Source organism: Bos taurus, chromosome 9 (genome assembly GCF_002263795.3).
Source record: "Bos taurus isolate L1 Dominette 01449 registration number 42190680 breed Hereford chromosome 9, ARS-UCD2.0, whole genome shotgun sequence".
Classification (NCBI taxonomy): Eukaryota; Metazoa; Chordata; class Mammalia; order Artiodactyla; family Bovidae; genus Bos; species Bos taurus.
Window position 1 is genome coordinate 88,515,201 of NC_037336.1, and position 140,437 is coordinate 88,655,637.

The window sequence follows — 140,437 nt, forward strand, 5'->3', positions numbered from 1 at the left end:
TTCTCCTTCATAGATCAAAGTAGCTAGTACATATCTAACCCTTTAAAAGGACATTTTACTTCTATCAGTTGAAATAACTCTCATAATAAATGTACAAAACACCCATCTTCAAAAAATTTTAAAGTGTGATAAAAATACAAAGATCTTTCCAAATAGCATAAATGTCTCTGCTTCGAAGAGTACCCCTTAAAATGTGTTGCCCTTGAGCAGTGTACAGCCTGATCAACCATATACAGCAGCCTTAACTGTAGGTAGGTTGCACAGGAGAAACACAGTGGACAGAGTGGATGAGTTCAACTTTTGAGAAATGCTGGCTGTTAGATAATATCTATTACAAAGAGTAGCGAACTTGGAGACAGAGAGACCTCACTTGAAACACCTGTACTGCCAATTATTTTTTAAGCCGATTTTATTCATTTATTTTAAAATTTTTATTTATTTATTTGGCTGTGCTGGGTCTTGGTTGCTGCCTGTGGGTTTTTCTCTAATTACGGCAAGCAGGAGCTGCTCTCTAGTTGCGGGGCTTTGGCTTCTGATTGCAGTGGCTTCTCTTGTTGCAGAGCACAGGCTCTAGGGCAAGTGGGCTCGAGTTGCAGCTCCTGGATTCTAGAGCACAGGCTCAACAGCTGTGGGGCACACGCTTTGCTGCCCACCACATGTAGTAGGTTCAGGAATTGAACCAATGTCTCCTGCATTGGCAGGTGGATTCTTTCCCACTGAGCCCCAGGAAGGCTCTGTACTGACATTTATGTTGTGAGCAAGCTCTGTCTCTGAGCTTTAGTTTCTACACCTGTAACAAGAGGACAATAATACCCAGAGAAGTTGATTTGAGGAGGAAAAATAATAAACCTATGAAAAGTATAAAAAAAAAGTCTGACGTTAAGAACTCTTCCTCGAGTCCTGTAAACAGTGGGATTTCCTTGAAGTTTTACAACAAGGGAATCATCAGATTGCAGTTAAAAAAAAAAAAAGTAATTCTTGTGTTGGCTTGAAAATGGATTAGAAGCAGACTGGTTGGTATAAAAGCCCAGATTAAAAAAATCACCGCCCCCCCCCCCCCCCCAGAATAAAAGCTCCTTAAAACCCAGTCTAAGACAATCGATAACAAGAAAGGAGAAAGGAGAAAGACTGAAGAGTTATATCTAAAACTGCATTGTGCAGTTGAAGATGTGATCCTTTCTGGAACCCCTTTTCTTAGCTGAGATCTCCCTTTCCCCCCAACAGTTGCTTTGTCAGCTGTGAAATCCTGTCCATTTTGCTGGAGACTTGACCTCCTGCTAATGGATAGCTGACTTGAGACTGGATCTGGGGATAGGGCAGGGGGAGGAGGTAACAGGTACAAAGAGCCAGTCCCCTGGCATCAAAGTGGGAAGTTAGTTTCCAGGCTCAGCTACGTGCTTGAGTAGCTTGTTCTCTTCTATCCTGTTTTCTTTGCCTCCTTGTCCTAGGAGCACTCCTAAGTAAACCACTTTCTTAAGAATCCTGACTCCTAACTCTTTCTGAAACACTAACGCCAAAGGTGAAAGACCTTACGAAAAGACCCATAGCTGCAAAGGGAATGTGGAGGAGAGAGCAAAAGAGGGCCTTAGGCTCTTGCTTCATCTCAGACTTCATAAATCCTTCTGACTGGTTGACACTTTTCCTATAAAGAGACGCATGATGAGATGGTTCTTCTGACGATCTGCCAGTAAGTTCATTCTCCCCTTGGGGTAGAAAAATATTAACATTGATCGCCTGATTAATCCCTCCAAATTTTTCCTGAAATATTAAACTCTTTTAAACTTGCAACTTTACAACTGAAAAATTGCTTCAGTAAGGCCTTGGAGGATGGCATTATGTACAGTGAATCTTTTTGATTAGTTGAAAAACTACAGATTAAAATTGAATTATCAATAAAATATGTTGAATTTAACGTCAAATGAAAATCACGTGAGTCTGGAAAATATATATTTATCATTGGTGTTTTCCAGAACCTTCTTTTTACCTGGCTAAAATATTTTTTAAATCACTTTAAGTTTTGAATAAGGATTTTACTTTTTTATTAAAAAGAGCAGTCTGTCATTGGTTTTAATGCTGAAACCAAAGGTCCTTGAATTGGTTGTTTTTTATAAAGTGAGCTCTCAGTAGTTTCTAAGCTTAGCCTATCATAAAGTTATAAAATGGATCACATTTATTTTAGGTAAAAAATATGTTGGAAACAGTTTTAAGTATTAGGAAAAGAAAACAAACTTTAAAAATAAATGGTATGAAACTTTATAAAGATCTTTGGAAGTGACAGTGAGAGAGTGTTTTCAGACTAGAACAAATAAGGGACAGGGATTTGCTTCAGGATGAATTAGTAAAATGATAAACATTCCTAAAGAAGGACTAATTATATGTATACATATAGCTGATTCACTTTGCTGTATAGTAGAAATTAACACATTGTAAAGCAATTATACTCCAATAAAAATTAATTTTTAAAAGGACTAATTATTAGAGAGATAAAATAGAAATCAGCAAAACAACTGAAACAAGTCTAAGAAAGGACCGAGAATGGTTGAAAAAACCTTTAAATGTGGTCACTTGAAGGATAAACGTATTAGATTTTGGTGGTCTGTCTTTCACCAAGGCATCTATCTTGTATTGGATATCTAAAGCAGTTTGCAGCATTTGGCAACATTTCATTCAGCCGTTGAGGAAAATATTTAAATCAAACATATCCTTTGAAAAAAATCTTTAGACAAATAAAATGTTATAGGAGTGCTTTCTGGACAGGTTTCTAAACACAATGAAAGTCCCCAAAGTCATCTTATTATAGATTTTTCCTATGAGAAGCTTGTATATTTGCAAGACAAACAAGCAAACAAACATAAAAAGAAACCAGAGAAATAAACTTCCAAAACCCCAAGAGAGTTCCAAAATAAAAGCCCAAGTGCCAGAGATACAGATCTTAATGTCTTCCCAGAGCTACTGATGAGGCATTTCAATCTTGTCTCAGATATCATGTTTATTGAACGTCTGTCTCAGCATGCCAGGTTTCTAAACATATTTCAGGATAGTAACATGATAGAAGAATGAGGTGGAAATTCTGCTTTAAGCTGGACATGCCCAGGGCTTCCCGTTCCCAAACTGCAAAATATTTGTTTGCCTACCCCTATCAGCACCTCAGGCTAAATATGTCCTAAACTGAACTCTCTTTCCTCCTCCTTCTGCTTTATCTCCTCACTGCCTTTCAGGCCTCACTGGGCTTTCAGCCTGGCTGGTAACCTCAGATTCCAGTGGCTTCCACCTCCAAATCTCCCCACCCCTCATCACCACTCCCAGCCCATCAGTCTCAGCTCTCACCTGGCCTGTGACAGCCCCTCCTGTAGGCCTCCCCGACTCCCCTCTAGATCCTCCTACATATCCCACCTACTGTTGCCCTTTGGTTGCAGCCTTAACATTGTCCTTGACCTAAACGACTGAATACAAAATAGATTAGTAACTAAGGACCTACTAAATAGCACAGGGAACTAAACGTAATCAACTTCATGGAAAAGAAACTGAAAAAGTATATACATATAAAACTGAAGCACTTTGTTGTCCACCAGAAACTAATACATTGTAAATCAACTGTTGCTAAAAACTTGGTCCCTAGTGGAATGGTTTCTATACACTAGCCTGGCATCTAATTAGGAACTTCCCTTTTCTATAAAAAAGCAGTTATATGAAGTAGACTAGTTCAAACTGGGGGCAGCTGCCTGCACTGTTGTCATGATAAAGAAAAACAGAAGTCTGTACTAAGACATTATACACCGTAATATGTTGCCCACACGTGCAATTTTGTGAGAAATCTGGGCAGGAATATTTTTTACATCCCTCCCTTACTTAAACTATCATCAAACCCAGAGTTCCCCCCACTGCCAGCCTGCGTCTTCTATCACCATAGTAACAGCTTGTCCCAAACTGTAGTCTCTTCCAGGGTCCAGCTCAGACCTACATCCAGTCTTGGGTCCTTCTTTCAATTCTCAAAGGACCATCATCAGGTATTGCCTTGAAGAATCACTTGGTTCATGTCTTGACATCCCATGAAGTTTGAAGGCATCCAGGTGGGGGTCAAGCCAGGCACTTTTCTGCTCCCACTTACAATGAAAGTAAATTTTTTTCCTCATGGAGAAAAATCTGTTTAACACTGATTCAAATTTTTACTTTATTGTCCCCCAGCTTCATCAAGATATAATTGACAAAACTGTAAGATAAAGTGTGCACAGTGATGACCTGATGTAAGTATACGTTGTAAAAGGATTTCTCCCATCCTTCTAATTAACACATTCATCACCAATACTGATTTTTTAAAATAAATTTATTTTGTATTGGGGCATAGCCGATGAACAATGTTGTGGTAGTTTCTGGTGAACAGCCAAGGGACTCAGCCACATATATACATGTATCCATTCTCCCCCTAGCACCCCCTCCCATCCAGGCTGCCACATGACATTGAGCAGAGTTCTATGTGCTGCTATACAGTTGGTTCTTGGTGACCAACACTGATTTTTAAAGACTGTGTAAATTCATATCTTCTGGTGTGATGAAGAAGAGTTACAAGTTTGACCAGAGTGACCAGATAGACTTTATGAAATTGAACTCTGCAACAATTAGATGTAAATAGAGAAGGGACTTTCTCAGCTCCTCTTCCAGTTGCCTTGAGGTTGTGTCAGCTTTTGTGTTTCCTCGGGCAGTGTCATTTCACTGAAAATTTGACACGTGTGTAGTAATTGTACTGCAAGGAACAACTGCAATTGAAAAGAATGTTTATTACAAACTATTCTATTAAGAGGAGATTTCTGACAGCTTTAGTTTCCATTAAAGGATTTTTTTTTTTTTTTTTTAATGCTGCTTCCAGTGAAAGCATTGTGGTCATTCTGGATTGGACAGGTGACGATTATTACTATAAAATCAAAAGACATCATCTGAGGCCAAGAAGTCCTCAGAGATAATAATGAATGCATGTAGGATGGTGGAATGGAATCCAAGAAGAGTTGCCATATCTTTGATTTCATTTAATTTTAGAAGAGCACACAGGGAGTTCTACCAAGGGCCTTCAAGTGGGGTGAATGTGGGTTTCAGTTTGAGGTTCTGCTATAAACAGTGGGACCTAAGGCAGGTGACTCCCCTTCTCTGTGCTTTAAAGTCTGGGGTCTCATCTTCATTCCGCCACTGACCAGCTGTATACACTCTTGGACAATTTATTTCATTTCCCTGTGATTGTTTCCTCAGCTTAAAAATGGATTATTCTAATATCCACTTCATAATCTTGTTTTTACTAATGAGATCATATTTGGAAAGCACTTAGAACAGCTCTTGAGAGAACATGTGTAAATGTTTTATAACTAGAAGCTGTGGCTGTTACCAACACTAGTCTTACTAATATTTATATTTCCCTGCAGGGTTGTTGAGAAGGTTAAATGAAAGAACTGCTCACCAGGACAGACTACATGATTTGCAGGTCCCAGTACAAAAGGCAAATGTAGGGCCCTCTGTTCAAAAATCACTAAGAATTTCAAGAGTGGAGTTAAAACAAGCGTCGGGCCCTTCTGTGCAACTGCACGGGTTGCACACCCAGCTGGCGGCGGCTGGGCGCTGGAAGCAGCAGAAGCGCTGGCACACAGTGGGCGCTAAATAAATGCTCATGCACCTTCATGACAGCCCACGGTTATCACTGACCCCCCTCGCTGTCACTTGTCCCTGACCCGAGGACAAGACCCGGAACTGCGCCCGCGGTGGAGCCCGGAGGTGAGGACCGACCTCCGGCCCCGCCGTCCCCAGTCGCTCAGGCCCGGCCGAGCCTCCGCCTGGCGGGATGGGGCCGCTCGGCCGCCGCGCCGCACCGCCCAACGGGACAACTTCAGGAGGATCAGGGTCTGCCCGGCGCCCCCCGGGCTCGTCTCGGGGGCCCGGACGCCTCGCAGCCCGGCCGAGGACTCCGGGTCCCGCGGGCGCCGCCAGCGTCCAGGGCCCCGCTGGCCCGCCGCAGTGTTTACCGGTTGCCCGAGGAGACGCGCCCGCGCGCACCGCCGGCTCCCGCGACTGCCGGTTTGAGCGCGCCGCGGGACCCCGGCCGCCATGAGCTCCTCCAGCCCGCGGCGCCCGCCGCCCACTGGCCCCGCCGCCTTCGGCGCCTCGTCGCCCGCGCCCGAGGTACCGTCGCAGCCCGCGGGCGCGCGCCGGGGCGGCGCCGGTGGTCGGTCCCCTCCCGGGAGAGCCCCGGGGAGGCTCGGCCCGGGCTGCGCGCGACGCTCCTCGCCGGCGAACTCTCCTCTCCGTAGTCCGGGTGGATCGTGGTGGGAACGTCCCCGCGTCGGAGAGGGACTTGGTATTGCCAGCGGCCGGCGAATTTGAGGACGTGAGGGGGCAGGTCGTGAGTTTGTGAAATGCGGCTGAACTTGAGGTTGTACCAGTTCGCGTCTCTTGGTCATCGACACGGGTGACATTCTCAAAGCGGTGTGTCTGGCTCCTGTAGACCCTCCCCGAACCCCCGCCCCTGGAGCCAAGAATTCTCGCTTTTATCTTAAACTTCTTAGCTACTGAGAGACGTGGTTCAGAGCAGTTTCTTCAAAAACCTGAGGTGGTAAGGTTAATAATAAATAATACATACAGTCTTGAGGGAAGTCGCTGCTCTTTTCGTTGCTAATCATTTCAGAAACGGTCATTCCGTTGTCGGATCCATTTACTCGTCTACTCCCAGGTAGTACTTGGGCATCGCGGACTTGCAGGCTCAGCCTGGGTTAAGTGTCCCCTTCTGGACCCCGCGCAGGGGCCCACCAGGCAGAGCGTTTGTCAGAGGTTCCCCACGAGGGGGGAACTCTGTTCAGTCGAACTGCTTGCTGACCCCAGAGGTGTACTCAGCTCAGCTGACCACAAAAATCCCTGGGGCACGCTCTTAATTCAAAACTTGGGCTGGATTCTCCAACAAGTTGTAGGGAATTCTAACATTCAGCAGCTTTGATGGCTGCCTTTACATCTGACCGGATAGTGCCTTCCTTCTATTTAGATTTTTTTGATTCTTGATGTATTTGTGGAAAACTAGTGCCATCTTGTACAAATAAAATTAGTTTTTCTTCCACTAGAAAATTTACATATTTTGTTCCTATCTTGTATCCTTTGTGCATTAAGAATATTAGCCCATGCATAAATACGTAGAGTTTTTGTACTGCTTATATTTGTTTGAGGGAACAAATTGAAAGTAAATGACAGACCTCATGGCCCTTCATCCCTAAAAAAATACTCTGGTGTGTGTCTCCTATGGAGAAGGCAATGGCACCCCACTCCAGTACTCTTGCCTGGCAAATCCCATGGACGGAGGAGCCTGGTAGGCTGCAGTCCATGGGGTCGCTAGGAGTCGGGCACAACTGAGTGACTTCACTTTCACTTTTCACTTTCCTGCATTGGAGAAGGAAATGGCAACCCACTGCAGTATTCTTGCCTGGAGAATCCCAGGGACAGAGGAACCTAGTGGGCTGCCGTCTATGGGGTCGCACAGAGTCGGACACAACTGAAGCGACTTAGCAGCAGTAGCAGCAGTGTGTCTCCTAAGAACAAGGGAATTTTCTAACCAAAACACAATGATCAAATTCAGTGTGTTTAACATCCTTATAATATTACCTAACGTCCACTATCTGCTATTTTGCCAGTTGTCCCAATAATGCCATTTACTGCATTTTTTTTTTTTTTTTCATTTCAGGATCACACATTGAATTTAGCTGTGCCTTTAGTCTCTGTAAACCTGGAACAGTTCCTCGGTCTTTCTTTGTCTTCGGTGATATTTTTGCAGAATCTTGTTCAGTAAAATAGGTTTATCAGATTGTTCTTCATGATGAGATTTTTGGTAGGAATACTATCTAAGTGATGTGTCTCAGTTCATCAGAGTAGGAGGTACATGATGTCAGTTTGTCCCACTATTGGTGATGTTCCTAATTGGTGGTATCTGCCCATTTTCTACTGTAAAGGTGGAAAAATAATTACGTTTTAGTAATAAATAAATGATCATATTGAATAATCCTACTGATTAATACTGAGATTTTTAGGGTAAATTTTGCCACCTTATCATAAAGGAAAATATCCACCAAGACCAAGACTTTTTAAAAAATTATTTTTGGCTGCTCTGGGGCTTCATTGTTGCTCTCGGGCTTTCTGTAGTTTTGGAGAGCCAGACTACTTTCAAGTCTTGGAGCATGGGCTTCTCATCGAGGTGACCTCTTGTTGCGGTTCCTGGGCTCTAGGAGAGCAAGCTCAGCAATTGTGACTCACAGGCTTAGTTGCCTGTGGCATGTGGGATCTTCCGGAACTAGGGATTGAACTGGTGTCCCCTGAATTGCAAGGCAGATTCTTAACCACAAGACCACTGGGGAAGCCCCCAAGTCCAAGACTTTAATTGACCCAAAAGGCCTAAATTTTATTGAGAAGCAAAATGCTAGCATTTACTGTAATTACTTTTTCAGCTTCCAAAATACTTATCTGAGACAACCTTATAACTCAGATAGGCAGGGCAGGAATTTCCCATTATACACAAGATACAGCTTGTTCAGTTAGCAAATAATGGAACAGGAACTTAAATACCTTTCTTTTGAAAGTTTAGTGCTTTTCCTGCCATACCATTATGCACTGAAAAACAGATTAAAATACTAAGTGGGGATAATAACCAAGTGTCTGAGGAAGTAGAATACTGCAGGGACTGGAAGTATTAGCTATGAGTTCAGGCAGTCCTGATTACACCACTTAACTGTGACACTTTGAGCAAAAAAATGACAGTGTCTCAGAACTTAGTTTCTTCATCTGCAACATGGGATCATAAAGCTTATGACATAGCGTGGTTTGGAGATTCACTGTCAATATATGGAACGCTGCCAATGGAGTGACTGAATACATCACGGTTGGGAATTTGAGCAAGTTTCTTTCCTCTTGGTGAAACAAGAGTTAGTTAGAATAGCTGCCCGATGGAGTTGTTATGAGAAGCAAAGGTAAATAGCAACATGGCCTATCAGCAGCTATAGTTCTTCAAAGCAAAGAGGACTTAAACTGGTCATGTATAATTATGAAAGAAGTAAAGTCAGTTTTTCTTTATTTCCCCACCATTTCAAACATTTAAAAAATTATGGTAAAATACACATAACATAAAATTAACTGTCTTAGCAAAATTTAAGTGTACAGTTCAGTGGCCCTAAGGACAGTTGTTTTATTGTACAACTATCATCACCGTCTGTCTCTGAAACTCTTTTCATCTTTCGAACTGAAATTCTGTGCACACTCAGCAGTAACTCCCCGTGCCCTCCTCTCCCCAGCTCCTGGTAACCACCATTCTTCTTCTGTTTCTGAATTTGACTGCTCTGGGCACCTCGCGTAAGTGGAATCATACCGTATTCATCCTTTTGTGACTGGTTTGTTTCACTTAGCATAATACCCTTGACGTTCATCCATTCATCCACGTTGTATTATTAATAATACGTGCATTAGAACTTCTTCCCGTTTGAAGGCAGAATGATATTCCATTGCATGTATATGTCATGTTTTGCTTATCCATTCATCTGTACAGAGACACTTGGACTATTTTATTGTGAATAATGCTCTGGGTACACAACACATCTTCAGGATCTTGCTTTCAGTTATTTTGGGTGTAAGAATTGTAATTGCTGGATTATGTAGCATTTCAATTTTCAATTTTTTATAACTTTTTTTCTTTTAAATATTTATCTATTTGGCTGCACTGGGTCTCAGTTGTACGTTTCAGGATCTTTAGTTGTGGCATGCAAACTCTTAGTTGTGGCCTTGGAATCTAGTTCCCTGACCAGGGATCGCACCTGGGCCCTCTGCATTGGGAGTGCAAGTCTTAGCCACTAGACCACCAGCAAAATCCCCAATTTTCAGTTTTTTTGAGGAACGGCCTTACTGTTTTCCATAGTAACTGCACCATTTTACATTCTTATCAGCAATGCACAGATGTTCCAATTTCTCTACATCCTTGTCCATGCTTGTATTTTCCCTTCTTTCCTTTTTCACTTCCTATTCTTTCCTTCCTTCCCTCCCATCCTCCTTCCTTCCTTTTGCCCACTCTTCTTTTTTTTTTTCGTATAGTCAGCTTAATGGGTATGAAGTAGGAACCATTTCCACTTTATTCCACTTCCTTTCTCTTTGATTTGTTCTGTTCTTTTTTTATTTTCTCTTCCTTTTAATCAAACTCAAGTTAAGAAAAGATCTGACTCTAATCATATGTCTTCCTGTTTCTTAAGTCAGAAACCTTGGTATTCTAGGTATAAAGGAAAATAACCTGAAGCCTCCCACAAAGGTAAGAAGTGAGAGAGAAAAAAACAGAAAAACCAAAGTAAAAGAAAAAAGGATGACGAAGAGAAATATGAATATATCAGTAATTACAATAAGTATAAATGGATTAAATGCTCAGTTAACCAATAAAATTGTCAGATTGAATTTTTTAAAAAAAATTCAGGTATATGCTATTTATGAAACACATATTTAAACAAAAGTGTTTAATATGAAAAGATTGAAAGCAAGATATTTGAAAAGATTTTCCAGATACATAATAAGCACAGGAAACCTTATTGGATATGATAATATTATACAGTACTTTTAAAGCAAAAAAGCATTACTAGAGGTAAAGAAACTCACAATGATGATACAAATTATATCACTGCCACATAATAATAAAAATTCTTATTTATCAGAAAAAGTTGCAACAATTCTAAATGTATATGCATCTAATAAAATGGCCTCAAAATATATAAATCCAAAATAGAAGCAAAAACCTCTGAGGAGATATAGGCAAATCTTCACCTACAGTAGAACAGTTTTAATATACCTCTGTATGTATCTGAGAGACCCACCAGACAAAAATTTGGTAATGGAACTATTAAAAAACTAAAAATACAAAAATGGTTAAGTCATGAAGAAGAAGAAGAAAAGGATATTAAATATTTGGGCTATATATGGCTGTAGAAGTTAACCAGATGACTTTTTTTCTTTGCTCAAGGGAATAAATACCTTTAGACTATGAAACAATCAACTGGACAAAGTCCTAGAAAGTGTATTGGTAGAGATTAAACTAGATAAGTAATTAAATGTTTTTCCTTGTTTCAAATAAAAAAGAGCTTTATACAATTAAAAATTACTGATGACAATCTGATCATGAGTTCAGTTCAGTTAAGTCGCTCAGTTGTATCCAACTCTTTTCAACCCCATGGACTGTATAGCACACCCCAGAGCTTGCTCAAACTCATGTCCATTGAGTCAGTGATGCCATCCACCCATCTCATCCTCTGTTGTCCCCTTCTCCTCCTGTCTTCAATCTTTCCCAGCATCAGGGTCTTTTCCATTGAGTCAGTTCTTCGCATCAGGTGGCCAAAGTATTGGAATTTCAGCTTCGGCATCAGTCCTTCCAATGAATATTCAGGGCTGATCTCCTTCAGAATGGACTGGTTGGATCTCCTTGCAGTCCAAGGGACTCTCAAGAGTCTTCTCGAACACCACAGTTCAAAAGCATCAATTCTTCAGCACTCAGCCTTCTTTATAATCCAACTCTCACATCCATACATGACTACTGGAAAAACCATAGTCCATACATGACTACTGGAAAAACCATAGCTTTGCTTAGTCTAGCCTAGCCTAGCCTGATCTTTGTCAGCAAAGACATGTCTCTGCTTTTTAATATGCTGTGTAGGTTGGTCATAACTTTTCTTCAAAGCAGCAAGTGCCTTTTAATTTCATGGCTGCAGTCACCATGTTCAGTGATTTTGGACCCCCCCCCCCCAAAATAAAGTCTGTCACTGGTTCCACTGTTTCCCCATCTATTTGCCATGAAGTGATGGGACCAGATGCCACGATCTTAGTTTTCTGAATGTTGAGTTTTAAGCCAGCTTTTTCACGTTAGACAAACCCACCTTGAAGGATTTTCTGTTAAATAATTGGCCAATACTCTTCAAAAGTGTCAAGGTCACGATTGGCAGAGACTAAGGAGACAAGACAACTAGAAGCAATGTGAGAGTCTGGGTTGACCCCTGGACCAGAAAAAGGACATTATTAGAAAACTCGTGAAATTTGAATAAGATCTGATGTTTAGTTAATAGTATTATAGCAATGTTAATTTACTTATTTTAACATGCCTTGGATATGTAGGTAGTTAACATTAGGGGAAGTTGGGTAAATGGTACACAGAATCTTTCTGTTCTAATCTTGCAACCTTTTTCTGGGTCTAAAATAACTTCAGAATAAAAAGTTAAAAAAATGAGTGACAAGCAGTTAATTCTTTGTATATCCAACTTTTTTTTTTTTTTTGCATAATCTTAGGTATTTTATTTACTTTCCTTCAATCTATTACTTAAAGACCCAAAAAAGCAAAAGAAAAAAATTAAATTTTGGAGAATGGTCCTGTTAAAAGATACTCAGCATTAAATATATCACAGAGGAGGGAGTTCTTCAAGACAGTAAACACATACTATTACAAAACTTTTTTCCTCACATCAGAGCAGTATCTGCTTCTTGCATATACATCTCATTAAAAATGCATCCAATAGTGAATCTATAGAAACTTCTCAGATCCTTGGTCCTGAGTTGTATGAACACAGGGCAAGTTAGACTCCAGGAAACTGGAGAACAGAGCTGAGCAGAAATTCAGAGGTTACACAGAAATGGATTTTGGGTAGGCAATTAACATTCTATGCATTTCTACTTCTTCAGTTCAGTTCAGTTCAGTCGCTCAGTCGTGTCCGATTCTTTGCGACCCCATGAATCGCAGCACACCAGGCCTCCCTGTCCATTACCAACTCCCAGAGTTCACTCAGACTCACGTCCATCAAGTCAGTGATGCCATCCAGCCGTCTCATCCTCTGTCGTCCCCTCCTCCTCCTGCCCCCAATCCCTCCCAGCATCAGAGTCTTTTCCAGAGTCAACTCTTCGCATGAGGTGGCCAAAGTACTGGAGTTTCAGCTTTAGCGTCATTCCTTCCAAAGAAATCCCAGGGCTGATCTCCTTCAGAATGGACTGGTTGGATCCCCTTGCAGTCCAAGCAACTCTCAAGAGTCTTCTCCAACACCACAGTTCAAAAGCATCAATTCTTCGGCGCTCAGCTTTCTTCACAGTCCAACTCTCACATCCATACATGACCACAGGAAAAACCATAGCCTTGACTAGACAGACCTTTGTTGGCAAAGTAATGTCTCTGCTTTTGAATATACTATCTAGGTTGGGCATAACTTTCCTTCCAAGGAGTAAGCGTCTTTTAATTTCATGGCTGCAGTCACCATCTGCAGTGATTTTGGAGCCCAGAAAAATAAAGTCTGACACTGTTTCCACTGTTTCCCCATCTATTTGCCATGAAGTGATGGGACCAGAGGCCACGGTCTTCGTTTTCTGAATGTTGAGCTTTAAGCCAACTTTTTCACTCTCCTCTTTCTACTTCTTAGCTTACCAAATATTGAGACCTCACTATGTACCATGTACTAGTCCAGGTGTTAGGGATATAACACCAAACAAATCAACCAGGCCCTTGCCCTTATGGTAAGAAAGTCAGGAAAATGGGGAGGATTGGGAGGGAGCAGGAACAGAGAGGGAGAATTAACAAGCATTTGCTGAGGTCCAAAGGCAAGAGGGTATGACTCCAAGGAACCAATGTGATCCTTTCGGGATTTGTTACAAAAACCTCTTCTTGTTTCATTTCACCTTCTATGTCTCCAGTTGATCCTAACTATTTTAGGTAAGATCTACTTGATCTTATCTCCTCCCTGGAACCTCAAAACAGTTGGTTCAGGCATTCCAGGATCTGCACCCCTCTTAAATCCCAGGTAAATCACGAGAGGAATAAAACCCCAGCGGATGGCAAATTGTCCTCCCTTGAAAAGCTGCTGCAGCCTCTGCTTGGCCTCTTTGCTCAGCTTCACCATTGCGGCAGCGCTGGCGACACCTGTGAGAGAACAGCAGCAAACGCGTCAGGAATGTATATCCAACTTTTAACTGCAACACTTAGTTTCTCTTCGTATCTAATTGTTCTTGGACCACCTGGCTGAGGGGAAATGTTCAAATAACAGGTGAATAAAAGAACTTTTTGAACACCAAGCAGAGAGCATGATTGATTTTCCCTTCCTATTTCAAAAAGGTGGTGTGAATCTTTACTTAAAGTTGCCAAATGTGGGGTACAGGATATTTGAAACAATAGTGAGTGCTTCTTGGTTTGTACTTGAATTAAGTTGACTAATTATAAAGACTTACTTTTTTGTGTTCAAGGACAATTTAAAAATTTAATTGAAAAAGGGAGTAACATTTGCTGTACTTAGAATTATTTATGCTAGGTTCTTTTCCCAAGATTTCTTTTTTCTTTGTTTCGCTTCCAATTTTTTTCCTTTGAAATTGGTGCTTTGGTGGCTTTGATCTAAGGCAGAGAAGTTCAAAGGCATTGCTGAGGTGGACCAGCAGCCCTATACTCTTTCTCTTATTGATACAGCACTGCTATTGATTGTGGCTTCTATCTCTACGTGTTAGATAGTGCTTAAATAAAATATTTTAAATATTGCTAGTAAAAGGAAATATATGAATTCTATTTCTGAGTAACTGAAATAACTTCCTTTTTGTTGACTAAATTTACTCTTATGCTGTCCTTCCTGACTCTTCCGCGTTAGCTTTGTACTGAAATGTATTTTTCAGCATTTCTAGGTCATCATCATCTAATCTCATTGTCAGTGCAAAGGGGAACGATGTCAACTCTCGACTATAGTTGTCACATTTCCCATAAGTCTTTTCTGCTTCAGGGTAAATGAAATGGGTAGAGTGGAGAAGCAAAAGGAAGTCTTAATGTTGAAATTTTGTAACTATTTGGAGTAAGCAAAAGTGAGAACGTGGGAGGAAACCTGAACCAGAAAAACTCTGCTTGGTGAATCATACATTGATTGAGTCACCCTGTGGTGAGTTTCAGGACACCAAAGATAGGCAAATTCTTTGCTTCAGCAGTTAAAAAATCAGGGTCAGTTCTAAAACAGATGCTGTTTTAGATAAGGTTCCACTCTCATAAAAGTTACATTTTAGTGGGGGAGATAGATAACAAAAGTAAACAGATGGGTAAACAAGGTAATTTCAAAGTGTGGTTAACACTAAAGTGGGATAACAGGATCAAGACTGACTGGCGTAGAGGGTTTGCTTTGGATAGGGTGGGCCCAGATGACTCCCCAAGGAGATGACAGGTATGCTGAGTTGTGGGTGATGCTGGGAGGGAGTGTTTTTAGAAACAGCTTCCCTAGGGGAAGTGTGTTTAGAAAGAGTACACTACCATGTGTAAAATAGATAGCTAGCGGGAACCTGCTGTATACACAGGAAGCTCAGCTCAGTTCTCTGTGTGAACTGAAAGGGAGGGAGGTCCAAGGTTCGGGGGGATACGTGTATATGTATGGCTGATTCACTTTGTCATACACAGAAACTAACACGATATTGTAAAGCAAGTATACCTCAATTAAAAAAAGAATATAGTTGGTAGCACGTTCGTCAGTTTGGGTGTGTCTCATGATTTCTTATCCTTAGATTCAAGTTAATCACTTTTGGCGTTTATCGGTGATCCTATATGAGAGATGGTGTGTTCTCAGTGCATCATGTCAGGAGCCTTATGTCAGTTTATCTCATTGTTGATGTTATAAAAGAAAAAGAAAGGCTGAGAACTGGATTCAACAGACTAACGATACCTGATAATACATGTAATGTATTTTTAATTGCTCTAAGGAATGTTATTGAGATAACTGGTGAGTACTATGGTGTCATTATTAAATTTCTTGAATTTCACAGCCGTATGCAAAGGAAAGTCCTTGTCCTTAGAAATACACGCTGAAGTATTTAGGGGTTGAAGGCTGTGATGTCTGCGAATTACTCACAAATGACTCAGCTGTCATGATTGTAATGGACAGAGAGAAAAGACTAGATCAAATGTGATGAAATGTTCTCACAGTTGGTGAATCTAAGTGTGGCATATACTTTATTATTCTTGCAACTTTTCTGTAAGATTGAAATAAAGCTTTAAAGAAATTATGTACCTGTAACAAATTAGGATATTGAGTAGAAAATGCTCTTTCTAACTATCAAGCTCACAGTATAGTTAAGTAAATAATAAATGAGATAATAAAGGCTTGGAAAAGGAAGAAGGCAGGTGTGGCTGGAGTAAAGATATGGTGTCAGGCAAGGATCTAGAAGGAAAGGCAAACAAGCAGTTACGGGAGGTGCTCTACTAGATGGAGGTGGGGAGAGCAAGGGGAGGGGATGCTTTGCTGAAGTTACTGGGGCCAATGATGGTGGTGGTATGGAGATGACATTGTCTTTGGAGTACCAACAGGACCTGTAGGTGATGTTCAGTAGCAGTTGGAATCATGAATCTCTAGCTAGAGATGCAGATTGGGGAGCCATCAATTATTGCAGATGGTTGAAATCTCAGGAGAGCATGAAGTAGACCAGTAAAGGTGTCTTATGTGGTGAAGAAGAAGGATTGATGATGAAGTCCAGAGAGTCGCAGGTTAACGAGTGGGTGAAGGAGGATGAGCTGCAGGAGGGACTGGGAGAGGAGGGCCAGATGAGCAGAGAAAGGAAAGCTGCTTGGCAGAGTGGTGGTCATGGCTCCCTCCAGTTCTCCTTTTTCCATATATTGGAACACCCTTCCCCTAGGTTTATTTAGAATTGACAGAATTTGGGGAGTAGCTGCCCAAAACAATGATTATGGTTTTGTCCATATTGATTATTAAATGTTTCTTTCTGATAGTAATTAGCTAAGTATTTTAAGGCCATTTCTGGTCCATGGTTTAAAAACCATGCCATTTGGGCCAAGTATGTGTATATATATTTATATATGGCTTCCCTGGTAACTCAGTGGTAAATAGTCCACCTGCCCATGCAGGAAATGCGGGTTCAATCCCTGGGTCAGGAAGATCCCCTGGAGAAGGAAATGGCAACCCACTCCAGTATCCTTGCCTGGGAAATCCCATGGGCAGAGGAACCTGGTGGGCTACAGTCCATGGGGTCACAAAGAGTCAGACACAACTTAGGGACTTAACAACTCTCTCTATATCTATATCTATCTATCTATATATATATATATTTTTTTTTTTCTAGTTCTGTTTCTCTGGAGGACCCTAATACACAGGATAACTTCACTAGTCCTACCATGCTTGAGGAGGTTGTTAGAACCAGTGGGTTTGTAGTCCATCAGAAAGGACAGTGCAGCAAGGCCACAGGTGCTCAACACAGACACACAGGCTGGCGATCAGCAGCAGGAAAGTGGGGAGAGTTTGTCATGTCTCCTGCCTGATTTTCCTAGAAGGACAGGATCAACCTATCTATCAGAGGCCCTGGGACCACCTTTAAGGGACCCATGAGCATGTTTTAAATTCTTTTAAAATCAGGAGAGGGAGAAAAAAATAACTTTTAAATTGAGAAAATATTTTAATGTGTAGTATTTTGTTATGTTCATCTTCATGCCAGTAGGTTGTAGAATATAGCTTTAATATCTGTATGGAGGAAAGAGACCACGAAGGTATTAATAAAAGTGCACGGTTGTCGTTTAGTCGCTAAGTCGTGTCCCACTCTGCGACCCCATGGACTGTAGTCTGCCAGGCTCCTCTGTCCGTGGGATTTCCCAGGCAATAATACGGGAATGAGTTACTATTTCTTTCTCCAGGGGATCTTTTCAACCCAAGTATCAAACCCATGATTCCTGCGTGTCCTGCTTTGGCAGGCAGTTTCTTTACCAGTGGGCCACCTGGGAAACCCATAGGACCCACAAAAGTTAATGGGGTCACGTGGGGAGAGGAAACTGTGCAGAAGCATTGTTTAGAGAGCATTGTTAAGCAACAGAACAGGTGATAGTAAGACAGATAATAGAACATATTTTTCCCAATTTTACTGATATGATTGACATACAGCACTGTGGCATACAGCATAATGCCTTAAATATATTGTGATGTAATTACCACAATAAATTTAGTTAAATTAACACTCATCATCTTATACAGATACAAAAGAAAAAAAAAGAATGTTTCTTTCCTTGTGATGAGAACTTTTAGGACTTTTCAAAATATCGTATACCAGTGTTAACTATAGTCATTATGTTGCATATTATAGCCCCAGTATTTATTTGTCTTATAACTGGAAGTTTGTACTTTTTGACTATCTTCATCCAGTTCCTGCACCCCACACAACCCCTGCCCCCTGCCTCTGGTAACTGTAAGTCTGATCTCTCTCTTTAATGAGATTTTTGCTTGTTTTAGATTCCACATATGAGATCATACAATGTTTGTTCTTCTCTGACTTATTTCACTTAGTATAATGCCCTCAAGGTCCGTTTATGTTGTTGCAAAGTTTCTTCTTTTCTGTGGTTGGGTAGTATCCATTTTTAGATATAGATATATTTAGATATAAAAAGTTTGTTTGGTTTTCTGTACTATCTAAGGAAAAGCCTGAAGGAACTTTTTGGCCAACCCAGTGTAGTGAAAATTGCTCAGTCGTGTCGACTCTTTGTGACCCCATGGATTGTAGGCTGCCAGGTTCCTCTGTTCATGGAGTTCTCCAAGCGAGAGCGCTGGAGTGGGTAACTGTTCCCTTCTCCAAGGGATCTTCCCAACCCAGGGATCGAACCCAGGTGTCCCGCATTGCAAGAGGATTCTTTACCATCTGACCTACCAGAGAAGCTCCAAAATATTGGAGTAGGTAGCCTATCCCTTCTCCAGAGGACCTTCCTGACCCAGGAGTCAAACTGGGGTCTCCTGCATTGCAGGCGGATTCTTTACCAGCTGAGCTTCCAGGGAAGCCCCCTAGTTATAACTATATCTAGAGATAGAGATGGGTATAAATATGTCACATTTTCTTCCTTATCCATTCATCCATTGATGGATACTTAGGTGCTTTCATGACTTGGCAATTGTAAATCATGCTTAGAAAATTTTATCTTAAAATTACTTGTTCCTTCACTTAAAGGTTGACATAAAATGATGAATATTGAACTGAAGTCCAGCAAAATTTAAATCTCCCTACGACAGTTTTATTGCACTAGAGAAGTGCTCTTTTGGAAAATTGGTTAAACTGTATTTTAAATTCCTTCTAAGGGAAATATTCCTGAGGAGCCAATTTGAATAGACAACTTGTTAAAAGTTTTAAGCATACCACTCAGCATAGGAACTGAAATATTACATTTTGGAAAAATTTTCACTTTAAGATAATTTATCAAGTGTTTGATAATAGATGGAGTGAAAAAACCCCACTTGAGAAGAAGTCTAGAATCATTAATATGTGAAAAGATATGTAGGATTCAGATGAATAAAATGTCCCATCTCTTTGTCAACAGAGGTTTTCATTTCCCCCATTCCACTCAAAGAAGCTATTTGTGACATGTGACAATGTGACATGTGACAGTGTTCCCAAATCTGCATTCATTATGAGCCTTGAAAGTTACACCCAATACCTCCCATGGAGTTCTATCCAATACAAATGCTGAGAAATTGTTGTCACTTAAAATAGGACCTGAAATTAATTAATTTGCCTGTGGCTTACTTAACTAAGATGTTATCTTGGTAAAGTGAACAGATTAAAAAAAAATTCAAAGGACTTTCAGTTCAGTTCAGTCACTCAGTCATGTCCAACTCTTTGTGACCCCATGGGGTGCAGCACACCAGGCTTCCCTGTCCATCACCGACTCCCGGAGTTTACTCAAACTCATGTCCATTGAGTCAGTGATGCCATCCAACCATCTCATCCTCTGTCGTCCCCTTCTCCTCCTGCCTTCAGTCTTTCCCAGCATCAGGGTCCTTTCCAGTGAGTCAATTCTTCGAATCAGGTGGCCAACATATTGGAGTTTCAGCTTCAGTATCAATCCTTCCAATGAATATTCAGGACTTATCTCCTTTAGGATGGACTGGTTTGATCTCCTTGCAGTCCAAGGGACTCTCAAGAGTCTTCTCTAGCACCACAGTTCAAAAGCATCAATTCTTCAGTGCTCAGCTTTCTTTATAGTCCAACTCTCACATCCATACATGACTACTGGAAAAACCATAGCTTTGACTATGTGGACCTTTGTTGGCAAAGTAATGCTTTTAATATGCTGTCTAGGTTGGTCATAGCTTTTCTTCCAAGAAGCAAGTGTCTTTTAATTTCATGGCTGCAGTCACCCTCTGCAGTGATTTTGGAGCCCAAAAAAGTAAAGTCTGTCATGGTTTCCATTGTTTCCCCATCTATTTGCTGTGAAGTGGTGGGACTGGATGCCATAATCTTAGTTTTCTGAATGTTGAGTTTTAAGCCAACTTTTTCACTCTCCTCTTTGACTTTCATCAAGAGGCTCTTTAGTTCTTCTTCACTTGGTGCCATAAGAAGTGGTGTCATCTGCATCTCTGAGGTTATTGATATTTCTCCTGGCAATCTTGATTCCAGCTCGGGCTTCATCCAGCCCAGCATTTTGCATGATGTGCTCTGCATAGAAGTTAAATAAGCAGGGTGACAATATACAGCCTTGACGTACTCCTTTCTCGATTTGGAACCAGTCTGTTGTTCCATGTCCAGTTCTAACTGTTGTCTCTTGACAGGCATACACTTGCCTCTCAGGAGGCAAGTCACGTGGTCTGGTATTCCCATCTCTTTAAGAATTTTCCACAGAAGACTTTATATTAAATGAAAATATAAGCTTCTAAATTGACTAGACACAACCTGTACAGCATATATGAACTTGTAGAAAGCAGAAGGAATCTTTCTTAAATTTATTTTTTATTGAAATATAGTTGATTGACAAGGTGTTAGTTTCTACTGTTCAGCAAAGTGAATTAGTTATACATATATCCACTCTTTTTTTATACTTTTCCCATATAGGTCATTACAGAGTATTGAGTAGAGTTCCCTGTCCTATGCAGTAGGTCCTTATTAGTCATCTATTTTATATATAGTAGTGTGTATATGTCAATCCCAATCTCCCAGTTTATCCCTCCCTCCTAGGAATCTTCCAAAAAGTGGTTGGAAGGAGATTTATGAATTTATCAAAGTTAAATTTTGTGAACTTATCATTAATTTTGGAAATGCAGCTCTTTACTGCAACAACCTGACTTGCCTTGCAGAACAGCAATATTGAATCAAGTTCAGAAGAGAATTCAATTTAGGGAGAAATGATTGCATATCTATATATGACGATAACATAGTGATGAACAGTATGGGCTTTGGAGTCAGATGGGCTTTGGTTTGAATTCTGGCTGTGCCATTTCATTCCTTCCTTCGTTCATTCTGTGATTTTACTGACACCCGTTTCTGATTGTTTTTAGAGATGCGGAGAAGGCAATGGCACCCCACTCCAGTACTCTTGCCTGGAAAATCCCATGGACAGAGGAGCCTGGTGGGCTGCAGTCCATGGGGTCGCGAAGAGTCGGACACGACTGAGCGACTTCACTTTCACTTTTCACTTTCTTGCATTGGAGAAGGAAATGGCAACCCACTCCAGTGTTCTTGCCTGGAGAATCCCAGGGACGGTGGAGCCTGGTGGGCTGCCGTCTCTGGGGTCACACAGAGTCAGACACAGCTGAAGCGACTTAGCAGCAGCAGCAACAGGACCTTCACCCTAACAATGATTGAAAGTTATAATTTTTGTTCCTGCAAGATAAGCATTTTTTTTCAGATGTTTTAAACATTTATTCTCATCTGACAAAATGTGGATGAATAAATAATTCCTGGCTTTTCTTTCCCAGTATATCTTGGTCAACTCTCTCCTCTCCCTCCTAGTTTTTGCTGAAACTCTTATTTCTATTCTAGGTTGATCTCTTGGCATGACTAATTTTAAAAATATGAGACTTGCTGTTTTCCATTTTTACAAGAGATGAGTGAAATTCCACCTATATTTGTTCCAACAGGACCATTGTTTAGCAATAATGAAAGTCTCGCAGTCATGTCTGACTCTGCGACCCCATGGACTATACAGTCCATGGAATTCTCCAGGCCAGAATACCGGAGTGGGTAGCCATTCCCTTCTCCAGGGGATCTTCCCAACCTTGGGATCAAACCCAGGTCTCCCGCATTGCAGGCAGATTCTTTACCAGCTGAGCCATCAGGGTAGTCCCTAAACTCAGCAGCAGGACATACTTCCACTGATCTCAGCTGGAGGCTGGGTCCAGATGATGAGTCTTAATACAAGAGGTCTCAGGAATGCGTTTCTGATATTAACTAAGTTGATGTTGTCAGATGACATTCAGAGGGTTGACTAAAGAAGCAGCATTCATTCATACTCTGCTCTACTTCAGATTATCCCTGAAAAGTCAAAACTCAAGCGAGATGGCTAATTGGACTTTATTGTTTTGACCCTGCTACTGAAGTGCTTTTACTGAACAAAGGCTTGATGTTATGCCGTTCAGTTGTTCCACGGGTTTGGAAATTTGTGATTTCCTGTAGTGAGCAACTTGTTTGCTTTACCTCGTGGTCCTGGTAGATCGTGTGACTCAGGTTGATCTACTTGGAAGAGCCAAGGTAAACTGGTCCATCCCTAACAAGTGCTCGGTACCAACAGGACAGTAAGTCCCCTACTGCAGACCTTTAAGTTACGAACTGTCAAAGATGTGAACATGCATTTGCGTGTCCAGTCATGTAAGTTAGTTCACTTACATAATCGTCACGTGTGTGCATCCTCTACAAGTGGTTGTACTTTTACTGCACACTACTCTAAAGAGCACAGTACTACAGTGTCTTTGTTTCAAGCCCAGGATGTCTGAAGCAAGTGCACAGGCAGAAGTGATGTACTTGGTACTACTGTACTTTTCAAGGTACTGTACTGTAGGATTAAAGTTGTTTTATTTTTTGTGTTTGTTTTTTTAATGTATTATTTGTGTGAAAAGTATTGTAAACCTATTCACAGTACTATATGGCCAATTGTGTTAGTTAGGTACCTAGGCTAATTTTGTTGGATTTTTGAATAAATTGGATTCAACAAATACGATTTCGAAATGAAACTCGTTCATATGTAAAGGGTTTATTGTACGTCCAGGATACTTGCTTCCTCTTATTTGTTCTCTCTTTTAACCTTTCTTTCCTGCCATTTTCTTAATTCCTTTTTTTGTTTTTCTTGTTTTGGCACTGGTAAAAAATAAACTTGAGACGTTGGGTGGAAGTTAAAGCCTTTCTCTAAGATCTAGACGTCTGGTAAACTGTAAAGATTACAGGAAACACTAGTGGATTTGGGACTAGCCTTTAGTTTATGCTCCTGCCATGGCTTAGGAGAAGCTATTCAGTGATTAGCTCCCTGATTCTGGGAAAGATTGAAGGTAGGAGGAGAAAGGGACGACAGAGGACAAGATGGTTGGATGGCATCTCTGACTCAATGGACATGAATTTGAGCAAACTCTGGGAGACATTGAAGGACAGGGAAGCCTGATGTGCTGCAGTCCATGGGGTTGCAAAGAGTTGGACATGACTTAGTGACTGAACAACAGTAACAAAATTCAGTGATTGCAAAGTACGTTCCAGAACACCCACGGAGTCAAAAGCAAGACGTTTCTCTTGTCAGGGCTCATAGTTACGTGATACATCCATGGTTTGATGGATGTCAGTGCTACTATTGGGCTTCCCTGGTGGCTCAGAGGTAAAAGAATCCTCCTGCAAAGCAGGAGACGTGGGTTCAATCCTTGGGTTGGGAAGATCCCCTGGAGAAGCAAATTGCAACCCACTCTGGTATTTTTGCCTGGGAAATCCCACAGACAGAGGAGCCTGACAGGTTATAGTCCATGGGGGTCACAAAGAATCAGACAGGACTTAGGGACTAAACAAAAACAACAATGCTACTATAGATGGACAGGCTCTGATATTGCAGAGTGGGAGAATCTGCGTGCTTCCTAAACCAGCCCATCATCCCTGGGGCTTGGGGTGCAGTAGAAGTCAGCCAACTCCAGAGGCTGGTGGAACTTGGCATAGCAGATGAGATTGGGGAGTGAATCACACGGGAGGATGGGATATTAATAAGAAGAGCAATATAGCATCCATTCCTTTATTCTGCAGATAATTATCGAGCATTTACATTGTGAGGTTCTGGTTAGGTGCTAGGTATGTCTTAGTGGATATCAAAGACTGTTTAAAAAATAATTTTTAAGTTTGTTTTTGGCTGTGTTGGGTCTTCGTTGCTTCTTGGGCATTTCTGCAGTTACTGTGAGTGGGGTTTACTCTTCTTTGCGGTGTGTGGGTTTCTCACTTCGGTGACTTCTCTTGTTGTGGACACGGGCTTAGGGAGTGTAGGCTCAGTTGCTGCGGCTCCTGGGCTCCGGAGCACAGGCTCAGTAGTTATGGGCAATGGGCTTAGTTGCTCCTTGGTGTGTGGAATCTTCCTGGAGCAGGACTCGAACTTGTGTTTCCTGTATCAGCAAGCAGATTCTTTACCACTGAGCCATCAGGGAAGCCCTATCACAGAGTTTTAAGGGAGAGAGACCTTACATACTTAATTACACATATCATGTATTCCTTACCACTCTGTAAGTGACCTGAAGGAGAAGCATAGGCTGCTATGAGAGAATCAGTTCAGTTTCAGTTCAGTTGCTCAGTCATGTCCGACTCTTTGTGACCCCATGCACTGCAGCACGCCAGGCTTCCCTGTCCATCACCAACTCCCGGAGTTTACTCAAACTCATGTCCATTGAGTCGGTGATGCCATACAACCATCTCATCCTCTGTCGTCCCCTTCTCCTCCTGCCTTCAGTCTTTCCCAGCATCAGGGTCTTTATATAGTGGGAAGATAGTGGTGTGGTCAGGTGGGAATTTTGACTGGTCAAGTCCTTCTGAATACTTGCTGAGGCAATACTGACTTTGAAATGACACCTATAAGAAGAGTGAGAAGACTGCTATGAGGGTGAATACACTGTCCATTAGTTGATTTTCTTGGTGGTCTCCACCCCTCCTTTGATCTCCCCAACCTGCCTTCTGCAGAGCTCTTTATGGTGTGGTGCAGGTCTTGGGGAGGAGAGAGGGTGAGATTAGGGGGTCTAGCTTTAGAAAGGAAGGGCTTCCTAAACAGGGGTCTGTCCACTCTAGTAGACTGTCCTCTAGAGTGGGCTGAGGACATCCATGTCTTCATGATAACTAGTGAGAGTTGCTAAGCACTACAATTTCGGATTTGGAATCTGCCTATAACCTGATTTATTCTGGACACAAAAGAGAGAAAAATTCCTTCTAAAAACTTACTGTAGATCTTGCTTTGTTCCCTTGTGAGAATTCTTATAGGGAGGTTAAAAATTATTTGGTTTCTTCCTAACCTGAAACCTGGAGAGATTACTTGTTGCTAACGTGTCCCACTGTCTTCTCATTTTTTACAAAATTTGTCTCTGGAGGGACTTGGTTGCTTTCAGAAGTGTGTATGCTGGAAATCATGGCTTCCTTTTAACAGAAGAAATGCTGCTAGGGATGATGAAGTAGCATCATTTAGCTGAATTTTCTCTGGGCAGAGTTAAGGGTCACCCCAAAAGAGAGAGCAGGGATGTAGTTGCAACGTACATGTTATTTAGGTTGTTTTCTGTTTCTAATTTGTCCTTTGTTGGAGATCTTTTTACAGTTAATAAAAACATTAAGAATCATTGAATTCTTGTTTTAATCCTTGAAGATACTATTTTGGCTATAACATTGTATTATTCCATTCATTTTTGTGGTGAACTTCCTATCCAAGAAGTAGTCAAAACTTTCTTGTTGAATAAAAAATGCATTCCAAGCATTGCTGGAAATTCAGTAATTCTTTCTACCTCTGCGGTCTTGTGCAAGCCGAGGTTCAAGTTCAGGGTTTCCCACTGCCTTTGCAGCCGGTGAAGAATTTACATGGTATTCAGCTTCTTAAATCTAAAGATTAGGATGTTAAAATTGAGAACATACTGAATTGGACTCTTTAAACATGTTTCCAGCTGTCTCTTAATTAAAAAATTAATTTGAATATTACAATTGCAGCCACTTTTCCTTTAAAAATGAGAACATTACACATTAAGCTGCAGTATCTTTTGTCAACTACCACTAATCTTAATCCCCTTCCCTCATTCTCCAGAGGTAATTATTAAATACATTTGGTGAGTATCCGCCAGATCATTAAAAATACTTTTTGTGTTCATACTTATACCTATAGAGAATATTTTATTTTGTTTAACACTTTTTTAATTTTCCTTTTTTTTTGCTTTTTATTGGTTTTTATTCTTTAAGCTAATTTAAAATAACATGTATTTTTGAAACATAAATGGTATCATACTATTAGTTTTGTTCTCTGATTTACTGTATTTGAAAAACAGTATGTTTTTGAGATCTATCCATGCTGCTTTAAATAGATTTAGTTCAGTTCTATTAATTGTTTTCTAGATTCCCATTTTATGGATGTACTATTCCATGGATGACTATTCTTATATGATAGTACATGGATGTACTATTCTTATGGATGACCAATTCCTATATTGATGGATACTGTGAACCACGAACATTCACGTAGAATTACAAGTAGAATTGTGTGTTCTGGGGTATATGCTGAAGTGCCTCCTGCAGTGTCAGGAACATTTCATATGCACATTCATTAAATGTCCTTTAAGCCTAACTTTTAAATTAGATAGCACAGAAAAGCTATTACTGCTTTCAGATCTACTACCAGTTGTTTGCTGTTTGAAAAAGGAATTGCCTTTTTAGCCCTTAATTGTCTCGTTTTCAGATGAGGGTATAAGAACAGTCTCTACTCATAGGTTTGTTGTGAAGACTGAATTAGAATAGTTCCTGGGTCAGTGAATATTAGATATGTATATGATACATATCTAGTACATATAATTACATATTTAATATTTGTTAGAGTTACATCGGGATTAGTATTTGAAGCAAGCCCTCAGAAAGTTTGGCATCTTAAGTTTTTCTAACTGCGGTCCTTCCCATCCATGAAAAAATAATTCGGTTTCTTTTAGTGGAGCCATAGTATTAAGAACATTTTGGAATACTGTATTCTTTTCAATAAAGATATTGAGATAGAAGGGGTTTCAAATGACACCCAAGAAAAATGTGATTAGAGAACAGTGTCAAAATAATACATCAGCTTTTTCACAAAGCTTGATTTAATGCAGAAATGTCTTCCTCCAAAATTTGCTCCACAACTACTAAGATGATGACACACCGATTTGTTTCCTGAATTCCATACCCATCACACTGTCCCTGGCAAGCACTTAGGAAAACCCAGAAACCAAATGCAGATGTAAGAAAGAAAAGCAGGAAAGTCCTTCAAAGTCTGGAGAAGAACTGATAAGTAGTCAAAATTGGCATTGGTTGGAGAAATACATTTTGTTGAAGTTGTATAGTCACTCAGTCGAGTCTGACTCTTTTGTGACCCCGTGGACTGTAGACTGCCAGGCTCCTCTGCCTATGGGATTTTCCAGGCAAGAAGAGTGGGCAGTGGGTTGCCATTTCTTTCTGCAGGGGATCTTCTGGACGCAGAGATCGAACCCATGTCTCCTGCATTGGCAAGTGTATTCTTTACTGCTGAGCCACCAGGGAAGCCCATAAATACAGTTGCAGTACTTAAGTTATGCACCATAAATTAGGGAAAAAACTATGTGAGGGGAAGAAGTTAGAGAGTAGGGGAGAGAGTCTTAGCGAGGATTGCTCACTGGGGCAGCCCTGGAGGCTTGAAGAGGGAAGGGGAGAGAGAGGGAAGGTGATAGAAAGAAAAAGAGAGACCAAAGGACGCCTTCCCCTGTGAAAGTGCCTCAGTGACACGGTTGTGCAGTGTGGTATGGAATAAAGCTGGAACAAAGAGGAGACTGGGTATGAGATGGAAAGACAGGAATGGATTTAGGTACTTTTGTGTGTCAGAGGTTGGCAGCGATTTTCTTCACTCTCTTCTTTTTTTTTTTTCCTGTCCATAGGAAAATAAGACAGCTAAACACCATAGAAGCAAGACTGGCCCAAGGCATTGTCCTCAGGCTGGGTAATTGGACACATTGTGTACCAAGTTATGAATAAGCTGATCTCTTCTTTTTGCCTTTGAGCTTTGAAACCATCTTTATTCTGAAAAGCCTATGAGCCACCCTGCAAGGCAATTTCAATCATTATCATAATATCAGTAGCCGAAGCAAATCATAGGTAGTTGGCTTTCTAAAATTAATGTGAAATTGCTTCATGGATTGGCTGGGAGACCTAATAACTTAGAGTGTCCTCATATGAGGACAAATGGATGAGTTTTAATCTTGCCACTTTGAAATTAGGGTAAAATTAGTTTTTTGTTAAAGTGAAGATTATTTAATATTTATAGAAAAGCTTTCCAAAATTTTTATTAACTCTAGGGAGGCTTAATTAAAAGAGCAAAACCCTGAGAGGTCTGGCCTCACGTACATTTCAATCTCTATGCTACTGGTGGTGTTTCTTTGCCCCTGTGTCCTCCTTAAAGATGCTGCATGGCAGAATTTGTGATTTTTGTGGATTCTTGTCCTTGTTCCTTTTTTGTTTTTTCATTTAAAGGGGAAATATTTACTCTGATTATGAAATTAATGCACAGTCACTGTAAAAGATTTAGAAAATATAAAAACGTAATAAAGAAGAAAATAAATGTAGTTCTATAACTAAAAGATTACCTTAGTAACATTTCTTCCCAGTAATTTTCTTTTAATTATGCTTAATTATGTAATTAATGCATAAATATACCTTCTTGAGAAGAAACCAAAGCCATTCCCCTCCCCAGCTCCAGTACTCCTGTCAGCCTCAGAGATAAGGATTGTTATACAGCTGATGTGTGTTCCTTCAGACCTTTTTTTCTTCTCTAAATATATTTGCAGAAAATACACAGTACTTTCCCTTCATGTGTGCTTTAAGGGGAAAAAAGTATCAAACTATGGATCTATACTTTGTTACTTTTGTCCAGTGGTGTATCTTGGAGATCTGCTTATGCCCAAACATACAGGGCAGTCTCCTCCTGCTTATTGGCAGTATTCATAGTATAGGAGCGCCTTTTTCAGCAATTGCCTTGTTGATGGGGATTTGTATTGTGTCACCCCTTCTCTCTTTTTTGTTATTACCGATAATGGTGTAATAAGTATCCTAAGACCTACTGTTACTCACATATATGACTGTTTTCCAAGGGGAAATAATTGAGAGGTAGAACTGCTGGGTCATAGTACTTACATTTAAATTTTAATAGAGTGTGATTGAGAAGGTATCCAGAGGGCTTAACCAGCTTTATTTACATCTAAGACGAAGTGATACAGAAAGGTTGAAAATTAAAAGCTGGAACAGAGGTATATGTAGTCAGATACAAACAAAAAGAAATTCGGGATCATGATCTCAGTATCAGAAAGGGCTGAATTGTGAGCAGAAATGGTTAAGTGAGAAAGATAATGGCACATTATGGTGTTACGTGGTATAATTTACAACGACTATATGCGATTTCTGAATCTTTGCACCAAGTCAAACAGTACTAGTTTCCATTAAGCAAGAATGCAAGTGCTACAAGGTGACAGAGAATTACAGTAGCAATCAGAGGCTCTAACTGATCTTTCTCGAGCCCTGATCAAGTTAAAGCATAGAAATAGATAAGACTAGAAATGCCTAATTAAAATGATGAGCAAAGTAGAATGAATTAATCCATATTGAACTTGAAGCTCCAAAGAAAGAGACTATACCTTCTTTTTATTTTTTGTAGTACTTGAAAAATTTTTATTAGAGTGTAATTGATTTACAGTGTTGTGTTAATTTCTGCTGTACAGCAAAGTGAATCAGTTATACGTATACAGGTATCAACTGTTTTTAGAGTCTTTGCTCATATAGATCATTACAGAATATTGAGTAGACCTCCCTGTGAGATACAGTAGGTTGTTGTCTATTTCATGTATATAGTAGTATGTATATGTCAATTCCAATCTCCCAATTTATCCCCCAACACCTTATCCCCTGGTAACCATAAGCTTGTTTTCTCCATCTGTAACTATGAGAATATACCTTCTTTTTATTTTTATTTATCCATTTATTTTGGCCCTGTCCCACAACATGTGGGATCTTACTTCCCCAATGAGAGATTGAACTCGTGCGTCCTGCATTGGAAACGTGGAGTGTTAACCATTGGACCACCAGGGAAATCCTATATCTTCTTTTTAACTACCCATTGGATGTTCATAAAACTGAACATTCACAAAAACCTTGATGAATTCCCTGAAGTAGAAATGATAGAGACCAGGAAGATGGTGAAAATGTGTAATGACTGGTCTAATAAGGACAGCCTTCCGGTTTGAATGGACCCAGTTCTGAATGGAGACTGGTTCACTCCACTGGTGTACACCTGTGAATGTCAGCCCAGAATGAAGATGGGTTGTTTGAGCACAGTGTGATAAAACAGGCATCCTAATAAATTCTGAGAACAGAAAGCCACAAACACAATGAAGCCTTTAAAACAACTCAGGTCAAAGGACAAACTCAGTGCACAGCAAAGGAAACTGTGCTGCTGCTGCTAAGTCTCTTCAGTCGTGTCCAACTCTGTGTGACCCCATAAACGGCAGCCGACCAGGCTCCTCTGTCCCTGGGATCCTCCAGGCAAGAACACTGGAGTGGGTTGCCATTTCCTTCTCCAATGCATGAAAGTGAAAAGTGAAAGGGAAGTTGCTCAGTCGTGTCCGACTCATAGTGACCCCATGGACTGCAGCCTACCAGGCTCCTCTGTCCATAGGATTGTCCAGGCAAGAGTACTGGAGTGGGGTGCCACTGCCTTCTCCTAAAGAAACTATAAGCAAGGTGAAAAGACAACCGTTGGAATGGGAGAAAATAATAGCAAATGAAACAACTGACAAAGGATTAATTTCCAAAATATACCAGCAGCTCATACAACTCAACACAAGGGAAACAAACAGCCCAATCAAAAAGTAGGAAAAAGACCTAAACAGACGTTTCTCCAAAGAAGACATACAGATGGCTAATAAACACTTGTAAAGATGCTCAACATCGCTCATTATTAGAGAAATGCAAATCAAAACCACAATGAGATATCACCTCACACTGGTCAGAATGGCCCTCATCAAAAAGTCTACAAACAATAAATGCTGGAGAGGATGTGGGGAAAAGGGGACGCTTTTGCACTGTTGGTGGGAATGTAAATTGATATAGCCACTATGGAAGATGGTATGAAGATTCCTTAAAAAACTAAGAGTAAAATCACCATATGACCCAGAAATCCCACTCCTAGGCATATACCCTGAGGAAACCAGGTTTGAGAAAGACACATGTGTCCCATTGTTCATTGCAGCAGTATTTACAAGGTAGAACATGGAAGCAACCTAGATGCAAATCAACAGATGAATGGATAAAGAAGTTGTGGTACATATACACAATAGAATATTACTCAGCCATAAAAAAGAACACATTTGAATCCGTTCTGATGAGGTGGATAAATCTAGAACCTATAATACAGAGTGCAGTGAGTCAGAAAGAGATAAATATCATACTCTAATGCACATATTGGAGAAGGAAATGGCAACCCACTCCAGTATTCTTGCCTGGAGAATCCCAGGGACAGAGGAGCCTAGTGGGCTGCCATCTATGGGGTCGCACAGAATCCGACACGACAGAAGCGACTCAGCAGCAGCAATGCACATATATGGAATCTAGGAAAACGGTTCTGAAGAATTTATTTACAGGGCAGTAATGAGGTAAAGTGTCTGCCTGCAATGTGGGAGACCCGGTTTCGATCCCTGGGTCGGGAAGATCCCTTGGAGAAGGAAATGACAACCCACTCCAGTACTCTTGCCTAGAAAATTCTATGGATGGAGGAGCCTGGTGGACTACAGTCCATGGGGTCGCAAAGAGTTGGACACGACTGAGCGACTTCACTCACTCACTCACTCAATTGAGAAACAGACATAGAGAACAGACTTATGGTCATAGGGAGAAGGGAGGAGACGGTGAGATGTATGGAGAGTAACATGTAAACTTACATTCAGTTCAATTCAGTTTAGTCACTCAGTCATGTCCGACTCTTTGCGACCCCATGAATCGCAGCACGCCAGGCCTCCCTGTCCATCACCAAGTTCCAGAGTTTACCCAGATTCATGTCCATCGAGTCGGTGATGCCATCCAACCATCTCATCCTATGTCATCCCCTTCTCCTGCCCCCAATCCCTCCCAGCATCAGGGTCTTTTCCAATGAGTCAACTCTTCACATGAGGTGGCCAAAGTATTGGAGTTTCAGCTTCAGTATCAGTCCTTCCAATGAACACCCAGGACTGATCTCCTTTAGGATGGACTGGTTGAATCTCCTTGCAGTCCAAGGGACTCTCAAGAGTCTTCTCCAACACCACAGTTCAAAAGCATCAATTCTTCGGTGCTCAGCTTTCTTCACAGTCCAACTCTCACATCCATACATGACTACTGGAAAAACCATAGCCTTGACTGGACGGACCTTTGTTGGCAAAGTAATGTCTCTGCTTTTGAATATGCTATCTAGGTTGATCATAACTTTCCTTCCAAGGAGTAAGCGTCTTTTAATTTCATGGCTGCAATCACCATCTGCAGTGATTTTGGAGCCCCCCAAAATAAAAATCTGACACTGTTTCCCCATCTATTTGCCATGAAATGATGGGATCAGATGCCATGATCTTTGTTTTCTGAATGTTGAGCTTTAAGCCAACTTTTTCACTCTACACTTTCACTTTCATCAAGAGGCTTTTTAGTTCCTCTTCAGTTTCTGCCAGAGCTTCCCTGATGGCTCAGAGGTTAAAGCACCTGCCTGCAATGTGGGAGACCTGGGTTTGATCCCTGGGTTGCCATAAGGGTGGTCATTTGCATATCTGAGGTTATTGATATTTCCCCTGGCAATCTTGATTCCAGCTTGTGCTTCTTCCAGCCCAGCGTTTCTCATGATGTACTCTGCATATAAGTTAAATAAGCAGGGTGACAATACACAGCCTTGACGTATGCCTTTTCCTATTTGGAACCAGTCTGTTGTTCCATGTCCAGTTCTAACTGTTGCTTCCTGACCTGCATACAGGTTTCTCAAGAGGCAGGTCAGGTGGTCTGGTATTCCCATCTCTTTCAGAATTTTCCACAGTTTATTGTGATCCACACAGTCAAAGGCTTTGGCATAGTCAATAAAGCAGAAATAGATGTTTTTCTGGAACTTTCTTGCTTTTTCGATGATCCAGCAGAAGCATAAGATATTAAGAAGAGGTGGCAAGAATACATAGAAGAACTGTACAAAAAAGATCTTCATGACCCAGATAATCACGATGTCACTGACCTAGAGCCAGACATCGTGGAATGTGAAGTCAAATGGGCCTTAGAAAGCATCACTACAAACGAAGCTAGTGGAAGTGATGGAATTCCAGTTGAGCTATTTCAAGTCCTGGAAGATGATGCTGTGAAAGTGCTGCACTCAATATGACAGCAAATTTGGAAAACTCAGCAGTGGCCACAGGACTGGAAAAGGTCAGTTTTCATTCCAATCCCAAAGAAAGGCAATGCCAAAGAATGCTCAAACTACCGCACAATTACACTCATCTCACACGCTAATAAAGTAATGCTCAAAATTCTCCAAGCCAGGCTTCAGCAATACGTGAACCGTGAACTTCCAGATGTTCAAGCTGGTTTTAGAGAACCAGAGGAACCAGAGATCAAATTGCCAACATCCGCTGGAAACTTACATTGCTGCTGCTGCCGCTGCTAAGTCGCTTCAGTCGTGTCCGACTCTGTGCGACCCCATAGATGGCAACCCACCAGGCTCCCCTGTCCCTGGGATTCTCCAGGCAAGAACACTGGGGTGGGTTGCCATTTCCTTCTCCAATGCATGAAAGTGAAAAGTGAAAGTGAAGTCGCTCAGTTGTGTCCGACTGCGACCGCATAGACGGCAGCCTACCAGGCTCCTCCGTCCCTGAGATTTTCCAGGCAAGAGTACTGGAGTGGGGTGCCACTGCCTTCTCCCGGGAAACTTACATTACCATATGTAAAATAGATAGCCAATGGGAATTTGCTGTATGACTCAGGAAACTCAAACAAGGACTCTGTATCAGCCTAGAGGGTTGGGATAGGGAGGGAAATGGGAGGGAAGTTCAAAAGGGAGGGGACATATATATATATATACCTATGGCTGATTCATGTTGAGGTTTGACAGAAAACAACAAAATTCTGCAAAACAGTTATCCTTCAGTAAAAAAAAAATTAAAAAAAGGAGAAACTCAGGCTAAACACAAAGAACACTACGTAAGGGTCTGTGAGACAGAGAAGGAAGGGCTAAGAGGAAATGAGTAGGCATAAATAAATTCATGTGTTCTTTCAGTTTTTGTATTGTTTTTCCTTATCCTTGTAATCCTCTCATGCTTCTGTGCATTTCTTCTCATTTCAAGCTACCTCAGAGTGTCTTGAGGGAATGATTTCTGTGGTATACTCCATAGGTAAGCTCAGTGTCTGACCCAGAATACACTTTTCATAAACATTTGCTGATAAACAGTCTCGAGTCTGCTGGACTTTGAAAGGTGATTTAGACCCTAGCAACTGTCTTCTAAGGGCTTCCCAGGTGGCTCAGTGATACAGAACCCGCCTGCCAATACAGGATCTGCAAGTTCGATCTCTGGGTTGGGAAGATCCCCTAGAGGAGGAAATGGCAACCCACTCCAGTATTCTTGTCTGGAAAATCCCATGGACAGAGGAGCTTGGCAGGTTACAATCCATGGGGTCACAAAAGAGTCAGACACAACTTAGCAACTAAAGGGCAACCATCTTCTAAACTTAGTAACCAAAAGAGTCTTCCTCCTGTAGGCCCTGTTCCAGTGTTAGAGGCAGTAGTGTCTTAATGTGCAGTTTCTTTTGCCCATGAGTGTGTGAAGATGCTAATGCTTCTGGTGGTACTCCGTGTTTCATTGTAATCTCCTCAAATAAAGGCCCACTTCTGAACTGTCTCAGAGGCTCTTACTATTATGGCCAACGGACACAATATTTTTCATATGAAAGAGATATAAAATTGAAGAATGACTATGTCATGTCCTAAAAAAATCATGTTTGTCAATGAAAGAAATAATCATAGTCATTGAGAAACTTATTTCCCTAAGGAATTTTAGAAAATGTGTGCCAGGCATGCTATAGTTCAAACATCTTGTGAGTGACCTAGGTCCTCACATGGCCTGTTTTGGAAACATGGCTGGAGTGGTTGGCGTGGAGAAATTCCATCTGAATACTGAGTGAGGTTGACAGGATGTGGTTCTCTTCATAGATGCAGTTAAACGCTTTGTGCCTTTACCCCAGGAGTACATACCTACCGTCTTCTTGAATGTGTTGTCATTGGCAAACACTGCCTGTTACTAAGTGCACTGAAGGTTTTGTTTGGCATCTTGTGCGTTGAAACACACTAGTCATGACAACGCTTGTTATGAAATTCAGGGCTTTAAGATGACTTTTGCGTTCATGAGTATTTCCAAACAGTAGTCTTTAGCAGTTCCGTAGCCAGGCAGAGTCATTAACAGGTTTTACTGATGTGGCCCCTGAGGACACTAGATATTCCAGGGAAACCCTCCTTTATATGACCTCTTTCATATTCTTTCAAAAATGAATGGCTTTCCTGTATGTCTTTCACAAAGACCACAAGCCCTGGAAACTTCATAGAAGTGGGTGTCCGTCCAAACTTGGGAATAATTCTTGCAGGAGGCAGATGTTACGGCACCAGCAGGACAGAAACAGAACCAGAGGTTACAGATGCAGACCTATAGTCCAAACTCATCAAATCTCTTCTGCAGATGTGTTTATTGGGATCGTGTTAAAAAAAAAACATTTAAATTAGTTACCCAGTTGAAAAATCTGGGACTTTTTTTTACTTCAGAAAGTCTGGTTAGGACTTCCCCAGTGGCTCAGTGGTAAAGAATCTGCCTGCCGATGCAGGAGACACGGATTTGATCCCTGGTCCTAGAAGATCCCACCTGCTGCGAAGCAGCTAGGCCTGTGCGCCACACCTATTGAGCCTGTGCTCTAGAGCCTGGGAAGCGCGACAACTGCAGCCCCTGTGCCTTAAAACCCTTGGTCTGCAACAGGAGAAGCCACTGCAATAAGAAACCTGGGCACTGCAACCAGAGAGTAGGCCCTGCTCCCTGCAACTAGAGAACAGTGTGCGAAACAACGAGGACCCAGCACAGCCAACAATAAATAAATACAATTTTTAAAAAGTCTGGATGTAGGACTTGTCTTGAAAAATTAGAATAATCTGGCCAGGTTGGGATCCCTATTTTTGCATTGGCAGCCATGAGTGGGGCTGGAAGCTCTTCCCTTCTGGGTGGAGAAGAACTCCAGGCACCACCACTGTCTCTGGCCTCAGGCATTCATTTGAGTCAGCTTCATAACCCCAAGACAGGCGATGAGATTGAGAGTAGATGGCATTGTGGGTGATTATGAAGGAGACAGACTTCTACTCTTAAATCACATGGTTTTTTTGATAAACACTTTATTCAACAGCCCAGAGATGAGTTGATAATCTTTGTAGTCTGGAAACAGAAGAACTATGAAAACTGCCTCAAGGTTAACATCTGGTGGTTCTTTGTCAGTTCTGTCTGTTCTGGTCAGAGGTCAAATAGCACTGGAGTAGGGTGGAAGGAAAACTGTAAAATGGCAAAGGCCAACTCTTCACACAGCTTGTGGGATCTTAGGTCCCCAACTAGGGATCGAACTTGTGCCCCTGCAGGGAAAGCAGAGTCTTGACCACTGGCCCACCAGGGAAATCCTGGCAAAGGCCAACTCTTAAATGCCAACCCCAGCTACCATCTGGGGAGAGCTGTCATTCATTCCTGGGGGACCCTATCATTGGTTCTCGGGCTGCGTCCTCCTTCACGTAGAATTTTGAGAATGAGAATGAAATAATCTGAACCAAACCCTTCTCTGAGCAGCCTTTCCAACATATTTGGATAACAAAGAATGCGTCTGTACTAACCTTGCGTTGCACAGCTGCACGGAAAATATTGTTTAACTCTCTTCTGTATATTTTGTCTTTTGGGGAACCCTATCAGAAAGCTTATGATCATCTCTTGGAAGTCCCGGTCACTCGGGAGCAGTTAAACCACTATCGGAATGTGGCCGAGGCTGCCCGGAGTGAACTTGCAGCAACGCTGGTCAAATTTGAATCTGCTCAGTCTGAGGTGAGAATCTGTCTTCGTTACTCACAAATGGGCCTTGTTAGCTTCCCGTGGAGCGAAACAGAGTATAGAGGTGATTAGAAACAGGATGAAGGGAGGCGGGTTTAAACTTCTCGGTAAATTTTATTCTCTTTTTCTCTTATTGTGCCTCAAACCTCTGTTGGCTTCCCTGGTGGCTCTGTGGTAAAGAATCCGCCTGCCAGTGCAGGAGATGTAAGAGACTCGGGTTTGATTCCAAAGTCAGGAAGAGTCACTGGAAAAGGAAACGGCAACCCACTCCAGTATTCTTTCCTGGAGAATCCCATGGACAGAGGAGCCTGGTGGGCTACAGTCTGTGGGGTCGCACAGAGTTGGCAGTGACTGAAGCAACTGCTAGTGCCCTCTGGTTGGGAGAATTCCTGAAAGACTGTGCATTTGCTGGGCTGGGAGGTGAGGTGAGCTGGGCTGGATTCTGGCTCTCAGGGGAGCTGTCCTTCCTGAGAGCATCAGGGGCACCTGGGGACTTGGGGGGCAATGTGGGCATTGGAGGGCTCAGCATCCTGGGAGAAGCTTTCTTTAAGGTGGATTGCTTGCAATCTGCAGTTCTAGGGGTAGAAATCTGCCTCCCTTTTTTGTGGTGGTTCTGCTCGCCTGGGGGAGATTCTAGGAAGGTGACCAAGATCCATCTACCCTTGGGGCTGGATCCAGTCTATTGTGGAGTTTCTGGGAGATTCTTGCTAGACTCACTGCCCTTATAGACTAGTGGCCCCCAGGAATCCTAGGCTTGCCTGTGAGGTAAGTGACAGTCTCACTAGACTGTCAGGCTCCCATTGAAAGATGAGTTGATAATGTGTGTGTATGTGTATGTGAATAAATGTAGGCATGCATGGTCATAGTTCCAAAAAGTATAGTAGTAGTAGTAGTGTAGTATAGTGAGAGTCTCTCAGTCGTGTCAGACTCTGCAACTCCATGGACTGTAGTCCGCCAGGCTCCTCTGTCCATGGGATTGTCCAGGCAAGGATACTGGAGTGAGTAGCTATTCGCTTCTCTGGGAGATCTTCTCAGTCCAGGGATTGAACCCAATCTGCACTGCAGGCACATTCTTTACCATCTGAGCCACCAGGAAAGCCCTTCAAAAAGTATATGTATTCATGAAATTTTCTAATGGGACGGATCTGATATCTTATAAGGCACATACTGTGTTCAGCATTTTAGTGTGAGAGAAAAGTTAATGTGTTTCCTTTGTATAAATCCTATAATGATTTTCTTTTTCTCCTATATTTTTTCCAGACATCCGAATATTATTTTTCTTTATCTCCTGCAATAAGGGTCCAGAAGGCTGGGGAAGAAATTCTGTAATATATTGAATAGTCTGTATTGACTTATGAAAGGGTCGTGGCCGTGAAATTACAAATGGCCTACCTGTAGCTTCCTCGTTTCAGCAGCAGCAGCAATAGCAGTAATACAGATTTAGAAAATGAGTTTCCATTGCAGAATATTTTATTCCTTTTTGCAAAACACACCACACCTGTCTCTTGAGTGAGATTCATTCATCACAGGACATTGCTCAATAGTTTTTTGACTGGAAATAGAACTGCCATAAGACCCAGCAGTCTCACTGCTGAATGTACACACTGAGGAAACCAGAATTTAAAGAGACATATGTACCCCAGTGTTCATTGCAGCACTGTTTACAGTGGCTAGGACATGGAAGCAACCTAGGTGTTCATCGCCAGACAAATGGATAAGGAAATTGTGGTGCATATACGCAATGGACGATTACTCAACTATAAAAAGAACACATTTGAGTCAGTTCTAATGAGGTGGATGAACCTGGAGTGTGTTATACAGAGTGAAGTAAGTCAGAAAGAGAAACACCAATACAGTATATTAATAGATATATATCGAGTTTGGAAAGATGGTAACGACAATCCTATGTACAAGGCAGCAAAAGAGACACAGATGTAAAGAACAGACTTTTGAACTCTGTGGGAGAAGGTGAGGATGGGATGATTTGAGAGAATAGCATTGAAACATGTATATTACCATATGTAAAATAGATGACCAGCCCAAGTTTGATGCATAAAGCAAGACACTCAAAGCTGGTGCTCTGGGACAACCCAGAGGGATGGTGTGGGGAGGAAGGTGGGAGCGGGGGTTCAGGATGGGGGGACACATGTGCGCTGGTGGCTCATTCATGTCGATGTATGGCAAAAACCATTACAATATTGTAAAGTAATCATCCTCTAATTAAGAAAGAAAAACCATTGCTCAATAGTTTTTTGAAAAAGAATAAGAGGGCCCACTATTTAGGCATAATTTCCCATCTAGTAATACAGAAACAAATATGAAAAAAGAAAGTAAAGTTGGATTAAGTCATGAATAAAAAATTGAAATTTTAAATTACGATTTTGGGTTTTTTTCAAGGTACTTCAAACTTATATCCTTGAAATCTTTTCCCTCTTTTTACTTCTTTCCCATGTCAGCTTCGAGAACTGCGATCCAAGATGCTTTCTAAAGAAGTTTCCTATCAAGAGTTAAAAGCTGAGATGGAGAGCTATAAAGAAAATAATGCCAGAAAATCATCTCTGCTCATCTCTCTGAGGGACAGAGTTCAGGAACTAGAGGAAGAATCAGCGGCTCTCGCCACTTCTAAAATTAGAACTGAAATCACAGCTCAGTCTGCAATCAAGGAGAACCAAGAGTTAAAGAAGAAAGTGGTAGAACTAGACGAAAAATTACAGTAAGGATATTTCAATATATTTTTCAATGGAGTTGGTGTTAAAACACTAACTCCTGACAGCAGGATATGCCTTTGAAGGTACTGGGGTTTTGCATTATTTGGCCCTGAAACTCCACTTAGGAAAAAAAAATCATATATATATATATATATATATATATATATATATATATAAAATTTAGAAGATTTCCTCTAAGTAGAGTTTTAACTGGAGGTTGTGGAATAGTACACAGAGCGAGGGGTTTATTCAGAAGCTAGTTGTAAAAATACCTCAGAAGCCCAGAACACCCCAGACCACCCTTAACACTCCTCATTAAGTTTTATTGCCGGTTTATGCAGAGAACTCAGGAAATCTAGGTTTTCTACATGTAGTTCTGCCAAAAGGTGATTATTGAGATAAAATTGGGAGCTAACTGTTCTTAAAATATACTTTATAATTCTGTGTATAATAACTTAAATCCCTTTACTAATAAAACACTTGGTATTTATTTTACTTATTTCATCTTAAAAAGATTAAAAACAAAAACCCAGTGCTTCCAGCTCCTGTCCTCTTTCTCTCCTTCCATTCAGAGCAAAATTCCTTAAACATGTTTGTATGTACTCACTGTGCCAATTTCTCTCCTCTCTCAGATCTACTCCTCTGAAGCCACTCATTAAGGTGACCAGTGACTGCACACTGCAAATTAAATGATCAGTCTTATCTGATCTTCCAGTACGTCAGTCAACAGTTGGCTTTTCCCCCTGAACCACTTTCTTCTTTTAGCTTCCAGGGCACTGCGCACGCCTGCTTTTGATCTTGCCTTTCTAGCTGCTCTGTCATGATCTCTGGCTTTATCTGCCTCATCTCCTTGACTTCCAAGTATTGGTGGGCCCCAGGGCTCAGTCCTTGATTCTCTCCTTGAAAGTGAAACTCGCTCAGTCGTGTCCGACTCTTTGTGACCCCAAGACTTCTCCAGGCCAGAATACTGGAGTGGGTAGCCTTTCCCTTTTCCAAGGGATCTTCCCAACCCAGGGATCGAACCCAGGTCTCCCACATTGCGGGTGAATTCTTTACCAGCTGAGCCACAAGGGAAACCCAAGAATACTGGAGTGGGTAGCCTATCCCTTTTCCAGGGGATCTTCCCAATCCAGGGATTGAACCAGGGTCTCCTGCCTTGCAGGCGGATTCTTTACCAACTGAGCCATCAGGGAATTCTCTTCTTGTTTCTATCCAAATCCACTCTGTTAGTGCTCTCATCCAGTCTCATGACTTAAAGTATGACCTAAATGCTCATGACTCCCACGTTTCTTCCTAAGACCTGCATATCTTATGACTTACTGGGCATCTTCACGTGGATGTCCAACAGGCATCTCAAATTAACATGTCCAAATTAGTATTTCCACAAATTTGTCCTGTGGTTTTCCTAATCTCACTGAATGATAATTCCATTCCTCTAGTTGTTCAGGGCAAAAATCTTGGATCATCCTTGCTTTCCTTTCCTAGATGCTTCATTAAATCTCTATCATCAAAATAAATCTAAATTTTTACTACTGTACATTGCCACTAACCTAGTCTGCATCTCCAATTTTACCCCACTCCCCCTAAATGTTTCTTACTCCCTTTTCTGCTTAATCTTTTCCTTCAGCCCTATAATATACTATGCATTTTTCATACATTTATTTTTTGATTATTGTCCATCTTCCCAATTAGGACCTAAGTCCCATGAGGGCAAGGATGTTAATCTGTTTCATTTACTACTGTATCTTTTGCACCTTTTACAGAGCCTGATGCATAGTAAGTGCACAATAAATATTTATTAAACAAATGATATATTCATTTGTGGGATATATATATATTCCCACAAATGTCAAAAAGAAAATTACTCAAAACCTTATGATTCCAGAAAAACTATAGTTCACAGTTTGTTGAACAGATATTCAGACAGTTGTACTTAAATGGCATCATGTAGTGAAATATTTTTCCTGAATAATATGTTATAGATACTGAAAAATTCTTTCATGATATCATTTTTTAATGGCCAGTAATATTCCATTGCATGTTAAAATCATAATTTACTTAACCAGTTCTTTTTGTTGTTTCCTTTAGACACTTAGGTTAGTTCCACTCAAAAAATTATTGTAAACCAAAATGCAATGAGGATCCATATGTGTTCATATTTTCACATTTATATGATTATGTCATTATGGTGGATGCCTGGAACTTTGTTAGGTCAAAGTGAAATGCAAATAAAAGTGGTAATAGTTTAGAAGTTCCTGGAATAGAGAAGTAATATTGAAATCTTGGAGTAAATGTATTGAATCACATATATAAATTAATCAGAGCCATGGCATTTACTATGACTTTCATGAGTCAGAGACACTGAATACATACTACTTTTCATATGTTAAAAATTAGAACTCAGAATATTGATGTTGGTCTTTTATTGTTATACATTTTTCTAAATAGAAATATGGCATGATTTTGAGTATATACAATTACATACTTTGTTAATCTTTGAATTGTGTGAAAGAATTTGCAGTAACATTTGAGTGTTGTTATAAACACTTAAAATGGTAAAAAGAGAAAACAATAATCATGTTTATTATCTATGGTACTAAAAATGATGCCAAATTATTGAAATGATTCTAATTTGCCTTTAAAATATGTCTGTTTTTTAATGTTCTCTTAGTTGTTAACATTTAAAGCATTAGAAATAGACCATGCTATTTCAGCAAACCTATCTGAGATTCGAAATAAAATATTCACAGCAGGGCATAAATTGACTGATTTTCCTTGATTGGCCCATTTCAGTACTCTTTAACAATTCTAGATGTGCAAAAACTAGTTGTGATCTTTGCTGATGACTGAACACCTCTCTTCTCTAGAGGTGGGCACATCCTCTGCTTCTGATGTATTTTTTAATTATATTTAATCGACTTCCCTGGTGGCTCAGATGGTAAAGTGTTTGCCTACAATGCAGGAGACCTGGGATCGATCCCTGGGTTGGGAAGATCCTCTGGAGAAGGAAATGGCAACCCACTCCAGTATTCTTGCTTGGAAAATCCCATGGACAGAGGAGTGTGGTAGGCTACAGTCCATGGGGTCGAAAAGAGTTGGACACAACTGAGCGACTTCACTTCACCCTTGGCCGTGAACCAAGGAATGCTCTAAGTAACCCTTATGGATCATTGTATAGTGACCAAAGATTGGTCTCTAAGCCCACTGTAGCATTACTTTCTTTCTTCCCCCATGAAGCCTCAACTGAGTCATGGATCCGTGTTTGATCTAGAGCAACAGACTCCAACCTTTTTGGCACCAGAGACCTATCTCATGAAAGATAGATTTTCCATGGATTGGGAGTGGTGGGGGTGGTTTCAGGATGATTCAAGCACATTGAATTTATTGTGCACTTCATTTCTCATCTAATGCTGCCACTGATCTGACAGCAGGTACTGGTCTTTGACCCAGAGGTTGGGGACCCCTGATCTAGAGGACCACCTGCCCCTTCTGCAGATCCTAAAAGGTCAAGGACAGGAGGCAGATAACCTGTCTTCCTTGCTAAGATGACATGAAGATCTCCCTACATTTTTGCAAAGTATAGGTGCTCCAGAGTTGCTTCCACTTTTCTCCTTCTTTAACTAGGCTTTTAAAACAATTATGTACTCTGTATCTGGGAAACTATGTTGTGTTGAAAATGATGATTGGTTATTTCCCAACAGAGGGCTCAAGTACTGAACTTTGATGAATGTTATCTTCTTTGGTGTTAAAACTTACTTCTTATTTGACCAATAGAAAATGTTTAAAGGAAAACGAGGAGAATAAGAATCAAGTCTCACAGAATTGCAGGAAACATGAGGAATTTCTGGCTCAACTTCGTGACTGCTTAGATCCAGAGAAGAATGAAAAAGCATCAGATGAAGATTTAATTCTTAAGGTGCTTGTATGAAGACTAAAATGACTATGCATTGAATAGTTGTTCTGATGTGTGCCATGAAGAGGAGCTGAGGTTAAGTCTTGGGGTGCAGGAGAACAGGACAGGAGCCAGTACAGCATTAACCAACTGTGTGATCTGGGAAAAACCATACCACCTCTCTGAGCCTCAATTCCAAGATTCTTTCTAGCATTATTTGGGATTAATTTTTCTCCAGAAGTTCTCTCTGGCTCAGATGGTAAATAATCTGCCTGCAGTGCAGGAGACCCAGGTTCAATCTCTGGGTTGGGAAGATCCCCTGGAGGAGACAATGGCAACCCACTCCAGTGTTCTTGCCTGGAGAATGCCATGGATAGAAGAGCCTGGTGGGCTACAGTCCATGGGGTCACAAAGAGTTGAAAATGACTGAGTGACCAATACTTACTTAATCTCCAGAAGGGATTGATTTTTTGCTTAAAATATATTTAGATTGTCAAATAAAAGCAATTATTCATTTAAATGATATATTTTAGGAAGATTTTTGTTTGTTTTAGGTACAGTCAGAAACACATACACACAACTAAAAACCAGAACCAGCTGCGTGTCATTTTGGGGATACTTGTGTGTCAGGCTAAGATTAGCTCTATAGTACTTTTTAATTTTATGCTTAAGCCAAAAAATAAAAATCCTGCTATGATGGTAGGTTGCCATTGAGATGGAAATTAATGATATCAACTGAATAATTCACTTGGCTTGCAGTGATTCATTAGGGAACCTGAAGGTATTTGAATGGGCACCATATCTCTGTACCTACCCTTGCTTCTGAATGGCTTTCCATGCAGCCATTCTTTTTTAAAACAGTGTTTTATTTGTTTATTCTTTAAAATTGAAGTATACTTGATTTACAATGTTGTATTAGTTTCAGGTATACAGTGAAGTGATTCATATACCTATAATTCAGTTACATATACGGGTGTGTGTGTATATATATATATTCTTTTTCAAATTCTTTTCCCTTACAAGTTACTATAAAATATTGAGTATGATTTTCTGTGCTATAGAGTAGATCCTAGTTTTATATACAGTGGTGTGTTTATGTTAATCCCAGACATTATAAAATATTGAGTATAGTTTTCGGTGCTATACAGTAGATCCTAGTTTTATATACAGTGGTGTGTTTATGTTAATCCCAGACATTATAAAATATTGAGTATGATTTTCTGTGCTATACAGTAGATCCTAGTTTTATATACAGTGGTGTGTTTATGTTAATCCCAGACTCTAGGGGTGAAAATCTCTAGGTCCATCAATGTTGTGGCAAATGGCATTATTTCATCCTTTTTTATGGCTGAATAATATTCCTTATATATATGTACCACATCTTCTTTATCCATTCCCCTGCTGATGGACATTTAGGTTGCTTCCATGTCTTGGATGTTGTGAATAGTCCTGCCCTGAACACTGGGGATATGGCCATTCTCAAAGGCCTCCCCTCAGTGGTTTATTAGTAAACATCCCGTGTGTACCCTGGGAGAGCTGTGAAATGATTTCATTTTACTTCAGGAAGTTCCACCTCACTGATGAATTTTGGTTGCTCCGTCCCAGGTCCATCTAATTCCCTCAAGGCGCTAGATTCAGCTCTTTCTCCTCCTCTCTGTTGCTCACACGTGACGAGGAAGGCTGGCTGTAAAAGTCTACTTTGCACTGTAGTTTGGAAGCTTATCTTTAAAGCAAGTGGTGGGGAAAAGAGAAGACAATTAAAATGCTTCTTCCTTAAGACACCCTTTCCCACCTCACAGGCAATCTCCAAGTACTAACCTGTGTTGAAACCATATTAACCTCGCCTTTTTATTTTCTTCTGATGCCTTGACATCTGGGGCCTTGCTGACCTTGAGTTCCAGGGTGAGCCAGTTCCTAGTAAATGACTCCCCTGGGTGCACAGCTTTCCTATGCAAACCACCGAACTCAGAGCAGCCCACACCCCAACCACTTCTTCTAGCAGATTTTTACTCTCTGGGCCACTATCCAACCAATCACCCCAGAGCCAGGTGCCGGATAACTAGAGATGGCTCCCACACTCCAGAACCCACTGAAATTCTTCAAACTAGGCAACCCTAAGCCTGCCCACCCTGCCTCACCTCTTTCTTCCTGTGGAAAACATGTTTTCACCCTGTTGCTCCCTCTGTCTCCTGCCCAGCCCTGGTGCTCCCTGGGTGGCCCTACATGGCATGATGTGCCCCCTTCTCTCAGGAGCTGAGAACAGCAAACTCTTTCAGTCTCTCCTGATTTGTTGGCCTCACTGTACCTGAATGATAATATAACCTATATTTTTAAACAGATACTGGGACCCTAGAGCTTTAGCATCTCAATCACGTAGCAACTCCTCACCTTATTTCTTTATTTTGGCTGCACTTGGGTCTTCGTTGCAGTGCATGACGGCTTCTCTAGTTGCGGTGCATGAGCTTGGTTGCCCTGAGGCATGCTTCCTGACAAGGGATCTAATCCATGTCCCATGCTTTGGAAGGCCAGTTCTTAACCCCTGGATCATCAGGGAACTCCCGCTCCCCACTTACATAGAAATCATTGGTCAAGAGTAAAAAGCCTGCTGTCTTCAACACTCACCAGGTGTTCCCTGAGGTTACCAAAACCTCTCCAGTTTCAAAACCATTCCCTTATTCTCTTCACCTCATAAATACATGTATACACACCCTCTAAGGAAACCTGCCTCTTGAGAAATCTGTAAGCAGGTCAGGGAGCAACAGTTAGAACTGGACATGGAATAACAGACTGGTTCCAAATAGGAAAAGGAGTACGTCAAGGCTGTATATTGTCACCCTGCTTAGTTAACTTGTATGCAGAGTACATCATGAGAAACGCTGGGCTGGATGAAGCACAAACTGGAATCAGGATTGCCAGGAGAAATATCAATAGCCTCAGAAATGCAAATGACACCATCCTTATGGCAGAAAGTGAAGAAGAACTAAAGAGCCTCTTGATGAAAGTGAAAGAAGAAAGTGAAAAAGTTGGCTTAACATCACTTCATGGTAAATAGGGAAACTGTGGGAAACAGTGGCAGACTTTATTTTCTTTGGGCTCCAAAATCACTTCAGATGGTGACTGCAGCCATGAAATTAAAAGACGCTTACTCCTTGGAAGAAAAGTTATGACCAACCTAGACAGCATGTTAAAAAGCAGAGACATTACTTTGCCAACAACAGTCCATCTAGTCAAGGCTATGGTTTTTCCAGTACTCATGTATGGATGTGAGAGTTGGACTATAAAGAAGGCTGAGGGCTGAAGAATTGATGCTTTTGAACTGTGGTGTTGGAGAAGACTCTTGAGAGTCCCTTGGACTGCAAGGATTTCCAACCAGTCCATCCTAAAGGAAATCAGTCCTGAATATTCATTGGAAGGACTGATGTTGAAACTGAAACTCCAATACTTTGGCCACCTCATGCAAAGAGCTGACTCATTGGAAAAGACCCTGATGCTGGGAAAGATTGAAGGCAGGAGAAGAAGGGGACGACAGAGGATGAGATAGTTGGATGGCATCACTGACTCAATGGACATGAGTTTGAGTAAACTCCGGGAGTTGGTGATGGACAGGGAGGCCTAGTGTGCTGCAGTCCATGGGGTCACAGAGTCAGATACAACTGAGCAACTGAACTGAACTGAAGGAAAGAAAGATGGTAGAAAAGAAGGGTTTCTAAGAACTTATTTGACATCCATCCATCCACTTCCCAAATATTGAGTGAGTGATTACAATGTGATAGACAGTATTCTGGGTGTTGGGATAGAGTAGTGAATGAGACAAGATGAAGTCTGTGCCCACCTAAGAGCTTCCACTGTTGTGGGTCAAGATGCAGAGGCAATAAACAAATAAGTATACAATATTACCCCCCTGAGTAAAAGGTGCAGTGAAGAAGTACAAATCAGGTTCGGGGGAAAGACCATAAAGCATGTTAGAGGCATGGAATGCTAGTTTAGGTAGACTGGCTAAAGTGTGCCCTCTGGAATGGGGACTTTTAAGGGATATTGAAACCACTGTATAGCACGAGGAACTCTGCTCAATGTTATGTGCCTGGATGGGAGGGGAGTTTAGGGAGAGATTGGATACATGGGTATGTATGGCTGAATCCCTCTGCTGTCCACTGGAAACTATCACAACACTGTTAATCAACTATACTCCAATATAAAATTAAAAATTTTCTCTCTTTTCTTTTTTTTTTTTTTAATAAAAGGATGTTGGAAAGGAAAAGTGTTCAAGAGAGAGGGAACAGCCCTGATTCAGGAGCAGGGCACCATGTTGGCAAATTGTTGAGGCTAAAGATGCGTCACTTCCCCAGATTGTCCTAACACATATGCTGGCCATGTCTTGTGGAGTTTCAGGTCTTCCTACAGGCATCCTTGTGCTGTCTGCATGGCTGTTTCCCTGGGGCCCAAGAGCCTGGTTGGTTTTATTTTCCCTCCTTCTAAATCATACAGATCTTATTAATGTTCCCAGCTAGCCCCTCAAATGCACAACATGAAGAGTGAAAAGCCCAGCTAGTCCCAATGATAACCACGGTTTGTGCATGTTATTCAGGACTTTTTCTATGCTTATATTAATTAGAAGGACTTTCTTTTGAAATAAAGAGAGTCCTGCCTTCTTCTCTGTATTCCTCCTCTGTGCCAGGTGACACTTTATAATCAGTTGGTGCCAGCGGACGTGGACTGAATTGAACTTCCTTGCTTGCCTGCTGTAACTCTGTAGAAACATCACCATCCCTGGAGTGTTTAGCAGCCAGGGGCCTGCCAATGCCTGTTCTGTCTGAAAGCTTTTGGCTGAATGCTCATCATTGTTGCCTTGTAGCTACCTTTTGATTAATTTCAATTTGCCTATCCTGTCTGCCCATAACAAGAGAGTTTAGAGGCTGCCTTTGAAAATGTTATGTTTTGAGTGGATGGAGGAACAGTGCCTTTACTGTTTTCATGTGATAATGTGATCACTGGGGTACATAGATCAGAGTTGCTTAGAGAGAGTAGTATGAAATTACTAATTTTTACAGGACAGCTGTAATTGCTTTCTCTTCAGCTTGGAGAGCTGTGCAAGGAAAATGCATTTGTGAAGGGACAAATTGTTGCTCTTGAAGAGACTATAAATGTCCATGAGATGGAGGCAAAAGCTAGCAGAGAGACAATCATGAGGCTGGCTTCAGAAGTAAACAGAGAGCAGAAAAAAGCTGCCTCCTACATTGAAGAGAAAGGCCAGCTGAGCCAGGTACAGTATGTGGAGCACGTGTGTGCATCTGTGATCATGTTTATGAGGCAGAAACTCAAAATCAGGTGTGGATGAGCATACTGGTGTCACCGACCACAATTCCCAAAGGCTTCTCTCGGCAGAAGGGCTGGGGGGCACATGGGACTCTGTGACCTGATCAGGCCTCTGGATACAGCTTTTTTCTAATTAGAAAAAAAGAAATGCAAAACACTTAATAAGTAAAACATGTGTACTAAAGTGTCTTATTTGGTTGAATTATAAGGAGTAAAAATTTTTTTAACTTATTATTATTTTTTAAACAAAGAGGCAATGCATTCACAAGATACAAAATTCTAAGTGGACACAGGAGAATGTGGTGAGAAGTGTCCCCCAATCCCTTCCCCCCCACCACCCAGTTGCTCTCTCTAGAGGCAACCTCTGTTAATAATTTCTTATATACCTTTCTACAAATACTCTATATGCATATATTTATTCTTTTTATTTATTGTTTAACACACATGGCAACAACTTTGCACACTCAATGTTTCTCTGTTTATTTTGAAAAGTTGGTAAGGTACTACACAGTATTATATACAAGGCCGCTAGGAATAATCCATCATTTCTCATATGTGAGACTCTGTCAGCAAGACAAAAATCCCAAAAGTAGACTTGCTGGCTGAAAGGATATAGGGGTTTTAAATTTGAGAGACATTGCCCAAGGGAAGTGAGTCTTACCTCTGAACTTTTATTTATATAATTAGTTGCTTGATCCTTCCAAATGAGTGAGAACCTGTTTGAGCATGGGAATTAATACTGTATGTTTTTTTAAACACTATATAATCCTTTTTAAAATTTTCTGTCAAAGAAACTAATTGTGGGATTAATGATAGGGGTTAATTTCCAAAACCAAAAGTAAGCTAGTGCCGTCAGTTAGTAAAATACGTAGGAGAAAATTGAAGAGTAAAGGAGATGGAGTTTAAAATGAAAGACTGACTAATGCTGAGAAAAAGAGGCTCCATGAGGGGTGAAGTTTCAGTGGCGTCCCGCAGGCTGTGAAGGGGGTTCTGGAATTGGCAGGACTCAGTGAAGGAGCTATCTTCGTGGGAAATCCTGAGGTCTTCCATGTCTATGGTGACATCACTGCCGGGGTGAGGTGACATGGGAAGTTGGAATGTGAAAGTGATCCAGTAATGATAATAATTTCTATTTCTCTCCAATTCCCTGCATCAAAGAGCCCTTCTGACCACTAGATTTCTTCTTCTGTCACATTAACCGTGTGAAAGGAGAAAAGATTTTTACCATCATTACCAAGTCACTCCAATCATTTCAACACCTTGTCTTAGTCTGCTTCAGCTCTCATAACAAAATGCCATACACTGGGTGGCTTGAAAAGCAGACATTTATTTCTCATATTTCCGGAGGTGGGGAAGTCCAAGATCAAGGGGGTAAGAGTTCTCTTCCTGGCTTGCAGACACCCACTGTCTTGCCGTATCTTCACATGGCAGACTGAATTAGCAAGATCCCTGGTGTCTTTTATAAGCCACTAATCCCAACACGAGGACCCCACCCCCATGGCTCCATCTGAAGATAATTATCCCTCAATGGCCCCATCTCCAAACACCATCATACTGGATGTTAGGGCTTCAGCATTTGAATTTTGAGGGGATACCATTCAAATAATTATTTTTTTCCAGCTTTTTCTTAAGAAAAATGTCAAACACATATAGAAAGGGTGAAGGAATACAGTGAGCATCCATTTATTATACATCCAAATGCAACAATTGTTACCATTTTTCTGTATTTGCTTTATTACCTGGTACACATGTACACATATTTGCAGAATCACTTGAAAATAGGTTTAGACGTTATATGTATTGTTTCTGACCACTGAAGCTTAAGAATAAGGACATTATCCTACATGACCACAATATCATTATCACATCTAAAAGTCAACAGTGATGCCACAGTATCGATTACTCATGGAGGTTTCCAAGCCTCCTTTTTTGTACTCTTGAAATGTGAAGTTTAATCTCCCTCCCCTTGTGGGCTGGATGAAGTGGCTCACTTCCTGTGACCGGAATATGTCAGAAGTGGTGGTCAAATCTCACTTTGGAGATTGGCTTATAAAAACACTGTGGCTTTTGTCTTAGATACACTCTCTTGAATTCTCTTGAGTCACTGCTTTTGAGGGAAGCCAGGTGTTACATGGGGGGCACTCAGGTAGAAGTTGCATGGCCCAGGAGCCCAGGAACTGAGGCCTATCACCTACCATATGAGTGAGACTGGAAGTGAATCCTCGTTCAGCTGAATCTTGAGATGATGGTAGCCCTGGTCAACAGTTTGATTATAGCCTTATGAGAGACCTTGAATCAGAAACATCCAGCTAAGTCGGTCCCAGATTTCTGGCTCATAGAGCTGTGAGATAATAGATGTTTGTTGTGTTAAGCCATTAAGTTTGGGCTAATTTTTTACACAGCAATAGATAATAAACATCTAATATTGACTTTCAAATGTAATCATTTTCTACAAGAATGTCTTTTATAGCTGTTTTTTTCCCCAAATTGCAGTACGTTCTAGGTTCATCCATTGCATTTTTTGGTTATTTTTAGGCTTTTATAGTTTTTTTTTTAATAGCATTAAAAAAGATGTTATTGACTTCTCATACAGAGTACAAAGCGGTGGCCTGATTGTTTCTTCAAGATGTATTTAACTTGCTTAACTATACCCTATACAGGTAAAGTTGGATTTAGAGGCAGTATTGGATTCAGGTTAAACCTTTTTGGCAGGAATATTTCAAAGATAAAGTTGTAAACTTCATATTGAATTGCATTAGAAGCAAATAGTGTTAGATTGTTCCATTGTTGCTGAAACTGTTTGATTGCCCATATCTTCGGTGAAAAGGTACATTTTATTTTCTGAAGCCAAGTAAGGAGAAAAGGAAACATATAAACATCTGAATGCAGAGTTCCAAAGAATAGCAAGAAGAGATAAGAAAGCCTTCTTCAGCAATCAATGCAAAGAAATAGAGGAAAACAACAGAATGGGAAAGACTAGAGATCTCTTCAAGAAAATCAGAGATACCAAGGGAACATTTCATGCAAAGATGGGCTTGATAAAGGACAGAAATGGTATGGACCTAACAGAAACAGAAGATATTAAGAAAAGATGGCAAGAGTACACAGAAGAACTGTACAAAAAAGATCTTCACGACCCAGATAATCAGGATGGTGTGATCACTGACCTAGAGCCAGACATCCTGGAATGTGAACTCAAGTGGGCCTTAGAAAGCATCGCTATGAACAAAGCGAGTGGAGTTGATAGAATTCCAGTTGAGCTATTCCAAATCCTGAAAGATGATGCTATGAAAGTGCTGCACTCAATATGACAGCAAATTTGGAAAACTCAGCAGTGGCCACAGGACTGGAAAAGGTCAGTTTTCATTCCAATCCCAAAGAAAGGCAATGCCAAAGAATGCTCAAACTACCGCACAGTTGCACTCATCTCACACACTAGTAAAGTAATGCTCAAAATTCTCCAAGCCAGGCTTCAGCAATATGTGAACCGTGAACTTCCTGATGTTCAAGCTGGTTTTAGAAAAGGCAGAGGAGCCAGAGATCAAATTGCCAACATCTGCTGGATCATGGAAAAAGCAAGAGAGTTCCAGAAAAACATCTATTTCTGCTTTATTGACTATGCCAAAGCCTTTGACTATGTGGATCACAATAAACTGGAAAATTCTGAAAGAGATGGGAATACCAGACCACCTGACCTGCCTCTTGAGAAACCTGTATGCAAGTCAGGAAGCAAGAGTTAGAACTGGACATGGAACAACAGACTGGTTCCAGATAGGAAAAGGAGTCCGTCAAGGCTGTATATTGTCACCCTGCTTATTTACTTATATGTAGAGTACATCATGAGAAATGCTGGACTAGAAGAAACACAAGCTGGAATCAAGATTGCAGGGAGAAATATCAATAACCTCAGATATGCAGATGACACCACCCTTATGGCAGAAAGTGAAGAGGAACTCAAAAGCCTCTTGATGAAAGTGAAAGAGGAGAGTGAAAAAGTTGGCTTAAAGCTCAACATTCAGAAAACGAAGATCATGGCATCTGGTCCCATCACTTCATGGGAAATAGATGGGGAAACAGTGTCAGACTTTATTTTTCTGGGCTCCAAAATCACTGCAGATGGTGACTGCAGCCATGAAATTAAAAGATGCTTACTCCTTGGAAGGAAAGTTATGACCAACCTAGATAGCATATTGAAAAGCAGAGACATTACTTTGCCAATAAAGGTTCGTCTAGTCAAGGCTGTGGTTTTTCCTGTGGTCATGTATGGATGTGAGAGTTGGACTGTGAAGAAGGCTGAGCACCGAAGAATTGATGCTTTTGAACTGTGGTGTTGGAGAAGACTCTTGAGAGTCCCTTGGACTGCAAGGAGATCCAACCAGTCCATTCTGAAGGAGATCAGCCCGGGGATTTCTTTGGAAGGAATGATGCTAAAGCTGAAACTCCAGTACTTTGGCCACCTCATGCGAAGAGTTGACTCATTGGAAAAGACTCTGATGCTGGGAGGGATTGGGGCAAGAGGAGAAGGGGACGACAGAGGATGAGATGGCTGGATGGCATCACTGACTCGATGGACGTGAGTCTCAGTGAACTCCGGGAGTTGGTGATGGACAGGGAGGCCTGGCGTGCTGCAATTCATGGGGTCTCAAAGAGTCGGACACGACTGAGTGACTGATCTGATCTGATCTGATCTGAAGGTATCTGTAGGGTGAGAGTTGGCAGATTATTTATTTCTGTTCCCCTTGAGTTACCTAGTGATGTTTTCATCTATTGGTTCTTGCCTGGATTAATTTATATCAGGGGTGGCAAAGTGGTAATATTCAAATTTCATCATTCCTTCTACTTATTAGTCAACATTCTTCCTAAAGAAAAGCTTTTTATTTTCTTTCTTATTATTTTCAAATCTATGGACACATGGAATTTTATTTACTTACTATTAATAATCAATTATTCTCCTTTTGGCTTTCCAAATCCTCCATGTTTGGCCAGAAGGAGTCCCTGCAAGATTGTCTCTGTGACCTTATAACTTGACTCCTTTAGTCTTTCAATGCTTCTGTGCTTTTAAACAGAAGATATCTTAGGCTCACTTACAATTTTCAGACCACAGAACTAAAATCAGCCTGTTCTCTATGGAATTTTGGCTCCTTTTACTGGGGAAGAGTGCTTAGCAACCAAGATTCAGGCTTTAGGTATGCTCATTGCTATTGGGATGTCATTGCTTTTAGTGGATAAAGCTAGAAATGCTTTTTTAGAAATGAATTAATGCTGATACTTTTGGGAACTTTTTATTTGATATTGGAGTATAGCTGATTAACAATACTGTGATAGTTTCAGATGAACAGTGAAGGGATTCAGCCATACATATACATGTGTCTGTTCTCCTTCAAAGCCCCTCGCATCCAGGCTGCCACATCACATTGAGGATAGTGCTGTGTAATTCTCACATTTTTAATTAAAAGTAATATTTTAGAGTTTTCTTAATATCCTTTTACTTTATATGAGTTATCTTTTGGATCCTAATAATAATATTTACTCATTTGCTTTGTCTTATAAATATATATATATATGTCTTATAAATAAATATAAATAAGATTATTTAAAAATGACACTTTCAGTATTTTACCTATAAGTAAACTTTCTTAGTGAAATTTATGACTCTCAGAGTTTTTACTTTAGTACTGTCAGCAATCATGAGTATAATAGTCACAATTTACCAATCACTTGGAAATTTGGAAAACTCAGCAGTGGCCGGCCACAGGACTGGAAAAGGTCAGTTTTCATTCCAATCCCAAAGAAGGGCAATGCCAAAGAATGTTCAAACTACTGCACAATTGTACTCATTTCACATGCTAGCAAAGTAAGGCTCAAAATTCTCCAAGCTAGGCTTCAACAGTACATGAAGTGAGAACTTCCAGATGTTCAAGCTGGATTTAGAAAAGGCAGAGGAGCCAGAGATCAAATTGCCAGCATCCGTTGGATCATTGAAAAAGCAAGAGAATTCCAGAAAAACATCTACTTCTGCCTCATTGACTACGGTAAAACCCTTGACTGTGTAGATCACAACAAACTGGAAAATTCTGCAAGGGATGGGAATGCCAGACCACCTTACCTGCCTCCTGAGAAATCTGTATTCAGGTCAAGAAGCAACAGTTAGAACTGGACATGGAACAACGGGCTGGTTCAAAATTGGAAAAGGAGTACGTCAAGGCTATATATTGTCACCTTGCTTATTTGACTTCTATGCAGAGTACATCATGAGAAACACTTGGCTGGATGAAGCACAAGCTGGAATCAAGTTTGCTGGGAGAAATATCAGTAACCTCAGATATGCAGATGACACCACCCTTATGGCAGAAAGTGAAGAAGAACTGAAGAGCCTGTTGATGAAGGTGAAAGAGGAGAGTGAAAAAGCTGGCTTAAAACTCAATATTAAAAATACTAAGATCATGGCATCCAGTCCCATCACTTCATGGCAAGTAGATGGGGAAACAATGGAAACACTGAGAAACTTTACTTTTCTGGGCCCCAAAATCACTGCAGATGGTGAAATTAAAAGACATGAAATTAAAAGACTTTTACTCCTTGGAAGAAAAGCTATGACAAATATAGACAGCATATTAAAAAGCAGAGACATTACTTTGCTGACAAAGGTTCATCTAGTCAGAGGTATGGTTTTTCCAGTAGTACATGTATGGATGTGAGTGTTGAACCATAAAGGAGGCTGAGCACTGAAGAACTGATGCTTTTGAACTGTGTTGTTGGAGAAGACTCTTGAGAGTCCCTTGGACTGCCAGGAGATAAAACCAGTCAATCCTAAAGGAAATCAACCCTGAATATTCATTGGAAGGACTGATGCTGAAGTTGAAGCTCCAGCACTTTGACCACCTGATGTGAAGAGCTGACTCATTAGAAAAGACCCAGATACTGGGAACAATTGAAGACAGGAGAAGGGGATGACAGAGGACAGGATGGTTGGATGGTCTTACCAACTCAGTGAACACGATGAATTTGAGCAAACTCTGGGAGATGGTGTTGGACAGGGAAGCCTGGCGTGCTGCAGTCCATGGAGTCGCATAGAGTCGGACACGACTGAGTGACTGAACAACAACAACGCCAGTCACTTGCCATTAGCATAGTCATTTTGCTAGGTGCTCAGAGAGGTTATGTACTGTGCTCAGTATGCACAGCTATTAAGTGGCAAATGATTTGAACCCTGGTCATGATGTTGTCTTACTTTTAACAGTAATCCCCTTTATATATAGATTCACGGCTGCTTCCTACATACAAGTCTGGTGCCAAAAATTATTTGTTAGGGGAACAGTAAAGATGAATAGCTGTGCAAATTTCCTCAGTGAATGAATGACGTTAATTTGATTATAGATAGTGATTACTAACTTTTCAAGCCTAGAAAATTATGAAGAATTGAGTTTGTCTATAAACTGCATTTTTGGAGATGAGCAATAGGAAATGACAATATGTTGTAAGAGCACATTAAGAAGTATAGAATTTATTCCTCTTCTTATGTAAGTGTCTTTACCCTTGTAAATGACCGGTGATGCAATGTTGTTCAGACTTGTGAAACACATTCACTTTGGGATCAAGTTCCTGCCAAAATAATAAAAGTTATAAAAAATATGGGCAATAAAAAGCTTGAGGTCTTTAATAAAGTGCTCATTCATGGGATTATGACTCCAGAGATTTACTACTGAAAAACACTGTCAAGTGGTTTTACTGACACATTAACGGTCTCAGAGAGAACCTTCATAATGCTTTCTAAAGCTCTGTTTTTGGGGTAGGAAACTTACTTTACTAGTAAAGTCCTGAATGACTGCAGAGAAAGAAGTTTCTGAAGGGCTGGGTTGCTGTTTCTACCAAACTCAGCTTTTCTTATTTTATTAATAATTTGTTGTTACTTTATGAAAATTTCCCAAGTAAAAACCCAGGTAGTTTGTTATGTGTATGGAAGATATCTTATTTGAAAATCTTTAACAGTTAAAGATTGCAGTACATTTAAAAAAGTATTGAAGTTTGGCACCTTTTTGTTGTCTTGAAGTAATCTAAAGCTGAGAAAAGGAGTCATTTTATCTACATTAACCATGTACATTTGCTATAGACTAGATGTTTCAATCAATGAATCAGGAATTAAACTTACATAATGGATTTAAAACTGCTTATTTTCCTTCACACTGTTCACATTTTCTTTAACTCTAGTGGCCAGAATTGAAGCTAGGAAAGCATATTGGTTTTGGAGTCAGCAAGCTTGGTTTGGAAGGATGTTCCTTCTGCTCTCTTGGTGTGTTGTCCCGCAGCAGAGTGTTTGTAAGAAGGAAGAGGATAAGACAGACACACCGAGCCGAGTGGCTAAGAGGCCAGGCTCTTGGGTTTTTTTCTAGGCTCCAGAATTGTTTGACTGTGTGATCTAAGGCATATGACTTTACCTCTTTGAACTTCAATTTCTTTGTATGTGAAACTGGAAAATAATTTAAAGGTCTATCTCTTACAATTATTGTTAGGATTGAATGATGTAATATACATAAGGTACTCAAGACAAGCCCAGCATATAATTGATGCTCAGTGTTTTAATTTTCTTTTCCTCATTAAATAATGAGGAATAATAATAATAATAAATAACCGTATGTTTATTTTAATCAATACTTTTATCTAGGGATTAAAATAAACATATGGTTATTTTAAGAGTACAGACATATGGAAAGGGTTCCTGGAAGTGAGAAATTATTAGACAGGTAAATTACTAAAGAAATTAAAGATCTCTTTACAGTCCTAGAATCACAGTGTTGGAGGTGACCTTAAGACCTTTTAGAATCTAGCTTATCTAACTCTCTATGTGACATAAGAATCATCTTTAAAGGTGTCCCTCTATAGTTAGCATCCAGCCTTCCCTTGAGCCCCTTAAGAGTCAGGGAACTCATTTCTATACAAGGGGGTCCACCTTCTCTGTGAAGTTCTAACTGTTTGACACTTCTTCATTGTAGCAAGTCAGGATCAGAATCCCTGTAATTCATGTTGTCATCCTGGCTCTATCTTTTTTCTCTCAGTTTTATTGAGATATAATTGATATATGGCACTGTATACGTTTAAGATGTATAGCATAATGGTATGACTTACATCATGAAACAATTATACAGTAACTTTAGTGAACATTCATCATCCTATTAAAGAAATAGAAGAATTCTATTTCTTTAATAAACAAAATTAAATAGAAAAAGGCTTTTTCCTTGTGATGAGAACTCTCAGGATTTTCTCCTAGCAACTGTTATGTGTTACATACAGCAGTGTCATTTGTGCTTATCATGTTGTCCATTGCATTCCTAATACCTGGTTATGTTTTAAGTGGAAGTTTGTACCTTTTGAATGCCTTCCTCCAATTTCCCCTTCCCCTGTGTCCCACCCCTGGTAACCACAAATCTGATCTCCTTTTCTACGACTTCATTTGTTTGTTTTTGAGATATATTTGTCCTACAACACTATGTTAGTTCCCGTTATGCAACCTAGTGATTTGGTATTCCTATACATTTCAAAATAATCATCAGGATAAGTCTAGTTACTATCACGATGAAAAGATATATTACCTGTGCTTAGTCGCTCAGTCATGCCTGCTTCTTGCAACCCCATAGACTGTAGCCTGCTAGGCTTCTCTGTCCATGGGACTCCCCAGGCAAGAATACTGGAGTGGGTTTCCATTTCCTTCTCTAATATATTACTTAATTATTGACTGTATTCCCCACACTGTATATTTCGTACCTATGATTCATTTATTTTGCAACTGGAAGTCTCTACCTCTTAATCTCCCTTACCTACTTTTTTCCTTCCCTCATCCACTTACCCTTGGCAACCACCTGCTTGTTCTTTGTATCTCTGACTCTGTTTCATTATGGTTGTTCATTTGTTCTGTTTTTCAGATTGCACATATAAGTGAAATCATAAACTATTTGTCTTTCTCTGTCTGACTTATTTCACTCAGAATAATACCCCATAGGTCCAACCATGTTGTTGCAAATGGCAAAATTTCATTTTTTTATACCTGAGTTGTATGTATATGCATGTATATATGTATATCTCTTTGTTTATATATCTTTTTCTTTTATCTATTCATCTATATGTAGGCTCTCAGGTTGCTTCCGTATTATAAAAAATGCTGCAAAGAATATAGGGTGCACATATCTTTTATAATTAGTATTTTAATTTTCTTTGGATAAATATCCAGGAGTAGAATTGCTAGGCCATATGGTTGTTCAATTTAAAAATTTTAAGGCATCTCTATACTGCTTTCCACAGCAGCTGCACCAGTTTACATTCCACCAACCTTGACCAAGGGTTTCCTTTACTTCACGTCCTCACCATTTGTTGCTCTTTGTTGTTCATTGATAACAACTGTGCTGACAGGTGTGAGATAATATCTCTTTGTGATTTTGATTTTCATTTTTCTGATGATTAATGATGTTGAGCATATTTTCGTGTGTCTGTTGGTCATCTGTCTGTCCCTTGGGAAGAATATCTATTCAAATTCTCTGTCCATTTTTCAATCTGAGTTTTTTTTTCCCCTGATGTTGAGTCATATCAGTTCTTTGGGTATTTTGGATATTAACCTGCCATAAGATTTATTGTTTGCAAATATCTTCCGTTCACTAGGCTGCATTTTCATTTTGTTGATAGTTTGCTGTGCAACAGCTTTTTAGTTTCATGTAATCCCATTTATTTATTTATATTAAAAACATGTTTTTACGTTGTTGGTTTCTGCCATACAACAACACAAACCAGCCGTAGTTACATATACATTCTCTCCCTCCCTAGCCTCCCTTCCCTCCTGCCATCCCATCCCTCTAGGTCATACAGAGCATCAGACTGGGCTCCCTGCTCTGCATAGCAACTTCTCACCAGCTGTCTATCTTACACTTGATAGTATACATGTGTCAATGCTACTTTCTCCATTCGTCCACTCTTGCCCTCTCCCACCGTGTCCACAGGTCCATTCTCTCCATCCTTGGAGCTCCATTTCTTCTCTGCAAGTAGGTTCATCAATATCATTTTTCTTAGAAGGTCTGAGCAGATATTTCTCCAAAGAAGACACACAGATGGCCAAAAAACACATGAAAAGATGCTCAGCATCACTAATTATTAGAGAAATGCAAATCAAAACTACAATGAGGTATCACCTCACACCAATTAGAGTGGCTGTCATCAAAAAACAAAAAAATCTACAAACAGTAAATAATAAGGAGGATGTGGAGAAAAGGGAACCCTCCTACACTGTTGGTGGGAATGTAAACTGATACAGCCATTATGGAGAACAGTATGGAGATTCCATTTATTTATTTTTGAGTTTGTTTCCTTTGCCTAAGGAGACAGGTTCAAAAAATATTACTAAGACTAATGTCAAAGAGCATACTGCCTATATTTTCTTCTAGAAGTTTTGTGGTTTCAGATCTTCAGAAACGACATGAAGACATGTGGTTTCATGTCTTCAGATTAAAGACATTTAAGTCTTTAATCCATTTTGAATTTATTCTTGTTCGGGGTTTGAGGAAGTACTCCAGTTTGATTCTTTTGCACGTAGATGTGCACTTTACCCAGCAACATTTATTACAAGAGGCTGTGTTTTCCCCACATTATATTCTTTCCTCCTTTGTTGTAGATTAATTTCCCATATAAACGTGAGTTTATTTCTGGGGTCTCTATTTTATTCTATTGATCCATGTATCTGTTTTGTGCCAGTACCATACGTTTTTGATTACTGTCACTTTGCAGTAATACTTTGAAATCAGGGAGCATGATACCTCCAGCTTTGTTCTTTTTTCTCAGGATTGTTGTGACTGTCTGAGGTCTTCTGTATTCCCCTACAAATTTTAGAATCATTTGTTCTAGTTCTGTGAAAAATACCTTTGGTACTTTGATAGAAATTGCACTGAATTTGTAGATTGCCTTGGGTGGTATGGTGGTTTTAATTATTTCAATCCATGAGCATGGTATATTTTTCTATCTGTTTCTATTACCTTTGGTTTCTTCACCAGTGTGTTATAGTCTTCTGAATACAGGTCTTTTACCTCCTTAGATTTATGTCTAGGTATTTATTCTTTCTGAGCCAATTGTAAACGAGATAGTTTTCTTGATTTCTCTTCCTGATAGTTGTTAGTGTGTAGAAATGTAACAGATTTTTCATATTAATTTTCTATCCTGCAACTTTCCTGAACTCATTAATGAGTCCCAGTAGTTTTTTTGGTGACATCTTTAGAATTTTCTATGTATTAGTATTATGTCATCTGCAAACATGATAGTTTTACCTGTTTATTTCCACTTTAGATTTTTTTTTATATCTTTTTCTTGTCTGATTGCTGTGGCTAAGATCTCCAGTACTACATTGAGAAAAAGTAACTAGAGTGAGCACCTTTATCTGTTCCTAAACTTAGAAGAAATGCTTTCACATTTTCACCATTGAATAGGATGTTAGCTGACATATATGGCCTTCTTTACATTGAGGTATGTTTCATCTATGCCCACTTTCTGGAGAGTTTTTATCTTAAGTGGGTGTTGAATTCTGTCAAAATCTTTTTTGCATGTATTGAGATAATTATATGATATTTATTTTTCAACTTATTAATGTACTGTATCACATTAAATCATTCTTGCATCCATGGGATAAATCCCAATTGATCATAATGTATGATCTTCTTAATGTATTGTTAAAATTGATTTTGCTAGTATTTTGTTGAGGTTTTTTTACATGTATGTTTATCAGTAATACTGGCTTGTGATTTTCTTTTTAGTGATGTTTTTGTCTGGTTTTGGTATCAGGATAATGCTGGCCTTGAAAACAAGTTTGGATGTGTTCCTTCCTTTGCAATATTTTTTTTTTTTGAAAGAATTTGAGAAGGATAGATGTTAACTCTTCTCTAAATGTTTGGTAGAATTCACCTATGAAGCCATCTGATCCTTAATTTTTGTTTATGAGAAGTTTTAAAATTACTGATTCAATTTTATTACTGGTGTTTAGTCTGTTCATATTTTCTATTTCTTCCTTACCCAGTCTGGGAAGATTGTGTGTTTCTAGGAATTTGAGCTGGCCAAGTGATGCAAGGTGTCCCAGAGCTGGTGTTGGCTCCTTCATGTGGGGGGCCGGGTCCTGCTATGGCAGACTCCTGGGTTACAGTGGTCCTGGGTCTGGTGCCTGTCTGCTGGTGAGTGGGGCTGGTTCCTGCAGCCAAGTAAGGTCCCAGGGGTCCCAGGGCTAGTGAGGTGCACTGGGGGTGGGGGGTGGTCCTGGGCACTCTGATGGGTGGGTTAGGGAATCACAGGGTCGTAAGGCAGCTAGCCTACTGGTGGTGCTATATCCCTGTGCAGCTAGCTACTTGGCCTGAGACGTCCCAGTCCTGATGCCAATGGGATGGTGGATGGGTCTGCAACCTGGTGCTAATAAGCTAGAGGGAAGATTCTAAAATGGTGAGGCATTAAAATGTAAATGAACACTAAAATAATATCTGCTCATATTATAAAAAATTTAAAATGTTCATAAGACCCCAAAATAAAATTAAGAATCATCTCTCCTTCCACTTCTAGCCACAGTTGACACTCTCATTTTAACTTCTAATATTACCATTAAGACTTTAAAGCAATACTATACCTGACAACCTGAAATAGTACTTTTTTGGATGTTCTGCTATGAAATAAGATGAATGTAATGCCTCCTACTTTTTTCTCCCCTTATTCATTTCACAGTTTTTATTATATCATTATATTTACCTTGTCAAGTTATATAATACTTACATTCTGTTCTGTAACTATAAGTCTTCAGTGCTTTGTCTTTAGGTTCATTCAACACGTTTACAATAAATTGAAACAGAGTTAAAAATAACATGGTTATGTAAATATTTTTATTATGGATCTAATCCTAGCATGTGAGGCAGAACCCAATCCATTTTGACAATGTCCCCCTTTACATTTCAGCTGGGAACTGTCCATGGTCCTCCAGGCACAGTCTGACCAGTTCAGGGCAGAGTGTTTTGCAGTACCGAAGTGAAGCCCAGGAACACACTGGCCTCATGGACAGTTTAATTCATTGTTAACTTGAGTTTGTCAATAATGAGAATTTCAAATTTAAACTGAATTCTTGTTATTTTCCAAGGTTGATGATGCCACTGGGACAGCTCAGATTTAGGAAAGGCCTTCCTCATTTTGAAGTAAAATGTTACCCTATAGCTTCTTCTCTAACAGATCATGGAACTACAGGACCAAAGGATATTGTGCATATTACATTTTTTAGGTATTTATGCCAAAATTATACCTATTCACACTATCACCAGCAATGCATGAGAGGCATGTTTGGGGGAATTTCTGAGTTTGTTTGTTAGTATTAACTGCAGTAGGTAGAAATAACCAACTAATTTTTAGTTTTATGAAAATTGTCTAGGGTTGGATGAATTAAGCTCAAGCCAGAGGTTCTCTACCCTGATGATAATCAGTCATTTTAGTTCTGAGAGGCAGTTTGATCTCAGACATATCCAAAGCCATAGGATGGTTAGAAATATCATAATAGGAATTAATATATTTTAAAAACACAAACCTTTGAATCATTTCATTATTTCATGCATTTAATTGGGAAGTTAAAATAAATGCCTTGATCATATGATTTATAAATGTTTTTGCTACAAGTAGTCATGAAAGGATCATTATACATTGGTTGCATTACTAGATCTGAAGCTAAAGATTTGTTACATATACACTAACATACGTAAAATAGATAGCCAATGGGAATGTGCTGTATGACTCAGGGGACTCAAACTAGGGGTCTGTGACAACCTAGAGGGGTAGGTTGGGGTAGGAGATGGGCGGGAGACTCTAAAAGGAGGGGACATATGTACACCTATGGCTGATTCATGTTGATGTATGGCAGAAACCAATACAATATTGTAAAGCAATTATCCTTCAACCAAAAGTAAATAAATTAGGAAAAAATTTTTGTTTAAGTGATTCCCATCACTATTTCCATAGCGCTTGTCCTCATTTGCCCATGCAGTTCCCTCTTGGAAGTCTGTCCTGATTTTGCTCCGAGGGGGCTAGTTGTTTCTTGTTCTGTGAGTCAGTGCGGTCTGACAGCATTCCCGGATGCCGGCCGGTGACACCAATGTCACATTACTTCAGTGCATCCTTGAGGTAGCCATGCAACCAGACCCACTCCAGCTGCTGTCTCCTGCTTAAAGCTCTATCAGTAATTGCATTTGCTGTCCGAGGCCATCTGTTTCCAGCCATTCAGCCCTGTGCCCCCTGAATTCTGAAGCACTTAATCAGAGCGCTGGAGGAGTAGGTCCCTGAGGCCTGGTCGCTGGCTCCCACATTCCTGCATTTCATATGAGAAACAGTATATAGTTAACTGGGCTGAAATGTGTCCAGAAAAAAAAAAAATCTGAGCTGCTGCCATGTGCCACTATATTCTATGACCATGAAGGAATTTTCTGATTTTTTTAAAAAATTTTATTTTATTTTTAAACTTTACATAATTGTATTAGTTTTGCCAAATTAGACATAAGCATTAGTGTTCCAGATTTGTTAAAGAGAACTGTTTTGGCCATGGTCTCTAAGGCAGTGAGACAACAGTCTGATATCAGAGTGGAAAAAATTTCTCATAGCTGAAATATTTTAATTGTGTTTATTGGTCTCTTGGTGTAAGCTGCCAATTGATTAGTTTATTCCAAACTGACAGTACGTCTATAGTACTCAAGTGTCGGATATATTTTCTGTGTATTTGTAGGAACTTTTGTAAATTCTTGGTTAAAAGTATCTCTCCATTGGTCATGGAAAGGCTCCTCTTTTGCATTAGACTTTCTTTCGATGTAAAAGTTGATATATAATTTTCTACTGGGTTTTAGGACTCTGAGGGGATTAGGATTAACTTTCATCCACTGTGTCATCAAATTTAGGACCTCAGTTTTCTTTCTTTTTTAAAAAAAAAATTTATTTGGCTGCACCAAGGCTGAGTTGCAGCATGCGGGATCTTTAGTTGTGGTCTGCGGAATCTGGTTCACTCACCAGGGATTGCACCCTGGCCCCCTGCACTGGGAGTTCGGAGTCTTAGCCATTGGGCCACTGGGCAAGGCCCCAGGACTCAGTTTTCTAACCACACATCAGATTGCAATTTCTAAGTTAATACAGGATGATAAATTCCAATTTATTGTCACCAGTGCTGATGCTAGATTAGAATGTTAGTCTAACTGAACAGATATTGTATTACTATCTAAAAATAAATCTGTGAAGTATTAAAGTATTGTAAATTCTTAAAGTATTGTATTTGTGATAAAGTGTCCTTGACTCTTCATACTATTTAATTCACGGTGGTAATGGGGCTTCTCTGCAAAAAGAACTGGGTTGGAAAGGGAGTGGAGAAATGGAACAGTCACCAGGAGCCAGAACAGCAAAGCATTTCATGAACTAATTTCCATAATCTTTTTTGATGTGAATTAATTTAATTTGGAACTTGATGTCAACAAACTTTTTTTTTTTTTAATGAATTTTAAAGATATCCTTTTGATGTCTCTTTGGACCATTCTAGATATAGGAAATAGAAGTAGGTACACTGGTAACTTTCTTGGTGCCCTTTATTTTTACAAACCTAAGCATACATATTCTTTAAAGTTATTCTTCTCAGTATGGTTCTCTCTCTCCATTTTTAATCCTCCCACCCCAAAATTGACTACTCCTTCCTATTTCCTTTCTTCAGGGCCTACCAGTATCAGTATTGTCTTTATCAGACAGGGAGATACACTGCTGCTGCTAAGTCGCTTCAGTCGTGTCTGACTCTGTGCGACCCCATAGACAGCAGCCCACCAGGCTCCCCCGTCCCTGGGATTCTCCAGGCAAGAACACTGGAGTGGGTTGCCATTTCCTTCTCCAATGCATGAAAGTGAAAAGTGAAAGTGAAGTCGCTTAGTCATGTCTGACTCCTAATGACCCCATGGACTGTAGCCCACCAGGCTCCTCCATCCATGGGATTTTCCTGGCAAGAGTACTGGAGTGGGTTGCCATTGCCTTCTCCGAGGGAGATACACAGTCAATGAATATTGGAAAAAAGATCTTACTCTCTTTTATACAATGATGTTTTATGATAATTCTACTCTGTTATTTATCTTCATTCAAATAATTTTTAGTGGCTAATTAGGACTCTGAGAGTTGACTGTTTCCTCAACATCAATTTCCATCTATACCAAGCTTGAGAACACATGGCCCTGTAAACATATTCTACCTATGGATCGAATCTACTAGTGTGTTAGCCAGTGATGTATTTTCATTAAATCTCTCCAGAGGTCCCTATAGAAAAGTCCTATATGTCAGTTTCCTTTTTTTCATCCCTAGGCCTTATTTTTTTCCACTTACTTTTAAACAAATGTATTTATTGTTAATTGAAGGATAATTGCTGTACAATATCATGTTGGTTTCTGCCATATATCAACATGAATCACCACAGGTATACATATGCCCCTTCCCTCTTGAGCCTTCCTCCCACCTTCTACCCTATCCCGCCTTTCTGGGTTGTCACAGAGCCCCGGTTTGAGCTCCCTGAGTCATACAGCACCTTCCCACTGGCTCTCTATTTCACAATAGTGTGTATGTTTCCATGCTACTCTCAGTTTGTCCCACATTTTCCTTCCCCAAACTGTCCACACTTTGGTTCTCTAGCCCTGATTTTATATCCCTTCTCTTTTTCAGACACTTAAATTCACCTAACATAGCTTTAATGTCTTTATGAAGAGAGGATAGGGCACCTAGAATGAAGAATGGAATGAGCATTTAACCCTAACTCCTTGAAGTCATCAGTAAGCACGATAAATGAGAAGCAAATGCAGCCTCCCCTCGTTGGCTACTAATGCTATTGTCTTCACTTTCCATAATTATTTTAGGACTTGCTCGGTGCCATGGAGGCCAAAGAAGCTCTTGAAAGGGAAGTTAAGGTCTTCCAAGAAAGGCTGCTTGCTGGTCAGCGGGTCTGGGATGCCTCAAAGCAGGAGCTGAGCCTCTTGAAGAGGAGCTCTTTGGAGCTGGAGAAGAGTCTGAAGGCCAGTCTGGAGGCAACTGCAGCCTCCCAGACCGAGCTCTCCTCATTTAGGGAGAAGATAGCAGCCCTCCTGAGGGGCAGCTCGGGCACACTTAGGCCCTCGGAGGATGCCATTCTGGAGAGGATTCGAGAAATGGGCAGCCAGGAAGAGAGCGGGAAACAGGTGAGTGGGGGTTGGGGGCTTACAAGCTTCTTAAGGACAGTCAGCTCCTTCAGTTAGCATATTCAGTGAGTGAGTTGTCTGAATTAGTCAAAGTGTTTCTTCCCAAAGCATCAGTCACTCAGTCGTGTCCAACTCTTTACAACACTGTGGACCCTAGCCCGCCAGGCTCCTTGGTCTGTGGAATTCTCCAGGCAAGAATACTGGAGTGGATTGCCATTCCCTTCTCCGGAGGACCTTCCTAGCCCAGGGATCAAACCTGGGTCTCCTGCATTGCAGGCAGATTCTTTATCATCTGAGCCACCAGGGAAGCCCAAGTTAGTTAAAAGTAGCATTTAAATGTGGTTGTACTACTTTCAGGGATTCCCAGGTGGCTCAGTGGTAAAGAATCCTACTTTCAATTATATATTATATTTTTGAAGTCACATCTCGCTGTGAATGATGCGGGTTCTGCACGCAGAGCTACCCATGCTGAATCTTGTCTCTACTGCATGCTCACTTGCTCCAGATGTGAGGTTCTTGCGAGGACAGCCCTCTGAGATTTTTTTTTCCCCTGGCCTACCGTAGAGGGACAGTCCAGGGTCCACACCCCTATCTGAAACCCTTGAGGCCTGCTGTGGGCTTTTTTCTTTTCTTATTTTAATTGGAGTGTAATTGCTTTACAGTGTTGTGTTAGTTTCTGCTATATGACTGCGTGCATCAGCCATATGTATAGATATATCCCCTCCCTCTTGGACCTCCCTCCCACCTCACCCCCATCCCAGCCCTCTGTCATCAGAGAACACTGAGCTGAGTTCCCTGTGCTATACAGCAGCTTTCCACTAGCTATCTATTTTACACATGATAGTGTGTATACTGGGAAAGATTGAGGGTAGGAGGAGAAGGGGACATCAGAGGATGAGATGGCTGGATGGCATTACCGACTCAGCGGCTATGAGTTTGAGCAGGCTCCGGGAGATAGCGAAGGACAGGGAAGCCTGGCGTGCTGCAGTCCATGGGGTCACAGAGTCAGACATGACTTAGGGACTGAACAACAACAAAGTATATATCAGTGTACTCTCTTAGTTCATCCCACCCTCCCCTTCTCACCCTGCGTCCATCTGTCTGTTTTCTACATTTGTGTCACTGTTCCTGTGCTGCAGACAGATTCATCTGTACCATTTTTCTGCTGCAGTTTTTGAATTCAGAATTTTTCAGCATTTAGAAAGGTCACATAGTCCCCAGGAAGGTAGTGGAGAAAGGACCTTGACACGCTGCTCCTCAGTGGGTTCTGGTTAGCGTTCCGTAATCAACCACGTTCATCTTCTGCGGCGAAAGCTACAAGCAGCTCGGCTTCGTGGGATCCACCAGGACTGTGAAGAGCCGCGGCCACTTCAGGTCAGGGTTTGTTGCCAGATCCCGTCAGGTCAAGCTTTGCCAGCCAATGAGTTTTGGGAAAAAAAAACAAAAACCGTCAGCTTTCAGATCCTTTGGGATTTTGGAATTGCAGATAAGAGTTGCTAGGCCTGTAACTGGATCTGCCTCTTAAGGTTATTGTTTGTTGTAAACCTTAAATTAAAAAAAAATTTATTATGAAGTCTTTAACACACTGTCTGGCCAATAGCAATGATAAGTATTAACTATTGGTGCCCTGGTCCTGCCTCCTGTCTCACCTCCTCTCTCCTTCTCTTCTTTTCCTGATATACCTGAAACAGTCTCTTAGGGGACCTGTTTAACAAGTGGATTTAAAAGTGGTTTACATCACACATATGACTGAAGCTTGCTTAATTTTGTTATCTTATTTCTATTATTAACAGTTCTCCTTTCCCATAAAGCTTTGCTTAGCCATGTCAAGTTCAGCCCAGATTCTATTTAAATTGTCATTAAATCCAGATTTTAAAGTCCTACTTAATGAGGGTTTTAACTAAATAACATCCAAATTCTATGATATTCATTAATATAATCCTTTAATTCCATTAGGAACTGTTTCTTCTCCTGAGTTCATTCTTTGCTCAAAAGGAGAAAATGAACTTTTTTATCTTTTAACGTTCCTCAAAAACTCAGAGTGAACACTAACACACAGCTCAGGGTTACCTTTGTAAATTTCCTTTAACGCTAAGACAATTTAAATTCCCTTTGAAAACTCTGCAAAATTCACTTGTGCTCCAGCAGCAGCTCCAGTGACTCCTTTGTCCAAGTGTAGCATTCTCTTTGTGGATAGAAAATGTTCATCCCATAACATGTGTGGGGCTTCCCTGGTAACTCAGACAGTAAAGAATCCGCCTGCAATGCAGGAGACCCGGGTGCAGTCCCTGGGTCGGGAAGATCCCCTTGAGAAGAAAATGGCAACCCACTCCAGTATTCTTGCCTGGAGAATCCCATGGACAGAGGAGCCTGGTGGGCTAGAGCCCATGAGGTCACAAAGAGTCGGTCACGATTGAGTGGCTAATTCGAAGGTAACATACGTGGGTCTCTGATGGTCACTCAGTCTATCTTGTGATTCAGTACACATATAGGTCCTGGGTTGGAGGAGAAACCCAGGACTGAGTTTACAGGACTCAGAAAAGGACTGAGAAAAGCTTCATTAAGTGAGTTACCTTGAATAGTAATAGACGTACTTCAATAGCCAATGGATCTTTGCCATTACATTTTATTGCTTCCCTCTTCTATTTTTCCAAATGTTTTCCTCAAACTATTTTAATTCCAGCATGTGAAACATGGCATAAAGTTGTCAGCATGATGTATATGTTTATTTTCTAAAGCAAAATGATGTAAATTGGTTAAGCTGGCTATGCCCTCCCCCTCTCCTCGTAAAAATGAGAATGAGTCAGAGCCTTTTTAGTGCCTTTGTCTGCCATTCCTAGCCTGTAATTTTTTTTCAATAGCTGCCCTCACTCTTTAAAAGCCCGAAATCAAGCCTGTAGCTAGCATCTTGTGTGACTCATTGTCAAGTAAAATCAGGAGAAAACGGATTTTATATATTGTCTTAGAACTGTTTGTGAAGAATGGGAGCTTTACCGATTGATGAATCTGCTGCAGAGGGTGCATCCCCTGCCAGCTGTCGGGGGTAAACACACAGTCCCCAGCTGAGTAACACCCATGTGCCCTGGGCCTGGCAAATCCTCCCCTTCACCGTGACTCCGACTCACTGAACGTTGCTTTTCTTGTTTACCTCTTTGCTATTCATTTTCACTCTCCTGGATTTGCAATTCTAGGTAGAACTCAGGACACCACCCACACGTTTTTCAGTAAGTGCTTTCTACTTGTTCCATGCTCTTCTGATTATAGCAAAACCTAATTTTCTTTTTAAGTACTTTACTATACTTTAGAGCAGGATTTCTCAGCTGTTGACATGTGGGGCTGGAATATCCTTTGTTGTAAAAGCGGTTCTGTGCCTTGTTGGATGTTTAGCAACCTCTCCAGCTTCTACCCACTAGATACTGATAGTACCGCCTCTTCTCCCTGATTGGTGACAACCAGTGGTGTCTCTGTGCGTGCGTGCTCAGTCGCTTCAGTTGTATCCGACTCTGCAATCCTATGGACTGTAGCTCACCAGGTTCCTCTGTCCATGGGATTCTCCAGACGAGAATATTGGAGTGGGTTGCCATGCCCTCCTCCAGGGGATCTTCCCAGCTCAGGGGTCAAACCTGAGTCTCTCATGTCTCCTTCATTATCAGGTGGCTTCTTTACCACTAGAGCCACCTGGGAAGCCCTAGTGATTTCTGTAGTGTTAATGACTCAACTGTGTCTGACTCTTTTCGACCCTATGGACTGTAGCCCACTAGGCTCTCCGTCCATGGGATTCTCCAGGCAAGAACACTGGAGTGGGTTGCCATTCCCTTCTCCAGGGGATCTTCCTGACCCAGGGATCAAACCTAGATCTCCTGCTTTGCAGGCAGATTCTTTATCGTCTGAGCCACCGGGGAAGCCCCGTGGTGTCTCTAGACATTGCCAAATGACCCTGAGAAGTGAAACTGCCCCTAATTGAAAACCTCTCTCTTAGAGGAATGTTCTACTGTGGAGTTCCCAGGAATTCTAAATGAGTATTTCAGTTATGTAGCCTTGAAATTTCGGCTTACTTGTAACAGGTGTTTTTGAAATAATGATTTCTTGCACAATGACAGGAAACTATGATATTTTCAGATTTCAGAGTATTGAGGCGAGCATTTGTTTATTTGTTTTGAACTTCTAGATATTTCCTAGCTGGATAATTATCTGGCTGAGAATTGACCATGAGTGAGTCCCACGTTGCCTCCTTAATTGCAAACAAATTAGTACAGGCTCACAAACATTTTTCTAGGCATTTCTTCTGTTCTGCTTTAGAGCACACAAGGCTATATTTCCTCCAGTGGAGTTTTTTTAGTCCAGTGTGAGAGCTCTGGGGACTCAATGTGATACCATAAACAACCTGAGATATTTCTACAACTCCCCTACTCCCCCTTTCTGATCTCTTAACTCTGCTCTGTTCTTAATCCTCCAATATTCTAAACCAAACATTTACCCAGAAGCTTCAGATACGCTTGCACTGACATTTCATCATCCAGTATTATGTTACATAGTCACTCCTGGCTCCAAGGGCATCTGGGCAAGTCCAAGGATAGAGGTTTCAGCTCTCCCAGCCTCTGAAGTGTATTAATTTCCTAGAATGGCCGTGACGAAGTACCACTACCTAAGGTGGCTTAGACAACAAAAATTTGTTGTCTTGCAATGGAGGCTTGAAGTCCAAAGTCAAAGTGTTTGTAGGATTGGTGTCTTCTGAGTGCCTAGAGGGAAAATCTGTTTCAAACCTATCACCTAGCTTCTGATAGCCTCAGACATTCTTTGGTTTATGGATCACATTCTGGGTCTTCATATAATTTTCCCTCCACTTGTGTGTGTCTCTTTGTCCAAAATTCCCCTTTTAATAAGGACACCAGTCATATTGGATTAGGACCCATCCTCATTACCTCATTTTAACTTATCTCTGTAAAGATTCTAATAAGGTCATATTCTGAAGCACCAGGGGACTTCATCACAACTCTTTTGAGGGGACCCAATTCAAACCATAACAGAAGTTGACATACACATTGGTGGTGGTGTAGGGTCAGCCCAGTCAATAGTGTTGGCCATACATATGACAAGAAGGAAGGATAATTTGATTGGTTCCTGGTAGCTCATTTTATATATTTCTTAAGTGAAAATCTAGCTTGAATAATCAGAGAAGAGTTGTTTCTGTCCAGAAGGCACTGGTCCTTAAGTGACCCAAGTGGCTTTTTCTTCAGCTTAGAGCTCTTGTGCTTCCATTGGATTTAATCTTAGAGCAGAAGTGCCTCTCGGGTGAAATCAACAACTCCTTGTCCTTGGAAAGTAAATTAGTTCCTTAGGGCATTATTATTTCACTTCCAGAATCCAAGCTGCTTGGTTTTGGAGTATTATAGTTTATTTCAGTGCCTTTTTTTTGTTTTTAAAAATTGCGATGTTGTTTTTCAGTTGCTCAGTTGTGTCTGACTCTTTGCGACCCCATGGACTGCAGCACTCCAGGCTTTCCTGTCCTTCATCATCTCCCAGAGCTTGCTCAAACTCATGTCCATTGATATGTATTCTTTAGTACAAGCCACCCTCCTTCCCTGCCCATTCCAGGCATCTCTAGTGGTTTGTTTTTTACAGAAATAGAAATTAAGGGTTTAATCAGAACAATATCAGTAGGCAACACTTTTTAAAACATTTATATGCTGTGCTGGGTCTTAGTTGCTGCATGAGGCATCTTCAGTTGCAGCATGTGGGATCTAGCTCCCTGACCAGGGATGGAACCTGGGTCCCCTGCATTGGGAGCTCAGAGTCTTAGCTTCTGGATGACCAGGGAAGTCCCACATCTCTAGTGTTGAAATTCCTAGCACATTTTGTCCCACAGAGTATCAGGGATATGTTAACAGATTATACTAAGAAAAAGGAGAGGGAAAAAAAAAAGGAAAAAAGTCTTACTGATTCTTTAGATTTGTCGGTGTGAAAAGCACAACACAATTTTGCAGTTTTGATGGGAAACATTCACCTGGTCACTGGCGTTTGATGTTCCCAAGAACTGAGTCAGATTGGAATATTAACTAATTTGAATTAAAATATGTAAATTTAACTTTAAAAAGACCTGGTGGTGTCATATGCATGGAGATCTAGGTAAGCATACGAAGCAAAGTTCTATGGTGCATAGAATATTGGGAAGTTCACAGTTATTTGCTGCCCTCTGGACACCAGAATCTTTGCAGGATGGCTGGGGAGATTCTGCCCAGGTCAGCCACACTGGTGTTTGTAAAAGTCATACTCTGCTGAATTATAGTTTCCGTGGATCACTCTCAGGATCACACAGGATAAAGATGAAAGAGGGACCCTCTCACCTCCAATTCAACACATTTGTTCCTTATTTTTTCTTTCCCAGAAAGATTTCTAGTTGAAAAACAGCTTCTATGATCTGAAAACAGTTTGAGAAATATGTGCATGCGTGCTCAGTCACTTCAGTCATGTCTGACACTTTGTGACCCTATGAACTGTAGCCCACCAGGCTCCTCTGTCTGTGGGATTTTCCAGGCAAGAATGCTGGAGTGGGTTGCCATGCTCTCCTTCAGGGGATCTTCCCAACTCAGGGATCGAACCTGCGTCTCCTGTACTGCAGGTGGATTCTTTATCCACTGAGCCACCTGGGAAGCCCTTAAGAAACATGATAGAGGACAATTCCTGAAAAACTCCTCAGACTCCTTATGACAAAAGACTAGGATTGGATGAACCCACATACTGGAGGAGTAATACTGATGATAAAAGTGGGTGCAATGTGTTGAACTTCAATTGGGTATGAGATTCTGTGCTAATCAAATGATCATTAATTTAGCTCATCTGCTCATAAGAACAAAGTATGAGTTTCAGTGCGGTTAATTTCTTGCTTCAGTTAACACACTGGTCAGGGGAAGGGTGAGGGCTTGAAATCAGGACTGTGTGACTCTGAAGTCCCTGTGCCACAGTCTGGTCTACATCAGGTGTCTGCCTCTTCCTTCAGGATCATTATCACTCCCTGAGTCAGTTACTGCACTCACTCGTTGTCTTTACTGATTTCTGTGGAAGACTTGGCTCTCCTCTGGTAAGGTGTGCAGCATGCTGACTGTGGCTGAGCGATCACAAGTTTCCCATCTTTCCAACTGAGATTTTCTGCATTTGTTTTCTTTTTGGCTTCATTCTCTTTGCCATGTCAACTATGGGATAGAAGCATCAAAGAACCTTCAGGTAGAAAGACTTACTTTCTACTTAGAGTCCAATATGAAACCACATTTTCAGTGGCACAGAAACATGTGCCATCTCTCGTACAACATACTATCATTAGAGTTTTGTAGGTTACTTTGTGTATTGTACTTGATGCATTTTTTGCATTAAGATCAGATCTGCTATTAGTAAGTACTAAGGGCATATTCATTGGAAGGACTGATGCTGAAGCTACAATATTTTGGCCACCTGATATGAAGAGCCAACTCATTGGAAAATATCCTGATGCTGGGAAAGATTGAAGGCAAAAGGTGAAGGGGGCAGCAGAGAATGAGATGGTTATATGGCATCACCTGTTCAATGGCATGAGTTGAAGCAAACTCTGGGAGATAGCAGAGGACAGAAGAGTCTGGTGTGCTCTAGCCCATGGTGTCGCAAAGAGTCGGACATGACTTAGTGCCTCAACAACAACAAAGGGTAGAAAATATGAAAGAGGGGTTCTGAGAGCCTCATAGTATATAATGAAAGTAGAAATTTCCTTCAGAAATGTCATTCTTTGGATATGGCACTAAGCAGCTTGCCATCAAATATCTGATTTCAAGCACATTCAGGAGTATAGAATTAATTGAATTATAGACATGGGAACTTGAAAGTCTTAGAAGCACAAAATTAGAGATCAAGTAGTTGAACCTTCCTGACTGTAGCACTTCAGTCCCCCCCATAACATTATTAACAAATGGTTGGCCAAATCCTAGCCACCTCCAGGGACTGGCACTTCACTACTGGAGATAAGAAGACGCTTAAAGCATGAGGCAAAACAAACCTCAAAACTGCACATGTGATGTCTCAACTATAGTTTAGCAATACATGCAAATACATTATTTTAAAAGAGTAATCGTTGTTGCCTCTGGTAAGATCATGGGAATTAGGTTTTGCTTAGTTACATGTTTGTTTTTGTCCGTACTGCATTTTTTACAATGAGTATGTATTACTTTGAAATTATGGGGAAGGAGGAAAATTATTTACATAGAAATAGGAATATTTGATATATATCTGTTGGTCCTCAACTTGAACTCTGAAGGCACAACTCAGAACAAATCTCATTGTTCTTCTGTATAGTAGCCTTTTAAAATATTTGAACATAATATTATAATTGGCCTCCAATTAAAATTAATTAATTAATTAAAAATATTTGAACACAGCTTGATTGTCTTCTTGTCTTTAGGTTTTGTTGTTTGCAGATGGGTGGGTGGGAATTTAAAAAAAAAGAAACCATCAAAACCAAATAAACTTATGACCTTAAACTTACTTTTTTAAAAATTTAACTCAACATTTTCTGAAAATGGGATTTGGCGGAATCAGTTTGAATATTCTCTAGGTGTACCCGAGGTGTTTGGTAAGTTTAAGTTCTTGGTTTAAGGGAAGGTCAGGACAAGAAGAGAAACTCCTGGAAAGGATGGAAGCACTGGGTAAGGTAGGGGATTGGGGGGAGTTTGGGGTCCTTTAACAGAGGAACAGTGACTTTATGCTCAAAGAGGAGGTGGTAGCTAGATTCCCCTGCCTTCTTCTGCTCTGCTGTTGACCCTATTCTGACTCACTGAATTGAAGGCATTTTGACCTTTCGAATGCTAACAGATGACTTTGCTCCTTAACTGTGCAGCACAGACACAGTACCTCTGCAGTTTAGTGCATGAGTAACCAATACTCAATACAAAGTCCTAAATAAAGCTTGGAAAAATACATTTCTGCACTTAAATTCCCAATTACAGCCCAAGGTTATCTATCAAGTTTAACTTCCTGTGTAATCTGAATGTGCTATATGTGGCAGTAGAGTTTCTCTAGAAAAAGGTTATAGTTTTTTAAAGTACTTTATGTCTGAAGTCTTTTTTCCGGTTAAGCTTTTTTCTTTTTTATTGGAGTATAATTGCATTACATTGTTGTTTTAGTTTTGCTGTACAATGACGTGAAGCAGCTATATGTATACATATATCCTCTTTCTCTTGAACCACTCCCATCCCACCCATTTGTTAGTAGGTCATCAAAAAGCACAGAGTTGAGCTCCCTGTGCTGGACAGCAGCTTCCCACTAGCTGCTGTGTATTTTAGACATGGTAATGTATGTCAATCCTAATCTCCTGACTTGTCCCACCCTCTCCTTCCCCTGATGTGACCACAAGTCCATTCTCTACGTTTCTGGCTCTATTCCTGCCCTGCAAATAGGTTCACCTGTACTGTTTTTCTAGATTCCACATATATGTGTTAATATACAATATTAGCTTTTCTCTCTTTCCAACTGAGCTTTGAAACTCCTAAGTTAATAATGGGACTTCCACGGCAGTCCAGTGGTTAAGATTTTGAGGTTCCAATGAAAAGGGTGTGGATTTGCTCCCTGGTCAGAGAACTAAGATCCCATATGCCATGTTGCCAAGGTAGTTTTCAGTTCAGTTCAGTCGCTCAGTCGTGTCCGACTCTTTGTGACCCCATGAATCGCAGCACACTGGGCTTCCCTGTCCATCACCAACTCCCAGAGTTCACTCAAACTCATGTCCATCGAGTCAGTGATGCCATCCAGCCATCTCATCCTCTGTCATCCCCTTCTCCTCTTGCCCCCAATCCCTCCCAGCATCAGGGTCTTTTCCAATGAGTCAACTCTTCGTATGAGATGGCCAAAGTACTGGAGTTTCAGCTTTAGCATCAGTCCTTCCAATGAACACCCAGGACTGATCTCCTTTAGAATGGACTGGTTGGATTTCCTTGCAGTCCAAGGGACTCTCGAAAGTCTTCTCCAACACAACAGTTCAAAAGCATCAATTCTTCAGTGCTCAGCTTTCTTCACAGTCCAACTCTCACATCCATACATGACCACAGGAAAAACCATAGCCTTGACTAGAGAGGGGTAAGTAAAGGTTTTCCCTCAAGATTTCCCAAAGAACTTGTTTAAGGAATGATGTAAAAATTAAAAATACCAATCAAAAATATTTTGCTAGATAATGAATGTAGATTTATTTCAAGCAGAGGCAAATAACAGCTATCAATTACCTGTTTTTTAAATTTAATTGTTACAAAGAATCTGAACGTTGGAGTTATAAATAGTTGTATCTTTGGGGTTGAGCACTAGATTTTAACACTTTGTTGCATCTGAAACAAGGCTTATCCTTGTTCTGTGTCTTTGTTTCCAGATGGTCTCCCAGCTTGAAGCCCAAATCTCTAAGCTTGTTGAACAGTTGGGAAACGAGTCCCAGTTTCACCAGAAAGCCCTGCAGAGAGCCCAGAAAGCAGAAAACCAGTTGGAGGCTCTTCAGGGCCGGCTGACACACCTGGAGGAAGAGCTGGTCTCTGGAGGTGTTCTGCAAGATGACTTGCATTTCGAGAAGCAAAAAGTAATAACACGAGGGCCGGCTCATGGGTGGAAACCTCTGTTGCAATATAAGATTTTATGTAAATATTTTGAATTTTACAGTACTTTGGTATCTTGGTGAACTTCTGAGTCATGAGTAAATTTCAGGGAGCAATGGATATTATTTTGGGGTTTCTTCCTATTTTTGGAGCTTCCTTGATCCAAATTAATTCACTTAAATTCAACAGGTATTTATTGAATGTCTATTATATATGAGACTCTGATGGGTTGGGGGTAAGGTATGAATAACACACAGTTCTTTTTTTCTTGACTTTTCCGTGGGGCATTGAGATCTTCCCCAACCTGTGCCTCTTGCATTGGGAGCACAGAGTCTTAACCACGGGATTGCCAGAAAAGTCCTAACACACGGTTCTTGATCATAAAAGCTCATGATTCAATAGAGGAGACAGATGTTCAAATAATGTGCTGTACTGTACTATAAGGCTGTAAGTATTATAATAGGTATATTGACCAATAGAGTGCTTTAGGAGCCCAGTGAAGGGAATGATAAATTCTGGATAAAGTGGAGATTTTACAGGAAAGGAGACAATCAAGTTCATCTTTGAAGGATAAATTGGATTTTAGTGGAGAGAAAGAAGAGAAAGAGGGGAAATAGTGAACAAAAGTCTGGAAGGTTTCAAGTATTTTCACAGGGCTGCTGCTGCTACTGCTGCTGGTGCTAAGTTGCTTCAGTCGTGTCTGACTCTGTACGACCCCATAGACGGCAGCCCACCAGGCTCCCCTGTCCCTGGGATTCTCCAGGCAAGAACACTGGAATGGTTTGCCATTTCCTTCTCCAATGCATGAAAGTGAAAAGTGAAAGTGAAGTCGCTCAGTTGTATCCGACCCTCAGCTACCCCATGGACTGCAGCCTTCCAGCCTCCTCCATCCATGGGATTTTCCAGGCAAGAGTACTGGAGGGTGCCAGAGTGGCTATTCCCATATGGCTGGAACCTGGCATTCTTGGTGGGGCTGTGGTGGGAGAGCAGATTGGAATGCCTTGGGTTGTGAAGACTGAGCTTTCTTTATTCTGAAGACTCTGAAGTGCAATAAGCAATTTTTGAACATCACAGTGTTTTAGAAAGATCGTGTCACCGGGCAGCTGAGATTGCCGACTCAGGAGAGACTCAGAAATGATAGTGTCTGATAACCCAGAGGGAGATAAGGAAAGTAGAGTGAGAAGAGAAGGGGTCTATGCTTAGGATTTGACCCTATGAAGACCATTGGTGATGTCTGAGCAAAAGTTTCAGCAGAATGGTGGAGAACAGAAGTCAGTTTGCATTAGGACGAGGGGAGACTACTATGGGAAAATCTAGAGACTTAGATGACAATGAAGTCTGGTGACCAAAGAGAAAACAGGCATGAAGCTATGAAAAGCAGGATCAAAGAAAGGTTTTGTTGAACAGAATCGCAAGATACATGTTTGTACCTTATCATGGACATCTATAGGGATACATAGGTTCATGCATAGCCTCAGGGCTCAGTGGCTCAGTGGTAAAGAATATGCTTGCAGTGCAGGAGTTGAAAGAGATGCATGTTCGATCCCTGGGTCAGGAAGATCCCCTGGAGGAGGGCATGGCAACCCACTCCAGTATTCTTACCTGGAGCATCCCATGGACAGAGGAGCCTGGTGGGGTACAGTCCATCGGGTCACAAAGAGTCGGACATGACTGAAACAACTTAGCATGCACTGATAGGCATAGAATTTGGCACGAAAAATACTCTTCAGTTGAAAAATCTGTACTCTGGACACTCATGCATTCATTCTCTGCACTTAAAAAAAAACTGAGGAAGCATCCTGCCTATACTGAGGGTTGGATATGTAAAGATACTTAAGAGATGCCTATGGGGAATCCCAGTGTCATAGATGAGATGGGCAAATCAGGACACAGTACAGTTAGTGCTGTGAGAAAAGTACGCAATTCAACAGGAATTCAGATAAAGGAGTAATTACTTCTTTCCTATCTCATTGTGTGAGGAATGAGCCACATTCACCTGGAGATAACACTGGAGAGCGGCCAGGAAAAAATGAGTAGGAGCTTGTTAGGTAGAAGAGGTGGGGAAGGGATTTGGGGTGGGGGACGGCAGGACTGATGAAGGACTGGAGGGTGACAGGGAGCCTGGACAGTGATGCCCAGTACGCCATGGCAGGCTGGTCTTGCGAGGCTTTATCCTGTGGGTGATGGAAAGCCGTAGAGGGGTTTTGACTAAAAGAAAGGTTTCTCCGAAGGCAGGGTGACTCTGAGAGTCTAGAGGCTAAAAGGAGGAGCCCTTTGGGTTCTAGAATAAAACTGTTCTTAGAATAGTTTTGATGAGAAGATAATAAGGGTTTGGATCAAGCAGTGAAAGGAATTTCTCAAACAGATGTCTCAAAAAGGTGTGTTGGTTGACATTTTGAGCTTGATAGGAAATCCAGCACCTGAGTCTGACGTGTTCAATTGGAAGAAATCTGATTGCCGGACATCGACTCCCATGGGTTCCACCAATACCTTGCACTAAATATTCAAAAGAAAAATGACTCCCTTCTCAAATTTGTCTCTGTCCTTCTCAGTGATGATGTAATCTGCCTCCAGTTGCTCAAGCCAGAATCCTGAGGGTCATCCTGAAGGCCTCCCTCTTTTCAGTCGATTCCTAAGCACTGTAAATCCTAAAGCATTATATCCACAATGGATCTCAGATATCCCCTCCCCATCTCTAATTTAGAAGCAGTGCTGTAGTTTGGAGCATTACGATCATTTGCATAGACTGTGGAAACAACCTTCTCACTGATCGCTCCACCATTCCCAGCATGGTCTTAATAAAATGCGTGTCTAATCTTATCTTCCTCCATCTGGTCAAGGGCTCTGTATGGGCCTCCCTCAGGATTAGGTCTTGATTCCTTCTTTATATGGCTGTGACCGGGCCAGTTCATCAGTCCAGGCTCTTCTCTCACCTGCAATCTCTCAGGGCAGTGGTTGCAAAGTCAGAAGTCTCAAGGGACCATTGGGGTACTGGTTGGGTGCAATGAGTGGTCAGAGTCCAAACACATCCACATTCATATTTGTCCTGTGGTCTAAGGTAAGAAGGCCCCCTCGGCAACCCAAATTGCACATTGCTGGTCTCTCTGAAAAGCGTTCTCCTCATCTTCTTCTCCTGGAGATAAACTGCCCTACTGTCCCATTAGCTGTCCCTTCGGATCCAGTTCCATTGTCATTTCTTCTAGAAACCTTTCCTTAGAGGCTTAGTTCTTTGTGCAACGTGTATGTGGCTCTGTCACGGCACTCACCACCCTTTTTGTATCCATGTTTTAACTCGACTTTTCCAATCCACTCTGAATTTCTTGAGGCCCAGGAAAATCTTTTTTTCTGGAGTTTTTCCAGGACTTAGAGCAAGAATCAATAAATATTATTTAAGTAATAGAAGAAGCACATCAAAGGCAAGACTTTTAGGTAGATCATTGTGTCTTCCATCCTTCATTATGATGTCATTAATTTGAATAGAGGTTATATCAAAATATAGGCTTTCCTGGTGGCTCATAGGTAAAGAATCTGCCTGCAATACAGGAGGCCTGGGGTTGGGAAGATCCCCTAGAGAAGGGAATAGCTCAGACAGTAAAGCATCTGCCTACAATGTGGAAGACCTGGGTTCAATCCCTGGGTTTGGAAGATCCTCTGGAGAAGGAAATGGCAACCCACTCCAGTACTCTTCCCTGGAAAATCCCATGGACAGAGGAGCGTAGTAGGCTACAGTCCATGGGGTCGCAAAGAGTCGGACACGACTGAGCAACGTCACTCACTCCAGTATTCTTGCCTGGGAAATCCCATGGACAGAGGAGCCTGGCGGGCTACAGTCCATGGGATCGCAAAGAGTTGAACACAACTGAGCAACTAACACTTTCACACTTTCATATCAAAATAGCTCTCAGTTATGAAAGCAAGTTGTGTGAACTGATTCTGCCCATGGTGAATCTTCCATAGATAACTGCCTATAAACTAGTAGTAGTATCCTTACTGCCCAATAAGGATAGTAGGCATGTTGTTGTTCAGTTGCTAAGTCGTGTCCCACTCTTGGTGACCCCATGGATTGCAGCATGCCAGGCTTCCCTGTCCTTTACTATCTCCCAAAGTTTGTTCAAGCTCTTGTTGTTTGAGCTGGTGATGCCGTCCAACCTTCTTATCCTCTGTCACCCCCTTCTCCTCCTGCCCTCAATCTTTCCCAGCATCAGAGTCTTTTCCAGTGAGTTGGCTCTTCATGTCAGGTGACCAAAGTATTGGAAGTTCAGCTTCAGCAGCAGTCCTTCCAGTGAATATTCAGGGTTGATTTCCTTTAGGATTGACTGATCTCCTTGCTATTCAAGGAACTCTCAAGAGTCTTCTCCAGCACAATTCAAAAGCATCAATTTTTTGGCACTTAGCCTTCTTTATGGACCAACTCTCACATCTATACATGACTACTGGAAAAACCATAGCTTTGAGTATATGGACTTTTGTCAGCAAAGTGATATCTCTGCTTTTTAAAACACTGTCTAGGTTTGTCATAGCTTTACTTCCAAGGAGCAAATATCTTCTAATTTCATGGCTGCAGTCACCATCTGGAGTGATTTTGGAGCCCAAGAAAATAAAATCTGTCACTATCTCCACTTTTCCCCATCTATTTGCCATGAAGTGATGGGACTGGATGCCATAATCTTAAGTTTTTTGAATGTCAAGTTTTAAGCCAGGTTTCCTTCTCTCTTCTTTAACCCTCATCAAGAGGCTCTTTAGTTCCTCTTTGCTTTCTTCCATTAGGGTGGTATGATCTGCATATATGAGGTTGCTGATATTTCTCCCAGAAATCTTGATTCCAGCTTGTGCTTCATCCAACCCAGCATTTTGAATGATGTACTCTGCATAGAAGTTCAATAAACTAGGTGACAATATACAGCCTTGACATACTCCTTTCCCAGTTTGGAACCAGTCCATTGTTCCATGTCCTGTTTTAACTGTTGCTTCTTGTCCTGAATGCAGGTTTCTCAGGAGACAGGTAAAAATCTGGTTTCCCATCTACTTAAGAATTTTCCACAGTTTGTTGTGATTCACACAAAGGCTTTAGCATAGTAAATGAAGCAGAAGTAGATTTTTTTTTTTTAATTCTCTTGCTTTTTCTAGGCATGTAAGATTGAAAAGCAAAGGTGTACAGAAATTAAATTTAAATACAGGTAATTGAAACTTACACAGCATAGAATATATTCATGCTAAGTTGTGATTCATTGTGATTCAAATGAACAAAATGTACAGGAATCCTTTCAGCAACTTTAACTTTCTGAGGCTTGGCCAAGATTCTTGAAAAGGCGCTTCCTCTTTTGGGTCTTGGCTCCCTCTTATCTTAATCCCCTTTGGCCTGAGGTAGATCTTTGTCTGCTGAGTGGATGGGCCAATAGAAATAGAAAATGAAGCTTTTATACCTTCCCAGAAAAGTTACCAACTCTATTTTATTTAAAATACAAGCAATAGCAGTTATTTCACTTTCATTTGCATAGATTAGAAATGAAATAGTCCATGCTGGGAGTGGGGTGGGGGGCTGACAGAGCATTTAGAAGTTACAAACTGATGATGCAGAGACAGAAACAGCCTGTGGTTTTGTCACATGATACAACCACGATGCCTGTGATGACTGTGACTTATATAGGAAAGATGAAGTTTTATGTATGCTTTTCAACAAAATTAGAAGATATACACTTACAAATACTTTCATCCTGATGACTGAAATATAGGTAGTTCAGGGCTTTAAGCTGGCATGCTTCAGTCATCAGAAAATGATACTTGTTTCAACATATAATTGCCTAAAAATGCCTGTTGGATGAAGAGCTATTGCAATGAGAAGAAGTTTCAAAGATAGAACCCAAATCATGGAATTCTGTTACAGAAAGCCCATTGGTTGATTTATTCATCTGTCAAGAACTCAGTAAGCATTTAATGTCTGATGTGACCAGATAAGCCCCAGAGATCAAGTGGAGGAGGATCCTAGGCTAGTTTTGTGACTTTCACCGACTAAACTATGAATTTTGACTTTTCTGATACAGCTCTATTTTAGAATGTTGGGACTTCCCTGGTGGTCCAGTGGTTAAGACTTTGCCTTCAATGCAGGGGGTATGGGTTCGATTCCTGGATGCTAAGATCCCACATGCCTCCCAGCCAAAAAACCAAAACACAAAACAGAAGCAATACTATAACAAATTCAATAAAGACTTAAAAAAAAAAAAGTTGTTCCTTTATCCTTGATGCTTAAAACCTTTTAAAGACATTTTCTAAAGAATTTTAACTTAAAAACATTGTCCACGTTTGTTTGTATGGAGAGCTCTGGTTTTAGCGTGGTTTGTAGAACCACAACCCAGGAAGAGTAAAGTGGTTGGCTAAGTGGTCAGTTTCTACCTTGGAGGCCAGGGCTCACTTGGGTGGACAAAATTGCCATGGAAGGTATGTAGATGATTGGTCTACAGAGGCTGGATTAACCAGTAGATCCCAGGAGCTGGGAGGGTCATGGTAGCAGCAGCATCTAGTCAAAGCAGAGAGATGTAGATGTAGTCGGGGACATGCCTCATTTGTCAGATGGCAGGGCTTCCCAGGCGGCTCAGTGCAAATTTTCTGTCTGCCAATGCAAGAGACCTGGTTCGATCCCTGAGTTGGGAAGATCCTCTGAGTTGGGGAAGGAAATGGCAACCCACTCCAGTATTACTGCCTAGGAAATCCCATGGACAGAGGAGTCTGGGGGGCTACAGTCCGTGGGGTCATAAAAGAGTCGGACACGACTTAGTGACTAAACAACAACACAGGGTTAAGAAGACTGTGTGATGTTAGACTAAACATCAAGGCCACTGACCAGAGGAGTCAAGAAAATTTGGACAAGGAACAGAACATGGAGCTCGCAGGGCAGTTCAAGAATTCATCACCAAGCACTGGAGTCAGGGGCTGGGCTCTGTACTGGGTTTAATAAGAACTACCTGTAAGCTTGGGAGAAAGAGAAAGATTCTGTGAGATGGCTTATTAACTGTACTTTTGTGTCCAATTTTTATTTTTGTTCTTGAGTTTAGTATCTTAAATTTCTGGATCAGCTTTCAGAGAAAATGAAGTTGGACCAGATGGCTGCTGAACTTGGCTTTGATATGCGTCTGGATGTAGTTTTAGCTCGCACAGAGCAGCTGGTCCGCCTTGAGAGCAATGCAGTCATTGAAAACAAGACGATCGCCCACAATTTACAGAGAAAGGTAGGGAATGTTGTGGGTGTTGTGAGAAGGAAATTCTGAGAAACTTAAATCTTGAAAAATAATGTACTTCTACCATATTTGCCAATGTGGATAGGAAACATACAAATATGTGTTCAGAAGCTGAGTCTTGATTTCAAGCCTGAAGGGAAAGTAAATGTATCATCCAAGGTTATGTTTAACTATGAGTAATAGAGGCCCAAAGTTGCAGACTCAAGCAATTAGAAGTAGTTTTGTTGTTGTTTTGCTTTTTTTATTTTGGTATTTTTTTTTCTAACATACATTTCTGGAGGTAGCAGGTTAGGGTGAATGTGACATCTTTGCTCTGTAAAGTTTCCAAGGACCTAGGCTCTTTTCAGTTAGCAGTTTCTCATCCCTGCTGCTGCTACTGCTAAGTCGCTTCAGTCATGTCTGACTCTGTGCGACCCCATAGACGGCAGCCCAGGAGGCTCCCCCGTCCCTCGGATTCTCCAGGCAAGAACACTGGAGTGGGTTGCCATTTCCTTCTCCAATGCATGAAAGTGAAAAGTGAAAGTGAAGTCGCTCAGTCGTGTCCGACTCTTAGCGACCCCATGGACTGCAGCCTACCAGGCTCCTCTGTCCATGGGATTTTCCAGGCAAGAGTGCTGGAGTGGGGTGCCATTGCTTCTCTGTTCCCATCCCTAGGGTGGTCCTTATGACTGTGGTTCACAGAAGTACTTAGGACCAGGCAGAAGTTTAAAAAAAGAAAGGGATGAAGAAGAGAAATGCAAAAAAGCATGCATGAAAAAAATCACTATTTCTATGACTGTGGGAGAAGAGGAGAGTAAAAGCTTATGCCTTTACATAAGCTCTCTTGCAGTAGAAAGTAGAGGGGAGAAGCGCTTACTTTCCACTAACTCAAAGGAAGACTTAGAAACAGTTTAGACTACATAAATGAATGAATGGATGAAATGGATAAAAACATAATTATTAGTTATATAATTATTGGCATTGGGGAAAGAAAGAGGAAAACACAGATGTATCCTTAGAATAGTTCTTAGGAGAAAATTCTGTGGTAGAATTATCATGTATAGGCTGCTTAATGATTCACATCTGGGTTCTCAATTTGGCTCCACCAAGCTGTATGACATTGGGCAAAATTATATACCTTTCTGTCTTCATTTCCTTGTATTTAAGATGGGAATGATACCTATCTTGTGATGTTAATTTTTTAAAAACAGCATTTTTGAACTCTTGGTTCATAGAAGATGCTCTATTCATACATGACTTCCATTTATGGTGTCTTAAGGAATATTTTCTAAAAGAAAGCAGACAACCCCTATTCCCATCAGAGACATGAAACTGAGCTGAGGTTCTTTCTGAAGTTCTCAGATAATTGATTTTCCCTCAATATCCAATATTATTCTTTCTTAAGTGTTGTATAATTATTAAAATGACCAGTGTACAGAATTTACCAGGGTAAATTTGCAAAAGAGTGGAACTTGACATGAAGAAGCTCAGGGAAGGGAGGTTAGTTACAGAAATACTAAAAGAGCCTTGTTAAAAAAGGATATGGGCACGGACATTGCTTGTCACTGTTTGGCAAGATATTTAAGCCCGTGTTTCACAAAGTTCTTCACACTTTACTAGTGCAGATTATATAATTGGAGAAAATGGGATTTTTTTTAGCTCTAAGATTCTATATTTCTACACGATTCCAAGTTTCAGTGTCTGTAATAGATGAATGAGGTTCCTATACTTAATATTCCACTCACTAATTGTGACATGTGAAGACCAAGAGGATTTTTTTCTCCTTTTAGAGTCTGTAATCTTTTTCTAAAAAACATTTCAATTTCTTTCATTAAGTTTGACTGTCAATGCTAAGTGCCAAGTGAAGACCTTGTTCAGCTTGGTTTGAGGATGGTTTAGGTCTGGTGCGTAATAAAGACACTAATGAAATAACACCTTCTTGAAGGTGAATTAACACCTATTTCTAAAATCTTCAATATATAAATAAAGCTTTCCTCAAAATCTCCTTCATGTAGCTTATTTTAAAAACATATCAAATCCCATGTTTGGTGCCACTGAACCTGTTTCTAAATGGTTGAAATTAGTCAGTCTGGGTATTTGGTGCTAATTTGCACTGTATCTTCTTTCAGAAAAGACCAGTGTGAGCATAGTTGCCATGGGGTGTTGGAGAGGATTTTGTCTGTCTTATTATGTTCCGCTCTTGATAAGCTCATTTTAGTAGTTTTAAAAGTAATTTTACATTTTTATTACGATGCACGTCATGTTAGAGGGAATGAGACATTGAAAGCCTACTCCTTGGTTCATTGTCTGTGGCTCTTTTGTCTCATACTTTGCAGCTACCAAATTAATTCTTGGAAAAATAGGGATAAAAAAATGCAATCAGGAAAAGAAATCCTGTAGCCTTTTTTTGATGGTTTACAAATTAGTCTTATTGAAGTATAGATAAAGATCAATATTATCTGAGGAATTCATTTATATTTACTGACTAGTCAATGATTATTTTAAAAAATCCCTTGGGGAGGGAGGTGGAAGGGAGGCTCAAGAGGGAGGGAACATATGTATACCTATGACTGATTCATGTTGATGTTGGCAGAAACCAACACAATATTGTAAAGCAATTATCCTGCAATTAAAATTAAATACATTTAAAAAACCTAAAAAATAAATGAATGGAATTTCACAGCTAAAAAAAAAAAATCCTTTTTTTGTATCAAACCAGCTAAAGACTCAGAAGGAAAGACTGGAGAGCAAAGAGCTACACATGAACTTCCTCCGGCAGAAAATAGCCCACCTGGAGCAGGAGAAGCAGGTGCGCTCGGCTGTGATGGTGGAGCGGGATGAGGCCAATGTCACCATCAGGAAGCTGCAGAAGAAGGTGGAGAGGCTGCAGAAAGAGCTGAGTGTGTGTCAAGAGCTGAACACCGAGCTCAAAGCCAAACTGGCTGACACCAGTGAACTTAAGGCAAGTGCTCAGCTGTGTTTCCTTGTCACTGATTGTGTTTCCATAAAAATGTATGCAAAAGAGTGACAGCCTTATAAGGGCCACACTAGGAAAAAAAAAAAAGCTGAAAACTTTCTCTGATTTTCTAGAGCTGTGAGAAAATGCAACAAATTTCACAAATCAGCAGGGTAGATCAACTTCGTGTCTCTTCAATATCTGAAATGAAGCCATCCATAGTTGCTGAATGAAAAATCAAGTCAAAAAGGGGTGATGTGATGTACAGAAAATAAAAACATTTCTTCAAAGTGTGGGTGACTATGATATTAGGAATCATATAGACATTTTTTTTTTTTTTTGCGTTGGCATTTGCTTAGAGAAGATGAGAAAATGGACACACACAAGTGTCCGCTGAGAAGGATCAGATGGCAGTAGGATGTGTGTTATGCTTTGGGATATTGTCACACCAAGCAGGGAAGAGGGCAGACAGGCTGGGGCCATGTGCTTCCTGGATTCGAGGTCTTTGACTTCTAATGAGTATAGAGAAGAATGAAATAAAAACTTAGGATTTAATAAAAATATTCAAATGTCACGTGTGTATGCCCCTGACAATAATATGTTAACTTCATATACACTGGCATCCCTGGCAGGTACACCTGTCGTGCATACTGGCAACAGTGATGTCCTTCCTCTCTGCAGATGAGGGCTTTGAAATGGAATGTTTCTGAGTCTGGAGACAGATCATTTGGGAAAAGGAATCTGGAATAAAGCCAGCAGTTGAATCTGTGTAGCAGAACCATATCTTAGGGCATAGTTCCCACTTGATTTTCTCTTCTGAGTCATTAGCTCTTCCCCCCTCCCTCTTCCAAGCCCTTCTGGCATCAGAACAAGGTAGCTAAACAGAGGTTGGCTTCCCTAGAGAAGGGAAGGGCAGACATAGCCCAGGGGAAGGGACACATTTGCATGTAAAGGAAGGAGAAGCTAGGGAAAGCATCTGATGGGGTCCCTGGGTGAGGAGAAAGTGTTGGAGGTAAGTATCCTGGACACCCTGCTCACACCTTGAAATTGACCTTTAGGGTGTGTGTCTGGTGGGTATGGGGAAAATCCCTGACGTCAGCATGCAGTTGGTTCCACCCTGACTGGCGGGGGCTGCAAGAGTGCTGGGGCAGGGGGCCTAGACTGCACCCTTCCAGAGCCTGAGGTTCCATTTGCGCCCATGGGGAATATGCTATGCTATGCTAAGTTGCTTCAGTCGTGTCTGACTCTGTGCGACCCCACAGATGGCAGCCCACCAGGTTCCCCCGTCCCTGGGATTCTCCAGGCAAGAACACTGGAGTGGGTTGCCATTTCCTACTCCAATGCATGAAAGTGAAAAGAGAAAGTGAAGTCGCTCAGTCGTGTCCGACTCTTAGCGACCCCATGGACTGCAGCCTACCAGGCTCCTCCATCCATGGGCTTTTCCAGGCAAGAGTACTGGAGTGGGGTGCCATTGCCTTCTCCTCATGGGGAATATGGAAGGTGGCTAAAGATGCGAGAGGGACAGCATGCTGTGGGAGCAGGCGGGGGTGACCTTCTCAAGTGACAGACACAGTGACCCACCACCAGAGACTCTGGGGCAGATGTTCTAAGTCGTGATCCTGGCTAAGGGTAGTGAGAGTGGCCATAGGACTCCTGGCCCAAGACAACCCTGTGAACCAGAAGTGTTGGGTTAAGAGGAGTCACCCTAGTGGTAGCAGAGAGCAGAAGCAGGAAGAGAGAGCGGAAGCAGGAAGACAGAGCGGAAGCAGGAAGAGAGAGCGGAAGCAGGAAGCAGCAAGTGCGAACTGAGGGCTGTGTCTGTAGTTTGTTCCCCTTTGGTCTCAGCGACTTAGATCTTAGGTCTTCATCATTTTTTCACTGCGTTATTTTTAATTATTTACAAGCGTCTTTCCACTTAACCTTTTCACAAGAAAGCCTGATTCTTATAATGAAGTTTTGCTTTCTGGATGATGTGATTATACAAGTTGTGTTTCTGGTCACTGTGGCTGGCTTGAGAATTTCCAATTCCAGTATTAACAGTGTAAGCAACGTTTTCAAATGTGGAGCACACACCACTGGTGTGTGGACAGTGCTTCTAGGTGGTACAGGATGGGGTATTATATAATGTTCCATCCTTAAGTGAAAAATGAGTTCCCTTTAACTTTGCTTTTAATTCTTTGACCATCAAGGAGAAAATCTTAATTAGAGGTAATTATGTCCTATAACCTGTTCTGGTCTACGTTTTAAACAATAAGCGTTATACTCAGTGCTGAGTACCAGCTCCAGTGGATCTGCTGTGCTGTGCTTAATCGTTCAGTTGTGTCTGACTGTTCGTGACCCCATGAACTGTAGCCACCAGCCTCCTCTGGGCATGGGGATTCTCCAGGCAAGAATACTGGAGTGGGTTACCATGCCCTCCTCCAGGAGATCTTCCCACCCCAGGGATCAGACCCAGGTCTCTGCATTGCAGAGGGTTCTTTACAGTCTGAGCCACTGGAGAAGCCCACCAGTGGATCTGGGACCCACCCAAATCCAGGATGATTTCACCTTGAGCTTCTTAATTACACTTGCAAAGGCCCTTATTACAAATAAGATGACAATCTGAGGTTCTGGTAGATGTATTTTTTGCATGGGTGGGGGGACACTCTTATTCAATTAAGAATTAATTTCACCATTTATAGATGGTCAATCCAAAATAATCATTTGGACTACATTTCTATGTGTTTTATTTTAAAAATTGAGATTGAAATTACATGCTATAAAATCCACTCTTTGAAAGTACAAAGTTCAGTGGTTTTTCGTGTAATATATTGACAAGGTTGTACAACTATCCCCATTCCCTAATTCTAGAATTTGTCCATTATCCACCCCTGCAAAAAAAAAAAAAAACAAAAACCCAAGAGACAATACTCCATATTCATCCTTTCCTCAATCTCTGTAAATCAATAATCTACTTTCTATCTCTATGATGATTTAGTTGCTAAGTCGTGTCCGACTCTTGAGACCGCACATACCGTAGCCTGCCAGGCTCCTCTGTCCATGGGCTTTTCCAGGCAAGAGTACTGAAGTGTGTTGCCATTTCCTTCTCCAGGGGATCTTCCTGACCCAGAGATTGAACCCAGGTCCCCTGCACTGCAGGCAGATTCTTTAATGACTGAGCTGCTGTCTCTGTGGATTTGCCCATTCTGGACATTGCATATAAATAGAACCATGCAGTAGGGAGCCTTTTGCCTCTGGCTTCTTTCACTTTCTGTGTTTTCGAGGTTCACCCATATTGTGATCAGTACTTCATTCCTGTATTAATCAGAGTTCTCCAGAGAAACAGAACTAATTGGATGTGTGTACACACACACAGATTTATTTTAAGGAAGTGACCTACATAATTATGGAAGCTGGCAAGTTCAGAATCTGCAGGATGAGCCAGCAGGCTGGAAATCCAGGAAGAGCCAGTCCAAAGCCTGTCTGCTGAAAGAGTTCTTCTCTTGCTTCAGGGGAAGTCTGTCTTTTTTCTATTCAGGCCTTCAACTGATTGGTTGAAGTCCACCCACATTACGGAAGGGAAATGTTAATCTTATGCTGAAACAACCTCACAGAAAATTCATGATAATGCTTGACCAAATATCTGGACCTTGTGGCCCAGTCAAACTGACACATAAACTTAACCATCGCATTTCTTTTTAATGGCTGGATAATATTCCATTGTATGGGCATACTGTGTTTTGTTTATTCAGTGTCTGATGGGCATTTGGATTATTTCCATTTTTTTTGTTTATGATGAATAAGCCTGTTTTGAAAATTTGCATGCCAGTTTTTTTTTTTTTATGTGTTTCTATGTGTATTGCAAAACATTGTCAAAGACTTTGACTCCTAGCTTACTCAAACCTTTCTTTTAAAGACCCATGTAGTAAATTTCCTCCTGAATTCTAGACCAGGGAAAAGCAGACCTTTCCAGATAAATTACTAAATTTTAGTTTAGCAGGCAAACATAAGTATTGCAGAAATTTGCTTTTGAAAGAAAAAGTATTGTCTGTATTTCCCCTTCCTGTGTTGAGCCAGAGTAATTTTATTTTAATATTGCTTGCATATGTACAAACTTAATACTATATAGAAATCTCTTAATCTCATTACATTTTTACCACTATAAAATCCAAATCAATTTAGAAATCAAAACAAAGTGTAAAACTAGAATTTAAAAATTGGCAATATTGGGGACTTCCCTTGTGGTCCAGTGGCTAAGACTCTGCTCTCCCCATTCAGGGGCCTGTCAGATCCTGGTTGATCCTTATTCGATCCCTGGTCGGATAACTAGATCCCACATGGCACAGCTAAAGATCCCGAGTACCACAGCTAAGACCTGGTGCAGCCAAAGAAATAAATACATATTTAAAGATGGGCAATCGGAGAAGGCAATGGCACCCCACTCCAGTGCTCTTGCCTGGAGAATCCCAAGGACGGCGGAGCCTGGTGGGCTACCGTCTATGGGGTCGCACAGAGTCGGACACGACTGAAGTGACTTAGCAGCAAAGATGGGCAATATTAATTCACTATGCTAGATTTTATTTCACTGAAATCACCATTACCAAGAACGCATAGTACCAATTGCTTGTGTGTGGTATGGGCTCTTTTGGTTCTGACATGTGGACAGTTTATGTTGTCTAAGAGTGAAATTCCATGGACGGAGGAGCCTGGTAGGCTGCAGTGCATGAGGTCGCTAAGAGTCGGACATGACTGAGTGACTTCGCTTTCACTTTTCACTTTCCTGCATTGGAGAAGGAAATGCAACCTACTCCAGTGTTCTTGCCTGAAGAATCCCAGAGACAGAGGAGCCTGGTAGGAGGCTGTCTATGGGGTCGCACAGAGTCGAACACGACTGAAGCGACGTAGCAGCAGCAGCAGCAGCAGCAAGAGTGAATTATTAATTCACAGAGTTAATTATTCTACTATGTGCCTTTATGTTGCTGCTGCAGATGCTTTGTTTGTACATATATCATGACACAGCATGGCCTCCACTTGGCATGAACACATTATTTATGTATTAACTCTACCTTTGCTCTTTCTTCATTAACCTAAGATAATTAAAGTTGTGTTACTAATTGGCAGAAGCGTAGTCTTATGCACAAATGCAAACGCAGGGACTGAAACAGGTGGCAGGACTCCAGCTCTTTGCATAACTCATGAAATGCCAGTTGCTTCATAGCTGGTGTGAGTTATGATTAGTTTCAGCTGAAAAGGCTGAAACGCAAAACAGTGGTTTGGTCAGGAGAGATGTTTGCTGCTTTCTCACTGAAAGAAAGCATGGGCGTAGTCATTCCATGTTTAGGAGGATAGCTTCACGGTCATCATTAATCCTGGCTTGTTCTCTCTGCTTTACTGTCCTGGCAATAACTCCTCCTCAAGACCACCTCTTAGGGCAAGCCAGCTACCTGGGCTCTGCCTCATTCCAGGCACGAGGCAGGAAGCAAGGTGGAAGGACACCCAGTACGCTGCTTTCCAGGAACAGTACAACACTTCTTAGTCTTCACTGGCTGGAGCTTAGTCCCTGGAGCTCACTTAGATGGATCTTTATTCTGGGAAGTAATAAAAAAAGGAAGACCAGATATTCAATAGAGCACTTTCAGACTGTACTACAGGACACAATCTTAGTAGGGAGCTGGGGCCAAAAATCGGTAGTCAGATGACCAGAAACTAGTGGAAAACAACCATTATCTTTCTTGTAGTCTCTCAAGGACACACTCAAAAGGAATAAGAATCTTCAGCCACCAGCAAAGCTCTCATCTGCTTACTGACTCTGCTTCCCATGCTCCTCCCACACTTCAGAATGCTCTCCAATCCAGCCCGTGTGACTTTAGTTTATATTTTTTCCCCTAACCTACCAATCATGAACTGAGCTCTGATTATGTTGACTCATTGACCTTGAATTGCCCTGGACTCACCCAGCTTTGAATGTGTGCATCAAGCAAACCTGTGAGAAAGGACCTCTTGGGTGAGGTAGGGGAGTGGAGGTGAACTCAGCCTGCAAAGTAGAACAGCTTCCTATGGTTTCTGCTATAGTTCCCTCCTAGCAAAATCTCTGGGGTTCTTTGTGGAGGAATGCAGCTTTCCTGGGCAACCCTTCTCCTCTTCTGTCCCACCCTCTTTAGAGAGTGCCTGTACAGTTCAGGGCTTCTGCAGAGTCCTGTTTTTTTGTTTGTTTAAACTTTTTATTTTGTGTTGGAGTATAGCCGATTAACAATGTTGTGATAGTTTCAGGTGAACAGCAAAGGGACTAAGTCATACATATGCATATATCCACTCTCCTGCAAACTTTCCTTCCATCCAGGCTAACACATAACACTGAGCAGAGTTCCATGTGCTATACAGTAGGTTCTTGTTGGTTATCCATTTTATATATAACAGTGTGTACATGACCTTCCCAAAGTCCCTAATTATCCCTTCCCTCCTGGCAATCCTGTTTGTTCTCTGCCTGTGAGTCTCTTTGCTGTCTTGTAAGTTCATTTGTATCGTTTCTTTTTTGATTCCACATGTAAGGGATGTCATACAATATTTCTTCCCTGTTTGACTTACTTCACTCAGTATGATAATCTCCAGGTCTATCCATGTTGTGGCAGATAGCATTCCTCCTTTCTTTTTTATAACTGAGTAATATTCCATTGTATACCTGTACCGCATCTTTATCTATTCTTCTGTTGATGGACATTTCTTGGCTATTGTAAACTGTGCTGCGATGAACGTTGGGGTGCATGTATCCTTTTGGGTCATGTTTTTCTCCAGATATATACCCAGGAGTGGGATTGCAGGGTCATATGGTAGATCTATTTTTAGTTTTTTAAGGATCTTTTATATTGTTCTCCATAGTGGCTGTAACCTTAGGGTCCTATTTTCTGTACAAGCTCCAGAAAACCCTCCAGGTGAAGATTGTAGATCCACTTGCAGATTCAACAGATCAGATGTTAAATTTAATCACCTTATCTTTCAGAGCCCTTGGCCCTTATAACACAAGAGAGAATCGTTCGCCAGATTTGAAATGCTTTTCCTCCAGGAGGCAGATGCCAGATACGTTATTCACCAGAAGGGAAACTCTCAGAATATGATCCATCCTGGCTGGGGTCTGCATGGTGCATTGGTCCTGTTTATGACCATCTCAGACCCACTGGGAAAACTGAGGGACACAGACTCTCACTGAACTCTGGGCTGGCTCTGAGAAGCTCCCTTAGTTGGATTAAGAAACCCATTTGCCCTGCTCCCCTCCCAGCAATCCTGTTTGACTTAGGAGGCTGAGAACGCCTTCCCAAAGTTGGCTCCCAGTTCTGTCCTGGTGGTTTGGCTTGGACTCTGTAACTTGCTCCCCGACAACAGGAATTCAGGCAGCCCTCAGGACTGTGATAAAGTCTCATATTTTTGAGAAATTCTTGGCTATAAATTCTTCTCATTAGGACTTGATTTATGTGCTTCTAACTCTCCAAGCTGTGTTCCATCTCTTTTGGTAGACGGCCCACTGTAAATGTTTTTTCCAAGCTGAGCAGAAAGGCTGAATATATCTCCTCTTCTGTTAATACAACATTTTTAATTCCATGCAGCAATCCCAGAAACTTCTGTCTTTACCCCATATTTTCTCTGCAGCCCTGAGATTGTTGGCCCATGAAGGGTATCTCTGTGAAAGGGAGATCACTTTGTTTTAAGGTTGATACTGATTTTGCCCCTCTAACGTCCCCTATTTGTAAAATATTTGAAAAAATACAGAATGTATTTTTAGAATTCTTGTTTATACAATTTATAAATAAATGTACATATATATTCATAACTTTTCACTTATTGGATACTTTACACATGCCTCAATCATGCATGGGAAAGCTCCCTTCTCAAGTTTTGTTTTGAAAAATTTCAAATAGAACAGTTTCAAGAATAGCATAACAGACATTCTACTGTTCATGTAGATTGTTAACATTTTACTGATTGTTATATTTTGCATAATGAGAGAGAGACAAAGACAGAGAGAGGAATCATTTGAGAGTACATCACGACACTTCATGCCTAAATACTTCCCAGGTATCTCTTAAGAACAAGAGAATTCTTCTGTGTGACCATAGTAAAATAGCTGCACCCAGGAATCAACACTGAGATACTATTGTAATATACTGGTACTGATTTACCATCTATATTCAAATACGGTTTCGATAACTTGGAGTTCCTGAATGATCTCCAAGGTCAGCCCCCATTTCCTTGTTGCGAATGCTTGCTCTACTGCTGCTATTTCATTGACTAGAAAGCTGACTCAGAACCCCTTCCCCTCGCTGTTGCTTTTATTTCCTCCATGTTTCCCAAGCTATAGCAGTTGTTCTCACACCTTCTCAATCGCAAGTCCCACAGCAGCTGTCAGTTTCCCAGGGATTTCCTCTCTCCTTCATGGAACCAGTAAAAAAATTGGTGAACTTGTGCGAGCATGTCTGCCATCAACTTCCTCTCTGCCTGGAAAGGAATTTAGTTTCTTAAGAAGTTGTGTGTGTGTGTGTGTGTGTGTGTGATGGTAGGTAAAAACAAGTTTCCAGTTTAGGCATTTGACTCAAGCTTTCTCAGTTTAATGACGTCACCCAGACAATATAAATCTGATGATTTTCCATCTGGACATCAGTATCCCAAGCAGGCACTTTTCTTCCATAGCGTGTCATAATCCAATCTGAGAATAGCTTCTACCATTCCTCTGACTTTCCAGAAGTGTTGGAGGACTCTTCAGGGTTTAGGTCAGGTCAGCTTGTGCTCCTTACGCCATAATTCTGGAACTCAGTCTCTGTGAAGATGCGCTCTAACCCCAAGACTCGGTCAAGATTTTAATCTCTGACGGTAGCGTCCAAATGTAGTCTAGGGAAATCACAACAATCTCAAAATCCCTCAGCAATAAACAATCAGCTGTCTGACAAATTAAACGATAGTGGTTGCTTTATTATTGTTATTCAAAAAAAAAAAGGAAGAAAAAAAGAAAACCAAAGAAGGATTTCATTCAAGAGTGGCAATATTTTAAAGCATCTTTTATCCATTTCTCTCTTTTTAGTTTCCTCCCTACATGGCATCCTACATCTCCTCACAAGTCCCTCTTCCATCCTCCCAAGTTTCTTCCAAGACTATTTTTTGCAGCCTACTTAACGGAGACTCTTTCCATTCCTCTCTCAGTAGATCAATTTAGTCTCTCAGACTTTCTTCTTCCCTGACACTCTCTTCATTATTCAGCTTCACCCTGGGAACCACAGGATGGGAGTAGATGCAACAAGAAATTATCCTTCCTTCTCAGGAAAGAAGGGTTGTAATGAAAGGGGGAGGGAGGAGACAGCACACACTCATTATTTGGTATCTTTAATTTTTATTACTTTCAGATGTTACCTTTAAATGATTTTTCAATAAAATTGAAACACAAATTCTTGCTTTTTCTTGGAGACTATGACCGTAGGCCTTGTTTGAACTGTTAGGAGGCTCAGAACTAAATTCAGAGCTCTGCTAGTCTTTCTGCTTTGTCCATCCCATATGCACTTCTTAATTTATTTCAAAGGAATTCCTTTTGATCCTTTTTAGAGGCTTCTTTGTAAATATGCTTTCTGATCTCAGTTTTATCAAGATGCAATTTACATTCCATAAATCTCACTCTTAAAAGTGTACAATTCAGTGGTTTTTAGTATATTCACAGAATTGTGTAAACATCACTGCTATCTAATTTCAGAATATTTTCATCACCCCAAAAAAGAAACCCTGTATCTGTCAGCAGTTACTCTTCATTCTCTACTCCCACCAGCCCCTGGCCTTTTCTGGATCCTTCCTATAAATGGAATCATACAATAAGTGGTCTTTTGTGACTGACTTTTTTCTCTTAGCATAATGTTTTCAAGGCTTATCCGTATTGTAATATGTATCAGTACATTGTTCCTTTTTGCCACTGTATAATACTCTGTTGTATGGATATACCACATCTTTATCTACTCATCCATTAATGGATATTCAGGCTATTTTCACACTTTGGTGATTATGAATAGTGCTACTAGAAACATTCATGCACAGATTTTGTGTGGACATAAGTCTTTAGTTCTCTTGGATTTATGTACCTTGGAGTGAAACCGCTGGATCATAGGTCAACTCTGTGTTTACAGTTTGAAAATGGCCCAACTGTTATTCACAGCAGTTACATCATTTTTCATTCCATTATTTGTTTATTAAAAAAAGTTGTTAAGTGAATTTCATTGACTTCTGGTTTGTCTTGTTTATACAGCTTTCCTAAATAAATGCAGATGAAATTATTAGCATTCTCTTTGACTTCTTAGATTAAAACTTTGGAACAGACCAGAGCCATTGAAGACCTAAATAAATCCAGAGACAAACTGGAAAAAATGAAGGAGAAAGCTGAGAAAAAGCTGCTGTCTGTCAAATCAGAACTGGAGACTACAGAGCATGAGGCTAAGGAGAATAAAGAGAGGGCCAGGAACATGCTAGAAGTTGTAACCAGTGAAATGAAGACACTAAAAAAATCTCTGGAAGAAGCAGGAAAGAGAGAAAGGCAGGTGGGTAGAAATCTGGTGGTGAAACCTTATTTTGGAAAGATAAGACAATTCAAAAGTGTGATAATTATTCATGTATATCTTTATAACTATTTAATCAGGCTTTCTACATAATCCCAACATATCTATATCTGCCCCCTCCCATCTTTTTGGCATCAAAACAACCATTAGGAATTTACTCCACTAAGAAAAGCAATTCACCTTTTAATGGCTTGCAAAGCCATGGAAAGCCTGTGAAAAGCCAGGTCCTGGCTATGGAGAGTTTTTTTTTTTTTATTATGTTTGCTGATTGCCTCTGAAGTTCGAGTTATCCCAGATCTAACGTTATCCAGGGCTTCAGCCTCAGGAGGGAAATTTTATCTCCAGCAGAGATCAGTTGCAGGAAACGGTCCCACATCACAAACAGTGGCACCCAGACCCAATGGCCGGCCGAGCCCAGATGTAAACCATAAAACAGAACTTGTGCGCCCGCTGGGTGCAAGGCGGGGTGCTATCTGGTGAGTCCATCAGGAGGTCAGGCAGAAAGAAACATGTCGTGGGCAGCCTGACCCCTGCTTTTGGCTTTCATCTCACTCGCTCTCTGCAGCCCAGAAGGGCACAGTGAGGACTCTGATCCCAGGATATTTTTTCTCTTTAGCAGCCTCTGCTTTGGCTCATGTGTCAGGCAGAACTGAGGAAGGCCAAAGTCCAAGAGTGAGTGGTCTCAGTGGGAACTTCTCAGCATTTAATAGCTTTGGCCATATTCGGAAGGGGGGACAAGTTTGAGGAAAGCTTTTTCACTGGGGAGATTAGGCTGGAGAGAGCCTTTGCTTTCCCATGTTGGACTCGGCATAGGAAAGGGCTTGGGAAGTTAATGAGCACACGGAGGTGATGTTTGGACGGCACTTCTCCTGGAGGAACATCTGTCTTCGGATGGGTTCACACCTTTTCTGAAATGGAAGGGGTCGCCTGGCCATCTCTAGTTGATCTACTACTGCTTTTGGCTAGAATCACGGCAACCAGTCTGTGAGAATTGAAGGGGTATAAGTCACATGTTGTCCATCTTCTCTGGCCCCAAACTCCCATTTTTCCTTTTGTGATGGACAAATAATTGTCCCAGAGAGTCCATTGTGCTGTGAAATGGCAATCCGTGTGATGTGATTTGATCAACACTTAGAAGTCCTCCATATTCATCAGCTCATACTTCTCCTGCCGTTGGTTCTTCCTTTAGTTGAAGAGGTTCATTGCCCAGTTAACGCCCCAGGGCATAAGCATTTATCATGTGACAGACTCAACCACACCAACAATTGTAAAGCATTTCTTAGTGTGCAGAACACATACACAGTCAACTATCGTTTCATTTGATCTTAACTTCAGAACAGGCATGGGAGGGAGGGAGGTAGGTTGCTCATTAACCCTGGAAGTGAGAAAATGAAATCTTATCAAGGCCAGAGTCTCCTTTATAGTTGCTGAACTGGGTTTCTTGATTTGGTAGCCAATACCACATTAATTGGTAGTTCAGACGGTAAGGAATCTGCCTGCAATGCAGGTGACCCAGGTTTGATCCCTGGGTTGGGGAGATCCCTGGAGAAGGAAATGGCTATCCACTCCAGCATTCTTGCCTGGAGAATCCCATGGATAGAAGAGCCTGATGGGCTACAGTCCACGGGGTGTCAAAGAGTCAGACAGAAGTGAGTGACTTTACTACTACTACCACATTAATTGTCTCATCATAAAAGTGGTTATCTAGAGGGTAGGATGGAGTGGGAGGTGGGAGGTGGATGGAAGGCTCAGGAGGGAGGGGACATACTTATATCTATGGCTGATTCATGTTGATGTATGGTGGAGGCCAGCACAATATTGTAAAGCAATCATCCTCCAATTAAAAGTAAATAAAAAGCAAAGTGGTTATTAAATTGCTGAAAGTTGGTGTCTGAAAGGACTTTAGAGGTAATTTTGTAGGCTAGCCTCCTCCATACTCCCCTTCCTTCTTCTTCATCTTTTTATAAATGAGAGAATTACCTGAAGAGTAACGAGACTAAGTAATTAGGCTAGCTCATGCAGACCTGGGTTTTCCACAGGTGTTTGGATTGCCTTTGATCTGGCAGTGTTGCTGCAATCTGTTCTCTCGATTCATGTGGTTCTGTTTGCTATTGCAGCTGATGGACTTCAGGGAGGTGGTTTCTCAGATGCTGGGCTTGAACATGATGAGTCTTGCTCTTCCTGACTATGAAATCATCAAGTGTCTGGAAAGACTGATCCATGCACACCAGCATCGCTTTGTCCCCTGTGCCTGCCTCAAAGATGAGACTGCAAAGCAGGACAGGCCCCCACAAGGCCACGTACAACTTCTCCACTGAACACCGTGTCTCTTGAGGGAGGTGGAGATGATGAGAGATAGGATGCAATCCTCAATTTCATAAATTCCCCAATCCTTTGAAATTTGATCAGGGTGTGAATATTGCATTCTCTGATGATACTACAAGAATCCTTCATGGACAAAAAAGGATCTTAAGAGTGCCATCCTTAGGTGTTTGGCACTATAAACAACTATTAGTTTATTTGCTAGCACTTTGGGACTCAAGAAAAATTTTACTAGATTATCTAGAACTGGAAATGATGGTAGGGAATGAACATTTATGTGGTATCTATTATGAGTCAGGGATTCTACTACCCACTTTAATTCTCGTAATAATAATGTGGAGAAACTGTAATGTTTTTATTTTATAACCTCTCTGAGGCTCAGAGAAGTGATCTTGGTTACCTACCTATGATTGCAGTTAATTACTGACAGAACCAGAATGAATACTACACTGGCTATGTATCAAAGGCCACACCTTCTCTGTTATTTCAGTCTTTCTGTTTCTCTTGAATTTCTGTGATTCTGGTGAAAATTACCTGTACCACAAAGGAAGGAAAACATCCTTACAATCAAGGATTGAAGCCCAAAAGTGACTGAGATTTATAAGTGTGACCCATATGATTTCTTTAAAAAGCCATACACCTAATTATTTGACTGAAACACACGTAAGTCTGAGGTCCTGTTAAAAAAAAAAGTACCTCTTTTAAATGTTGCAACCATATCACATATGGTGGTAATCTTTAATGTTTGAACAGAGCTGAGCTCTGTACTTGAAAAATAAAAACTTTAACGTAAAATACCTATAAGATAAAATCTACACTGTTTATTCACCAATATATCAAGTGTAAGGGGCTTTGCTGGTGGTTCAGATGGTAAAGAATCTGCCTACTATGCAGGAGACCCAGTTTCGATCCCTGGGTGGGGAAGATCCCCTGGAGGAGGGCATGGAAACCCACTCCAGTATTCTTGCCTAGAGAATCCCATGGACAGAGGAGCCTGGCGGGCTGCAGTCCGTGGGGTCAGAAAGAGTCGGACACAACTGAATGACTTTCACTTTATATCAAATGTACTGACAACAGGGATAACTTTTTCAAGATGGAGATTATATAGTGCATTTCTATTATTTTATGTCTTCCTTTTAAATTTCTGTTTTACAAATATCTTCCAGGAGACCATATTCTTATCTTCCCAAGAAAAACATGTTCTCTCTGGGCAATATTCTTATTTCTTTCCTCCAAAAAAGTTTTTTTTTTTTTTACAATCCCTTAACAAAGCATGAGTATCTAATTAAAGGAGAAGGAAGAAAATAGACTCTACCCAAACATTAAGAGAAAATGAAGACTCTAGAAGAAAGGAAATGAGTTTCACACCGTTTGGATGACAGCTGACATAGAGGGAGTGTGACCAAGGGGCTCTGCTGGGGGGCGGGTCATCTCTGCCTGGCTTTTCCCACCACATGCATTCTGCTGTTGCACAGCCCTGACTGAGGACATGGACCAGCTCTGCACAGTGGGGGAGGCAGCTGTGTATTCCTCCAGGGGAAGGTCTGAGGTCTCTGGAGAGCCTTCACGTCTCCAAAGGTGCAGTGGCTGCTGCTCTGGACCACATACACCTCCGTGGAGAAGGCGACTTCACTCTTTGGGTTCCTGGGGGATGGAAGTGCTGGGTGGTTCTGCTCCAACCAGGCCACAGAACACAGTCTACTGACGGGTATGAGGGGCAGGTCCAGGGCAGGGGGAGATCAGTGTTTGTACATTCACTCTGTTATTATTTTCCAAATACACTCTTTGATGAACTTCATTTATTTTCTCTGTACATTTCCTTTCTATACTCTTCAAAGGTACTTTTAACAACATCACTTTAAAAACATAAACTGTCATAATATTATTTTTCCATTTTGATTTATTAATTCTATTCATTAATTCTATTTCTATACTCATATAAGGGATTAAAAAGGGTCTGGAGTGGTTAGTACTGTACTTTCTCTTTATCATACAGAATTACATTCCATTTATCCAAATAGACATTTATATAATATTTCCAATATATAACTCAAGCACAGATACAATCATCTTTAATACACATAGAAATATTTAAAATCTTTGAATATAATCTTTAGGAATTTCTGGTGGAAAGACTATGTCTACATGGGATAAGGAAAATAAACTCTGTCTGTGTACCTATGTCCACATGCCCAGTAAGTGTGTGTCATTTGGACACATGGACAACCCTTTAGTAAAGCTATTACCCTCCCTGTTGAAGTGCCAGCTGGGTGTCGTCCTTCCCTCTGTGGCTTCATTCCAGAGTTGGCAGGCCAGCTTCATAAAATTTTGTGTTAGATTTTGTTCTTCTGTAATGTCCATGTATATTTTATGTTGTCCAATAAAATGCATTAGTGTGATGTGATTTTCTAAATAGAGTGTTAAAATATTTAACATTAACTATTCTACTGAATCACTTGAGTGATAATTGCTACTGAGGTTGTTATTCTGATCATTGTCTGAGGCATTTGAATGTATGCATAGAATATCTCAATTAGGAAAAATAAATTTAAACCTGATCCATCTAAATTTCCAGTTTTACTTTGTCTTTCAGATGAACAGTGAGTGATTCAAGGACAAAGAGTGGTAGGTGGAAAAGTTGTTAAAGAATGTCTACGTTATTGATATTGTAGTCATATTTAGGACTTAGACATGGAGCCTAATTTTCACTGGGGAAGCACCTCATGGTTACATAACCTTTGACTGAGAAGGCTCCACCCGCAGCGATCTTATCTCCATTATCACACACCCCATTAACTTCTCTTCAGCAAATGGGGTCTGGATGTTTCCCTTTCCCCTCTGCAACCTCCACCCTATTCTTCTTTCGCTTTTGTATAAAAAGCATCATTCTTTTGAGGCTCCTGCTAACATGTAACTTTCTATCCTTATAGCAGCTACCTACTAACATCTTTTCTATTCTTCCTACCTAAGACTGTCAAAATGGTTCAGAGGTGTCTTTTCCACTCCCATCAAGTACTGTCTTTGTCTTAGGTGACTTTCAAGCCTGTAAAGCAAACCGACGCAACATTCTATCTTTAGTTTCTCAGCCATCTCAGCTGTCATATCTTTACCTCCTTTGTTTCATCCACTTACTTCCTAGACTGAAGATTACAGCAGTGGTAAAGATTCCTCCTGTGATGCAGGAACTGCAGGAGACACTGGTTTGATCCCTGGCTTGGGAAGACCTTCTCTGGAGAAAGAAATGGCAACCAACTGCAGTATTCTTGCCTGGGAAATCCCATGGACAGAGGAGCCTGGGGGGCTACAGTCCATAGGGTCACAAGGAGTTGGACACGACTGAAGCAACTGAGCACAGTGTTATTTTTAATGTAGACTACCTTGGACAGGGGCTTCCCCAGCAGCCCAGTGGTAAAGAATATACAAGGCAGGAGCCACAGGAGACGTGGTTCTATCCCTGGGTTGGGAAGATCCCCTGGAGGAGGGCACGGCAACCCACTTCAGTATTCTTGCCGGGAGAATCCCATGCACAGAGGAGCCTGGAGGGTTATAGTCCATAGGGTCGCAAAGAGTCAGACTCTACTTAAGTGACTTAGCGTGGCATGGCACCTTAAGCAGAGAGATTTTGGGGAGCCCTGTGGAAAGATCCAGGGTTAGACTAGCTTCAGCATGGCTAGATCCAGGGATTGAACATTGTTTTCTGATTCTTTTTGCTTTTATCCATCTTGTGTCTATGCTTGATTTGTTTGTCTTTGTACCTTGGACTCACTTGCTCCTTCTGGAGATGGTTTCTCTAGGCTGCCAAGGAAGATGCTCATAAGCAGTTACAAGATCCTCATAAGTTAGAAACAGCTGAGAAAGAGAGATTTGCCTCTAACATTCATGGAAGAAATCTCAGGGAATGGTCTGATAATCTCTTCTTAGTCATATACCCACCCCTGAGTCAATCACTGTAGCCAGAAGGGTGAGCTCACTGACTTGCACCCGTGCCAGCCCCTGCAGTGAGGGTGGGGTGAAGCTCCAGGATAATCTGTTCAACAAGAACCACGTGTAAAAATAGAAAGCTCCCCAGAGAAAGAGAAGCTGGAAGGACAGACAGCACAATCTATTGCACGTGGCCAAATTGAGAATCTTCTAATCACCTAGAACTTCTCTGCCTCTGAAATCTTAAATTCTCCAGAACCTCTTATATCCCAGAACTCCATCTTTTACTCCCAAATAGCTGTTCTTTGCGATCCCTTGGTCCTCATATTTTTCTCCCTACTAGACTTGGTAGTCTTCATCTGGAGCCAGCCAAGATATTTCCTCAATCATTCTCTTTCCTAATACCTTAAACTTCTTGTTCCCTTGCCCTTCTTCCCTTAACTTGGAATTAATCCCAACTAGCAATGTTTTTTGCTGCTTTTCCTGCCTCACTGAATGAGACTGGAAATCACATGAAGGCACGGCTAAGTGTTATGCCGGATCCATGGCCTTTGATCTCACTTGAGCCCTTTGCACCAATTGGTAATCCTTCACCATATTCCTGGTTAGATCTCACTGCCATTTTCCAAAATGACTGTTGCAAATGTTCTCCATTCCCTCAAGGCTCTTACCTTGTGTCCTCCTCCTTCACTGTCAGCCAATAATCTCGTTTCCTACTTCACCCAGAAAATAGAAGTCATTACAGGAAATACCTTTAATATCTGATCCGAACACAGCCCAGTACATGTGCCCACCCATCTGTGCCTCCTTCTCTCCTCCTGCCTTGGGTTATTCCCTCTACCTGGCCTCTTATATCTTCAGCAACTTAGCCCTATTAGTTGTTTTCCTCTCTCAACTGTTTCCAACCTCACCATTAGTACCTTCTTTCCATCAGCATTTGAATATATTCAAATCTCTTTTGTCTTAAAAAATGTCACTGCTTCTACTCCACAACTTAGAACCTTGGTTTTCTCTCTCTTCACAGTTGAACCAGTTGAAAGTGTGGTTTGTGCTGTTGTCTTTTTCTGGTCTTATGTCCCATTCATGCCATCGTCCTTGGCAACCTGGCCTCTGTCTCCCCGCACCCAGCTCTTCCATTTTTTGCTTAACAAATCTGTTTCTTTTAAAGTGTTGTCTCACTTGATCTTTCTGAAACATTTGATGTAATTGACCATTTCCTTCTTGAAACATTCTCTTCCATTAACTCCCATACTGTGACATTCAACTCCCTTTCTTTCTGCCTCTCTGGGCACTTGAGTTAGATTATTTTAAGGTTATCAGACACGAAATGAGAGATTCGTGTAAGGGTAAGTGTGGATATAACTGTGAATGGGAATCTTGACCTCACAGTCATAACTCAGTGGAGTCATCATGCATCCCATCAGCTGGAACAAGTTGTTAATCCAGGCACTGGAGTGCCAGTTTCTGGGTACCGTGCGGCCACCATGGCTGGATCCTTGTTGCATGAGTGCTGGTGTCCTTTGATGCCACAATGACTCAACCTCTCCTTCTGCTGCTTCCGCCCATACTGCCATCTGCTCTCTGTTCCCCTCAGCCTTTAGCATCCATTTCTGCATCTTCAGGGCTTCCCCTTGTCTCTGTTTTCTAGTACTTCCTGGCTTTTCTGCGTATCTTCCCACCTCGGCTCCCACCATCAACTCCCCTCATTCCGTCTCTCTCTGATTCGCTTCCTAGGCAGAGCTTGGTTGGTGTAGTCAGTCACTTTTCAGTATGAGCAGCACGTTTACGCAGGGACAAGCCTGTAAACCGGTTTCCCCCTCAGATCAGGCCCCCATTTCTGGTCTGTGTACTGTGGTCACGAAAGTGGGGTCTCCTTGTCTGTCTCTTGGATGTAAGTGTTCCCTCAGTCCTGGTCTCCCTGTGCTTCAACTTCCTCATCTGTAAAATGGATGTAAAATGCCTCTCTGTTATGGGTCGGCTTGTGCTCCCCCTGCCAAAGATGTTAAAGTCGTAACTCTCAGGACCTGTGAATGACATCTCATTTGGAAATGGAGTCTTTGCAGATGAACAAGTTAAGATGAGGTGATCAGGGTGGACCTTAATCCAATATGACTGGTGTCTATAAAAAGGGGAAATTTGGACACAGAAAGACACGCACACAGGGAGAACACCTGGTGAGGATGAAGGCAGAGATTGGGGTGATGTAGCCACCAACTGAAGAATGCCTGACGTGGCCAGCACAACACCAGAAGCTGGGAGAGAAACATGCCGCAGGTGGTTCTCACAACCCTCAGAAGGAACCACCCTGCCAACACCTTGGTTCCACACTTCTGGCCTCCAGAACTGTGAGTCAGTGAATCCTGTTGTTTAAGCCACCCAGTTTGTGGAATTTTGTTAATGAAGCCCAAGGAAACTAATACACTCTAAGATTGCTGTAAGGAGTAAATAATAGAAAGTCTTTACAAAATATTCTGGAACATGGGGAATACTCAATGCATGTGAATATCACTAAGCAGTTCCTCCAATTCTCATGGCTTTAATGATCATTTATGTGATGATGATGCCGGCTTTTGTCTCTCTAGATAAGGACTTTGTCCTGATTTTCACACTGACCTAGGCAGCTGAGTGGTGTGAAGGGGATACATACAGGATTTGAGCAAAATAGACTTGGATTCAAATACAGGCTCTCCTGAGTGACTTGAGCTACTTGATTAAACTCTGAGCACTATAGTGCTTCAGGACTATAATAGGATTAGCAAGAGTAGTTTCCTCATAGAGTCCTTATAACCAGTACAATGAATTGACATATGTAAGGTACATGGCTTGGAACATGGGTGTTACAAGAGCTCAGTGAATGTGATTAAATCCTGTCTGTTCCACCACTTACCTTCTCCCTCATCTACCTGTTATATACCATTAACACCACGGTTGTTTACACATCATTATCTCTTATTCAGTCTCTGCTTTAATGTTCCTGGCATGAGGCATTGTCCCCTCCCTTCTCCATTGTAGTCTGAGGGATCTCTTAAAAAGTACAGATAGCATCCTATGACTTCTTGCTTTATGCCCATCAATTGTTCTCACTGCGCTTTGGAAGGAGGCCAGCCTTCCTAACTCAGCACACAGGGCTCTCTTCCTCCCCTTCTCCTCTATGAATGTCATACTTTCTATAAAATCATGTTTGCAGTCCCCACAGTGCTCTTTCCCCTCTAGGGCTTTGCAACTGCTGACCTTTGGAATTGTCTTGTCTTCCCTCACTTGACAGATTCCTGCTTATTCTTAGGGTCTCTGATACCCCCACCAGAGAATTAGCTCATCTGCCTATGGGTTTCCATGGTATCTTGTGGATAACTCTACCAGCACTTAATTACAATAATCCTTATGGTTACATCTCCTTTCATGGACAAAAGAACATGAAGACTCAGAGAAGTGAAGGTTGTAGCCACCTCAGCTGGAATTGAAAGCTACACTAATCTTATTTCTAAATCCACAGTGTTCACTTTCAGCCATGCTGCCTCCTGAAGGGAAAAGAAGGGCTGGCATGCTGCAGTCCATGGGGTCGCAAAGAATCGGACATGAGGACTGAACAACAACAGTCAGTCTCAATAGGGTATGGAACAGACATTTTTCCAAGTAGCTTAAGCAAGAAGGGATTTATTACAAGGTGTTGAGTCGCTTGTAGAATCATGTGGAGGCTGAAGGAATAGACTTGAGGTTGAATCTCCACAGCAATTCCCAAAGGCCCACCACAGAACTAAACCACCAAGAGAGCTGCCGCTACTGCTACGACCAGAAAGTCAGTGGAGGCAGAATCCCGTTGCCGTCTCCAAACTCTGGAAGCCGCCATTTTCGGGTTTGCAGAGTGCCTCCCCCACTGCTGTTAACTCCAGAACCTCATTCCCCTGCAGCCATCTGGGGTGCCTTGTGTCCTTCCTCTTGCTACCCATGGATCTTGTGACCGTGTGCTGAGACCTCTGCTAATGATGCCCCAGAAGATGCAAAGTGTCAATGACATGCTTGCTAAGAGAGATAGATGTGGCAGTAGAGCTCTGACCACTGCCATCTTCCACATCTCACCCTTGGGCATCTGATCAACCAAACCCAAATTATACCCGAAATCTTTTATTTCTGAACACAGAGTACTTAACTTCCCAATGTTGGAGGTATAGGACATGTCAGGACAATGTTCTTCACATTTCGGACATACTCTGCTGTAAAATTTATTTGATCCACACGTATACAAAATCACATTCCTGTCTAACTGAAATAAAAGATTCACAAGACAATGCGATGCCCCCAGTGGCTTTTATTCTAATCTCTGCTGTGCAAGTCTATGCTGATCTAGGCTACTCCACTCCATTAAGAAATGCTGGTCTTGACCCACCAAGTTGATTTCGTGATGGACTAATGGATGGCAACTGGTAGTTTGAAAAATACTACACCTTAAGAAGGGACAAATGGATGTTGAGTGCCAATCCACAGTATCTACTCTACTCTACTGTTCCCTCCCTTGCCTCTGAATTAACAGAAAGGATTTAAGGCTGCTCACAGAAGGGATTTAGTAACCTGATACAGAGTACAGTGGGTTGAGAATCAGGAGAGCAGGTTCTAGTCTTTGGGGCAGCAATTTCTCCTTTTGTAAATTTGTACTTTGCAATAGCTCTGTGTGCTTAATAACCTGATTGACACTTGTCTGGGAAAACAGAGAAAAAGAGTGATTGGTACCTTGTAATTTTTCAGTAGGAGTTGGATTAAACTCACAAGGCAATTTTGATGGCAAACACACTTGTGGATCAGTTGTTGTACTCCTAAAAAATGTTGTTTGGCTTTAATTAAGTTCCTGGTTATACATGTAGGTGTAAAATCTAATGATTTATTCTAAGAGTATGATGATGTGTATTCAATGTGAAGTGTAAGATTAGTTCACCTGTCGCATGTTTGAAGGTGATTGGTAATTTCATTGTTAAGGTATGTAAAGAATTTAATCCCTTAATGTAGAGCTTTTAAGTAAAAGCTCCTATTTGCCAGTGACTGAGGCTTTCAAGAAGGATTTTTCCCCTAATTCAGTGTAGGTTGGAAGGTAATTGATTTTAAGAAAGAAAAGCCTATTGAGAAGACAGAATAAATAAACATTTAACAAATGCCTATTCTGTGCCAAATAGTGTGCCAAACATTTCATTTGCAATAACTCTTATAATCCTTGCAATAATCTTTAAAGGAGGAATTATGATTCTCATTTTTGCACATGAAGAGAAAAAAGGTTAAAGTGATTAAGAGGGGCTCATTCAAGGTCCTTAAACTGGCAAGGGAAAGAATGTGGAGTTTGCACTCAGTTCTGGCTGAGGTATAGCTCTTGCTTTTCTTTCTGTACCAGAATGTCTCCATTGCTTTCATTGTTTGTTCAAGGTGAGTATAAGTGAAAAATGCTCAAAACAGATTTTATCAGGCAGACTGAGCTTTCATGTTTTAGAAAAAGAGACATTCTAATGGGTACTTAATCTGCCCATTTTATCCAAAGCTTTCTAAGACATACTTTGCTCTTTCCAGGGCATTGATGTCCAAAAGTAACTGGGAATTGTGAAGATTATTTGCAGGCATTATTTTAGCATCCTATGGTTTCCTTGTGTTTGTGATAGTGTTTAAAGAAACTAACTGGGAGAATTTATCGTGTGTGCTTAGTCACTCTTTGCTACTCTATGGCCTGTAGTCCGCCAGCCTATTCTGTCCATGGGATTCTCCAGGCAAGAATACTGGCCTGGGTTGCCATGCCTTCCTCCAGTGATTTTCCCAACCCAGGGATTGATCCCACGTCTCCCACAATGCAGGTGGATTCTTTACTGTCTGAGCCACCAGGGAAGAGTTTGTAAGTAACCTAAAAGATTTCCCTAGGAATCTCCATTTTGTAAACTTAACACAATGGCGTATCATGCATATGGGACTTTAGTTGTGTCTGGTTGTAGCAGAGTGAGGAATGCCAAGCTTGTAAAACACGGGAAAAGCATCCACAAAGTCTTTAGGCCTCTTTAAACATCTTAACTCAGTGTTTGTTTTTGGATTTTTCCTGTTTTAGCTAAAATACATAAAATTAAGTAAAATATTTGGTTAAAAAGAGCACATTTCAATGTGATTCTTCATCAGTGCAATTTAGTTTTTATTACCCTCAGTACAGAGGTTGAGCATATAAACCAACAGGATATATAATACATGGCTTTGGGACATGTGATTCACATGCTTTCAAGAATCACATTGCTATCCGCCCCCCCCCCCCCCAGCTAAGTATCTTATTTAAAAGTTTTCTTTGATTATTTCTAATAAGTAAGCCAATGCTGTTACTTCTGAGGAGGTCCTCCACAGAGGTGATAAAGCCTCTTGGGTGCTCTCATCAGAATATATGATAAGTTGTAAAGAAGTTCTGAAGAACACTTAATCTTTTAAAAAAACTTTTTTTATTAAAAATTATTTTTGTTATTAAATTTTTTATTTTATATTGGAGTATAGCTGATTAATATAGGGATTAGATCTGATAGAGTGCCTGAAAAACTATGTATGGAAGTTTGTGACATAGTATAGGAAATAAGTATCAAGACCATCCCCAAGAAAAAGAAATGCAAAAAAAGAAAAATGGCTGTTTGAAGAGTCCTTACAAATAGCTGTGACAAGAAGAGAAGTGAAAAGCAAGGGAGAAAAGGAAAGATATACCCGTCTAAATCCAGAGTTCCAAAAAATAACAAGGAGAGATAAGAAAGCCTTCTTCAGTGATCAGTGCAAAGAAATAGAGGAAAACAATAGAATGGGAAAGACTGGAGATCTCTTCAAGAAAATTAGAGATACCAAGGGAACATTTCATGCAAAGATGGACTCAATAAAGGACAGAAATTGTATGGACCTAACAGATGCAGAAGATATTAAGAAGAGGTGGAAGAATACACAGAACTGTACAAAAAAGATCTTCATGAACCAGATAAACATGACAGTATGATCACTCTCCTAGAGCCAGACATCCTGGAATGTGAAGTCAAGTGGGCCTTAGGAAGCATCACTACGAACAAAGCTAGTGGAGGTGATGGAATTCCAGTTGAACTATTTCAAATCCTAAAAGATGATGTTGTGAAAGTACTGCACTCAATATGCCAGCAAATTGGAAGACTCAGCAGTGGCCACAGGACTGGAAAAGGCCAGTTTTCATTCCAATCCCAAAGGAAGGCAATGCCAAAGAATGCTCAAACTACTGCACAATTGCACTCATCTCACACGCTAGCAACGTAATGCTCAAAATTCTCCAAGTGAGGCTTCAACAGTACATGAACCAAGAACTTCCAGATGTTCAAGCTTGATTTAGAAAAGGCAGAGGAACCAGAAATCAAACTGCCAACATCCACTGGATCATAGAAAAAGCAAGAGAGGTCCAGAAAAATATCTACTTCTGCTGACTGACTACATTAAAGCCTTTGACTATGTGGATTGCAACAAACTGTGGAAATTCTTCAAGAGATGGGAATACCAGACCATCTTACCTGCCTCCTTGAGAAATCTGTATGCAGGTCAAAAAGTTAGAACTGGACATGGAACAACATACTGGTTCCAAATTGGTAAAGGATTATGTCAAGGCTGTATATTGTCACCCTGCTTATTTAACTTATATGCAGAGTACATCATGTGAAATCCTAGGCTGGATGAAGCACAAGCTGGAATGAAGATTGCTGGGAGAAATATTAATAACCTCAGGTATGCAAATGACACACTCCTTATGGCAGAAAGCAAAGAAGAACTAAAGAGCCTTTTGATGAAAGTGAAAGAGAAGAGTGAAAAAGCTGGCTTAAAATTCAACATTCAAGAAACAAGATCATGGTATCTGGTCCCCTCACTTCATGGCAAATAAATTGGGAAACAATGGAAACAGTGACAGATTTTATTTTTTTTTTTGGCTTCCAAAATCACTGTAGATGGTGACTGTAGCCATGAAATTAAAAGGTGCTTGCTTCTTGGAAGAAAAAATATGGCAAACCTAGACAGCATATTAAAATGCAGAGACATTACTTTGCTGACAAAGGTCTGTCTAGTCAAAGCTATGGTTTGTCCAGTAGTCATGTATGGATGTGAGAGTTGGACCATAAAGAAAGTTGAGCACTGAAGAACTGATGCTTTGGAACTGTGGTGTTGGAGAAGACTCTCAAGAGTCCCTTGGACTGCAAGAAGATAAAAACAGTCCATCCTAAAGGAAATCAGTCCCGAATATTCATTGGAAGGACTGAAGTTGAAGCTGAAACTCCAATACCTGATGCGAAGAATGGACTCATTGGAAAAAACCCTGATGCTATGAGTGATTGAAGGCAAGAGGAGAAGGGGATGACAGAGGATGAGATGGTTGGATGGCATCACTGGCTCAATGGTCATGAGTTTGAGCAAGCTCCGTGAATTGGTGATGGACAGGGAAGCCTGGCATGCTGTAGCCCATGGGGTGGCCAACAGTAGGACATGATTGAAAAACTGAACTGATAGCTGACTAACAGTGAATGTTGTGATAGTTTCAGGTGGACAGCAAAGGGACTCAGCCATACTCATACATGTACCCATTCTCCCCCAGACGCCCCTCCCATCCAGGCTACCACATAACATTGGGCAGAGTTCCCTGTGAAAAGCGCTTAATCTCAACACCAGTGGTAACCATTTATTTATGTATCAGAGAGTGCTGTGTAAGCTTTATCTAATTTAATCTTCCCCTAAACTCTCCGAGGCAGACACTGTTACTAGCTTCACTTTAAAGCTGAAGAAACGGTCTAAAGCACCTCAAGGGACTAGGGTCAAGTGACCCTGCTGGGCGCTGGGTGTTCTAAGCAGTGCTATCCCTCTTGCACTTCTCCATGGAGGAACCCCTTGCCAGTCCTGAAGGTGGGGACCTGGCCGGTTGTGCCCTGACCTAAAAGAGAGTGAGAGTGGGAGGGTCTTGAAGGTGGATTAGCCAGAGAATCCTCTAGGTGGACTAGCCTAGAGGAGCGGACAAGGAAGAAGGGATATGCTCAGCAGCAATCTTTGTGTGGACAGGAGCTGACGTGGACTCACCGGTTAGGGAGTTGGGACCATTGACTTCAACTGAATGTTAAACGTTAGTTTTAAAAGACAGGCTACTCTGACAGTTATGCCCCATTGTTGCTGTTCAGTTGCTAAGTTGTGTGCAACTCTTTGCAACCCCGTGGACTGCAGCATGCCAGGCCTCCCTGTCCATCACTGACTCCTGGAGTTTGCTCAGATTCATATCCATTGAGTCAGTGATGCCATCCAACCATCTCGTCCTCTGTCATTGCCTTCTCCTTTTTTCCTTTCACTGTATTTGAACTGTAAGAGCTAAGGGCTACTCTGAGTACATTTTGGGAGAACAGTGAAATAAATCCCCAAAGACTCCTTTCTCACACATTAAGATAGAAAATCCTATGGAATTAGATCCATGTTTACTTCCTAAATTATAACAAAAACTCAGTTTTATTAAGTATAATCTGCCTAGCCTTGCATAAAATTAAATACTTAGATGTTAAAAAAAAACATGCTACATACTACATGGTAGTCATGGGGACCTCTGGACCATTGGTTCAGAAGTCTGGTAACTTGGGAAGTAATAGCATGGACTTTGGAGTTGTACTCACTGGACTTTCAACTGAATTCTACCTTTGACTGTTTGCCTCCATACTCAGGCATCAGTTCTCTCCTCTGTAAAATGAGGAATCACAATGGCACCAAATGTTCTGCAGTTGCTATGAAAATCTAGTTAAATAACAATGCAAACTGTTTAGTCCAATGCCTGGTATAGCATAATTGTCTGTATATTTATTAGTTATATTAATTAAATTATTGTTAATATTAAACCCTTACTATGCCCAGTTATCATGTTTTCATATTTAATACTTTTGTTCCTAGATTAAATCACTATCATCAAAGACTGTTTTTTTCCCTCCCTCTGGGTGATGTTACATGGATGGCCACCCATGAATCATGCCTCCTGATACTGATGCCACAATATTCACACTCCACGATGAGTGTGGTATTGGTTATGTGACTTGCTTTGGACAGTTGGGACCTCAGCAGGGGTAATATAACCAGAGGTTTGATACACACTGGCATATTGGGACCCACCATCTTGAAACCTAGTTGCCATGCCAGAAAGACCAGACCCTGCTAGTCTTCTTGGAGATATAGCCTCAGAACCTGTGGGGAGAGAGGCCCAGCCATCCCAGTGTTATGAGTGAGCCCAACCCTGAGTCCATTTTCAGCTGAGTGCAACTACCTAGGGGACCCCAGTGGTGAACAGAACCCACAGAATCCGGGGATTAATAAATCAGTATTGTTTTAGGTTACTGAATGTTTTTAAAATAGCTTAATTAATTGATTTTATTTTTGGCTGTGCCAGGTCTTCGTTGCTGCGTGGGCCTGTATCTAGTTGAGGGAAGTGGGGGCTACCCTCTAGTTGTGATGCCTGGGCTTCTCGTGACGGTGGCTGCTCTTGTGGCAGAGCTTGGGCTCTTAAGCACGTGGGTTCAGTAGTTGCAGCCCCTGGGCTCTAGAGCACACCCCCAATAGTTGTGGCACGGGCTCAGTTGTGCCGAGGCACGTGGGATCTTCCTGGATCAGGGATTGAACCCGTGTCTCCTGCGTTGGCAGGTGGATTCTTTACCGCTGAGCCACCAGGGAAGCCCAGCCACTGATCTTTTGGGGGTTGATCTGTGATGGAGAAATAGATGATTGGCTTATCCTCTGTCACGACTGCATAAAACTGTGAGGCCTTACCTTTCATGAAACCTATGGTGATAAGAATGCAGCGTGAATACTATAACCCCAGTGACAAGTGAACAGCTGTGGGGAAAGAACTCAGAGCAGCACCTCCTATGTCCTGTTGCCGGAAGTCCATCAGGAGTTGCCCAGGGAGTTGCCAGGACATGGGCCTGATGGGAAAGCTATCACTGTGGCCTTGGGCCTGTGGAAATATGAAAAAACTCCACAGGCACTCCAACTGCTTCACCACAATAACTGCTAGTCACATTTCCATTTGCCAACAAAACCAGTGTTTACAACAGAAAAATAAGACAATTTATATTTTCAGAAATGCATGTTTTATTTGGAAAATGTCAGTGCCAGTTGCACCCTAATGGTGTTTTTCCAAAACATGTGGTTAGTAAGGAGAGTGGAGTGAGGACTTGGGTTATTTTAGAGAGCTCTAAGAAGCTGACTAAATAATATTGAATGTTACTGTATTTGAAGGGATGGGAGCCTGTTTGTACCGTGGCTGTCGAATAGACGTGACATGCGACTTATTCTTTCTACGTGGGCCAACCGAAATGTACACACAGACGCTGCTGTGTTTCAGTGACTCAGCTTCCCTTCCTGGACCTCTTTTTATTCTTTTCATTTAGATGAAATGAATTGAGTGGTTTGGACATTGAAGAGGATGATACATCTTCAGGGGAAAATACATTTAATCCATGACTAGGATGGAATAGATAAAACAGAATTAATTTTGAATGGACATTAAAAGAAAATTATTTTTAAGAGCTGCTTTAGGTTCATAGCAAAACTAAGGGAAAGGTACAGAGATTTCCCACAGAACCTCTGCTTTCTACATGCCTCGCCTCACCACTGTCAACATTTTCTATCAGAGAGGTCCATTTGTTATAACTGATGAGCCTGCATCACCCAAAGCCCCGTGAGCTTTACAACTCCTGGTGTTGTACATTCTGTGGGTTTTGACAAATGCATAATGACACGTATCCATCAGTATAGTATGATACACAGTAATTTCAGTGACCTAAAAATCCTCCGTGCTCTGCCTATGCAAACCTCCCACCTCTGAAAATCACTGATCTTGTTACTGTCTCCATAGTTTTGCTCTCTCCAGAGTGTCATATAGTTGGAATCACACAGTATACAGTCTTTTCAGATTGGATTCTTTCACTTAGTTGTCTGCATTTAAGTTTCCTACATGTCTTTTGGTGGCTTGACAACTCATTTCTTTTTTAGTTCTGAACAATATCCTATTATCTGGATGCACCAAAATTTATTGATTGGTTCGCCTACTTGTAGGACATTTTGGTTGCTTCCAAGTTTTGGCAAGTTAGGCTACAAACATCTGTGTATAGGTTTTTGTGTGGACATACATTTTCAGCTCACGTGGGTAAATACCAAGGAGCATGATTGTTAGACTACATGGTAAGAGAATGTTGCTTAATTTTGTAGGAAACTGCCTGTCTTCCAAAGAAGCTTTATTGTTTTGCATTCCCACCAGCAATACATGAGATCTCCTGTTGCTCCAAACCCTTGTCAGCATTTGTTGTTGGTGGTGTTCCAGATTTTGGCCATTCTACTTGGGTATAGTGATATCTCATTGTGGTTTTAAATACAGTCTCTTAATGACAAATAATGCGGTGCATCTTTTCACATGTTTGTTGGCCATCTGTATATCTTCTTTGGTAAGTGTCTCTTCAGATCTTTTGCTCTTTTTTAAATTGGGCTGTTTGTTTTCTTACTGTTGATTTTTAAGAGTTCTTTGTATGTTTTGGGTAATAGTGTTTAATCAGGTATGTTTTTTACAAATTTTTTTCATAACAATTTTTAAGGTAAATAATCTTTGGGAGATTTAAGTTAATCTTAGCATTGTATTATCAAATTACAAAATTTAAGAACAAATAAAAATACATTAGCTATCATGAACAAATTTTGGGTGAAAGATTAGTAGATTGTTAGTTCTTTAATGAGTCTGATAATTTTATGTGCAGGAGGTATTATAGTAAAAATCTTTGTGCAACAATGTAGTTATGAAAATTATGAAAGAATAGGAGATCTAATTAAGGCTGAGAAATAGGAAATGTTTGTAGAGAAGAGGGAACTGCCAGTGTCTTTCCACTCTGTCACTTCTGTCTACCGTACTGTAATTATTTATGTGTCTGTCTCTTCTGCTTGACTATGAGCTGCTGGGATAGTATCTTCCTGATATGTGAATCTTTATTGCAGCTGAAATGAGACATAGCAGAGCTTAAGTAAATGTTTCTTTGATGAATGAATATTTGAATGAATGTAAACAGACTTAATATTCTAAGGTTTCCATGTAATTGGATTTGTCAGAAACAATCTTAAATATCATTTGATGACCATCTTGTGGCACTAAGACATTGGAAATCTTATTACACAGTGGTTGAGAGCTTGGGATATGAAATCAGAAAGATCGGAGCTGAATGCTGATTCACCACTTTAAAGCTGTGTGATCTTGGACAATGTATTGCTATTATCCTGAGTAAAATGGGACAAAATGTAATGCCTGTCTCATGGGGTGGTTGTGAAGATTAAATAAGAACATGTCTGGAAAGTGCCTGGCATAGGAATGGGACAGGAGATGTTAGTCATGCTTATGTTAAATAAACTACGTGATGCACAAATAAGATTGTGTTTGAACAGCAAAGGGAGGAATGCCAAGTCCTGCTGGTAGAGACAGGGAACCCTTGGAATCCAGAAGCACCGCTAGATTAAGGAGGTGGTGCTAGGAGGCAAGAGTGAGCCTTGCTTTAGCACAGGCTTCTCTGGGCTACAGTGTCTCTCTGTTGATATCCTTTCTCTATATTGTGGTTGGTCTAGGCCAAGGACACTTACATTTATGGAACCCTACAGTCACATTCAGACTGTAGACAGGTCACGAGTGGGTAAAGATAAGATTCAGGACTGACTTCACGTCTAGATGGCCAGCCTGTAGCAATCTGCTAGTCCTTACAGACCCTCCACAAGGTTCCTACCCCAAGTCCCCAGTCCTAGGATTCAGATTGATTAATAACAACCGGTGGTCTCTTGGTTTGCTATCAACAACCATAAAACCCCAAGCACTAAGAAAACATAGTTGCTTACATGATTACTAAATCCTGCTCCATGGTTTACTCCAAGGGCTAACATGGAAGAGGGCTCTAAGGGTGACAAGAACTTAATGAGGAGAGTTACTGTTGTTCTTGAAGGGAAAGCGAAAACATGAGCTCTGGCTGCTCTTAGGAATTGATGTCCAGCTCATGTAGTATTAAAAGGTTTCACTGGAGAGATATTAGGAGCAGATGGATAACTGTGGGTGGGTGGATAAATAAACTATCCCATCTTTGGTAAACAGTTCCTACAAAAGTGAGGCTAAGTGGAAAAAGAACAGGCTCTTGGCCTGGGTGAGGGTCTTTGGTTCCAGGCTTGGTCTTCACAAAATGTTTTATCTAGTTCTGAGTCTTGAGGACAGAAGTAGTCCCCAGGTTCAAAGGAAGATGGTTCTTAGAGCTCTTTGTAATCTGTCAGTTCCTTTGTAAAACCTTCTCAGAAAACACAGCAGATTTTTCTCCTTGATGCTTAGTCACATTGACTGCAAACAGCAAACAGTAGTGTGATGTATATTTTGATACATCTAGGCAATTATTGAACATATGTATGTTTATTTCTTCTTGTCTATCTATCAATCATTGATCAAGCTATCCACCTATCATGAATGAGTTCTGTCTTATCTGTTAGAAAGTTAACTGGAAGCAGTGTTTCATGGACTCTTCTCTGATAATCATGCGATGCTTTTCTGTGGAATTAGTAGAAACAAAACCCCCAGATAATGTCATTTCTTTGTAACCCTAACCTTTGGAGGAGTTTCTAGATCCTACCTATGTAACACATGCCAATATATGCAATGTTTAGGGAGCCTCAGGTATTCCTCTGTGGGCCATAAGGAGGGGGAAAAAAGAACTGTTGCTATGATTTGGATTTTTAAAAATATACATTTTCCATGAAAAAATATATGAATAGATTATTTTCATGGGTATTAATAAAAAACCAGGTAAAGCTAAAATTTCTTTCACCACTCCTAATTGCATTCTTCCATCCAAATAAGAAGAAGGCAGAGGAACCAGAGATCAAATTGCCAACATCTGCTGAATTATCGAAAAAGCAAGAGAGTTCCAGAAAATACCTGTTTCTGGTTTATTGACTATGCCAAAGCCTTTGACTGTGTGGATCACCACAAACTGTGGAAAATTTTTCAAGAGATGGGAATACCAGACCACCTGACCTGCCTCTTGAGAAACCTGTATGCAGGTCAGGAAGCAACAGTTAGAACTGGACATGGAACAACAGACTGGTTCCAAATAGGAAAAGGAGTATGTCAAAGCTGTATATTGTCACCCTGTTTATTTATTTAACTTATATGCAGAGTACATCATGAGAAATGCTGGGCTGGATGAAGCACAAGCTGGAATCAAGATTGCTGGGAGAAATATCAATGACCTCAGATGACACCACCCTTATGGCAGAAAGTGAAGAGGAACTAAAGAGCCTCTTGATGAAAGTGAAAGAGGAGAGTGAAAAAGTTCACTTACAGCTCAACATTCAGAAAACTAAGATTATGGCATCTGGTCCTGTCACTTCATGGCAAATAGATGGGGAAACAATGGAAACAGTGGCTGACTTTATTCTGGGGGGCTCCAAAATCACCACAGATGGTGACTGCAGCCATGAAATTAAAAGACGCTTACTCCTTGGAAGGAAAGTTATGACCAACCTAGACAGCATATTAAAAAGCAGAGACGACTTTGTCAACAAAGGTCAGTTTAGTCAAGGTTATGGTTTTTCCAGTGGTCATGTATGGATGTGAGAGTTGGACTATAAAGAAAGCTGAGTGCTGAAGAATTGATGCTTTTGAACTGTGGTGTTGGAGAAGACTCTTGAGAGTCCCTTGGACTGCAAGGAGATCCAACCAGTCCATTCTAAAGGAGATAAGTCCTGGGTGTTCATTGGAAGGACTGATGTTGAAGCTGAAACTCCGATACTTTGACCACCTGATACAAAGAGCTGACTCATCTGAAAAGACCCTGATGCTGGGAAAAATTGAGGTCCGGAGGAGAAGGGGATGACAGAGGATGAGATGGTTGGATGGCATCACTGACTCATGGACATGAGTTTGGGTAAACTCCAAGAGTTGGTGATGGACAGGGAGGCCTGGGGTGCTGCAGTTCACGGGGTTGCAAAGAGTTGGATACGACTGAGCAACTGAACTGAACTGAATTCAAATACAATCAGTTGATAATCAGTTTATAAATAGATGTATGTGTGTGTGTGTCTGTGTGTGTCTCTATGTGTGCATATGGAGATATAATGGGAGAGAGAAAAGCTATTGGGAGTTTTAAACATAAATGGTATTACATGGTATGCAGTATTCTAGATCTTGCTTTTATCACTTATTAGGATGTCTAAAGATCTTTCAATACGTATAGATTTATCTTCCCTCTCATGATATCTTGTGTGGTATTTCATAACATGGATATTTCATAATTTATTTAATCATGCTGTTGGATATTCTCAATTCTTCACTATTATAAACAGCATTGCAGTGAAACACATTATACTTGTGTTACTGTATATGGTTCAAGTATTTCTTCCGAATGATCATGTGAGCATATAGCCTATATGCGAATGACAGGCATGTGTTCCAGTACAACTTTATTTGCAAAAGCAGGTGACAGGGCGACCTATGCTGTGGTTTCCTGACTCCTGGTCTATGAGGTGACTTTTATGTAGATCTGTTTCTTGAGAGGATTCTAAAATTTTCCTGTAAAGATATTCAGACCCAGTGCTTTTCTTAGGAGAAAGACTTTGACCAACTTTCTAATTTATTCTATGGTTACTGGTGTAGTTAAGTTCATTTACTCTTGTACCAATATTGATAATTCATATTGTTTTTAGAAGATCAGACATATTATGTAGATTTCACTTTTCTTACTACCCATTTTTACCTAGTTTGCCCTTACTTTTCAGAATTTCTGTATCACATTTTTAATTCTATATTTTAAAAATTGATGTTTTATTTTGCATAAGCTACATGAAATTTTTAAAAAGCCCTTAGTAGAAATAAATAGAAATCAAATAACTGTATAGAACTCAAGGTGATATCAATTATTTGTCTAAATCATGATTGTTCTGTAGATAAGGAAGAGCAATAGCCAGTTATGATGACATCTTATCAATCTAGCCAGATTTGTTCATTCTTTTCTTTTTAAAAGCCATCCATAAATAAAATCATTTACTGAGTCAAGGTATCCTGTTGCCAGCCAGATTCATGTATTAAAGAAAAATTAGAGTGGCTAAGAGCATAGATTCTGGAGTTAGAATGTATGTGTCCAAGTCCTCCACCAATGATGAGAATTGTGAACAAGAGAAAAGAAACTGTTCTGCCCCAGCTTCTTATTTGTATAGCGTTAGTTGCTCAGTTGTGTCTGACTCTGTGCGACCTCATAGACTATAGCCTGCCAGGCTCCTCTGTCCATGGGATTCTTCAGGCAAAAATATTGGAGTGAGTTGCCTTTTCCGTCTTAGGGAATCTTCCCATCCCAGGGATTGAACCCCGGTCTCCTGCATTGCAGGCAGATTCTTTACCATCTGAGCCACCAGGGAAGCCTAATTTTTGTATAATGGACTTCATAATATTTGTACAATGGAGTTCAAAGTCCATGTTTGTATAATGGAGTTCATAATCGTACCTGCCGTGCAATGCTGTGACAAATAAAAGAGTTAATGCATGTAGAGAATTTAGAAGCGTATCTGGTACCGGTAAGTGCTACTTATTGTCAGTGTATTATTAGTCCTAGGTGATTATGTGCTCACTTGTTCCACAACTGTACTTGTAAAAGTTTTACTCTGAATGGTTTCATTCCCTGGAGTCTGTTTTGGTAATTTTTTAAAAAAAATTGGCTCTACTACAAAGCCACAGTCATCAAGACAGTATGGTACTGGCACAAAGACAGAAATATAGATCAATGGAACAAAATAGAAAGCCCAGAGATAAATCCACGCACATATGGACACCTTATCTTTGACAAAGGAGGCAAGAATATACAATGGATTAAAGACAATCTCTTTAACAAGTGGTGCTGGGAAATCTGGTCAACCACTTGTAGAAGAATGAAACTAGAACACTTTCTAACACCATACACAAAAATAAACTCAAAATGGATTAAAGATCTCAACGTAAGACCAGAAACTATAAAACTCCTAGAGGAGAACATAGGCAAAACACTCTCTGACATACATCACAGAAGGATCCTTTATGACCCACCTCCCAGAATATTGGAAATAAAAGCAAAAATAAACAAATGGGACCTAATTAACCTTAAAAGCTTCTGCACATCAAAGGAAACTATCAGCAAGGTGAAAAGACAGCCTTCAGAATGGGAGAAAATAATATCAAATGAAGCAACTGACAAACAACTAATCTCAAAAATATACAAGCAACTCCTACAGCTCAACTCCAGAAAAATAAATGACCCAATCAAAAAATGGGCCAAAGAACTAAATAGACATTTCTCCAAAGAAGACATACAGATGGCTAACAAACACATGAAAAGATGCTCAACATCACTCATTATCAGAGAAATGCAAATCAAAACCACTATGAGGTACCATTTCACACCAGTCAGAATGGCTGCGATCCAAAAGTCTACAAATAATAAATGCTGGAGAGGGTGTGGAGAAAAGGGAACCCTCTTACACTGTTGGTGGGAATGCAAACTAGTACAGCCACTATGGAGAACAGTGTGGAGATTCCTTAAAAAACTGGAAATAGAACTGCCTTATGATCCAGCAATTCCACTGCTGGGCATACACACTGAGGAAACCAGAAGGGAAAGAGACACGTGTACCCCAATGTTCATCGCAGCACTGTTTATAATAGCCAGGACATGGAAGCAGCCTAGATGTCCATCAGCAGATGAATGGATAAGAAAGCTGTGGTACATATACACAATGGAGTATTACTCAGCCATTAAAAAGAATACATTTGAATCAGTTCTAATGAGGTGGATGAAACTGGAGCCTATTATACAGACTGAAGTAAGCCAGAAGGAAAAACACCAATACAGTATACTAACGCATATATATGGAATTTAGAAAGATGGTAACAATAACCCGGTGTACGAGACAGCAAAAGAGACACTGATGTATAGGACAGTCTTATGGACTCTGTGGGAGAGGGAGAGGGTGGGAAGATTTGGGAGAATGACATTGAAACACGTGAAATATCATGTAAGAAACGAGATGCCAGTCCAGGTTCGATGCACGATACTGGATGCTTGGGGCTAGTGCACTGGGACGACCCAGAGGGATGGTATGGGGAGGGAGGAGGTAGGAGGGTCTAGGATGGGGAACAAATGTATACCTGTGGTGGATTCATTTTGATATTTGGCAAAACGAATACAATTATATAAAGTTTAAAAATAAAAATTAAAAAAAAAAAATTGGAGTATAGTTGCTTTACAATGTTGTGTTGCTTTCTGCTGTACAGCAAAGTGAATCAGCTACACATATTTTTTTTATAACTACACCATTTTACTATGAGGAAATAGTTGGACTATTTTTTCCCCAAATACCAAAATATGAATTATTATAGCTTATATATAGACAATTTTTATATTTGTATTTTCATTTATTTTTAAAATAACTCTTATTGGCATATAGTTGCTTTGCAATATTGTGTTAGTGTCCACCGTACAGCAAAGTGAATCAGTTATACATATACATATATTCCCTCTCTTTCGGATTTTCTCCCCATTTATGTCACCAGAGCATCGAATAGAGCTCCCTGTACTATAGAGTAGGTTCCCATTAATTGTATAGATTACTAAATGATACAAGAAAGGTGATAGAAACGGCATAATGTAGAGACAAAATTCATATTCCAAATTCCAAATCTTGAAAGCTTTCTACCATCCTATTTGCTGTGTCTTCATTGGCTTGGAAATCCTGTTCATCTCCCTGACCTTCAGATTCATGACCTAAAAATGGATAAAGGGGACAGTGGTTAAGGTAATCATTTCTAAAGTTTCCTCACCAAACATTTTAGGAGTCTACCTTGATTTGTATTAATACCTTCACTTACGGATTAAACATTTTGATAAGTTCACTATGGGCTCTTAATTCTATTATTGAAATTGTGATGAGAGCCAGCTGTTATTCTATGGTAGAATGTGTTTCCATTCATTGTTATAGCTTATTGCAGTGATACATTTGATAGAATTATTTGCTTTCTCTACCCTATATAGGATATTGTCAAAATCATAAAATACAAAATATGGTGAGAGGTTTTTTGTTTTTTTTTTTAACAAGATCGTGTTTTCTCTAACAGAGAGAAAGAATAAGTCAGATTTTGTCCTGTCATGATACGTCTCATAGTCAAATGTCTGTGTTGATTTGAAAGCTGTTGCAGCTCATAATGAGACATCATAAAATACTTACGTTATTTTGTCCTGGCCTGACACTGTCCCATGGTCAAGTGCCAGTTGAGAACCACTGCAGTCCATTAGGCGACATAGTCTGAACCATTTTGCAGATAGCTGTCCTGATTTTGTGACTTGATTTAGGGGACAATTCTCATATCTGTTACTTTTCTGCACATATAGTATTTTTCTTTTGCACACCTAGCCTAAATGATTGTTCAGGATAGAACACCAGTGACAGTCTTGATTTTTGGCATGGGAGGGAGACGATTCTGAACCAGGCAATTGTTGGTGGCATCTATGCTGCTGCTGCTGCCAAGTCGCTTCAGTCATGTTCAACTCTATGCGACCCCATAGACAGCAGCCCACCAGGCTCCCCTGTCCCTGGGATTCTCCAGGTAAGAATACTAGAGTGGGTTGCCATTTCCTTCTCCAGTGCATTAAAGTGAAAAGTGAAAGTGAAGTCGCTCAGTCATGTCTGACTCTCAGCGACCCCATGGACTACAGCCCACCAGGCTCCTCCATCCATGGGATTTTCCAGGCAAGAGTACTGGAGTGGGGTGCCATTGCTTTCTCCAGGTGGCATCTATAAATGTTGTAAGAAAAAGTGGATCAGGAAGAGGAAGTCACAGGGCCTGGGTCAGAATTGTAGTTGTTGGGCCTGGCACCTTCCCCTACCTCAGCACAATGCCTCAGTCTCCACTCATCACAGCAGGGAAAAGAATACGCGCTTTGTCAATTTCGTCAATCTGCTGTGAGGATACAAGGAGATGAAGTATATAAAGTTACACAAAAACATAACGCCGTCTCCATTCTGTTGTCTTTACTGTAGAGGAAGGAGCACAATGTTCCCCTCTTCATTCCTCCTTTTCTTTTTCTCTTCTTCACCCTCTTTTTCGTTTTATTCTTCCTTGCGTTGTTTGATGCACAGCCGAAGGCTTAATGACTCTCTCGCTTCGTGCCTGACACAATTCCAGGTGCAGTACAGAAACTGTTACTTAATTCTCCAAATGATCCACAAGGCAGTGATATAATCTTTCATTTTTGAAGGAGAAAACGGAAATTCAAAGAGGTCAGCTAAGTCGCACAAGCTCTGAACCACCAGCACACAATGGAGACAAGCTTCCAGTCAGCTCAGCTTGATTCCAAAGTGTATAGTCTTACATACAATCAATTTCTTGATGTCCTTTGTCTAAATAATGTTCCAGAGAATTGCGAGCACAAGTCTTTTAGTTTTGACAGAGAATTTCCCTGAGGTGAAACCAACTATCTTAAGACTGTCTGGCCGAAAAATTGATCTGGTAGACAAAATGCGCTGTGAAAGTATCAGTCTGGAGACCAGAGACAGAGATACGGAAAACCTATAAAATTTTGGCAGAGTTGGGAAAGATTTTAATTAGAGCTATTATTCAAAGAAACAAGAATCTGTGAACACTAGCCCCTAATTTGGAGTGAGTTCACAGAGGACACATTCACTTGAGTTTGTTTAAAATGGACATGGAGGAGACAGCATTTATTGAGTTATAGTTCTTTGTTTATTGGCTTCAGTAAACTCAAACACAAAAGGATTGTATTGGTTCGGTGCCAGGTAGATCATAGAGTAAAATCACTGGACCAGGACAAGAGTTATTTGGGCACTTGGGAATGAAGAGTCTCCAACCATCTTCCTTTCTTGAGTCACTCTGGTCAGAAGAAAAGTCCCTCGAGAGAGGGTCTGATGAGACCAGCTTGGGTGGTGTCCCTAGGCCTTGGCTATGAGAGGAATTTTCTTGCTGGAGTCATCTGTGATGGATCTTGTGGATGAATTTGGCTTGGAAATTCAAGTCTCCTAGATTAGAACTCCATCAAGACTGTCTGTGCACGGTGGGGGAATATTTACACTTTTATTCTCCAAAGGGAAATGAAGTGATCTCAGAAAGGAGAAATGGCTGCTAAGCAGGATTACCACACTTCCCGCCCCCAAAATTCTGTTGCAATGTGTACTTTAAAATAAGTTTAGACTCATAAGAAGTTACAAACACAATACAGAATCCCATGTAAACTTCACCTGCTGCTGCTGCTGCTAAGTCGCTTCAGTCGTGTCCGACTCTGTGTGACCCCAGAGACGGCAACCCACTAGGCTCCTCTGTCCCTGGGATTCTCCAGGCAAGCATACTCGAGCGGGTTGCCATTTCCTTCTCCAATGCATGAAAGTGAAAAGTGAAAGTGAAGTCACTCCGTCATGCCCGACTCTTAGGTGGGCTGCCCGACTTCAGCCCACCAGGCTCCTCCATCCATGGGATTTTCCAGGCAAGAGTACTGGAGTGGGGTGCCATTGCCTAGCTTCCCTCAATGATAACATCTCATATAACCATTATTAAAATAAGGAAATTGACACTGGTAAAATACTATCAAATGAGCTGCAGACTTATTCTGGTTTTGTCAATATTTACATGCATTCTGCTATTCCTATTTGTATATGAACATGTGTTTGTATACATATGTGTGTATATATTTTATGTGTGTATACATACATATATGTTTATATATATATATACATGTATATATATATATACACATGGAGAGAGACAACAGACAGAGAGACAAAGAGAGAGACAGAATTCAAATCATATTGCAGGCTAGTTTTGTAAACTGGTTTTAAAATTTTTATCAACTATTAAAGCTGCTTTCCCACACCATTTGATGTTTTTTCTACAATACAATTTAATGGCTACATTGTGTTCTATGTTATAGATACATTGAATCTATTTATTTAAAAATTTACTATGGGCTAAAAAAACTTTCGGTGTTATAAAGATCCTGTGATGGACATGTCTTTCTTTTTTTTTAATATTTATTCAGTTGCACTGGGTCTTCGTTGTGGCATGTGCAATGGTCAGTCTTAGTTGTACCATGCAGGATTTTTAACTGTGTCATGTGACTCTTACTTGTGGATGTGGAATCTAGTTCCCTGACCAGGGATTGAGCTCGGACCCTGTGCACTGGGAGTGCAGAGTCTTAGCCACTGGACCACCACGGAAGTCCCTGTGATGGACGTTTCTGTACATGAAATTTCCTGAGATTTGAGTTCTTATACAATGCTGAACTGGTAGAGATTACTGGTTCTGCATCTGGACAAATTATAGAAGGAAAATATTAAGATTTAGAAAAAGAACCGAGAAGATTGCTTTGAACTGGTGTGTGTGTGTGTGTGTGTGTGTGTGTGTGTTAGGGGTGGTGACTGCAGCCAGGTGTGTCTGTGGGATGATTAAATAGGAGATGAGATTTCGGAGTTCTGCTTTAGCCTGGAGCATTCAGTGTCTGCCCCCACGGCTGTGGCTCAGACTGCTGCCGTGTGTATCAGAAGCAAAGTCCGGGCAGTGAGGAAGCTTCTTGGGAGAGCAGGAGGTTGAGGGAAAGAGGAGGTGGTGGGCTGTAATTTAAGGACTGCCTCATCTTAGTGCTGCCTGCCCATAGGTAGCTGAGGATGAAACGCTGACACGAGGAGGTGTTCGGTGGGGCAGGAAATGACTGTAATTTCTGGTACCAGACTCTTCACTGTCACATGCACACAAGAGATGTGTGAAATAAAGATGATCAAGCATCTCAGTAAAGTTTGTTAACTTAAAGATATAATCAGTAGCAAAGAATACAAAATGGGAAACTTTACTCATGATTTCCCAGGCTTAAAATGCTAGATCAACATAAAGGGAACTGATGAAGACGTAGGGAAAGATAAGGGATATCAGATTATGCTCAATTCTTAACTTGTTGGAAGAAGAAAAAAATAAGAAAGGGTTAAAAAAAGAAACAGAAAACAGAATCAAATTGAAAGAGTAAAATAAGATGATAGAAAGGTATATAAATATATCACTAATTACGATAACTATAAACGGATTGAATTTACCAGCTCAAAGGAACTTTCAGATTATAAATATGCCAGGCCTATGTTTTTCATAAGACTATAGCTGGAGCATAAATACACCCAAAACCAGAAAATAAGAGGATGGAGGAAATGAACAAATATTAACCAAAGGAAAGCGGGTAGAGCTACATTAACATCAGACAAAACTCATTTTTTGACAAAAATCTTTATTAATAATAGAGAAAAGAAATAACTTTCAACTCACCAGGAAGATGTAGTAAATTCTAAACACATATACACCCAATTAACCACCTCAAAATATATGAAGCAAAACATGTGAGAACTATAGATTTAAGCATAAGGTTTGCAAAGAAAGAAAGAAAGAAGTCTATCATTTTCAAATTATATCTTATTTACGTAGCAAAAAAGAACCTTCGGAAAATTACTATAACAGTAGGAGAGACCATAATATGGCTGAATATACAAAAGTTACTATCATTTCAATGTACTAGCAAATTTGACAGGAAATAAAGACTCTGACATTAGAGAATATCAAGAATCTGAGAACAGTATAAAATGTTAAAAGTTCTTTGAGAAAGAAAAAGTCATAAAACTTCATTGAGATATTAAAAAGACTAAGAAGGTTCCTATCATATTCATCCATGAGAAGATACTATTTTGAGAATGTCAATTCTCAAATTGATCTATAATTTCAATGAAAGTCCAATACAAGTCCCAACAAGGTTTTTCATGATATGTGATAAATTAATGGATAAATTTTTGTGAAAAAGTAAAGAGCTAAGAATAACTAGAACATCTTAAAGAAGAAAAATAAAAAGAGAGTCTTGCCCTATTAGATATTAGGATTTATTCTGAACCTATCATTAAAAAAGGCATAGAAATAAGCAAATTGACAAACAAAATATTAATATGCGTGACAGCCCATGAACTGAAGTTTGCCATATAACAGAGGTGGTATGCTGGATTATTGGGGCAAGGATGGATTACTCTACTGGGTAAAAATGGTTAAATATAATAGGAAAAGATAAAACTGAAAATTGAATTCCAGTGTCATGAAAGTGAAAGTGGCTCAGTCTATGTCTGACTCTTTGCAACTCCATGGACTGTAGCCCACCAGGCTCCTCTGTCCATGGACTTCTCCAGGCAAGGATACTGGACTGGGTAGCCATTCCCTTCTTCAGGGGATCATCCCAACCTAGGGATCGAACTTGAGTCTCCTGCACTGCAGGCAGATTCTTTACAGTCTGAGCCACCAGGGAAGCCCTGTGTGTCATACCACATACAAGAGCCAACTCCAGACGTCTCAAGGGCTTAAATGTCAAAAAACAAAGTTTAATTTTTTTGCAGAAAATTTCGTGACTGTATATTGAACTTTTGGTAGGGAACAATATCTTTTTTTTTAAAAAAAGTGCTAAATATGAAAGAAAAGATTCTCATCGTTATTATTTTAAGAAACTCTTTGCTAGTTTGATGAGTACAAACTGTATCTCATTCATTCATTTATATTTCCATTACTGCTGTGAAGTTGAATCTATTTCATGTCCTGTGGCCATTTTTATTTCTTCTTTTGTCAATCCATGGCTATTTTTTGACTGTGATATTTGTTTCTCATTCATTAATAAGAACTCTTTACATTAAAAAATTCTTTGTCTGCTGTATATGTAGTAAATATTTTCCTTCACTTGTGGCTTTACATTTAGTTTTGCTTTTTGTATTTTTTGTTATATAGAATTTAATAAACAGAACTACACATGAATTAAAGTTTGGTAAATGAGACAGATAAGATGATACATTAAATGATATTTTACTGCTTAGAAAACTGTCCCTTCCCTCAAGGTTATATTTATTTTTCTTCTAGTACTATAAAAATGCTTTTCCATTGAAAATGAAGACCAACCAAGGTGTTTTAGTTTATGCTTTACAATACAGCTACAAATTATGAACTCAAAATAATTCATTTTCTCCCAGTATGTGAAAAGTGAAAGTGAAAGTAGCTCAGTTGTGTCCGACTCTTTGCGACCTAATGGACTAAACAGTCCGTGGAATTCTCCAGGCCAGATTATTGGAGAGGGTAGCCTTTCCTTTCTCTAGGGGATCTTCCCAACCCATGATTGAACCCAGGTCTCCCGCCTTGCAGGCATATTCTTTACGAACTGAGCCAAAGGGAAGCCAATATTATTCCAAAATAATTTGTTGAACTGATCCTTTCCTCACTGAGTTGATTAGGTCCCATTTGATTTTATTTATGTTGTCTTGGAAGGCTGGCCCAAGAAAATACTGCTACAATTTATGTCTGAAAATGTTTTGCCTATATTCTCTTCTTTCCTCACTGAGTTGAAAGGCCATTTTCATCATGTACTAACTTATTAAATATCCTTCATTTTTGTATTTCAGTTTGCTGGGGCTGCTATAACAAATGCCACCAACAGGCCACAGAAATTTATTTTCTCACAATTCTGGAGGCTAGTAGACCAAGAACAAGTTGTCAGCAGGGTTTATTTCTGCTTGAGGTCTTTCTCCTTGGCCTCCCTGTGTCTTGGCATTGTTTTGTGTGTGTGTGTATGTGTGTCTAAATTTCCTTTTCTTATAAGAGTACCAGTCATCTTGGATTAGGGCCCACCCTAATGATGTCATTTTAATTTAATTGCTTATTTAAAGATGTGATCTCCAAATACAATCACATTCTGAAGTACTGGGTAGATAAGAATTTTGTGGGGGCGGAGAGACACAGTTCATCTCATAAAAGTGCTGTTTTAGAAGTCCAGTGGGTCCAAAAGACTGTTCTATACATCTTTTTCTCTTTTGCTGTCAATGTATGGCAAAACCACTACAATATTATAAAGTAATTAGCCTCCAATTAAAATAAATAAATTAAAAAAAATAAAAGTGATTAAAAAAAAAAAAGAAGTCCAATGGGCTACCCATTGCATGACAGAGCCTGACACAGCAGTACTGTTTGAGACTTGTAATTTGGTGTATTAATGAACTGTTTCATACTAAATCAATATGAGTTTTAAAATAATACTTAGTAAAATGTGCAGGTTAACTTTTCTCCTTTCTTCTTTGAGATATATCTAGGCTACTCTTAGGTGTTTATTCTTCCAGAAGACCTCAATGCACAGACTGATTTTGGAAATAAGATTACATTTGCAATATAAAGTTTCTGACTCTATAACATAATGGATACTTTAAGATCTTTTATTCTCCAGGGAAGAATCCCGGATTGAGTAGCCATTCCCTTCTCCAGAGGATCTTTTCCACCCAGGGATTGAATCCCAGTCTCCTGCACTGAAGGCAGATTCTTTATTGTCTGAGCCACCAGGGAAAATATAAAGATTTTTGTTTGTTTGTTTTCATGACTGGGATATTTTTTCAATTATTTTTTCTGAATTGTAGATGAGACAATCAGAAAGGTTTTCTCTTTCTTGATTGCTTTGAGATTTTGAACTTAAATTGTTGTTGAGGAAGATTGTAACAATTTATTCTGCCCCCAGCTCTGTCCCATAGGGCCTATTTCCTGCATCATCAGGACTATAAATAGTATTTCAAAGCTGGTAGCAAAGGGTTTTAAAAATTTGTAAGTCTTTGATTACTGATGAGGTAGAGCTTAAAAAATTATATTTATTGGCCTTTAGTATTTTGTCTTTTGTAAATCTTTAGTTAGTTTTCCTGTTCACATGTTTCATTTAAAAAATAGATTTTAGAAAATGAATTTTTATTGGAGTACAGTTGATTTACAATGTTGTGTTAGTTTCAGGTGCATAGCAAAGTGAATCTCTTATACATGTACACATATCCTTGCTTTTTTAGGTTCTTTTCCCACATAGGCCGTTATGGAGATTTGAGTAGAGTTTTAAAGAGCTCTTTATATGTTATGAATATTAACCCAGTGTTTATTATAATTAGTATTGGTTTTGCCAAAAAGTTCATTTGGATTTCCTGTCACATTATGGAAAAACTTGAACAAACATTTAGGCCAGCTCAATCCTTTACAGGATCTCTTTTCTAAATGCATTTGTTTTTGGTTTTAGTTTTTAGCTAAGGCTCGGAATGCAAGCTGGTTATTTGCTATAGCACTTTTTCAGTAACTAGTGATGTATTGGCACCCCACTCCAGTACTCTTGCCTGGAAAATCCCATGGACAGAGGAGCCTGGTAGGCTGCAGTCCATGGGGTCGCTAAGAGTCGGACACGACTGAGCGACTTCACTTTCACTTTTCACTTTCATGCATTGGAGAAGGAAATGGCAACCCACTCCAGTGTTCTTGCCTGGAGAATCCCAGGGACGGGGGAGCCTGGTGGGCTGCCGTCTATGGAGTCGCACAGAGTCGGACACGACTGAAGCGACTTAGCAGCAGCAGCAGCAGTGATGTATTGATCATGAACACCAGTGACAGTCAGTATATTCCCTTTACTGCAAATATTTGCCAGATTTTGGAAAAATTACTGAAGGCTTTTGAGACAGTTGTTTTGAGTTTTCTTTCAGTAAACAAATTTATCTGAAAGCAGAAGTGACTCAGCCAGACATACTATCAATGCCTAAACAACCTTTTTGTGAGCTTTGTCCAAAAAAAATTTTGGTTAATAGATTTTATTTTGGTAGATCTAAATTTCTGATCGGTAAGATAAATGAATGTCTAGCTTCAAATGTCTTCAGAATCTGATACCAATTCATTTGATTGGGAATTATATTCTCTAGCTCTCAAAAATGGTTAAGTTTTAATTTTTCTACATGATGAAATAATAATCTTCAATAATCTAATATACTAGGAAAAGATATAATCGGATCAAGACCTCACATTATGGGTTACAATCATACAAGACAGAAAGAATTTGGTTCTTATAAAGTGATGCCAAGACATGGATGTGGGCTGTGTGTTTGGTGTCTTCAAGTGCTTGAAAATGCAAGGTTATTAGATTTTCAGAGCTCCTAAATTACGATGACAACCTTTCACATTAGGAGAGTTTTTAGTTTATCAGCAAATGATAAAGTAACTCTTCAACTACGTTGGTCTATCTCTTATTTACAGGGAGCACATTTTGATTGTTTTTTTTAAATCTTTCTTTGTCTATTCAGATCAGGTTATCACATCTTCTCAAAAACTTGGATTTTAAATGTATGGTTATAAGTAAGTTTAATGTTGTGTAGGAATTAAAACTTATTTTGAAAATACATGGCAAAATATAGATGCATTTAAAATTTTGGGATCCACTGTATCATGACAAAAGGGACTTTAGTTAAACTGGACAGCCTCTGAAGACATAAAACTTTAAAAATAAAATTTTCTCCATTATATAACATTGAAATTATTTACAATCTATTGTGAAGTTAAATATTTTGGGTAGAAAGTGTAGCCCACAAGTGTTTGTAATCTGCACAATCTTCTAAGCAAAACAAGTCTTTCATTGGGGAAAATTATTCTGAAATCTGATTGTTAGTTAATTTCACTGCATTGTACTGTGTCAATAACTGGAGTTACTGGAGTGACTCTACCAAGCACATTAGCACTTTTCCCTTTATGAAATGTATTGAGTGAAACTTCAACTGCATCACTAATCAACTTTTTATGCTAGTTCTTCCATCCCCTGAGTTTAAATATCATGTAATTTTTTTCTCCCCAAATTTACTTTGAATATGAAAAAGCCCCAGAAGAAATAAGCAGGAGTTTAGAGTGGGTAAAATTTATGGGTTACACACTGGCCAATATATATATATATATATGAGTTTAAAGAATGGCTCACTGAAATTAAACCATAAATAATTTGTGGTTATGCGTGTTAAAAAATGGTTGAATATTGACATTTTCATATCATTTGATCTAAATCTTTCTTTTTAAGGTTATTGACCAACATTTTCTGATAATTAGAGAATTCTTTACTGTCTTCCCTCATCATAAGCTTTGTGTTTTAAAATATTTTTCAGTATTAGAGTAATCTGGCCACATTCCCCAGAAAGTGGAAAATTTTGTAGGCTAGTTTTTGTCACTTTTTTTTTTTTTATAGATTTATGTTTATGCTACCTTCTGTCTGCTCAATTAGATTTTATCATCCAAGAAAGGTACCTTATTGTACACTTCTTAGTTATTTTTCATATCAGTTAGCCATGAATGCAACCCACACTACAGTGGCTTGAGTGTGGTAGGCACTTTGGTAAATATTTGTTGATGGTTCTGATTACAGTGTAATGAAATATGCTAAAGGTAACTTAAACTCTTGTCAACAAAATTGTGCTTCAGGTTAGTTTGACCTTTTTGGTTTCTCTAAATATTTCCTTCCATGGAGATGAAATGACCCACATAAGCACTTATTGATTATGAAATCCTTTTACCCTTCTACAATTTTTTTAGGAATTAATTAATTTTAAATTGAAGTTTAATTGATTTACAATGCTTTGTTAGTTTCAGGTATATAGCAAAGTGATTCAGTTATATAAATCTATTCAGATTCTTTTCCCATACCGGTTATTACAAAGTATTGAGTATAGGTCCCTGTGCTGTACTGTAGGTCCCTGATGGTTATCTGTTTTATATATAATGTATATAAAGTACAGTGTACATAAAATAATAGTGTACACTATTTTATAGTTGTAAGTGTATGTTATTCCCCAATTCTTAATTTATCCCCACCCCCACATTTCCCTTTTGGTAACAATAAGCCACTAAATTTTTGAACTCTGAATTTAACAAAGATTTCATAATCTTTACATACAAACACAGTTAGTGCTGTTACTTGCTAATTTTATTAAAATCGTGCTTATTGACACCGCTTATCTAATAAAAATAGTTGATTCCCAGCATTCACAAAGTACTAAAGACCACTAATTTCAATGTGTCAGCAACCTTGCACTGTTTTTCCTTCCATGCAAAATTCAGATGCCAATATTAAATATGTGTTTATAAATAATATGTGCTTATAACATTTTTATTTAAAATGGTGATTGATGTCATATAATAAGCACCTCCTATGTGGTAGGCACTGTTCTTAGTGCATTAAAATTATTATCTCATTTAGTGAAGTGAAGTGAAGTCGCTCAGTCATGTCTGACTCTTTGTGACCCCATGGACTGTAGCCTCCCAGGCTCTGGGTCCATGGGATTTTCCAGGGAAGAATATTGGAGTGGGCTGCCATTTCCTTCTCCAGGGGATCTTCCCAACTCAGGAATCGAACCCGAGTCTCCTGGATTGCAGACAGACGCTTTACTGTCTGAGCCACTAGGGAAAACCTTATCTCATTTAATCCCTACATAATCCTGAGAGAAAGGAATATCATTCTCACTTTACGGATAAGGAAACTCAGGCTTAGAGAATTTATGTCTAAGACCGCAGAGCTAGGAAAGCAGCCCAGCCTGGGTCAAAATCCAGGTTTTAAATGCCAGAGTACATATGTGCATAAGTCTACTAGAAAAGGTTTCCTGAAAACAGCCCATCTAGGCTCCCAAAAGAAACCCCAGGAGTCTGTTCCAAGACGTGAAGGCAATGGCAAAGCACTGACTGGCAGAGGGGGTGACTGGAACCCCAGACTCATTCAGCCCCAGGGGGAAGCCTTTCCTCTATAGCATCAGCCAGCAACTCTCTCCTTTTCTGGTTCCTTTGTTTATCCTGCAAACTTCCATTCATAAAATGGTTTGGCCAGTGATGTGAGTGTCCCAGCCCTTTTTACCATTGAGATCTTATGACTAAGGAATAAACTGGTGGTATCCAGGCTGAGCTATAGGACTCTGTGAGCCAGCCTCTGAAAAAAAGCTCCATGCCCTGGTTGTTGGCAAAGTCTAGGGATTGGACCCTTGATAGGGGTAAGTCATCAAGGCCAGAGTCTTCCTTGCCAACACTCCAACCTCACCAAGAGCTTTCTCTTCAAAGTAACAGTTAACAGTGTGAATCTCAACTAAGCTAAAAAACAAAGAACAGAAAAACAACATGTGTGATATACATGTCAATTTATAATGTTTACCCCTAAAATTTATAGAAGATTTTGGCTGATCATTAAAGCCAAATTAAGGTGGTAACAGGTATGGAAACATAAGAAACTATTCAGCATAGTTTGTCTTGAAAAAGAACACATTTATACTGACAGTTGTTTGTGGGAAAGGCATCTTTATTTATGATGGTGAAAAGAATAAGAGAATTACTAGCATGTATCTATATGCAGTATGTCCATTTTATAATAGATGTGTCTGCATACTCATAAGTTCAGCACTTTGGAGTTCAATACTTTCAAAGAAATCAGAATGGAACATCAGTTCTGTATATTTAACTAGTTCAGTTCAGTTCAGTTGCTTAGTCGTGTTGGACTCTTTGTGACCCCATGAACCACAGCATGCCAGGCCTCTCTGTCCATCACCAACTCCCGGAGTCCACCCAAACCCATGTCCATGTGTCAGTGATGCCATCCAATCATCTCATCCTATGTCGTCCCCTTCTCCTCCTGCCCTCAATCTTTCCCAGCATCAGGGTCTTTTCAAATGAGTCAGCTCTCTGCATGAGGTGGCCAAAGTATTGGAGTTTCAGCTTCAACATCAGTCCCTCCAATGAACACTCAGGACTGATCTCCTTTAGGATGGACTGGTTGGATCTCCTTGCAGTCCAAGGGACTCTCAAGAGTCTTCTCCAACACCACAGTTCAAAAGCATCAAGTCTAGGTGCAATGAATGTATATAATGTGAAAAATGTATATAAAATGTATATGATGCTGCTAAGTCACTTCAGTCCTGTCCCACTCTGTGCGACCCCTTAGACGGCAGCCCACCAGGCTCCTTCATCCCTGGGATTCTCCAGGCAAGAACACTGGAGTGGGTTGCCATTTCCTTCTCCAATGCATGAAAGTGAAGAGTGAAAGTGAAGTCGCTCTGTCCGGTCCGACTCTTAGTGACCCCATGGACTGCAGCCTACCAGGCTCCTCCGCCCATGGGATTTTCCAGGCAAGAGTACTGGAGTGGGTTGCCATTGCCTTCTCCAAAAATGTATATAATTCCCTATAATTTCTTCAAAGGACTTTATGACTTGCTCTGGCAACTTCAGTGACCATTGCATAGCTAAGGATGATTAGTATAAATCTGTGTCATTCTTATACTCTCAACCTGGTTATCCCATGACTTCATTTCTCACTTTTTTTATGATTCCGTGGCAAGTTCAGTGTAATGGTTGGTCAGTATAGATCAGTAGCTAAATTTTGAGATGAACAGACCTACGTTCTGAAGACACAGCTGTCACTGTTAGGACATGACTCTGGTCAAACTCTTTGCCCTTTTAAGTGTGTATTTCCTCATCTTCCAAACCTCATTTATGGGATTATTGTGAGGATTAAATGAAAAACGCATGTAAAATTCTTCAAAATATAAATTTGAATTAAAAGTAGGAAGTCTCGTTAGAATGTATCCAGTAGGAATTCAGTCATAGCGAAAAACTCCATTTCTTTAGCTGCCAGCATACAGTTTATGGGCAACAACACAGTTTTACTTCCAGCTCTAGGAAATAATAATGGCTAATACGTTTTGAGAACTGATTTTCATCTCCTTTTCATATCAACCTTGGGGGTAAGCACCATGGTGAAAGACAAGGAAACAGAGGTTAATAAACTGTCCTCCATCAATGGTTGGGAAATGAAAGAAGCAGGATCCAAACCCAAGTCTGTGTGGGTCTTGGGCTGAGCTTGACATCTGTGCCATATTGCCCAGGACTGCTGCTACCAATTCTCTCCATCTCCTCATCCCTGACTTTTGCGTCAGCAAATCCGTGGGTGGTGACTTGAAAAGCAGAGAAGACCACAGGTGAGCAAGTGCCACCAACCAGAGGACACGGGCCACGAGGAAGTGTTTGGAGGTTCTGCTTCCTCTTCTGTGAGGTAGCTCTCAACCCCAGGGTCCAAAGGAGTCCCAAGTCCACCGCGTCTCAGTTTCTGTTCAACATCAGTTGCAAAGAAGAGTTTTAAAAGTTTTTAGTGTGTTATTTGGAAGATGAAGGGGTTTGTTTATAAGAAAAAATATGTGGAGTGTTGTTCCATGCTTCTCTGGAAAATTCTTGTTAAATTTTTGTGCAGCTAGTAAATTAAATCATTGTTTATTCTATAAAGGAAAGCATGCCTCAAGCATGACTCAGGAGACCTGGGTCTAGGAATGGCTTGGCCCTGAACCCAGTGTAATGGTGGGTAAGTCTCTAAAACTACCTGAGGGTCATGACGCTCACTGCTTAACAGATGGCTTGGGCTACTCCACTGGTAAGGTGGATTTTTGGCTGCATGCTTTTGGAGACATTTTCTCACCTGTTTGAGCCTCAGTTTCCTTTTTGATGATTATTTGGTGATTATTCAGTTACATGCGGCATGCTTTGTACAGCACCTGGGATCCATGGTGTCTGAGACTGTGTCTCTATTGCAGGAAGGAGTTGGTTTAGAAATGAACTTGGGCCTGTAGACCTCCCAGTGGGTTGGGTACTTCAAAATCTCATTTATAATATTCTACTCAACACTTTTATTTTGAGACCTATTCTTCCGCTGTGTCTAAGTGAGATTTCTGGACTACAGTCTAAATGTCAGCACTTTCCCTCAATACATTTAGTAAGACCTGAGGAATACAGACTCAGAGTTGGTTCTCGCCAATGGATTGGTGCCTTTGGTTTCAATTTTTTTTTTCCAGATTGATTGCCCATAGTAATCGAAGGATTAGTGCCTTCAATTGGTGCCTAACTACCTCAAATTGTGGTTACTGTAATTAGGGAAACGCATTAGTTTCTTTGGGTTATGAATCACTGACCTGAGAATTAGGTTTGTGTCCCTTCTTTGTTCAATCCCATTCATTTCCTGGGAGAGCTTTCACCGTGTCCCCAGGACTGAGAGAGGTGCTACAGTGGCTCAGAAAAGTACAGTCTGATACTTGGGGAGACAACAGTCTTTTTGGAGAAAAAGCCTTACACAGGTGACAATTAGAGACCAGAGGAGAACAATGCACAAGGGAAGCTCTGACTACGTGTTTTGTGGCTGTGGTCTAGAACAAAGCACCCATTCTTCCAGATAGTGAAAAAACAAGACTGTGAAAGAATCAGCAATGTAAAAGTGAAGGAAATGAACTCCAAAGGGAACTCAGAGCGTGAAGGTTTTCACCGAAACCCTATGCTTGGCGGGGTTCTCTTTGTGGTGGTGGTTTTGGCTCACTGCCTCAGACCCTGTTCGTCAAAGATGTCCACTCCAGGAAGGATCCTGGGTGTACTTAGCAGCTTCCAGGGCTTCCCTAATAGCTCAGTTGGTAAAGAATCTGCCTGCAATGCAGGAGACCTGGGTTCGAGTCCTGGGCTGGGAAGATCACCTGGAGAAGGAAATGGCAACCCTCTCCAGTACTCTTGCCTGGAGAATCCCATGGGCAGAGGAGCCTGGCAGGCTACAGTCCATGGGGCCACAAGAGTTGAACACGACTGAGTGACTAAACTACCTCCACTTCCCTCTGGTTGCCTCTGATGTCATGCCAGTTGCATCACACTCTTGGTACGCGGACAAAGGTTACCATGATTTGAAGTAAAAAAAAAAAAAAAGATTAAACTGATGATTTAGCAGGGAGGTAATATGTCGGAGAAG

At 40.6% G+C, this 140,437-nt stretch overlaps 2 protein-coding genes across 5 annotated transcripts; one reads left to right on the forward strand and one right to left on the reverse strand.

Moving 5' to 3' along the window:
• Positions 1-4,306: 4,306 nt before the first annotated feature.
• LOC132346159 (myosin IC heavy chain) lies at positions 4,307-6,086 on the reverse strand. Its single transcript, XM_059890014.1, has 3 exons — positions 6,081-6,086; positions 5,767-6,048; positions 4,307-4,754 (listed from the first exon to the last, which is right to left on the reverse strand). The coding sequence occupies exons 1-3, from the start codon at positions 6,084-6,086 to the stop codon at positions 4,644-4,646; spliced, it is 399 nt and encodes a 132-aa protein (XP_059745997.1). The 3' UTR covers positions 4,307-4,643.
• CCDC170 (coiled-coil domain containing 170) lies at positions 5,986-103,412 on the forward strand. Of its 4 annotated transcripts, none has more exons than XM_010808688.4 (11): positions 5,986-6,159; positions 36,942-37,070; positions 39,533-39,789; positions 43,559-43,700; positions 48,751-48,936; positions 66,890-67,207; positions 77,583-77,783; positions 84,849-85,022; positions 87,730-87,972; positions 98,268-98,504; positions 100,640-103,412. In XM_010808688.4, exons 1-11 carry the CDS (start codon positions 6,085-6,087, stop codon positions 100,838-100,840), a joined length of 2,163 nt encoding a protein of 720 aa, XP_010806990.2. In that variant the 5' UTR covers positions 5,986-6,084; the 3' UTR covers positions 100,841-103,412. The 4 variants fall into 4 exon arrangements, with proteins under 4 accessions (XP_010806990.2, XP_002690386.3, XP_010806991.2 ...); XM_002690340.7 differs by having other exon boundaries at positions 84,870-85,022; XM_024997064.2 differs by lacking the exon at positions 5,986-6,159 and adding an exon at positions 38,337-39,044 and having other exon boundaries at positions 36,981-37,070.
• The last annotated feature ends 37,025 nt before the right edge of the window (positions 103,413-140,437 follow it).

Coding starts and splice junctions, on each gene's coding strand:
- CCDC170 (XM_010808688.4), top strand. CDS start 6,085: ATGAGCTCCTCCAGCCCGCGGCGCCCGCCGCCCACTGGCCCCGCCGCC. Junction 39,790..43,558: donor GAACTAGACGAAAAATTACA/GTAAGGATATTT, acceptor TTTGACCAATAG/AAAATGTTTAAAGGAAAACG. Junction 85,023..87,729: donor CCCACAATTTACAGAGAAAG/GTAGGGAATGTT, acceptor GTATCAAACCAG/CTAAAGACTCAGAAGGAAAG.
- LOC132346159 (XM_059890014.1), bottom strand. Junction 4,755..5,766: donor TGGGGACGGCGGGGCCGGAG/GTCGGTCCTCAC, acceptor TTTCAATTGCAG/TTGTTCCTTGCAGTACAATT.